The sequence below is a fragment of the Macrobrachium rosenbergii genome, chromosome 24 (assembly GCF_040412425.1).
Source record: "Macrobrachium rosenbergii isolate ZJJX-2024 chromosome 24, ASM4041242v1, whole genome shotgun sequence".
NCBI classification, from domain to species: domain Eukaryota; kingdom Metazoa; phylum Arthropoda; class Malacostraca; order Decapoda; family Palaemonidae; genus Macrobrachium; species Macrobrachium rosenbergii.
Genome location: NC_089764.1, coordinates 22,691,236 through 22,811,235, shown reverse-complemented (window position 1 = coordinate 22,811,235; position 120,000 = coordinate 22,691,236). Strand labels below are relative to the sequence as shown.

The window sequence follows — 120,000 nt, the reverse complement described above, 5'->3', positions numbered from 1 at the left end:
AGAGAGTAAATCCTTTGGGGTTAAGATACACACTGCATTATAAATACACACACACACACAGGGTGTATAGAGAGAGGTTGATTTTCCACCAGCTCTCTACATAATTCATGGCTTAAACTTTTGAAGCAAGGGTGAACATGTCGTGCAGAAAAGGAGAGGAGAAAACTTGCAGTCTTTTGAAGCAAGGGTGAACGTGTCGCGCGGAAAAGAACAGTAAAAACTTGCAGACATTTTCTGTTTAATAATAATTATATTTACACAGCAAGCTTCAGAAACGCGCTGGTCAACACGACGCATATTCAAATATCCGCCTCCATCTTCCAGGTACTCTCTCGTTACTTGAAATTTATGCCTTCTGTTCCACTCATTCTCTTCACCACTTTTTGATTTTACACTCGTTTAACGAATCTGCCCTACTGCATTCTGATCAATCTCGTCTTCTGATATCCTGAACCTTCCTCTTGCCGTTTTATGTTTGCGTTTCTCAGTCTTTTAATATTTCTCGCGGGACATGTACTACGCAAACAATAATATTCATCCATTTTCAAATTTCTCGTGTTTGGCATTGAAACTTCACTTACACACACATCCACACACTCACACACACACACACACACATATATATATATATATATATATGTATATGCGTGTGTGTATGTGTATATATATATAAAACTATGTGGAAGAGTTGATAAAGACCTATAACCTTATTGAAGGCAGAGCGGCATGGGTTAACCTCACTCTAACCTACCTTGCATTATATTCACCATATCTAAAAAGTGCGAGGATATCGAGACGTTAAGTGGTCAGTGTGGGCATCATAAATAAAGTTACCAATAGACTGTATAATATATAGATATATAAATATATACATATATATATGTATGTATGTATGTATGTATGTATGTATGTATGTATGTATGTATGTATGTATGTATGTGTGTGTGTGTGTGTGTGCAATTAAGAGAAGATACCAAAAAGTTCAAACTGGAAGAGTAGTTCGAGAAGAGTATGTGATTTACGAAAACTGAATGATTGAGAAACTTAAACATTGAGTTGTGAAAACGTTACCATAGGCAAGAAGAGGGATCAGGATATTTGAAGACAGACTGAACAGAGTGTAGGAAGACTGATGAAAAGAGTGTAAAATCTAAAAGCTACGAACAGAAGGAGTGGAAGAGAAATCACTTAATTTCCAAGTGACGGGAGTCTGAAAGTGAACAGATATGAACACCTGGTGAGTAATACAGCAAGGACAATATATATATATATATATATATATATATATATATATATATATATATATATATATATATATATATATATATATATATATACATATACATATACACATACACATATATGTATATGTATGTTTGTATGTATTTATGTTATATGTTTTGTCCTTGCAAAGTTCCTCGCCAGGTGTTCATTTTTGTTCACAGTGAAACTACAGTAAATGTTTTCCCTATACTAGTTCAGGATTATGATAGCTAGGTATATGTTGCTGTTGTGTCGACTAATAACTTTAATCCTCAAATGAAAGTCAACCATGAATGTTATTACAGAAGTCTGCAGAAGTGCTTAAATAATTATTAAACAGATGCCATTAACAAACTGTGGGGGTTATCCAACCATCGCATTTGCAACAATCTCCGCGAAGCGTGATTTTGGGGGAGCCCTTCTAATAAACCATTTAACTTGATTCAACATCGCCGTGAAATAAACTCGGAGAGAATCAATTAATTCCAGGACTGATATCCCACCAGCTCATCGGCCTTCCCGTAAATCATAGTTAAACAACTCCATAATTACGTCCACTTCACGATTAATTCCAATTTAGAACGCATTATGTCTACCTGCTCGCTCCCTCCAGCTCTGTTTCAGGAAACTGCATAAAGTGTAGTTCTGGGTTTCAGCGCTGACGTCATTTCCGTTTCATTGTTGGAATGTTAATGCGAGGGACTGACTGGCTGTACGGGAACGCCGATTTCACTTGATTGTTTGGTGGTATTTGTCAGTTTGCTATATATTTGTAATATTAATAATATCTCTCATATACTGAAAGAGTTGTCAGGCCTTCAAAGTTGGGAATATTTCTAAGAGTCGAACAGCTATGGAAACTGTTTTACAGTTGCGTTTGTTTTTCATTTTTTGTTTTGTCTTCTTGAGATTATTCTAATGTCTTATTTCTTATTCCTCATCTGTTGGCATCACATCTAATATTAATTTAGCAGGAAAATCAATAACTGATAGCTTTCCCCCCTTTTATATTTCTGATGAATCGATGTATTTCTTTAACTTTGGCAAAAAAAAATAAATATTTACAGATCTAGTGCCCTACAAAAAATATGTTCCTTTTCTTATAAATTTCTGTAAGCTTCCCTTTCTCTCTTTTCTTCCATTCTAGAGCAAGTCTTGCTTTCTTTTCTAGTGGGAAGGAATCTTTCCGCGATTAGAGTGCTTTTATTCTGCACCTGTTTAATTCTGTGATCTCTGAAATATTCGTCGCCTGTAAAGTAGACAGGTTTTCACCCCGGAAGACATTTTAGGCTTCTATCGTGGACTGTTCAAACTTTTATGACAGTTCTTTAACAGTTTTCTAGTTAAACTGCCTTCTGTGATTTTCCGTATTTTCCCCCAAGAAAGGTAAGATTTTCAACTTACGGGGAACCACTTTAATCCTTTCAATGGCTTCTTGTTAAAACAATTTATATAAGCCATCAGTATACTCAAAACGTTTTGAAATACTTTGAAAACCAAATTAAATCGTTTCGGATCTCAGTTAGGATTCCACGAGACGTTATTTACAGTCGGCCGTTTGTCTTACCTCAATGTCGTTTGGTTATTGTTCATGACACTTGTAACTGAAAATCCCTACTGATTTGTATACCATTCTATCTATAATAATATTTCATGTTTTTTTTACGTATTTAACTGCTTTGTACTTGTTCTTGTTAATGTCAAAACCTCAGCTTCGTTCCCCATTGTTTATGATATTCCTCGTCATTCTATTCACTCACCTATATCTATTTTCCTTTGATCTTCTCTTATCAGATCTTCATTAACGTTTCAGCTTTCTAATTTTTCACAGAATCTTAGTTTTTGTGTTGTTTAGGTCAGTCTTAAAATACACTTCATTCTTACGGGGAGTTTTACATAGGGACATTCAAAATTAATCGGGCTTAATACTTGTCTAAACAAAAACAAATAAAAGCCACTAATTCACCATCTTAACCAAACGAAGAACATAGGCCTTTCATCAAGAAAATGCCTCAAGGCTATTATGTTTGCCCAGTTTATGTTTTACAACGTTCCAAGAGCAGGGACTGACCATAAAGAAACGGTGCTGAATTTATTTGAATCATTGGGTTCTCTTTTTTTGGGGAGGACAAATGGCATACTTGTGGATTTTTTAGTTTTTTCTCCTGTTTATATGAATGCTCTGGTGGTCATCATCTGAGTTACAAAGGGAATGAATTCATATGTTTTTGCCGTTGTTGGTTTAGATGGTCAGCGTTACTGGCACAGGCTCTTTCTCTTAAAATATCCCGAAGGTGGAGTTTAAACTTCTGGAAGGGAAGAGAAAACAGATGGGTTTGAAGCCCCTTTGAACTCTACGGTACCAATCGGTAAAAAAAAAAAAAAAAAAAAAACAGCCTATGGAAGTTATTTATAATTCTGATAGAGTCCGGGGGCCCTTAAAAGAAAAGGGAAATAATTTTGAAAGGAAAAAGTCGATGTAGAGTAATGGGAAAACCAAGAACGAAAAGAAGAAGCATTTTCTGTATGAAAAAACTCAGGAACTCGTGGAAGTAATCATTACAGCTCGAGAGTTGAGATTTAGCGGAAGCCAGAGGCATTACAGTTTAGTTTTGGATATTGAATAGTTAGAAAACCGAAAAAGGAATGACAAAAACGAATGAAGAAAATTCCGAGGAAAGGAATGAAGTGTATAACAATCGCACTCTATTATCCGAAGGTGTCATAAAGAAAGGAAGCTACTAATTTCATAGTCAAAAATTAAAATCTTTTGAAACACACAGAACTCCCATTTTCAAACAAGAGGAGCATCATAACGCAAACAGAAGCAACATAAACGATAGGCCTACTTTTACAGTAAGGTTCAATTATTGAATTTTTTCTGATTTCTCATGACAAGGGTAGTTTGTTGTATACTCTTATTTGTATCATTATAAAATTACCTTATACTATGTATGTCCTATGAGAACAAATTTATCCACAATCATTCTTAACATTAAAGTAGAACATACATAGTTAAAATCATTATACTTTTTAGAAAACAGGTCTTTAAATTTTTCCTGGGATTGTCGAGAGCTATGTACCTCCGTGCGGTAATTATGCCTATTAATTTTCCTCCGCTTACCCTAAGTCAACAACATAAGCAGTTATAATTATAATCAAAGGATTCCTCGATCTTTCTCTGACAAGAAAAATCTTGGCGTAATACCTTTAACAGAGCAGACATCATTAAGAACTCTTCAGCTACAAACCAATCTCATCAAACTTTTTACATAATTCATAATTACTTAGTATGAACCGAAGCGTCCTTTTCATTACACGTGTCTTAGTTACTGATTGTTTTTATATAATTTTTTTAATTTAATTTCCTCTCGGTAGACAACCCTACCATATATGTAACGATGAACTCTGTCACTTTCTGTTAATTGGATTTCTACATTTTGCGTTAATATCCTACTAAAAAGAATCTTAGTATCTTACTAAAAAGAATCTTCATATCCTACTAAAAAGAATCTTCATATCTTACTAAAAAGAATCTTAATAACTTACTAAAAAGAATCTTCATATCCTACTAAAACGAATCTTAATAGCCTACTAAAAAGAATCTTAATATCTTACTGAAAAGAATCTTAATATCCTACTAAAAAGAATCTTCGTATCCTACTAAAAAGAATCTTAATATCCTACTAAAAAGAATCTTAATATCCTACTAAAAGAGTCTTTATCCTACTAAAAAGAATGTTAATAACTTACTAAAAAGAATCTTAAAAAGAATCTTATCTTACTAAAGAATCTTAATATCTTACTGAAAAGAATCTTAAGATCCTACTAAAAAGAATCTTAATAGCCTACTAAAAAGAATTTTAACGTCCTAGTAAAAAGAATCTTAATATCCTACTAAAAAGAATCTTAATATCATACTAAAATGAATCTTAATATCCTACTAAAAAGAATCTTAATATCCTACTAAAAAGAGTCTTAATATCCTACTAAAAAGAATCTTAATATCCTACTAACAAGAGTCTTAACATCCTACTAAAAAGAATCTTAATATCCTACTAAAAAGAATCTTGATATCCTACTAAAAGGAATATTAATATCCTACTAAAAAGACTCTTAATATCCTACTTAAAAGAATCCTGTTTAAAACCTTTTTTTTTTTCTGCAACACTGACGACATATTTTACTTAGAAAATTCAATGTTATTTTTGTACGGAAAATTCTTACAGTGACTTTTAAACTGTCTTATAATAAACCTTATATGACCTTAAACCGCATATGACTAAAAACATTTCAGAATCATGGGATCCATGACACAGCCATATTTAGGTTTAGATAATACCATTTACAGTTTTATGGATGTAAAAATAAACAAAATATATGAGAACCATCTAAAAATATATAACCTCAAAAAGGAAAGAATTACCTTCATGACTGCTATTTGAAAGATTGATTTTTTTTTATCTCAGTATGTCCTTTAACAACTCATTTCTGTGCAGTTCAGCTACACCATTAAAGTTTCTCTGTGGAACCGAGGCTTCGTCTGCAAGATTGAACACATCACCCAACAAAACCAAAGAATATAGCCTGAAATTATTAAATTCAAACTGTCTCTCTCTCTCTCTCTCTCTCTCTCTCTCTCTCTCTCTCTCTCTCTCTCTCTCTCTTTCTTAATTTATTTTTTTATAAGATGCTGTTGCTTTGGGAAAAAACAAAAATAAGCTATTACTTTTTAGACGTCAAACACTACAAAAAAATTAAAAAAAAAAAGCAAAAAATGCGCCGAAGTTTCTTCGGCCCAATCGAGTTTTTGTGCATCGTATATAGCAAAATCCACCGCTCTTTGCAGCTAAGCCCCGCCCACTGCTTCCGTCACGACCATCCCTTGAAGCTGATTGGTTGGCAGTGGTTTCGAAAAGTTGGTTAATCTGTGGTTCTTTTCATCTTCATTGATTTTGCAAAGGTTGTTTTACCGAACTAAAATACGTTCTGCTGATTATCAAAGGAAGTGTTATATTATCCCTGAAATAAAATCATAATACACATCTCCCTAAAAATGGTAAAAAAAATATGAAAATACGAATGAAGTCAGGAGTGCTCCGCGTTGCTGCAATGTTGTTTTTCGTAAATGAAGTTCACCTGAATACGGAGGTGACGCAGGGACTGTCCTGCGTTCGATTCGGTGGCCTTGAATCACAGGACAATGATAATTACCGTCTGATATTGTCAAGCGTGTTCGCCATTCTAAACTTAAACACAAAGACTTTCTCAGAGCTATGAAGACTGGTATTTCATACTGATTTTAGGAAATTTTACTACATTTTAACAGTCATAAAATCGATTTCATTGCAATCGTTAACACATTCGGTGGATGACAAGCAGTGACTGCACTCTACTAAAGCAGAATATGCCTATGTTTATTTAAGGTTACAGTATGATACGCTATACTAGTCATATTGGATATAATTTGCTGAGAATTTTCTTAAGGACATTTTCTCCTTTCGAAATAACAGGATCATAAAAAATTATTTAGACCTATAATGTCCTTTGTCTTTTGTCGGTTTACGCAGCTCACGACGTTTGGATTATAGGCCTAACTTATATTCTGCCGTTTTATTGTGGTTCTTGTTGTGTTTATTCTTGTTTTTGTTGCTGCTGTTATGGTGCTTGTAGTGACTTCGAAAATTTTTCGTATGGTAACCTAACATTTCAGAATAAACATAGACCTATTCATAAAACACTAGTGTAAAGAATTATCTGCCTACGATTGTTAATTGAAAATTAGTCATTTGTTTTAATTAAAAGTAATGGAAATTTTTATGAATATAGTCTACGCTAGGATATTCTCTTAGCAACAGAGAGAGAGAGAGAGAGAGAGAGAGAGAGAGAGAGAGAGAGAGAGAGAGAGAAAGAAATTTACTGACTCTTATGTATCGTTTTGTCCAGCAGGGTAATCTATAGTACAAGAATGCCCCTAAAAGCAAATGAATCATGGGCTACTCGCAGATTGGTTTGAATCATCTCATACGTAACTTTTTCAGTTATCATTGATATTTTTTCTTATTTCGTTAAGTATCTTATGATGCCTTCCTACCATAGCCTTCATTTCCATAGAAATGCTACAGCAGCCTTATATTTACTCATCACAGTAATATAATTTGTTATTCCTTTTGTAAATATATTTTCAATATAATTCATTGCGAGCAGCTCGATAGTCGTGTGTAAGGCTGAGACAGCCCTATGGTTGGTGATGTGTGCCATCGGCTACATGCCCACAAATTTTACTTTTATTCTCTGTTGTATAAGTGGTTTTACATTTACTATGGCCATCGACATGTATGTGTGTATGCACGTGCTTATAAGTGTACATTTCACCGTATGCATATACATTATATATCGTAGGGTTGGAGCTACTATGTTAATTGAAAGCTACGGGTGGAAAACTTTGTGATAAGAAATTGACGCGGAGGCCCATGCCCTGTCATTGTCTCAAAATATAAGAATTTGGTGTGTAGGCTTATGCCCTGTCATTGATAAACATATACGAAATTGATGTGTAGACCTATGCCCGCATTGCCTCAAAATATAAGAATTTTATATATAGGTCTAACTTCACAATGATACTAACATTTGACATGCAGGATTATGATGAAGTAATACCCTAATATCAGAAGTGGCTGCATAAGTCTATGCTTCATTTCAAATAATGTGGTCTACGTTGAATTGCTTATGTAGGCCAACACCAATTTAAAAAAAAAAAAAGCAAGATGCTTGTGTATTTAGGCTGCGCATGATCAAATAAAAATAAAGATGCACAGACAGAATGACCAAAGATCTTCGTAATGGAATTATATAACTTATGCATCTTTTATCGGAGATATCAATTGCACACTTCACAATTCCGGGAACTCAAATCTGTGGTGTCATCATTCATGCACGGAGCTCAACATGACCGAACGCAGTCAAATCCGTATTGGGCAGTGCTGTTCTTTTTCCGTTTCAAAAATTCCGCCGTTTTCTTCCTGAGGTAAACAAGGCTGGTATTGAAGACTAAATAGTACATTTGAAGTAATGATGAAGGCAAGGTTTTTAGTATTTTTTCTCTTCATTTTTTTAGACTAACTAATCTTAGTAGCTTAATGCGAATCAGAATCCTTAATTGTATTGGTTTCTTTGTTGTTCAGTAATTTGATCATATTCAGAGGAAATAATAAAAAAGTAATAGTACAATTATGGCTTCAGTTTCATCATCGTCAGAAGAATTTTACGTTCGCACATGTTCTTGGTGATCATTTCACAGCAGGATAAATTATCTTGTCATTTAACGCATGACTGACATTGGTTCTATTTTATAAATGTGGATGCATGACAATGTAAATAATTTTTCATACATACTCTAGTTTATATTGGTTTATTAACACACAATATGGTACGAGATTTTATTTAAAGAAATTTGTTCTACATGTAGAATGTAGGCCTACTAAAAGCCATTTGATGACCTGTGGTACTAGCACTTGTGGCTGGTCATATATATATATATATATATATATATATATATATATATATATATATATATATATATATATATATATATATATATATATATATATATGAGGGACACCACTATAAGAGCAAGGAGTTGAAAATTTGTCATTGAGAGGTTACTTAACTTCTACGTCCTCCAACCATCAAACATACCAAATTGCAGCCCTCTAGCCTCTGTAGTTTTTATTTTATTTAAGGTTAAATTTAGCTCTAATCGTGCTTTTGGCAACGATATAGGATAGACCACCACCGAGCCATGGTTAAAGTTTCATGGGCCATTGTTCATACAGTATTATACCGAGACAACCGAAAGATAGATCTATTTTTAGTGGCCTTGATTATACGCTTTACCGGCTGTACAGAAAACTCGATTGCGGCAAAGAAACTTCGCCGCATTGTTTCACTTCTGTTCAGACCAATCTGTAACATATATGTTCTCTATTAAATTTTCCCTAACTCCTCTGAATCTAAGTGCAAATCACCTTATTACTCATATGAAACAATTTATCGAGGGAAAAAATTCTATTTTGCCTTTGAAGGAAGGTTTCAGTTCAGAGGTAAAGGACGTACTTTAGAACAGGCTTCTGACTGATTGACGATTTTTACGAGAAATGGTTCCAACTTTTCCTTCTCCAGGATGATGTTTTGTTCGATAACTCAGAACGCAAGGTATTTTTCGCAGCAGCAGTTTTAATCATCGAGTAATTTCGTCAGAAGTTTCGCTAATGAAAGCTAAATACTTTTTATTACGAGTTTCATTCAAGTCTTGACTTGGCAACAGAAGTTTGCAGTGCTCTGCTCTGTGGATGCTTTGATTTGCTGTTGACTTTTACCTTAAACGTTGGGAATGTATTGCCTACTTTCGATCGTATTTATATTAATAAAGCCCTGTCCAGTTAAAACTACAAATTTGTTTAAAGAGTGAATAACTGATCTGGGAAAATATTTTCAAATTTTCTAAAGTCCGTCCGAGCAAAAACAGTAAGTTTTCAACTCTTTAGAAGATTTCAGTGCGCCATGAATGAAGTTTTTTTTTTTTTTTACCATCATATCCAAAATCTTTAATGCTAAGGAAACTACCCTGAAAATATCTTAGTTAAAGGACAGTGTTTGACGAATCGAAGCAGCAGTTGTCACTTCAAATGGCTTACATTTCTTAGAAATCTGCAAATATTTCCTTATGCAGGCTTTCAGTAAGCTATTTAACCATAAAACCTTACAATTTCTTACAATATGTGGTATGTTTTTATGGATATAATTCAAGAGTATTAAGGTTTATGTATAGCATATCTCACCCCCTATACACACCGGTCCTTAACAAATACTGACTTGAAAAAGTATAAAATACTTTTTTTTTATCCAGATTTTTATATAAAACTAGCTGACCAACCCAGTGCTGCCAGGGATAACTCTGAATGACAACAGATAAACTCTCTCTCTCTCTCTCTCTCTCTCTCTCTCTCTCTCTCTCTCTCTCTCTCTCTCTACACACACACACACACACTTTTTCCCTCTCTCTCCTCCCTAACACCTCCGCTCCTCTCTCTCTCTCTCTCTCTCTCTCTCTCTCTCTCTCTCTCTCTCTCTCTCACACACACACACACACACACACACACACACACACACACACACTTTTTCCCCCTCTCTCCTCCCTAACACCTCCACTCCTCTCTCTCTCTCTCTCTCTCTCTCTCTCTCTCTCTCTCTCTCTCTCTCTCTCTCACTCCTCTCCCTCTGTCTTTCTGTCACTCACTCTCTCTCCCCTCTCTCTCTTTCTCTCCAACCCCAACCCCTGTCTCTTTCCTCTTTCTTCTCCCCTAACACCCCTCTCTCTCTCCCTCTCTCTCTCTCTCTCTCTCTCTCTCTCTCTCTCTCTCTCTCTACTCCTAAACAACCCCTATACTCTCTCTCTCTCTCTCTCTCTCTCTCTCTCTCTCTCTCTCCTCAAACACCCACTCTACTCTCTCTCTCTCTCTCTCTCTCTCTCTCTCTCTCTCTCTCTCTCTCTCTCTCTCTTCTCCCTAACGCCCACTCTACTCTCCCTCTCACTTCCTCTCCCTCTCACCCTCTATAGCTGTCACCCCCTTCCCAATCCCCACCCCCTTTAGTCCCATTGATGTCTTACCCCCCCAGTATTCTTTTCCAGATAGTAAGTCGTATGTATACCCCTCACAGTGTTCTTTTCGAGATAGTAAGTCATATGTATACCAAGTTTGGTTGAAATTGTTCAATGCGTTTCAGAGTTATTCTGGCACATACACACACAAACATACATACTTCCATTCACAGATACTGAGTGTTCTTTTAGAATTAAGGATGAAAAGTTGATGAGTGATGAATGAATTTTCAAGGTTTTTATGCCACAAACTATTTGCAAAATTCAGGAATGTTATAATTGTTAGTCTGTTTCATCCTAAAATGTGAATTTGTGACAGAGATGAAAATACACGTTGAGTGGAACAATATGGATGAACGTGACCATGCGTTTGTGACCATTTGACGCGAGATAAATTAAAGGAATAGAAATTTCCTGTCTACAATGCTTATTGTTTAGTATATCAACTATTTCGTTTGTAGGTAGACATACGGAACTAAGGTAAATCCACAATGAATGGAAATGAGTATGTTGAAAATGAATGCAATTACGGGTTGGTTCCTAAATACAAAGTTTTTTTTTTTTTTTTTTTTTTAGAATTTTATTGTATCCTTCTCGCGGGTTATTTTGGCAACCTCACACCTCCATGCATCACAGCATTCTCGGGAAATACATCACTGAACAGGAATCCCAGAATAGATAAACTTTAGTCTCATTGATCAAATAAAATAGTTCGAAGGAAAGTCGCCGCCCTTCCTTATGTATGTTCCACCGTCACTAGGAAGTGTCAAGCGGTGGTATGGAGTTTCCTGCACCGACAGACTTAAAAAAAAACTTTCTTTGCTGCAAAGGAAATGAGGCAAGTATGTAAGTAGCTTTCTCTCGACAAACATAAATTGGGTTTGGCAAAATTTGATCACTATAATTCGGAGCTTCCTTCTCTCTCTCTCTCTCTCTCTCTCTCTCTCTCTCTCTCTCTCTCTCTCTCTCTCTCTCTCTCTCTCTCTCTCTCTCTCTCTCTCTCTCACAACAATAAAACTAAAAATATGAATAGGAGAGGAGTGAAGAAAGAAGAATGAATTTAGATTGAAAAAATTTTTTATCAATACTATGAACATCTCTCATTGCATTATATTTTTTTTTTTTTTTTGTCTTTAATATCACACACAGATGACTAGTTTAACATATATATATATATATATATAGGCATATATATACACAGTATACACATATACATATATATACTATATCTATATATATATGTGTGTGTATACAGTATATACACACTTATATGTATATATATACATATGTATACAGACATATGTGTGTACGTAGAGTTTGTGGTGTATAGTGATGATGTAATTTTTTATGGTGACAGTACCAGCTGAAGGTTAGATCAGCCAGTTTCTTAAGAGTGTTGTAACTACTATAGAAAAATTTAAATTGGTCATCACATTATTAATTAACAATACGTTAAGTTTAGCCTTTATATACCTACTTGCATATTTAAATATGTGTGTATATATACATATATATGTATATATATATATATATATATATATATATATATATATATATAAATATATATATAAATGGATGTATGTATGTGTGTGTGTGTGTGTTCCAGCATAACCTCTGAAACTCATTGAGCAATTTCGACCAAACTTGGTATACATATGGCTTACTATCTAGAAATCAGCACTGTGGGGGTAAGACATCACTGGCACCAAAGGACACCAAAGGGGGTGGGGATTGGGAAGGGGGTGGCAGAGAGAGAGAGAGACAGTGAGAGGGAGAGGAAGTGAGAGAGAGTAGAGGGGGTGTTAGGGAGGAGAAAGAGGAAAGAGTGAGGGAGGGTTGGAGAGAGAGAGAGAAAGAGAGAGGAAGAGAGAAGAGAGAGAGGGAAAGGAGAGGAACTGAGAGAGAGAGAGAGAGAGAGAGAGAGAGAGAGAGAGGAGTGAGAGAGAGAAGTGAGAGAGAGAGAGAGAGAGAGAGGGGTGTTAGAAAGAAGAAAGAGGGAAAAGGAGAGGGAGAAAGAGAGAGAGAGAGAGTTAGAAAGAAAAGAGGAAAGTGAGAGCAGGCGAGAGGGAGAGGAAGTGAGAGTAGAGGGGGGGTGTTAGGGAGGAGAATGAGGGAGAGTTGGATGGAGAGAATGAGAGATTTTATCTGTTGTCAATCAGAGTTCGCCCAGGCAGCACCGGCTTGGTCAGCTAGTATATAATATATATATATATATATATATATATATATATATATATATATATATATATATATATATATATATTTATATATATATATATATATAAATATATATATGTGTATATATATGTGTGTGTGTGTTTGTGTGTGGTGCGTTAGTGCGGTGTTTGTATATATTCTTTAATTCATTTTCATTTTGCTGTTTATATTGACTGGCATTAAATTCCTAAACCAGGGCGTTTTCCACGTCAGATTGTTTTCATAAATACCAATAACAATTTCAACAGAACTATATAGAATTTAATAAAGGAAAAATACCGAAACCCTTTCTTTTATTGACAGAAAAACTCATTTGTTACCGTAATTCTACGTAATGAATAACAGTTAACAAAGGGAGAGAATATTCAGATTAATACTCTGCTGGAATTAAAGCTATGATTTCGCAACTGTTGCATATTTCACGTTTTTAATTACGTTTTTTTTTTTATCCTTTGTCACCTATAGTCGGTTTCTGTGACATACTGGACTTAGTAGTTATTGCTCCTGACGACTACTGCAAGTAGCAAACGGAAATAATATATGAGGTTCTGTATTTTCTTATCAAGTATCATTAATCATTTTAAGGGCGAATCACTGTGTCCTTACTTAGTCTTTAAAATAAGGTCGCAAAATTTTCAGTAGAATGTAGTTATATTTTAGTTAAATGCCAAATATTATATAACTGTTATTGCGATGTTCGGATTCCTTCTGCTGTTGCAAATTGTGAGGCTTAAGTGATGAAAGCTGTTAGTTTATTCGGCTAATAGCAAACTCAATCAATACAGAATTCAACTTGCACAAACAGAAAAAAAATTCATCTTACAAGATAATACAGATAAAAGGAAATAAATAAACGCAGAATTTTTTTCAGATTGTTTGCTTAAGGATTAATGGTGAAGTATTTATCAAAATAATACAAGTAACAAATGCATCGAAAATTTCTTCGGCGCAATCGAGTTTCCTGTACAGCGTATAATCAAGGCCAGAGAAAACAGATATATCTTTCGGTGGTCTCGGTATAATGCTGTATGAGCCGCGGCGCACGAAACTTTAATTACGGCCCGGTGGTGGCCTGTCCTACGCCGTTGCCACGATTATGGCTAAGTTTAACTTTAAATAAAATGAAAATTAATGAGGCTACAGGGCTGCAATTTGCTATGTTTGATGATTAGAGGGTGGATGATCAACACACCGATTTGCAGCCCTCTATCCTCAGTAGTTTTTAAGCTCTGGGGGCGGACAGAAAAAGTGCGGACGGACAGACAAAGCTGGCACAATGAAATAAAAATAAAAATAGATAAATAAAAATAAATAAAAAATAAATAAATAAATAAAAAATAAATAAATAAAAGAAATAAAAACAAAAAAATAAAATAATAAAGAAAAATAAATGAAGTTTTCTTTTACAGAAAACTAAAAAGGTGCAAGAAAATTACTTTTAAAAGCAGAATTCTCTTTCCCTTCCAGTGCAAGACAGATACCGGTCGTTGCATGAAGGATGAAATGGGGCGGAAGACTTAATTAATGCCGGCAAAATACGAGATCGAGTGTCCCACGAATGAAAGGGAGATTTTAAGGTACAAATACCATTCTCAATGAAGATTTAGCAATCCAATTACGGACAGCCACATCTCCCTCTTCACCTCAAACAGATAGGAAACGGGGATGATCTAGTTTTAAGAACAGGAAAAAATGCATTTAATAAAATAACAAAAATATACAGAAAAATATTAGTAATGAGGAAACCGAAGCACGAATTTTGACTGTAATGTGGTTTCATAAAGTCAAAATTGGAAAATACTGATTTTCAAGTCTTTTCATTGCAAGCAGACAATTTTTTTTCCTCCATCTTTCATTTTTCATAATGTAGTTCAGTATTTTTTTTTTTTGCAGATTGCACCCACGAGCTGAAAACCTTTTCGCCCTAATACGAAACTGGTGGTATCAGGAACTAAAAGGATTGCATTACAGAGGCAAAAAGGTATGTTTTATAAGTTTTTCGTAACGCATACTTCTTAAAATGACTGCTATAGTTACCACACGAATTGAAATGTGGGCAGCAGTTTTTTGTAACGCTATATGTTTTTCCTCTTATCTTTTTTTCAACAGCGCTGTGGATTACTGGATAATACGATATGTGCTTAGGCAACAGTTGCGTAATCGGATACAGTTATTTATGGGACCGATTTTAACAATATCTTTCTGTTCTGTTTGTATATTGTCTTGTTATTTATCCCCGTTATAAGAATAGTAGTATATATATATATATATATATATATATATATATATATATATATATATATATATATATATATATATATATATATATATATATATATATATATATATATATATATATATATATTTGTATCTGTGTATATCTATATATATATATATACATATGCATATATAGATGGATATATATAAATATATGTGTGCATAAATTATTATTATAAATTCCACGTCAGAAGCTGAGTGAAAACCGGGACTTTGAACAAGTACATTCGTAGTTTATTCTACATTTTCAAGTTCACACTAAATGCAAAAGAAGTTGACAGAACCTTATATAAAAAAAAACAGAAGGTGGGGGCGCGGTTACAGTTTATTAATCTGAGCAGCATGTTCTTTAAACAAAACAGACAGGGAAAAAAGATCAAGGGATAATCCAGGGTGGAGATTAACATTTCTTTTCCGACGGTCGTTGACCTCCTAGATTATCGTTGACTTATCCCAGTTCATCTCATGATCCGCAATGTAATTGTTTGATAAGCCTCTTGAAATGGCATATTTGTGTTGGGAGCTTCTTACTTTTAGCCCTTGTGATGTTTGACCAATATAAATCTTATATTACATTCTTTGCAAGGAAAACTGTATACAGTATTGTTTGAACTGGGAGGGCTATTCTTAATAAGTTTATTTCTCAAAATATTATTATATTTAAATACTAAGTTAATATCAATAGTTTCTAAAATGGGCACCTTCTGGCGTGGATTTTATAATATTCCCAAGCACGTGTCCCTTCGTGCTGCATTCAATATGTATAAATATCTATCTATTAATCTCTCGCTCTCTCTCTCTCTCTCTCTCTCTCTCTCTCTCTCTCTCTCTCTCTCTCTCTATATATATATATATATATATATATATATATATATATATATATATATATATATATATATATATTATATATATACATATATGTATGTATATATAATATAATATAATATTTATATATGTATATATATTTATACATAGACAGATGTATCGTTTTTATTTTATATATATATAGATAGATAGACAGATAGATATATACATATATGTATATATATATATATATTTTATATATGTATATATATCTATACACGCATTTATAAATGCATATTACAGAGTCAGATATAGAGAGAGAGAATAATTAGAAACAATTACATTCATACCATGATCTTCACCAGAGGAAGGGAGAATACAAACTGGTAAAGCAGGGATGGCGTCAGGGTACATAATCATTACAGAAATAAAGTTTTTAGTACTTGAATTTTCCAATCAGCCACTTGGAAGTTGTCTAGAGAGTTCAGTCATGCAGGAAGCGTCTACAGTTCCGGAGTTTGAACATTTAACTTAATTTGTCAAGTTTAATCCAGTCTTTGGAATTACTCTCGAAAATGTGACTTGGGTGGAAGAGGACATTTTATTGCATTCGTTCTTTTCGTGATATTTTGTTCTAGATGTCATGATGTTTTCGTTCTTGTAATTTCTCTTTGACTTGAACGTGTATATGTATGTATGTATGTATATATATATATATATATATATATATATATATATATATATATATATATATATATATATATATATTACTAAAAGGACCTCATTCAAACTGGATGGTATCTAATGGAGTATTTATTCAGAAAAAGTTACAAGCTTTCTTGGACAAACAGTCCACATTATCGAGTATCAGTACAGTGACCAGACGCGTAGTCCAGCTGTATTTATATCTGTGTGTATATAAATATATATATATATATATATATATATATATATATATATATATATATATATATATATATATATATATATATTCTTCTTTCTCTGCATCTTTCCCCACTTCCCAGTCGGGGTCGATGTTTCTGACAGCTTTCCTCCTCCACCTGGCTCGGTCAAACATATCTTCCTTTGACAACTGTTTGTCTCTCAGGTCTTCTCTAACTACATCCATCCGCCTTCTTAGCTTCTTCGGTCTTCCTCTTGCTCTCCCACAATGCACCTCCATCTGCATCACTCCCCTCCCTACATGTCTCACCCCTTCTCATCACATGGCCATACCACTGCAGTCTTCTTTCCTGGGCCTTCTTTGATAGTTCTACGACTTTAGTGGTTCCTCTCATTGTTTCATTTTGATCCTGTCCGTTTTTGTTACTCCAGGCACATCCACCTGAGTATTTTCTATATATATATATATATTCCCTATATGTCTACCCCTTCTCATCACATATATATATATATATATATATATATATGATATATATATATATATATGTGTGTATATATATATAATATATATATATATATATATATATATATATATATATATATATATAATTTCTGACTCATATTGGGATCGAATCCAGATCTTTCAATTGAAAGCACTTTTCCCTTTCAATTGAAAGACCTAGGTTCGATCCGATATGAGTCAGAAATTTATTTCTGTTCGTCACGATTGATTGATTATGTTGATTATTTCTAATATATATATATATATATATATATATATATATATATATATACACACATATATATATATGTACATATATATAATATATATATTTATATGTATATATTTATGTGTGTGTGTGTGTGCCCCTTTAAGTCCAAGTTCAGTCCCGATAGGAAGGTGGGGTGAGAAGGGGTAAAATGTAAAATGTCAAAAATTCGGGGCAATGTAATTGAAGCAACTATCTTAACAGGAAAGGGAGAGAGAGAGAGAGAGAGAGAGAGTAGAGGGGGTGTTAAGGAGGAGAGAGAGAGAGAGAGTTTATCAGTTGTCATTCAGATTTTTCCCGGGCAGCACCGGGTTGGTCAACTAGTGTGTGTGTGTATGTATATATATATATATATATATATATATATATATATATATATATATATATATATATTATACATGTATATATTATGTATATATATAATACATTATACTGTCACTTCATTATTTCCTTTCGTCGCAGCACTACAAAGAATTTAAATTTAATTTTCACAGATACATAATGAAACATTTCATTGGCAATTATCATGAAGTCTTTGGCTATCATCTTCAACATTGATTTCTGTCAATACAGGCTTCAATTACATTACACAGAGTAATAAAATAATCTTTTACCTGATGAAATTTTAATACTTTCATTTTTCATTTTCCTCAATTGAAAGTTAATGGAATATGAAATAATGTTGATTTCGTTCTATTTCCACATCAGAACTGATCAGAATCGATTAAAAAAAATCAGGTACTTCCATGACAAAAGTTTTTGAATTCAATATTTTATGTAAAAAAAGAAACTTATTTTGATATTTTATAAAAGAACCTGTTTTTTTATTTATTAAGATTTTAACCCCACGAAAAATCAGGAAAAATGTATAGTTTATAGCAAGCACTTTTATTACCTTAAAGGAAAGAACAAAGAATATTTACATTTTAATTCATTGTTTTTCTTTTCTGATGTTTTTCAGTGTTCCCCCTTTCAGAGAGAGAGAGAGAGAGAGAGAGAGAGAGAGAGAGAGAGAGAGAGATATATAGATATATATATATATATATATATATATATATATATATATATATATATATATATATATATATATATATATATATATATATATGTGTATGTGTGTGTGTGTGTGTGTGTGTGTGTGTATTAACTTACCACTTACACAATTGTTCTGTTAATTAATACATTTACTAACTGGACCTCATTGAAACTGGATGGTACCTAGCAGAATTATTTATAAGAAAAAATTACAAGCTTTCCAGGACTAACAGTCCTCATTGTCAAGTATCCGGGTACTTGACAGTGAGGATTGTTGGTCCTGAAAGCTTGTAATTTTTTTTTGTAATTTTTTTGATAAATATCTATATAGATACCATTCAGTTTCAATATATATTATATATATATATATATATATATATATATATATATATATATATATATATATATATATATATATATATATATATATATATATATATACATATTGGGAGAGAGAAGGAGTTTAGTTAAAGAAAAGCTATTGAAGTAGATAGAAAGCTGCCTTTAGAACCATTTTAATGAACGAAAGGCGTCCGTCGCTCGAAAGCACGAAATATGATTAAGTGAGATGTCAAACCAATGAATTGCCATTTTCTAGAGTGAAGGCTTAAGCTCAATATTTGTTGGAAATTTTCTTTCTTATACAAATGGTGATGCTCAGAATAGAGACATTTTTATTCAATTTATTTTACAAATTCCTTCATAAAAGCTGTTTGGTCACCATGAACAAGTTTTAGCCTTTTCTATTCATTTCGACACGTGACGATCGCTCACAGGAACCATTGAGAAAGAGCCTGTGCTGACATACGCCATTACCGTAATTCATAAATATTTCAGTGTATTTTGGCCTCATCACTGATACTAATACCAAGATATTCAACAAAAAACCAAAGACAAGCACCAACGGAAGCGACATTCATAAATACGACAGGGATATAATTTTAACATCTGACACTGTCAGGAATATCCTGAGCGTAAAAGATTAAAGGTTATCGTTGTAACAAGGAGGCAAGAGTTAACGGATGTCTAGAGGCTTGAAGAGTATTAGATATTTAAATGTTGAGATACGAGGATGTAGCGTTACACATGTAATGTTAAGGTTAAATTCATATATATATATATATATATATATATATATATATATATATATATATATATATATATATATATATATATATATATATATATATATATAAATGTATTATATTATATTGGTGCTGTGCCTTTAGTTTTTTGTTGAATATCTTGGTATTAGTATCAGTGATGAGGCCAAAATACACTAAATAATGAATTACGGTAATGGCTTGTGTCAGCACAGGCTCTTTCTCAATGGTTCCTGTGAGCGATCGTCACGTGTCGAAATGAATACAAAATGCTAAACTTGTTCGTGGTAACCAAACGGCTTTTATGAAGGAATGTGTAAAATAAATTGAATGAAAATATCTCTTTGCAAATTAATCTATTCTGAGCACCACCATTTGTATAAGAAAGAAAATTTCCAACAAATATTGAACTTGAGTCTTTACTCTAGAAAATAACAATTCATTGTTTTGACATCTCACTTAATCATATTTCGTGCTTTCGAACGACGGACGCCTTTCATTCATTAAAATGGTTCTAAAGGCAGCTTTCTATCTACTTCAATAGTTTTTCTTTAACTAAAATCCTTCTATACTTATGAGTAGTGGAAAAAGTAAAAAAACTCTCTCTCTCTCTCTCTCTCTCTCTCTCTCTCTCTCTCTCTCTCTCTCTCTCTCTCTCTCTCTCACACACACACACACATACAATATATATATATATATATATATATATATATATATATATATATATATATATATATATATATCTAACAGGACCTTACTGAAACTGAATGGTATCTAGCGGAGATATTTATTAAAAAAATTACAAGGGAAAGCGTTCATATTCGTTTATGTGAGCGGTAGCAAAATAAAAACAATGACTTTATTATCGTAAACGCAGAGTCAAAGCCTCAGAAACTCCAACCCTCCTTTTCCCGTATTACCGAGCGAATCTCTTTCCGCGTCCAAATAATAAGAGAAAAATTCATCCGAATACCGGTGCCAACGGCCTCCCCAGCGGGCAAGAGGGACTATGATACGAGTCGTATATTCTGTACCGCGCGCACGTTTCTAATTCCGTTGTTTTAAATTGAATTCAGATTATATAATTTATTGCCGTGGATCTCCCCACCTCCCCGCCGGGGGACCGGTAGGAGGAAATTCCGCTCAGGAAATTGTGATGCCATAATTCGCCCCATTATGTCTCAATATTCCGAGGTTTACATTCGCTCTGAGGCGCCTCCCTCTCGCCGGTTCTCTTTCGAGATTATCTGGCGAAGATTGCTCCAATCCTCGGCAAACTATTCGGTATTTTTCCTTTCATTCCTTATCGAAGTAAATCGATTCCTTTGCTTCGATTTTAATAGAAAGCTGAGAGGATGTTTTATTTCGTCTTTCGCTCACCAAAATTTCAGACATAATTCACTTCTTAATGTCCTCCCTGTTTGTATGGATCCGAAAGTATAATTTTCCTGGTAGAGAAACAAATGGCATTTCGTAGCAACTTTCTAATTTGTGTTTTTCTAGATATCACAATTAACTACTGAAGTGAATGGAAGGTTATCAAGTTTTGGCACGCCAAATTATTTTAAAAGCTTGCTGTAATATATCTTTCTGTTCGCAAAAATCAGTTTCTTTTTGTGTGTGTGTATATATATATATATATATATATATATATATATATATATATATATATATATATATATATATATATATATATATATATATATATACATATATATATATATATTATATATATATATATATATATATATATATATATATATATATTTACATACATATATATATATGTATGTATTTATGCACAAAGAGAGAGAGAGAGAGAGAGAGAGAGAGAGAGTAAGGGAGAGAGAGAAGGCCAATAATAGTCAGAAAATAGATAGGTGTCTATAAGATTATCAATATACAAGAACGATTAAGAAGAATATATATATAAGAGAAAAAACTATCCGCTTATATGTAGGAAAATCTGGCAAAGATGATTCTTAGAGTAATGGTGAATGGAAGGATATTGACTGATAAAGTAATGAACATAACAGGGAAACTGGTAGAGATCCGCCATTAAATAATATTATGTTATTGTCAGTATTTTGAATTTTCTGTCAGCCTTTCACCTTTTGGTGTGAACGGTACAAGGTCAGTTTTAATCTCCGGGACAGGAAATTCCTTTTAATACTTTACAAACTCAGACAGCCGATGTCTCCGTGTGCGATCTAGCGTTTAAGCTATCGAAGTTCTTATAGGCTTAACCAGGTTTTTCTGTAAAGTTTGAAACTTTCCGAGTATCACTGACACGTTAAGAATTGCAAGCCTAAAAAAAAAAAAAAAAATAGAAAACGTCGACACTACGGCGAAATATTAAATTCTGAAAGAGCTGTAAATCGTAATAGCAATCTTTATGAAAAACACATTGCTTCTCAAGTGTAAATAAATTATTTTTTCCACTGATCCGATTTTTCCTGATAGGGGTGGGCGGATCCGGAGGTAGACGAAAAATTCAGTCATATTCAACCTTTAAGTGTTGATTCAGTGATGAATCCTGTGAAGAAAAATCTTCCACAATATCAGCCACATTGCGTATCTTCATCAAATAGATCACCTAAAGCTTGTTGACTCCCCTGTCCATCACGAGCACACACACACACACGCGCGCGCGCGCGCACACACACACACACTGCAACACTTCTCTCGTTAGGTGCATTCTTGGGATATCTTGATGCTAAGGCAACTCATTACAGAGTATCTTCTATGCCAATATTTTCTCGCCGTGAGTCTTCCTACCAAAATTTCTAAATTATACCCATATTTCACAACCATGAACCAAACCATACCCAAGCTCTCTGATCCATCTTTTCACCTAAGCTCACCAACTTATCCTATTTACTTCGTGTCTAGGGCTCCCTCGCCCTATAAAACCCTACCTATTTCACGTACACAATGCAACAGTTCATCTCTGTAGCTTCTGACATTGTTTCTTATCCCATACACATGCATCCTCAATGACAGCCCTCAATTTCTACTATGAGGACTTTGATCGTTAGTTCCTTGATGTATTCCAGACTTCCTGCGGGGATTCCGCCGCCTTTTTCGCTTTACTATTTCAGCATCTCAGGTTTTTCTCTAGTCCTGCTACCAACTGTTACATGTACAGGGTATTTCCCCAAAAACATGAATGAAAAACACATCCATTCTTTCACAGTCCTTAATAGCAATTTTTATATATTGTTCTTGCTTCCATTAACCTTTTTTTTTTTTTTTTTACTTACTCCTGCCAACAATAAAACCTTCATTCTTTCGAACCTTTCCCTATGTTAGCACTGTACTTCTCTATCAACTCATTGAAGAAGCCACGATTACTTGCGTACTTCAATTATCTTTTAATTCACCTCTTTTCTCACCCTGCCATCAACCAAAGCATTTGCTTCAATGAATCTGTAGGACTTAGCCACTTCCATTCTTTCATCATCCGTATTGATATTCATTTTTCTATCTTTCCTCTTAGGAATACTTTAAAAGTATTTTCCCAGATTTTGTAGTTGCAATCATTATCGTCAACAGATTTTGTATCGTTTACAGACATCAGCCACACTAGAATCCAACCGCTACACCTTTCCCAATCGTATAATTTTTTCATGAACTTTTCATGTACATTCTTTAATTTCTCTTATCACCTCATCCATGGAAATATTAAAAGGGACTGCATAGCTGACAGGGGTAAAATGTTATGAAATATAACCGTAGGTAAGGTACGGTAGTACTGATAAGGAAATAGTTATGGAACACCTTTAAGAATAAAAGAAAAAACTTCATTTTTGTAATTATAAACATAACGGAGGTTCATGATGGAACTGATAGAGACACGGTGGTGCTGAGAGATGTCTATGGCAGAGGGTAATGTTTAGAGCAATTAAAGTTTAATTACCTCAGAGTAATTTAAAAGTTTTAATGATGTCTGAGCTACTGAAATGGTAAATGAGTGAGCACAGAGAGTGGAAGGTTAAGCCTCCTTGACTGTTCAATGTTGTGACGAAGTAATGACTCAAGTTGGGACAGGAACTAGAGACGTAGGGGCAAAGTTATGGATCAGAAAATAGGTCGTTAACGGCGGATGTTTGCTGATGATACATTGTTAGTTGGTGATAGTGAAAAGATTCTGCAGAAACTAGCAAAAGAATTTTAAAGTATCTGTAATGGGATAGGTTGAAAATGAACGTTAGCGAAAGTAAATGAAAGACTGGAGATAGAGAAATGAATATCAATACGGATGATGAAAAAAAAGAAGTGGCTAAGTTCTACAGGTATATTGAAGCAAATGTACTGGATGATGGCAGGGTGAGAAAAGAGATAAATTAAAAAAATAACTGAAGTAAGCTTCTTCAATGGGTTGATAGAGAAGTACAATGCTAACATAGGGAAAAGTTCGAAAGAATGAATGTTTTATTGTTCCAATAATCCTTCATAAGGAAAAATGTAGGTACTGAATGCTACTGGGTGAATTAATGGCGCAGTGTAATTATATATATACTATATATATATATATATATATATATATATATATATATATATATATATATATATATATATATATATATATATATATATATATATATATATATATATATATATATATATATACAGTGTAATTATGTATATATTATATATATACACATATATAATAAACTTTACCGCTTACACAATCGTTCTGTGCATTAATACAATTAATAACAGGGCCTCATTTAAACTGGATGGTATCTAGTGGAGTTATTTGTTCAAGAAAAGCTCACAAAAGCTTTCCAGGACTGACTGTCCTCATTGTCTGGTAGCCAATGAGGACAACCTAGTCCTTGAAAGCTTTTATAACTTTTCCTAAAGAAATATCTCTGCTAGATATATATATAAATATACATATATATATATATATATATATATATATATATATAAATATATATATATATATATATATATATATGTGTGTGTGTGTGTGTGTGTGTGTGTGTGTGTGTGTATGTGCCTGCAAAATCACTACCTACAGTAGAAGGAATATTAAAGACCGACGGTACTGCGTTGCTAGGCTACAACGTGAGTGGAAACCTACTTCCTGAGAAGAGGGTAATAAATGCAATAGCGGTTGGTCCTTAGGGAAATAGAGTTTACGGACGTTTTATGAGGACATAAATATTCTTGGCTCTTGTTTGGAACACTTGAACCACCAGTCTGAGCAATTTTGCTTAAAAGACTAAGTTCCGGGAGACATCTGATTTCCTGACGTAGAAAAATATCTTAATATTGGTTCTACACGGGATTTGAAACATGTGGCCTTGATACTCACTTTGTAACAATTTTACTGTTATTGTTAATATTTTCTTATTTATTTTTATTTTTTATATTATATTCATTTGTGCTTTTTTTCTCTTAATTGGGGTATTATTTCTCTATAAACAGAAAGCCCTACCAACAATACGAAGTTATTTATGTGTTGACAGAACCCCAAAAATAGTCAGATATCCAAAAGAAGTAGCTAAATTAATAAGGTCATAGTTTTGCTATTCCGTTCCTAACTTGTAATAATTCTAACAGGATTTTCTTATATATACGAAAAATGCTGAATGGTGGTAGTTGTCAGTTGGAGATTATTCCGGGGAAAGAAGAGAGAGATGTCTGCGGATGGCTTCAGTCATTAAGTTGGAACATTGTTTATGCCTGATAGCTTACAGTAACGAAGATCCTTTTCTCTTTTCAACAGTATTAGGTATGAGTGTTTTATAGTCATATTCTAATGATTTTCTATCCGTTTTATAGACCTTCCTATTTTTTTTTCTTTTCCTGTGGTTTGGGCATCAGTATCAAAATTGAAATGATGTATTTGAGTTATTTCTAAAAAGAAAAAAAAATTCGGACCTACCACTTATGGATGGTGTACCTATTCACTGTCAGTGTATTTAAGATTTTTCCATTTAAAGATAATTGCCTTATGAAATTACAAATACCTTACAAATAGTAAAGAAGCTTAAAAATGGATAGGATCGAAATATATTTTGAGAATGGTTAAGGGAAAACCGAAAGATTCTTTAATCTAGTCTCTGTCAGTTCATATGTGTAGCAATAAATACTTTCTATGCAACTTAGAGCCAAGTAAATCATTTTGATGGCTGTGACGGTTGACGTCAATCTTACACGTCAAAGACTCGAAGTCCCGTGACGAAATTCCTTTGAATATTATGATCATAAAAAATGCAGGTGGTCATACGATAAGAGTGCTATAAGTCTATAAGCATCGGTCTTTGTGAGAGGGTAAATCGAGTAATAGAAGATTGATAGTCCCATCAGCTTGGCAACCAACCGGACAAGGAAGAGAAGTCAGATTTACGAATGCCATTCAGGATTGTCTTGGTGCCGGGCAAATATTTTTCAAGAAGTTATTGTCACTTATATGGGAAAAGTGCTTTCGTGATGTAATGAATTACATTAACTGCAACTTCAATTGCAAAAGTTATGAATGCCAGTACAATGACACTTGAAAGACTATTCCACTTGTTCCTTCAAGAGTAATGAAGAGGAACCAGTTTTAAATGGTTCTTCAAATTACCTTTTGTATTTCGCCGATTTGACTTGAACAGGAATAATTCTTGCTACAATGATCTCGGTAAGGTGCAAAATGAAATGGGAAATTTTCACGAACGTTTGCGGAGAATTTCGTGCAAATGACGGCTTTTAGTAATTAGTGCAAAAACTGGACTTATTGATTTGTGAATAACGTAAGATTTCTGTTCATTTCCACATAAGCTTGAATACAGTGTACAAAATATCAAGTAATGAAATCCTAAGAAAACATTTCTACAGATGCTCCGCTCAAGTCACACTCTTTTATCAGCAATAAAATCATCAAGTACATAATACTCCCTTTTGCTTACACTGATACAGCGTCATTTTGCTAAAGTGAAAATGCGTATTTTTTGGTCGATTTGAAAACCAAGATAGAAATTCTTTACGGAAGTAGAGTGCCTTAAAAATACAATTCATTTTTTATGAGGAAACTGGGAAACAATTCTTTGTTTTTTAAAGTAAACCCTGGAAAGGAAAGGTCGAAGAATGTTTCTTTTACGATTATATAACATTCTCCAGATCACCATAAATAAACCATATTTCTGTCAGCATAAGAGCATTCAGTTTGCATCAGACTCAGGTACAATTATTCAAAAACTCATATTAATTATTAGGAAAAAATTATTATTTTTCCACTGTGCTTATCTTACTTGCTCATGAATAATTTCAATGAGATTATTATTCATAGAGGATTTTATATCCATAGATTCATTTCCCTTGAGATGTGGACACAAATGGAATACGACATGAAATTCTGTGTTTGTTCTTAACGTTAGCTTTGCTCAGTTTTTGCTGGTACATTTTTTTTTACATATTTCCATATTCAAATTGAATGAAATAGTAATAAGGAAGGGCATTAGAGGGATAATAAATATGTAATTATCATTATTCTTGAAAATTTATTTGATTCTAGAGTACCGCTGGATAACTGACCTTCAAGTACTTTCTGATTGTAGATTCCTCAGGGTTGTGGTTGTTTGAATTAACTAACTGGTAATTAGTGTTATTTTTCAAGTTTTTCAAAATGAAATTTAAGAGTACTGTTAATTTTACATCTGTTGTTCTGAAGGCCTATTTTAGTGAAAGTATTAAAGCATAACAAGAGGAGAATTATGCAAACGTTAGGAAATACTGGAAATATTATTGTACTTCTTCAGTAAGTTATTCAATTATTAATTAAACGGATAATCCTTTTGATATCTAGCTAGGGGCTGATATAGATAAAGTCATCCTTATGCCTTTATGAACGATGGTGAATCATTGGAGTGAATAAAAGCCTCGACGTGGACCTCTGAATGCGGATCTTGCAGCCGGAACGTAGTGATTATCCAAGTGCAGCGAAATGCGTTATAAATGAGATATGTGAAAATGACCAATTTTGTCATGAAGGTTTCTAATATATCATCGTTAGTAACTAGAAAATATTTGAAAGCAAATTCTTGGTAAGTAATAAGACATTATACGAAGGATAATATTGACGATTTTATAGTGCACCAAACTAACAGCTTTAGATAGTTGTAGAGGTAATCGATCTAATTAGTCATAATCATCCCCACACCATTTTTGTCATATAGGCGCCATAAGGAAAGAGAATAAAAATCAGTTTAGGTAATACTTGTATGCTTACATCAAATAGATTTATACAGACAGTAATGATAACACTGTTATTTTTTTTTCACAATCATACAACCTTTTCTACAAACATTTGTGATAAAAATATGTTATATTGAACGTACATTTCTTCCATTCATAGTAACAAAACCTTGCTATTCACCTCAACAAAATGTTTAACTTTTCCGACCTGACTGCACCGTAAGAGTCACAATATGATCACCAACTCTTAGTCTAAGTGTTCAAAACCATCTCGTCGGTTTTACCGAAATGAGTCATAGCATTTTAAGTTTCTAAATAAATGTCGTTTTTCCTCACAGCTATCTCACACACAAGACCCTTACGTCTCGAGACTGAGGTAAACGAACTATGTCTCTGGGAAGAAGCTTGGTCCACCTCAGCCCTCACTTTCCATGTCGTTTTTCTTTTAATATTCTGTTTTCAAAGAATTTTTTTGGGGGGGTTTGTTATAACACATAACTCACATGAAGAACAGCGTCCACTGAATTACACCGAATTTGAACATACAGGCACAGTTAACATAACATGAAATATTTGTTCACGAGCCCTTTACTATTCTCCGTCATTGTGAAATAGTTCTCTCTCTCTCTCTCTCTCTCTCTCTCTCTCTCTCTCTCTCTCTCTCTCTCAAGAAAAAAAGAACACCAACTGCTCTCTTCAGGAAGAGAGCAAAATGAAGATCAATATGAAGAGGTTAAATAAAACTGATCTCAGTATTCCTGATGGGGACCCAAAAAGACCCGAGGAACCATTCGGATGCTGCATGGCTGCTATCTCTTCGTCTCCTGAAATAAAAAAAAAATTTTCAGAGATATGAAAAAATTTTTCAGATATATAAAAAAATTTTTTCAGATATAAAAAAAAATTTTCAGATATAAAAAAAAATTTCAGATATAAAAAAAAATTTTTCAGAGATATAAAATTTTTTTTTCAGATATATAAAAAAAAAGTTTCAGAGATACACCAACTCAGAGGAATCATTTTCATGCAAAGTTTCAGAGGTAATGCTGTTTTATTACAAACTATCGTCAGGGAATCAATATGATTACAATTATAATTATAGCGCGCACGCAAACATACATACACACACACATATGCACATATATTTGAATGCATATCAATATTAACTTAAATGCGCATGCCTATGTAACGTCATTTCATGTTGCGATCAATATGAGTTTGTTCGTTTTAACTTTTAAGAAAATAATGTAAGCAAATGAAACGAGAAGTCAGCAGTTAAATGAACCCTTTTCTGCAAAAGAACTTTTCTATGTATATTTTTGTCTTAAATACTAATTCAACAATTACCGAATAAACAGAAATACAGTCATTGTACTCGTTCTTTCAAAACTTGTTAAAAAAAAGAGGAAAAGTTATCGTGTACTTGAGGTAAAGATATTTGGGGTGAACGCGAACCCGCATTTTAACTTAATCAAGTTTTAAGTGTGAAGCGTTTTGACAATTCCTCGTCTCTGATGAGACGGAACTTACATTAGTTCTCATTAAGTGGACAATGAAACGACTTCACAATTCCGGCCACGTCTCCTTCGACGAATGCTACAATTTGTACGACTAGGCCCCCGCCGGACTACTCATTTGAAATGAAAATAAGCTTGGCCGAGGAAGGAAGAAATGTTCGTGCGGAACTACACTGAAGAATAAAATTCCTTTCATTCCGAAATTTTTGGGTTTTTTCCTTAAATGCTTTGAAAGAATTTTAACAAATGAAAAAAAAAAAAATATATATATATATATATATATATATATATATATATATATATATATATATATATATATATATATATATATATATATATATATATATATATACATAAATATATATATATATATGTGTGTGTGTGTGTGCGTATATGTGTGTGTTATAACATTTTTTTGCGCCCTGAAGATGCGTGAATAAACAAGTGAAAGCACGTGGTACTGAACTTCTGTTTGTTATTTTCCTGTGATATTCGCTTCTATACTGAAGTCATGTGCATCTACTCTGATTTTTAAGCATATATATATATATATATATATATATATATATATATATATATATATATATATATATATATATATATATATATATATATATATGTATAAATATATACGCATATATATAAATGTGACTGTAATAGCCACAATGCCCTCTTAACTTCTCGAATTCTTCGCGCGTTTTAGATAAACTTGTCACTACAAAGCCTTAGATCCACATGCAAGAAATGTGAAGCAATTATGATGTCCGGTAACGGGAATCGAACCCACATCCCAAGAAATCACAATGAGGTTATGTTGCCGACCTGACCACGAGAAGGATAAAAGTCTATTGCCGCTCATACATAAAAACGATTGCCCATTTGGCTACTATGGTGAAAATGGGTCTATTCCAGCTCTAATAAATATATCTGAATTCGACAGGTATGTATGAGCGGCAGTAGACTTTTATCCTTCTTGTGGTCAGGTAAAGAATGTGACCTCATTGTGATTTCTCAGGACGTGGGTTCGATTCCCGCTACCAACCGTCATAGTTGCTTCATATGTCTTGCATATGGATCTTGGAAGAAAAGGAATTGCTTTTTGCATTTAGTGACAAACTTATCCAAAAGTGCGAAGAATTCGAGAAAAGAGGAATTGTACATACTACAGTTGCATTTATATATATATATATATATATATATATATATATATATATATATATATATATATATATATATATATATATATATATTTATCTATATATATAATGAAAAAGAAAGACTTTGTAATCCCTTTATGCTTTCATGAAAAAGCAATTGCAGCCGGTAAAACATATAAGCAAGCAGCCTGTTACAAACACCAACACGATGTTTAAAAAGACTGGTCGCAATGATCTTCGGAGGGAATTCAAGTTCATATGTACCGAGGAGCACAAATATAATATTTAAAAACTCGAAAATTAAATCAAGAAAGCAAACTCCAGTAGAAATCAACCTCACGCCAAGCCAGATCCAAGGAAAACAAAATTCCTTGAAATTTGTTATGAAAAGGGAAGTTGAATGAAGTAAAAACCGAAAATCAATTCTTTGATATGTAACTTTAGAAGGTCAGAGAGTTCAGTGTACTGGAAAAAGTGAAGCCCAATGATCAGAAACTACAGGTAGCACAGAGCCATATGGATTATTGTTAAATTAGTATGAGAGCAACTAACTACAATAAATGGTTTCTGGAAGTCAGAAGAAAATAATCAAATGTTCAAAGATAAATAAAAAAAAATGGTTTCATCTTCCAATAAAGCCGGTCCAATTATTTATTTATGGTAATTTATAAGCCAGTCAATAACGAGAGTCTGGAGTCAACCGTAATATTCCTTACGAGCTATTATTCAAAATACAAAAATACTAAAAATCTGGGAATTAACATAACGTATTAAAACTCCAGTTGAATATATTTTATCACATACGAAAGATGTGTCAATGAACATGGTTCACTTCAAATGCATTTTGCTCCATGTTAACTCTTCGGGTCTTCATTTCCAAGGATTTCTAAGTTACTGAGAAACTATTAAAAATTTTCAAACCTCCGGCAGGTGTTGATCTTCTCCAGAACACGCACACACATGTGTGTATATATATACATATATATATGAATATATGTGTATATATATTATATATATATATATATATATATATATATGAATATATGAATTTATATGCATATATGTAGAGATATTATTGATATGTCAGAGGTGACATTAGCTTAATTCATCATCTTCATCGTATCGCAGAATAGTGAGAAATGGAACCTTGTGGGAAATTACTACAGAGTTCCATATGTAAATGAGATAATGATGGAGGAACGCTGGAGATGGGTAGGACAAGTCCTTTGGATCACCCTCGGGAGAATAATGCGCGAGACGCGAGTCGGGAAGCTGGAGACATTATTTTTGGAGAATAACATACAGGAAAGACTTGAGTGGCGCAATGCCACAGAGACCCTCTGTGTTGCAAGGCATTGCAGGCAATGACAATATTGTCTTACTGACTTACCGTAACTGATATTGCTGGTAAACGAACCTTCGTATTTCCTCAGATGTTTTTATTAGTTCGCTTCCTCGTCCCTCTGGTAAAACCAACGACTTTCTTGCACTGATATTAGATTACACTTATCCCGGACTGAAATATTATTCCCCCCACCCGACCCCGGCCGCTGCCCCTTACCTGTGATGACGTGCAGAGTCAAATTGATGGGGTGAGTGCAGGTGTTGGTGCAGGTGTAAACCCCTGAATGGGAGGACGCTGCCCTTTCGCGTATAAAGGTGGCCGTCGCTACAGGAAGCCCCACAGGCGTCGGGGACAGGGGTTGAGAGACCATTGTCGTCGGCAGTGGAGGCGGCGACGTCGAGGTCTCTTGAAGGAGCGAGATAAAGTGATTATTGAAGTAATTGGATTTCTCGGCGCCATAGGGAGGTAGGCCGTCGTATGGGCTCCGGGAGGTAGGGGGTGGTAAGGCCACTGTGGAGGTCACGGTAGGGTTCTCCGATGTCGTCTCAATGCGGCCTTCTTCTGTTTCAATGCCCTCTTGGAGCTGAAATGTATCAATGGAGTCATTAATATCTCCTGAAGTTAACAACTGACTTGTAGACACCCATACACATGGATATGTATGTATATGTATATGTATATGTATATATATATATATATATATATATATATATATATATATATATATATATATACATATATAAATATACTGTATATATTTAAGCATATATTTTTCGAACATGTATAGACTAATTCATTTTTACATAGCAAAAACAAAATTCGTGATATTTATACCAAATATATAATTAATCGTAGAATATCCATTTTACCGTTTTGTCTTCAATAGTGCGACCCTTTGTTTTTCTGCGTTTATTCATTTATTTATTAATCAATTTATTTATTTATTTTTGTCCATTACATACAATAAAAGTGCAAGTAAGTTGCGCAACATGAAATACAATTACGATAGCCACGCCTTTAGATAAACATTTTCATTTTCTCTCGTTTCATATTTAATTGTGTGCAATGATGGTCGTATGTTTAAAAAAAGGGCAAAAATTCATTTAATGAACCTAATCATTATAGATTTCTTCTGTTTTAAATGTCGCAGAGTACAAGACTCACAGCAAGTGCTGTTTCGCAACCAATAAATCCTTTTGATAAAGGGAGATTAAACTCACCTGAAATCCTTTATACCAGGAGGGCAGAGCAGGGTACGGGCATCCTAGAACTTCACAGACGAGGACCACTCTGCTTCCAGCTTTTAAATACACGTCGGTTCCTGGACGAACTGTGGCCACTGCCTCTGTTTGAAACAATACCAAAATATTGGGACAAACTTAGCACTGATTTATTTGTTAATTATTTTTCTTTTGTGTTGTGAGTTCAACGATTTTTCCTTGTGTGCGTGAAGTGTAAAATGTACTGCATACGTAACTATATATGAATATGCATATATATATGTATATATATATGTATATATATGTGTGTGTATGTATATATATGCATATGTAAATATGTGTGTGTGTGTGTGATTGCATTCATGTTTTAAAGTACTCTAAATCTTCAGTCACTGAAAATGTTTTTATTTGGCAAGATTCCATCTATTATTTTCGTGATTTTTATCATGATATGAAATATTTTCACTAGTGTAGCAATTTTTAGCTAATTCCCTCTGTACTTCATCAACATTTCATAAGTATCACTAATATTAATTTTAAAAATTTGATATGAAATTTTTCATTTTCATGCTTGATTACCATAAAAGGAATTTTGATTCCTCTTCACGGACTGGACGTTAGTTACGTATATTCAAAACTGATTCCTTATTACCAAGTCCTTGCTACATTTTAATTGCATTTGTTAATCATGGTAAAATAAATGAAATTTTGCCACAAAAATTATCTCATTTATTCTCACTTCCATTTTATACAATATGGTCATTTTGAAAGAACAGGCAGACACAAGTAAGGAAATAAATCAATTATAAAAAGGAAATCTATTTTTCATAGAAATTACGCTTTTCTATTTCAAAACTGTCCTCATGGATTGAGAGTCTTTGTAAGATAAGTCTCCAAAATTGTAATTTATCTTCCAACGTGAAAACAAAAGTTCACATCCACGTAACCCATTAAACGATATAAAATAATTCTAAGTAATAATCGATATTTTGGCAGCTTGTTCCTTTTACTGTGCGCAGAGGATTTCGGTGACTGCAATTTGATTTATTTTCGCGTGATCGCGGAAATAAAACCAAAATTTAATTAGTGTCAATAACAATACTGCTCTTTACTTTCGATGTTGCTTAATACTTTTTTGTGATGCGATAGTCAAGTAAAAAAATTGTCCTGCAACTCTGTCATCCATCTTCAGATTAGCGTATGACCAACACAGCAGTGAATTATGCCTTGAGTATTAACGAATATTACAAGCATAGCATCTAATCTTTAACATTTTCTCTGCCTTATTTACAATGAAGATGCTGCGGTCGATTGCTTCACCAAATATGCAAACACATATTACCCTTGGCTTTCATATTTTTGCAAAATAAAACTGAAACATGAAAAATAATGGTCAAATTTGGCACCTATCCACAGCGCATGCATTTGTGAATGAAACTGACACTACCAATCGTCCGAACGGGAAAGACTCGTTTACGAACCTGTTACGAGGAGAGTGATGGACGTGGAGACAGGGGGGCTGACAGACACCTGGCACAGGTATGTACCAGCATCCGACGGCTGAGCGTGATGTATTCGTAACATCCACTGATCTCCTCCCCCCGGGTTGACAGCCACGAATCTGGAAGATTAAGCGTTTTCGCATGATATGAGGGAAATATCTAATTAGACGGGATAAAACTCCCCTTTTGTTATTCAATATCGGTAGCAAGAGATAACTTTGCTTTGCATGATGTAAAGGATGAAATGTATATATGGATGGCTTTCGATTTACTGTTTTTAATGAGTGTAATCGACGAACTTATTTCGAGGTGTTAAAGTACTTTCATCAAGCTGATTATTTTTATGTGGTATTCTAGGTGTTTCATAAATGCTATGAATGTATCCTGCGCTATTTATAATAATAATAATAATAATAATAATAATAATAATAATAATAATAATAATAATAATAATAATAATAATAATAGAATATAGACTCTACTTATCAAACAGACATGAAAACACTCCAGGTGACTGAATAATCTGATAGGTCTATATCTGAAGAACTCACCACAAGGTTACAATATTTTCTTATGCGATACACTTCCTAGAAAATATTCTCACGGCAGGCGAGACAAATTTAACAAAATAAAACATTATTTTGGCACAGCCTCTCGTCGCAAGAGTTTAGATTAAAAATGATGCATGACTTCACTAATTGAGTCAGAATTATGTGTTTAAATTGGATGTCAGACGGATGAGCATTTTGATAATTTCAAAACAACGGCAATACAGGAAAACAATGGATCCTTTACTATCCGTTTTTTTTTTTTTTACAGTGTCATTGAAATAATATAAATCATCGCGCTGAAGTTTCATGGTTAAAATGGTACAAGAGAAGAAAAGGTGAGTGTATCGTTATACGGTTATTGTTATTTCAGCTAAATCTTTCATAAATGTGCTGTTACTTAATGTAATATTAAGTCATCGCTTTAAGAAGATTTTCAAGGCAATTCAGTGGCATAGATCATTCAAACCAGAATAGTTATTTCTATAGATTATTATTATTATTATTATTATTATTATTATTATTATTATTATTATTATTATTATTATTATTATTATTATTATTATTATTATTCACTGACAACATTCAACGCGAAGAATAAGGACACAAATTTAGTATAACGATAAATAGAAACAAAGCAGAAATATAGATACAAATATACTAGGAAACTTAAACACGGTCTTAATGATAGCCTTAGCACAGTCACTCCTCAGCAAGAATTCAAAGAAAACGGTTACTCGGTCGCCACTTCTGAGTAAAGGAGTAAAACCAACGACTTGTAGTTATGTTATTAAAAATATTGAATACAGAGCGATTCTAATTATCTCAAAGACTTCAAAATATATCATTAGTGTATCAGAGACGTATGTTGGTCTGCGACGTTTCTCCCGGAAACTCGTCCTAATAAACATCCTCCAATTATTTTTCAAAAACAAGGAACTGTATTTGATGTTTTATCGTAACCAATTTTCGTTGAAAGATGTGAACTTTTCACGAGCCAGAATAATCTCAGAATATTGTTTCACATACGAGTGGTTTCTTTTTTCATACGTTCATTTTGTCTTTGTAAAGCTACGGTCCCTTTCGAAATGAAAGAATCAATAAGGTATACAACAAGAATGATGAAACTAGACGCACACGCTGGAGACAAAGTAAGCTATTTACACAATGAGGGAAAGAGAGAATTATTGTATTTCTTCCCGGCTTCAGACCCTTGGCGCCGTCTAGACGAAAAAGCACTTAATAAAAGATTAAATTTTTTTAACTTACCTGTTGTCGGAGGTATACGTTGTCTCTCCCGCTGTCAGTAAATGTATGTCTCTCGCTCTGACCCAGGAAATCTGTAACAGAAAAGACATCACAGAATCACTTGAATGTCTAAGGCACTAGCATACTGTTCACGTTTGCTAGCTCTGTTAAGGCTGTACACACACACACATATATATATATATATATATATATATATATATATATATATATATATATATATATATATATATATATATATATACAGTATATATTATACATATATCTATATACACATGTGTGTGTATGTATATATATATATATATATATATATATATATATATATATATATATATATATTATATATATATATATATATATATATATATATATATATATATATATATATATATATATACCTCTCTTACCTTCACCATTTCCTAATGTTTCTGGAAACTGTTTTTCATAGAGCACTGAAAGAAAGTAAATTCTCGGTTTCAGGCGGGATTCGAAACCCACCTAGGAAGAATAGACTCGTTTCATTCGCACTGTTTGCCTTCGAACCTGTTTCGTTCTAAATCTTCACACTGCAATCAACCGCGTTATGGAAATTTTGATGACTGCAAAATTAGCTATATTCCAAGAGTCTCTTCTTTCCTTGGAAAACTAACATGCCCTTGATAAAGAATAAAAAGATAAATCCGTTATGAATGGTAAAGCCTATACCGAGATGCTGCTCTTTAAAAAAAAAAATTTACATAGCTCTCTCTCTCTCTCTCTCTCTCTCTCTCTCTCTCTCTCTCTCTCTCTCTCTCTCTCTCTCTTTATAACTATCTATCTATCTATCTGTCTATCTATCTATCTATCTATCTATCTATCTATCTATATATATATATATATATATATATATATATATATATATATATATATGCATATATATATACTGTATATATATTAGTGTATGTACGTGTGGTACCCAAACGTTTTAACTAGATGACGGGAGCACTGTTATTCTGTTTGAACAAGCCTAGGTCGTGTTTACCGTGAAGGTGGGCGTAGATATAATTACTTCCGGGAAGCAGACTTGTAGTTAGGAAAGAGCGTAATATATCTAAAGAGTCTAAAGCGTAATATATTTAACAAGACCAAAAACTTGCAAGGGATAGCTTTAGGCATAGGAACGGTGTACAGAAAAGGAATTAAGCGCGTGCGTGTAAAATGTATATTATAGATACATGATAAGGAATGTTTAAATGGAAACTCTAAGCGAAAGGATTACCGCTGACCTTTAGTTAATGCCAGAGGAACAGACGAATAGAAAGACACTAACAATAACGACACAGTATTGTATATTGTTTATGGAAAATACTAATGGGGAAAATTTTAATTTACTTTCTCACATATTTTATTAAGGACGAGTTTGTTGTCGTATTAAAAGTTAACGGAATGGAACTGCAATTGATGAAACGGTTCTCCTTATAGCATTTGATGTCATTCTAACGAAGATGATGTTCATTTCTGTTGGAAATGCTTAGTTAACCCACTACCACTCCAAAAGACGTTGCAGGTTGCAACAGATTATTATGCATTGATAAGAGGGTTTTCAAGACACATCAGTTGGTTACATATATATATATATATATATATATATATATATATATATATATATATATATATATATATATATATATATATAGATATAGATATAGATATAGATATATATATATATATATATATATATATATATATATAATATATATATACATATACAAACAACCATTAATCCACTCCTTACCGTATAATTATGAAGGTTCTTGACGATGCACGTGAGATAAGCCGTCTGGCCAATGAGCGCATGCGCGTGAGAGTGAATCGAGCTGTTGACAAAGGATGGTCCCACCAACGTCGAGTATTGAACAGACTGCCTCTTGTGTGCTGGCAAATCCTCGCTTCCTGTTGAAAAGAGCAAATGAATGAAGGCCAGGGAAAGTGATTGCATTAAAGCGACACGGGGCCAGTTTGAAAGGCGCTCAGACGGACGCATTGAAAATATGAACACTGGGATATTAGTTCCAGATACCTCGAAGCCACGGGGATGGATCGCCCGGATTGAATAATCCCCCGATGTCTGATTCGATGTTTCTGAGGGTTTTGACGGACTAACTGACTGATGTGGGACAAAGGGAATTAAAGCATATGTTATTGTATTCACCGTTCTTACCATAGTTGAAATGTGAATTTGATACAAGTTTTTATTACTGACATAATTCGCTGAAGAGCTTCAAGTTGTACATTACAGAGTTTTAGATCTGCCTTAGATCGCTTGTATGTAGTTTTTCCATTGTGCTCGGTATAGGAAAAAAAATATCATTTGAGATGTCATCGATCTAAGAATATTTCATGAGTATACTGAAATAATGTACAAAGAATATTTTTCTGTACTGCTGTTGTATAGAAAATTTTTCATTACAGCCGTGGGAAATTGGTTTCTGTTCATAAAAACTTAATTTTCTTCCCTAACTTGGTGTGTCAAAAACGAACAACCTAAGAGATTTGTCGGACCATTTGCAAGCTTCACTGCGGTTCTCGTATTAGAAAACAATTTGAATCCTCGTTTTCTTTTCAAGCGAGGTTGTCGATCTTTTAATCCTAATGTTTGTACGTCTTTAATATCACCTTCCAAACAATTCTGAGATGTTTATTGGCTGTACGTCCTTTTGTTATTTTTCTAAGTACATTTACGCGAGTGAAGCAGAAACTTGTTTGTCAGATTGTTCCTCTCATCATTTATCTTTCTATCTTTAATCTCAACGTTTCTCAGGTCTGAGGTATAATTTATTTTTCAGAATTGCAATTTTTTTATTCTTGTGCTTTGTGCACGTGGAATCGACATTATAAGAGAAACTGTACATAAAGAAACCTTTCACATTGGACCTTTTATATTTACCCTTTCTAAGACAATTGTAAATTAAACAGAGCTTGTATGTCGTTTCTCTCTCCGTTCTCCAGAAACGCACTGTTTTATTATTTCTTCCACAATTTCCACTATTTACTGCATATACCTTTGAGAGTCAATCTCTTTCCCTTTTGTGCTAAAATTAGTTACAAACTCACCATTAATCTTTTGCACTTGCTCGACATTCATTTTGTTTTCTCGCCTCTTGACCTCGTTTTGCCAGGTGAAATCAATAATCAGCACACGTCAGGCTTTTTACCACCTTCAAGTCTTCCCTTCACATACTTCTAAAATCAGAACAAATATCTCAAAATATAACCGTAACGAGGCAGAAAGTAATCAGAAAGCTCTAATAGTTCTCCTGAGTCCATCTTTTCTGCCAAGGGTCCAAGAGAGTGGATAATTAGAATTTTTTTGTTTTGGGTGGGGTTTGTCCATTTTTGTTCAGCCATCCTTTATAATCGCTAACTTTGTTCTTAGTATCACATGTCAGTTGTTTCCTCAGGTGTTTTTTGACTTATAGGCTGCTGTTATAACTTTACAGGCACCTGCGAGATGTATGGAGAAATGGAAATATGTAGAAATGGAAATAACACATTGGTTTTTACGAGAAGGTGATGCTCTCTCCACTGTTACAAGACGATCCATTGTTGGTTAAGTGCTGACTTTTTCAGCTGGTCTGTTTTTAGTCTTCAGTTTTTTTTTTATTTGTAAAAACTTATATGTAGTACCGTCGTTTTTTGTGCTGCTGATTACATAGTATTTGAAGAGTTGTCAAGTGATTTGTTGAGACTGGTTTAAGCATTTTGTCACTCCCAAATGAACACGTAAGATTATGTCAAATTCTGGTTGAGTCTGCCTACGTGAACAGAGAATTATTCACTCATTTCAGTTGTTGGTAATCTGTTGCCATAAAGGGAAGTTATTGTATATTTAATATTAGTAGAGTCAAAAGAGTTGAAAGAGTGAAAAGTGTTTAGATGCAAAGACGATATGGTAGAAAGTTTAGCCTATGAAATCTCTTTCAAAAAGAAAAATAAAATAAAATAAACTGGTACCTTCAAAATCATGGATATCTAAACAGTTTCTAGCTGGATTACATTAACTTACTCCAGCCTTAATTAATGTTATGTAGAAATTAGGAAAACGAATAAATCCAGAGAAAATGCTTCCCCAAAACTATTATTTTTGCATACACAAGATAAAAATGGTTGAGCTTCGTTGGACACCAGTCCTACTACTGCGATGTATATTATTCCTGTGAAAATACTTAAAATAATATGATTTCAGATATTAAATTCCTTTTTTTATTGTGGCATCGTAATGATTAGTTAAAACTAAATTCTTAAGAGCTCAAAGCACAAAGTTGCTACTTATAAACCTTTGAGCATTTTCTATATCCAGTTTTGAAACCCCTTTTTTTTTATCCGCAGAATCTGACAATTTCTGCAGCTCATTTTTTCGGATAGATCTAGACGACAATAAACCACTTTTTCTCCTAAATAAAGGGAACTAATAAGTGTTTTTTCCCGATACTCATTCCATTATTTTAACAAGGGACAATTAAGTGGCATTTTACGCGTGACACGTTTGATAAATTTCAAAACAGATACTCATTCAATTATCCCATTTGTCATGCCCAGATTAGATTCTTCTTTATACAGTGTTGAAAATACGTTTTTTTAATTAAATGAAGAGATGTTTGATGAGGTAAATAGAGAGATTCATATTTTTCAATGTGACAGCACGTAAGCGAATTAACGTTAGTAGAAGAGCTATTGACCATAAGAAAATAAAACGAAATAAGAGAAAAGTGATGATTTCAAACAAGAGTTTTTCGCTGCAAAATTCCCATCAACAGAGGGTGATCAGTTTACAGTTTTACATGTTTACATGAATATATATTTTAATGATTTTGCAAGGCAAAAGTCATTATGACGCTTTTGGGGTTTTGAAAAAAAGCTACTTATTTCTGCCCCATCTCCATTACTCAGTTACCAACATACTAATCATGGCCAGTTAATTACTTTCTGAAAGGAAAGAGGGGTTGTGATTTATCCAACATTAATAAGTGGTCTCCTGCATTTAATTGGGTTCTGTATTAAATACACGATCTCGCAACTAGGAAATTAAAGTATTAGAAATTAAAGTTATTCATTGTGATAGGGTTAATATATTGACCTTCGTGTAGATTTAACATTGTCTTTCGTATACAATCATTCTTTTATATATATATATATATATATATATATATATATATATATATATATATATATATATATATATATATATATATATATATATATAAAAGACAAAATCCACGAAGGAAAGAGAAACAAGGCCTTTCGACTTATCGTCCTTTACTTAGCTTCCTTCGTGGATTTTGTCTTTTTTATATATATTCGTCACGTTCCATATTTTCTTGATTCGGTTATACATACATACATCCATGCATACATATACATATATATATATATATATATATATATATATATATATATATATATATATATATGTATATATATATATATATATATATATGTTTAGCTGGCAAGCGCACCCAAAGATTCACTGAGTCCCAAAGAACGGATACATACATACACACATATATACATGCACATAACATACATATACACACACACACACATATATATATATATATATATATATATATATACATATACTTGTCACAGATAATGTATGAAAAGCCCAGGAACAATATACGAGCCCCTTTTGATTGAAAAATTAAATTTAAAAATCTAAAAGGATATCCATACTTACTCCTTACTCTCTATCGTTCTTCAAGGACATAAAACATGTCAAAATTAATATTTTTTTCTACTAACCTGACTCTTCGACCGCCCAAGCATGGGCCAGAATAAGCACCAACATCCTCCACCCCAACATTTCTCTTCACGTCCTCTTATCTTATCCTTCCAGAGTTCGGAGCTTGAAGAATCGACCACAGCCCCTGTTGGAAGAATTTAAGAATGAGACGTTAATTTGGCCCTGCCTTACTTTGTTCCTCTCGTTAAATGTTATTAGTTTTCTGTAAATGAAAACTATTGTGCCGGCTTTGTCTGTCCGTCCGCACTTTTTCTGTCCGCACTCATCTTAAAAATTACTGAGGCTAGAGGGCTGCAAATTAGTATGTTTGTCATCTACCCTCCAATCATCAAACATACCAAATTGCACCCCTCTATCCTCAGTAGTTTTTATTTTATTTAAGGTTAAAGTTAGCCATAATTGTGCGTCTGGCAACTATATAGGACAGGCCACCACCGGCCCGTGGTTAAAGTTTCATGGGACGCGGCTCATACAGCATTATACCAAGACCACCATAAGATAGATTTATTTTCGGTGGCCTTGATTATAAGCTGTACAGAAAACTCGATTGCGCCGAAGTTTCTTCGGGGCTTATTTTACTTGTTTTTATATTAAGATATTAAGATGGGTTGTTGCTTTATGTTAATGCTAAATGGATAAGTTATTTTTAAAGATTACCATATGTGTATGTGGTTTCGTTTGTAATGTTTATATCTTCCATACTCACAAATGAACCTGATAAAGTTTGACACATGCAGTATTTTAGTGTTTTTATTAACAGGTTTAAGTACATTTATTACAATAATCACGTTCTACAATTAAGATACCAAGATACCTTTAAGACTAGTGAACTGAGACACAATGGAAAACAGTAGATTGATAAAAAAAAATAATAAAATACATTAAAGCTACTCCCAACGACGTGCCGAGCTCTCAAATTAACTTTGCCCTTTTTTTGATGTGCCATTTCAGTTTCCCCATATTTTGAGATGAGTTTTTAAGCACATTTTCGGCTAACTGTAAAGTACCTAATTCACATTGGTCATCTCCGTTTATCAGAGATGGCTCCAGGGAAAACAAAACAGCAGTTCATGCAGTGTTCATTTTGAAACCAGTTGTCTTTGTGAATGTCCCAGTGGCAATAAACCTAATTGTACACAAGAAATGTTGATGACACTTAATTTTTCATTTTGAACTACCAGTCATTTTGATTATTATTATTATTATTATTATTATTATTATTATTATTATTATTATTATTATTATTAATTAATAGATTGATCAAACTGTAAGCATCACGATATAGAATCTACAAGGAAAATGGAAATACGGTGGCAACTTTTTCCCTTGCCACCAACGTCCACTCGAGCAGAAGAACTGAATGGCAGTTCTGCTGAAGTTTTGGTAAACAATTGCTAGTGTTCGTGTGGTCCTAAAAATAAGCTAATTTCGTTGGATCCAGAAACATTGCTGTAAAACAAATGAGGGAAGAGGTCTGTGAACATGCGGTGACAACAATGCGATATAAAAAAGAGCGACAGAATTTTGTGGTTTACACAATATTGCATAAAATAAGCGTTCACCAACGGTATTGTTTTGGGTGGTGTAGGTAAACCCTTAGCCTTGTTTATTGGAAACCATCTGTGTTCTTCAGCGATGACGCTGCCATCTATTGACAGACTTTAACATGTTACAAAAAATACAGCATTTCTCAACATCAGTTATGAGAAAGAACCCCTTCAGGTTACAGTTCAATAAAAGCGCCATTTGTATTTTTACTGAATTTATGTAGGACTGAGAACATGGAATTTGTCCAGAGAAATGTGAACAGGTTAAAATTGTTAAATCAAATTCTACAATTACACGTCTCCCTGAAAAAGCTCCTTTTGAAGCATGAGGTGAAATACAGAATTCAGCTCTTCTTTGGTATTTGAAAACAGAGGAATCATGCGTAATAAATAGGTCCATGGCCAACTCAAAGAATTCTTAACAAAAGTATCCACAGTTAATTAAGAGTGAAAAAAATGTTTCTATGGCCGTCTTAGGATATGCATTAACTATTCCGTATCAAGGACAACAACGTGTACGTTTTAGGTGTTGTTGAGTTGGACATAAGTAAAAATAAAAGTGTGAGATGTACTTTTAATAAAGGTGACCTCCCTGACGTGACCTTTAAATAGAGGAGAGATACTCCAACAACAAAAAGTTGTTAAAGGAGAATGGTCAAATTACAGTTAACAGCTACAGTTAATGGAAACACGCAAATAAAATGAACCAACCTCATATTTCTGTATAAACTTGATATTTTATCTATTAAAGAACGCAAAATGACAAGGAGAGGGGAAACTAGAGTCTACAGAAATTGTAGACTTCTCGTTATCATTCGCATTATCCTAAAGGGGAATTGCTATCATCATAAGTAAAGCGTCTAATGCGCATATTTCGAATGCAGAAAATGATTTGAAGGATTCGTACTATGAGCGTTCAATATATTATTTCGAGAGCTGAAATTCAGCTAATTAATGATTAATCCCCTGCGGGAAGTAGCAAAAGGAGAGAAGATAAAAACTCTGTAATGAAGATAATATACATTTCCTGAGAAGAAACGTAAATCGTTTTGGAATGGGGAAACTGGAACCTTAAATTCAGATAACACCGCAGTGCCTTCGGTGCGCCTCATGTGGTGCACTGTAGGCATTACTTAAGGTTGTTTGCAGCATGCCTTCGGCCCCTAACAAGAAACCCTTTCGTTCCTTTTACTGTACCTCCTTTTATATTCTCTTTCTTCCATCTAGTCCCCATCCTCTCCTAACAGTTGATTCATAGTGCAACTGCGAGGTTTTTACTGTCAGTTTCCATTTCAGCGCTGATTGACCTCATAGGTCTCAGTGCTTGGCCTCTGGCTTAAATTCTATATTCAGTCCTTAAATTCAGATAACGCTGTTCTATGTCAATCTGTTTCATGCCTGAAAAGTAATTTCAAATTGAAATTCTCTTGGTTTGTCCTAAACCACCATGTGGAGTAACCATATACCAAAGAAAACTATGGATCAAGGTTACATAGGTGTGATTTGAAAGATCTGCAAAATCATGTAACTGATATTCGGAACGCTCGTTGTGAATTGGCCTGATCCTGTCCAGTCAAGCTACCATTAAAACGGAAAAATGTCGTCTCATTAGGTAAAGGCATTTGGAAAATCGGTTATATTTTAGATACTGATGTTGTGGAAGAGAATTTCCTAATGACATGAAGCGATATTCGAAAAAGAAAGGTGAATGTGGCAATATTGAATACTGGAGATAATATGCTAAAATACAGTTTAAATTTGTTTTTCATGAGGTTTTCAAAGCAAAATTAATCACGAAAAAGGTGAGTTCCTGAATTTTTCGAGCTATGAGTTAAAAGAGGAAATGGGAAAATCGAGTTGAATGCAGACAAAAGCCTGAAAAAATTGATTGAAACCGAAAATTCTTAGAATTCAAGATGATATTAGTGAAGGAACGAAAATACGAGCAAATGTTGACGATAAATTAAAGAGGAACAAGCGTTTGCATATTTGCTGGAGAAAAGACTGTGAAACTTTTTAGTGAAAGTTAAAGAGAGTAATCTCATATTTCAAAAAAGGAAATTGCAGTAAACCTGCCCAAGGAATGTTTATCAAACTAACCAACAATTTTATGGACGGAAGAAAATGATATATTAACAGCAGAAGCGCAGGAGATCAGAGTGCAGATAGCCCCGCGTGGAAGGTAAAAATAAGATGGTCTCTCGGTCCCCGTAGAATTCTATAAAACCTTTTGGAACGATATCAAACAGGATTTTGTAATCGTAGTAAAATTTTATTTGAAAATACGATTTTTTAAAAAGGAATTAATGGGTAAATATTCTCATACTGACTAAGGGAGATTTCGAACATATATTACCAGTTGAAGGCCTATATCAAAGTTAAATGTGGATTTTAAAGTAACCGAAAAAATACTGAAGGATTGAAACATGAGTTACAACTGGTATCTTCTAAGCAGTTTAGTCGTCGTAAAAATAGACCACTAGACATTGTCAATGTCTTCATGAGTGATATTGTGGTTTACACTGATGAAATTACCCAGGAAGTAGCTTTAATAGACTTGGATTGATCAAAAGTATCTGGTCGTGTTGATCATGATTCTTTATCTGCAACTTTAGGGAATTTTGGTTTCGACAACTGTCTCATTTAATGGTACTTCAAGTATCCTAAAATATACATACATAGTAACATCTCGGATCCCATTAAAATATTTCTAAGACAGGGATATCCCTTATCCTTGATTTAATATAGTTTATCAAGAACCCATTTCAGAATGATAGAAAAAACAGCTTTTAGGGTTTGCTTTAAAGTTACTTAACAAATTTAGCCCTTTATTTTTAGTTGTACATTAACATGCCATGATTCTTATCTAATACCCATCAACCCATTTTTTTTCCAGCACATCGTCATAGCACGTTACCTGAGCCACTATTAGAAGGCTGTGAAAAGAAATTGACCCACTGAAAGGAATATTGCATAACGTAGCCTGCTTCTGTGTCCATGATAAAGGTAACAGAGAAAGAGAGAGTCTCTGCCATTGCTATCAATCCAGAGCCTCTAAATTCCATGACAAAACTGCCCAATCTTCCCTCTAATGCAAACAGTCAAAAACCTATTCACAGTTATGGAGACAAAACCTTTTATTTATGGGGGGCCGGTATGTTAACGGGCTAATTATATCAATTTATGAATATTGTTGGCGGTCCCTTGTCTCACAATCTCTGAATCGTTTAAAATTATTTATCAGTAGCGTGTTGCTACAAGGGATTTTCTCTCATGAGTTTTAGGGTAAAGCTAGCATACTTTGTCCTGTTTCTGTACACATTTGCGCTAGGTTACCCTCATCCACCATAGAGACAGGTATTTATGGCGGTTTATTTTCTCTGTGAACTACTTTTTTCTAGAATCAACATCACTAATTATTCGTCTTGTTATATTCACATAATCGTTCGGCATACCTTTGGCAATGCGCTGCTTTGGGGCATCTCAAGTGGTCAGCGAGCCTATTGGATTGTGTAATTGTAATAGCCACAATGCCCTCTTAACTTCTCGAATTCTTCGCGCTTTTTTGGATATGCTTGTCACTACAGAGCCGTAAGATCCAAGCTTAAGAAATTGAAGTGGCTGTGATGCCCGGGTCGCGGGCACTTCAATTTCTTACGCTTGGATCTTACGGCTTTGTAGTGACAAGCATATCCAAAAAAGCGCGATTAATTCGAGAAGTAAAGAGAGCATTGTGGCTATTACAATTGCATATGTATCTGGTAAAAGTGACCAGTAGATTCTACCTACTGGATTGCGTAAAAACTTGATTTTACCTTCATGCATATCTGTATCATTCAAGTTTAATTTGACTCCTCTTCACCCCCTTCAACCAGCTAAAATGAAAAATTCACTGTGTCTTTCCTTGATAGACGAGAGGTGGATGTCAATGAAATATGTCCCTGATATGAACGGCTATAACTTGAACTGTTAAACATTCATGGAAGTCACCCAGAAGAGTAAAGAATTCATAAAAGTCAACTAAAAGTGAATCATCTAAAGCGCACCGATGCCATAAAAAGGTCAGTAAAAGTAAGATTATTACCGTCCTTCGAGTCTAGATCCCTTTGGGGAATATATCAGATCCCTTTTTCAAAAGCAACCAGAAATTTTGTTGAAACGTCGCCATTGACTTCTAAAGATATGCATCTTGTTGCTAAAAGTCAGGTGACAGATGCATAACACGAATCTAATATACAACCGAGTAGAAAACTTTACTTTTTCTGATAGGGAAAATGTTTCTTGTCAGACCAAAGCATTTTGTCCACTCACAGTCAGTATGTGGCAAACTTTTGCCCCAACAAAAATGTTCGTGGGCAGTGAACTTAGATATCAAGGATTTGAGACTTTCAGTATTTGGTAAAAAAAAAAAAACTTGCATTGATGAGGCATTCTTAATTGGGGTTTTCGAAGCTTTGTTTTTGCTATTATAATGGTATCTGAAAATGAAAGTTGCTTACTCTATGAGGTTTCAAAAGCAAGAACAACTTACATAGTTTTGGGAAAAGAATTTCCTTTCATATCAAGATTCGTAAATACTAGCTACTTTGCGAGGTGCTATTACAAAATTGCTACACCTCATAACAGTACGCAAAATATTTATGCAGGAATATAAAAAAAAAATATTCGTTTAAAAATCATGAAACTTCTGTAGAAACGAGAATCCGTATCGATAATGGCAGAAATGGACGCTTTGGTTGAAAATGCGCAGAAAAATATTCTTTTACAGCATTCAAAATCCCAGGGAATTTTTAGCACAGAACAAATTTTGTACCAAGGGGTACCATTCAAGCCACTGTTTTATTGAATATTTGCTTTCGAAATAATAGGTGAACACGCCTGTGACGTAAGCGTGATGAAAACAGATATCACTCAAACGAACTTTTATGGCTGAATATGAAAGGCGGCAGATAACAACTGTTTTGCATTTTTTTATCATTTTAGCATCAACAACAGAAATGTACCTGGTGCCATAAAATTATGTATTTCTAAAGTATTTAATATCGTATTCAGTTTGTATCTGAGACAAACGTCATTCGCCTATGCAAAAAAAAAAGATACATGATACATTGTCGAAATCTGATTGACAGGACTATTTGTTATAACTAGGTATAGATTTTTCATGATATGGTCGAGAGGACTGCATGATGATTTGTTAATTGAAATTGCTGTTTAGGATTATCTTTTGGCACGTGTTTGTTATATTACATCATCGAATTATAAACTTTGCTGTTTGATGAACAACAAATCTCTCTGTGAGGAAATTAGAAGAAAATCAAGTACTAAATTTGTTAATTTATTTTTCAGAAAAGAGCCTATGCCAACTACTTTCCATCTCTCTCTCTCTCTCTCTCTCTCTCTCTCTCTCTCTCTCTCTCTCTCTCTCTCTCTCTCTCTCTCTCTCTCTTCACGCGACCAACTCTACTAACCTGGCATCTATTTGAATTGAAGTCTGAAAGTGGAGGCTAGTATTTATTTCATTTATTGTTCATAAAGATTTCGTTGGAGGACTAGCGTGGATTGCAATTGAAAAAAAAGTCAGGTTCTTTCAGTCATTAAGTCCCAGGCTCTCCCATGAGTCTAGCATCTATTATTCACAAACTAATTTTTAAAAATCTCCAGAATTTTCACATTCTCGCGGGAATATCGAATTCCGAATAAATAGGAAATTCAGTATACATACATACATACATATATTTGTATATATATATGTTTATTTACATGTATATCTACATACCTATTCATCTATATATGTATATATATATATATATATGTATATGTGTTTGTGTGTTTTAAGATACTAAAATAAATAATAGGAATGGTATGGGGTTCGGTAGCATCCGAAGTCTAATTCATATACTTACATTCCGCAACATAGCAAAAGTATTAAGGTAAAGTTTAAATATCATCGTTAGAAAAGTAGTAAAATCACCTTTCTTTGTTATTATGGGCCACTTAGCAACGTAAAATGAGAAAATAAAATAAGTAATGAGAAAAACCCAAAAATTCCAGCTTGTCAACAAAGACTCCACGGATACTCTCTAGAAAAAGGTAGACCTCAGATTCTGTTACAATAAAACCTAATGGTACCCCTTTCGAACCATTACTCCCTAAATGTCCTGTTCTGGCTATACTGCAATAACAGACCCATAGAAATAATAATACGTTACGTCCCCGCATTTTTCTGCCTAAATTCTTCAGCTGAGTTTGTGAATCTAGTGGAGTACCAGAATTATATTGGGCCGCTTCGCAACGATGGATGAGGAAAGTGTAATTCCAGGAATATATCATCCCGATGCAGTCCTCCTTCCCATCCCTGAGTTTGTCCTTGGACGTCTAGACGCTCGTAGCACGTACGAGTGAAAGGACCTTTTGGTTTTATCGAGTTACTTTATATTGCCAGGTAGGCGGTATAAAGGCAGGATACTTTTAGAATCGAGGAAAGAGTCCTCTTGGAGACAAGAAATTCCCAAAGTACGCTAGTCTTATTGAGACGCTATCGTCAACGCAAGTGACGCCAGTGAACTGAATAGCCTTGTTGAAAGGTTCTTCGAAAAATCAGTCCCGGGTTCCATAAAGGGATAGAAAGTGGTAAGGTGCTTTCCCTACCTTGAAGTAACGATAGACGTCTGGACCCTCATCTCTTGGAAGGGCATTCTATACGAAGCCCATGAATATAAAAGAAGTCTAACGTCTGCCTTCGCTACCCATTGGCAAAGTACATGCAGTAAGCTGGGCCATGCTCGTCAAGTTATAATAAACAACAGTTTAGACGACAGTAGGCAGTGATAATGAAATCGACCAAAAAAAAGGAGAAATTCGTAATGAACCCACAGATAGAATAGACACGAAGGAGAAGCTTTTTATAAATTATATATAGGCATTTTTTCCCGCAAACAAAGTCACTAAGAAAGATTCAGTAATGAAATATTGGCCGTTAAAAGTAGCATCCCTTGTAAAAAAAAAAAGCAGTAAAAAAAACAAAAGCGAAAAAACAGAGTATGGATAAGTGCTGACCCTTTTGCAAATACCCTACAGGGTGCCTCATTAGACACCTCCTGTATTTATAATTTTTAAATTTAATGCGCTTTACGCTTCCTACTTCAATTGCCCTTTTGCCTTGTTGTTCCCATCCCTTCTTTCCACCTTCGCCGTGCTCCAATTTCCCCACAACATTAATGCATTACCGACGAAGAGGGGGGAAAGTGGGAGGAAATCTACTTAAGTTATAATGTACTTCTGAATGCCTAATACCCGGCATTTTCTCAACCTCCAACGTGAAAGGAACACGCAATAAGCAGCTTAATTTTACCATAAAAATATTAATAACAGTTACGAAAGGCATTCCAGCTATGAATTTAAAGTGCCTAATCTTCTTTTATACCAGAAGTAATGCCTCGTCTGAGGAAATTCCTGTGGAGGAACGTTTTTTTCTTTTTATCTCACACTCTCTCGCTTGACGACTCTTAAGGAGCATTTTTGCTTGACAATCCTCCAGGTATTTCTCTCAATAGTCCCTACGTGCTGTAATCCCGTGACTTTTCTTTTCGATTTTAGCTGTAGGATTAATATGACAAAGAAATGTTTTATAAAGGAATATGGAAATAGTCAAGATAAATTTAAGCCATAAAGTTCTCCACTCAACGTCAAAAAAAAAAAAAGACTTCGTGACGTAAGAGAATTGAGAGAAACCTCAGAGAACTCTGATGTTCATAAACAATGGATATTCCTCGACTCACAAGGCGGTTATTGCTTATCAAATTACTTTGAATTCCTTTATGAAATGCTTAATTCAACGAGGTCGACCACTAGACATCCCTAATAAATCCTGAGCGAACGCTGATGAGGGTCAAATCCTGCGGTGTACTGCAGGCATTAAACGGTGTTTGCAGCGTCGATTCTGCACCTAGCTGCAACCACATTTTAGCTTTTTGCTTTACCTCCAAACCCTTTTCCTATATTCCATCTTGCTGTCCAACCACTCCCATTCCCTCTTTTCACTGTCCTAAGGGCTGAAAGTGTCCCAGCCCAGTGCTTGGCTTTATAGCCTAACAGTCACAAACCATACTTTATTACAGACACCACATTGCTTTAACATACATGCAGTAGTGTTGTCCTCTACGTTAGGCAGCGCTTTGTATTCACCTCTGTAAATATTTGTTCTCGGTGATGGAAGTGCAAATGTCCAAAAAATAAAAAAAAAAAAAAACTGTTTTTACAAAATTGTCACACAGTGTCATGGAGAATTTCCTTTTCACTCCTCTAAACACAGCTGCCATCCTGTCAGAGAAAGTGTTGAGCTTAAAATGCGCACGTACCGACGAAATATGAGAATACGTGTCCCTGGGAAGGAAGAGAGGATGAAAATGTCAAGACATTTCGTGTGAAGAATGAATAATTTTGTTTGGAAAAATTCTATTATTTTGTTGTTGTTTATTTTCGTTCAAGGACTTTTACGCCTCTTTGTTGAATAATGACTCGCCCGCAGACTGCATTTAGCCGCTTATAACGTCAGTATTTGGCAATCAAGGGGAATGGCGACGGAAAGTTTTGACACTTTCTAAAAAGTTTGGAACCAAGTTAAGATTGAAAGCTAATAAGGAAAATTCGTCCATTAGTCTATAAAGAACGGGAGGAATATGAATTTATAAAAACCAGAATTCCAAAACGTCTGTCAATCAAAATATGGAGTGGTTTTTAAACAAGGCATGTTTATTTATTTTCGTTGATAATTAGGCGTCGATATTTTCGTGAGAATTTGGACGCATTAAGGTCCAAGAACAACTTCATCGGAATGCTGGTTGTAACGCATAGACTGAGAGAGAGAGAGAGAGAGAAATTATTTACCAAACCTTTTAGATTTACATTCTTAATTTATTTTTAATGTTTACAGAATAGTAATCACCGATTAACAGGCTGTTTGAGATATTATGATTATCTAACTTACATGGCGCTGAAGCCCTTGTTCCTTTTTCTCGTTCTTCTCTCCCCTTTAAGAATGAAACTTAACTTATTCAACACTCACGTTAGAATTTAAATTTGCCTGGCACAAACGATTTTCGATGCAGCCTGAACGTCCTCCCTCTCGTTTTGAAGAAAACATTCTGTTGCTCGCTCCTCCGTACCAAGTTCCTCCTTGTATCCAGTAATCAAAACGACTTCCCAGTGAGAGTCTGCAACATCCCTGCATTCCCTTGTTTAATTATGGACTGTCGACAATAGAGTAAGAAGTATGTCATGACACTCCGCATCTTAATCACGTGTGTTTGGTCCTTTCGCATTTCTTTTTTTTAACTTGTGGGTGGTGCAAGTTTAGTCAACAGCAGAGACTTTACAAATGTCCATCTCCAACCCCTTCCAAACCATCCGCGCCCAACATATGTGGCTGTCAGATTTTCTCGGCGTAAGACATGAGAGATTGAGGCTAGCGTTCCAGCCTTTGTGATGCTGGGTTGATGTCCTGGTACCTCCCAGTCACCCCCCAGTTTCCAGGCTACCGGTACCCTTACTGGTACACAGTTACTGGGTTTCCTAGGCAGGTGCTAGTACTCCAAGTGAGTCAAGCTGATTGCTCTGAGTGATTTTGAAGGAGCGAAATGTCTGATGTAACGGCGAGGACCCACAAGCTGTGGCTGATCCTTGGTAAGGTAACTAGTTCTCGCCTTAAAATAGATATTGCAATAGAGTGTTACTAAACGTCTATTCAGTAAAACAACTGCTCACTACAATTGTTACAAAGATATTACGGAAATAAGTTTATACACCTGAAAAATTAATGTCCACAATCGAGTGACGCCAAGAGGCTTTATCAATCCGTTTTCAGCAACCTGTAAAGTATATTTTTATTATAAGCTATTGGCGAATTTATCTGCAATATCCTTGGTGAAAAATATGATGTAAAAGTAGTAATTCCTGTTAAAAAATATATTACCTTTTATCGCATGAGGCGCTGAGGTAACACATAAAAAAGGAAAAGAATTGTTCTGTGCAGTCACACATTCTATTTCCTTTATTCTTTCATGAAAGATTGTTTGAGATATATGTTCTGTTTACTAACACAAAACCATATCTATACAGTCATCATTTTGAACGTAGTGCTCTAAAAAAAAACTGAAGTAGAGAAACTGCACCTTTTTTATTTTCAAATTTATGTCCCAAGCGTCAAAAGCGCCCCAGGATTGTCGCCGATCTGAAAGGCTGCCCGTTCTTTGTATTTTTAATGGAGGTGTCCATCTCTGCCGTGAAAATATGAATCCTCTCTCTCTCTCTCTCTCTCTCTCTCTCTCTCTCTCTCTCTCTCTCTCTCTCTCTCTCTCTCTCTCTCTATCTCTATATATATATATATATATATATATATATATATATATATATATATATATATATATATATATATATATATATATATATATATTTTTTTTTTTTTTTTTTTTTTTAAATGAAGATACTGGATGTGCACGAAGGTACCGTTGAAGCAGGACTGTATCTTATTTCCTGAACAAAAAAAAAAAATCTATATACATACCTATCTATTTGTTTACAATAAAAAAAATTCTTTGGCACTGCGGAATCGTTTCTTGTGCGTTTTCATTCAATATGAAAGGATGATTTTTCATTTTACGATATAATAGCTTCAAAAAATGAGAGCCAAAACCCTTTGATAATTTAGTAAACAACGGCCACAACGATTCTGTATCAAGTGAATCTATTTGTCACTCATACAAAGCTCGCTTTTATTTAGATGTGGGTTCAGTCGCTGAAAGAATTTGTGTTGATTTTTCTGTCCTCTTCAAAAGGTATGAATTATTTTTACATCGCAATTGATTGTGTATATGTGTGTGGGTGTGTGTAAGAGAGAGAGAGAGAGAGAGAGAGAAATCTAGAATAATGAAAAGTTACTTTAAGTAGAAAGAACACTAGAGAACATTGAAAATTCTGTTACGTTAAGGTATCAGTCATCGCTATAGATGTCTCCCAGGGCAAAGGGAGGTAACAATTTAGTCGTCAACCGCAAATATGACTTGTTTTATTTATATATATTTGTGTGTGTGTGTGTGTATGTGTGTGTGCATTACAGGATAAGAGGTAGGAAAGAGGCACAAAAAGATAATCTTAACTGAAAGTAGTCCTAGATCGATGGAGTAAGTATTGTGAAGAAGGGAAAACAGAATTTCATGAGATGTCAAGTGGTTTGACCTGGGTTGAATAGTGTTCCCCAGGCGGAGGAAATGTCCCAAAGCAGTGGGTGAGAGGGATAAATAAACATTCATATGAAGGTAAATGTAATCCAGTGCTTGGTAGGATTTTAACTGAAAAAGTAAGCCATGTCAAGAGGATTACTACGGCAAGAACAATGTCGGTTTAAGGATATGTTTGTATAGATCAGGCATTTATTATGAAACAGTTTTGTTAGAAGTTTGGGCGCACATCTTCCTGAAAAAGAAAGATGAAGATGTATTTGACAGAGAGGTAGTGTGAATGCTGTTGAAAATATGTGGTATAGAGCACACTTTCCCAACCCTGGGGTCGCCAAGCATTTTTTCTTGGGTCGCCAAGCACTCACAAGTCTCACAACATCGAAAAATATGAATTCCCTACTATGAGGTGTTTTCAGCATATGCAGTATTTCTGTGTTGCCATAATTATAAAGTATATTACTGCTGATTATGCATCAAAAATTTTTCTTTTAATGCAAATGTGCTCACCACCAATACTGTCTCAAGACATTTATAAGCAACTTTGCTGGCTTCATAAATCTACTCATGTATATATTTATGTACAGAAAATTTTAACGTATGTTTAATACTGGTGTACGCAGTGGGGTCGCGGTTATAGCTGGAGGAGCACGATTGGGGTCACCTGCGAAAAAGGTTGGGAACCACTGGTATAGAGGATAGCGTTAGGAATGGTCACAAAATTTGTGATGGAAGCAAAGCTCGAGATCGAATATGTAGATGATAAACTGACCTTCCGGTGTAGAAGTGGAAGTGAGGAAAGAATGCCTGATGGCTTCTTGTCTAATACGTTTATGGGAGGAATGATTCAAGAAGTCAGTGAACTGACAATGGACGTACGTCAAACTTAGGCTATGCGACGAGAAAAATGAGTCATAAATGGAAAGTATAATGTGTGATGTTTGCATATGAAACAATATTGATTAAGGCTAGCGAAGATTAACGGCAGGTAAACGGGTAGAACAGTTGGAACTGTATCAAAGCACGTGCAAGAACAGGACGTTGAAAGCAAATGAGACAGTAAATTTATGAGGATGAATTTAAACAAAGAAGATGAAGCAATGAATTTTAAAAGAGATAACGAGATAGAAGTCTTTTTCTCGGATAGGGCCACCGCAGGACTTTTGTAGGTATGGAAAGATATGAAAAGAGAACAAACTTGATACGTGGGGGACTATTGGACTTCAAGGCCTTGGGAAGAAAAATCCCAGACTGCATTTGTAATAGAATGAATATATTATATACAAAATGACAACTATTTTATTAATGACAATTTGAGAGAAAAAGGGAGTGTAAATAAAGTAAATTATGGGTAAATTTGAGCAAGTACTTTAAGGAAATTGTAAATTGTCAGAAGACTATTAATTTTCATAAATTGTGATTGAATGTAAAGCAGAGGGAATTTGGATCAGTTGTTTCTTATGGAACTATTATGTCAGTGGCATTACAGTAAGTGGGAAAACCTACTATAAAACTGATAAAAATTGCAATTGTAGTTTTCTGTAAAAGAAAACTATTGCGCCGGCTTTGTCTGCCCGTCCGCACTTTTTCTGTCCACCCTCAGATCTTGAAAACTACTGAGGCTAGAGGGCTGCAAATTGTTAAGTTGATCATCCACCCTCCAATCATCAAACATACCAAATTGCAGCCCTCTAGCCTCAGTAGTTTTTATTTTACTTAAGGTTAAAGTTAGCCATGGATCGTGCGTCTGGCAGCTCTTTCTGGAGGCGTGCTAGTAACTGAAGCGCTACCGGTAGTAGCTGATAGTTTTATGCAGCATTATACGTTGTACAGAAAACTCGATTGTGCAGAAGAAACTTCGGCGCATTTTTTACTTGTTTAGAGTAGTGACGACGAACACATAATGTAAAAGGGAATTTGCTGTTATATGCAGATGGGAGAGTGATGTAAATGTTATTATGGGAGAGCGTCAAATCAGTTTCATTGGCTGTTGAATATTTTCATTTGCATATTGATGCGAGGGATTAGGTAAGAGACAGGGGATGTAGGTTGCTATGTTGAAGGATAAGCAGAGGGACTTTCTGGACAGAGGTAAGAGGGCCATTGTGTGTATGGAGAATCAGCGAGTTTCCGAGTCTCTCCAGCACCTATAAAGCAGCTGATGACAGGGAAGCTTTATGCATGGAAGAGGCACTGTTGATGTAGCAGCTAAAAGGAGAATGTGGCAGTGAGCCCGCTTCAGATGAATCCTCTTACTGGACACACACACACACACACAGTATACAAACACGCACACACAGACATATATATATATATATATATATATATATATATATATGTATATATGTGTGTGTGTGTGTGTGTGTGTGTGTGTGAATTTTTGCCTACTGTACATGCGTGATTTTTTCTTATATTCTGAAATATTTAGCCACAAAGACCGTTCAGTAACAAATCCACTGTACCTTTAAAATAACTTGCACCATTACCAGGTGTTTCTGATTATTGTTGTTTAGTAGACAAACGCTTGGGTACGAATCCTGGCCAGGAAAGAACTTAGCAGGTACAGTTCCCTTTGGGTGTTAATTATTCGAAAGATGTACCCTGAAATCTACATTTATAATTAATTTCTAGACATTCATTTACGTTTAGGTATCGCAATAATGCGAGTTGTTACGGATTATAGTCATTTTTGTATTAGCTCCTGTAATCTTAATTCATTTCGGTTTGATGCAGATAAGATTTGTTATATTTGAAACTACCGATACTTTCGTTTCTGTATTCGTTTATGTGACTGCTTCTTTGTTAATTTATTGAATTATCTCGAACATATATGAAACGGCCGTTTTCTCATGTCCGAGAACCCCTTTCACGGTGTATAACAGCAGACAGTCAGATTTGTGCAAAAATCCCAAACAAACTTCGGTTTCAGACTTCTGAAAAGTGCCATTTCTTCTCTTTTCGTTCACTTGCTAATTAGGCTCTCTCTCTCTCTCTCTCTCTCTCTCTCTCTCTCTCTCTCTCTCTCTCTCTCTCTCTCTCTCTCTCTCTCTCCATTTTCATTTAATGTAAATTTTGCCCAAAAGTACATAAACTGTATCCATGTCAGTGAATACGTAAGCACAATCTTCTCTTCCACTATGGAATTGCAGCTTAAAAACTCTCCTTTTTCCATCACAATACGTTGCCATTTCTACACGGAGATTTTTACCGCATTTATCTCCTTTCCTAAGCGCATGCATTCACCAAAACCCTGGCGCTCAGTGACCACATCCAATACACATTTTTCAAACATTTTGGCCTTATATTCCATTTTCAGTGTCTTCACATTTTCGTCTCTTTTGAGTGTTTTAAATGTGATAAAAAACATTAAGAAGTAGAGTAGCTTCATAATAAGGTATGATCTATTCAGGTATTAAAGTGATGTATTTATGTCTGTGTTCTCTCTCTCTCTCTCTATATATATATATATATATATATATATATATATATATATATATATATATATATATATATATATATATGGAGAGAGAGAGAGAGACAACACACGCATACCTACATCATTTTAATCTTTGAATAGATTATACCTTATCATCAAGCTACTTTACTTCATGAATATTTTTGTATTATAATTAAAATGAGTAAAAAGAGATCAAATATACAGTATATATATATATGTGTATATATATATATATATATATATATATATATATATATATATATATATATATATATATATATATATATATATATAGGTATATCAATATATAAATTTCTGACTCACATCAGGATCGAACCCAGGTCTTTCAATTCGATCCTGATGAGTCAGAAATATATTTCTATTCCACACGTGATTATGTGTGTTGATTATTATATATATATATATATATATATATATATATATATATATATACATATATATATACATATATATATATACATGAGTGTGTGTATGGGTGCACGTATGTGTACGTATCAGTCTGTCTGCTTACGCCTGCAAGTATGAACACGCTCTGTAAAATGACGTTCAGATCTCGCTATAAGAACGATAGATTGCACTAGGTTTTCGGTTACTGCTCCACTCAAGAGCAACATCAGAGCAATGAAGGTGGAAAGACTCCCTTAGCGATGGTCATCTATCCTTAGATCCCAGGTTCAGTTTTTGAAGAGGACTAGATAGTTAATAGAATCTTTCTAACGGTGAACAGCTCCACTAAATTTTACCGTGAAAGTAGAATTCCTTTTTGTTAGTATTTCTCACCAGTGTTTACCAGGGACCTAAAAGATAGATGATACATTTTCTTTATTGACTTTCTCCTTATTCGTATTCTGATTCGGTAGAGAGATGATAGAATTTCACTGCGCAGCTGAATAATGGGGTACAATAATAGCATTTTCGTCACTCGATGGTTTTGTTTTTTTTTTCCTTCAGACCCATTCACGGATAAGATTAAAAAAATGAACCGAAGACATAAATATGTAAATATGGCACACAGCCACATGAGTTTTGGTTAGTCTTTCCTGAAAATTTAAACTATAATTTAATTTGATTTAATTTAATTTAATTTTATTTTATTTTATTTTATTTTAACATCCCGATTCGTTTTATTTGCTCATTGTTAATAAGCTAGTTAAATCCTTATTAATGTTTTGAAATATTTATTACCACATTTTTTGTTAATAAGCAAGTTAAATCCTTATTAATGTTTTGAAATATTTATTACCACATTTTTTTTACTTTAACTCATTCAACACCCGGATTCGCTTGATTTGCTCATTGATAATGGATTAGATCAATTTTTAAGTAATATGAATTATTTTTGATCACTTAATCTTTTCCCTTTTCAACTTTTTAATGCTTATAAATGAATCTTAAATAAAGAATGGCAATTTTTTTACTTTTCATAAACTCATTCAACACCCGGATTCGTTTGATTTGCTGACTGATAATGGATTAGATAAATTTTTAAGTAATATGAATTATTTTTGATCACTTAATCTTTTCCCTTTTCAACTTTTTAATGCTTATAAAAGAATCTTAAATAAAGAGTGTCAAATACTGAAGAATAAAATAGAGACTGCTCTGGTTTCCAACTCTGTACATTGCATCGGAGCTGCCTTGCTTTATATTTCAGTATACCTCAACACTAATTAGACATCACTGGCAAAGCGTCAACCATTTATTATTTTCAGCATCGATCCCTAGTCAGCCAGCGTTTGGGTATTGTGCGCTGGCCCAAATACCGCCACTGAAGTTTTTCTAAACCATAAACCTCGAGACAATACTCATTTTCCTTCAGGTGCTAGTTTGGAGAACTTTTGGTTTGATCAGCTAAAGGAATTCGATGGAAATATCGACGTTAATGACATGCGTAGCTCGGATGCCTGAGAAAGCATTGCATAATTGATTGTTGGTTTATGAAAATTAATCATGTTTTATTTCCAGTTGGAAAGCTCAATTTATGCCATTCATATCAAAGTATTCAATGAGATGTTTAATGTATGTAAAGTTGGTATTTTCATGCCTGTAACCCCTGCCCAATCTAGCGTGAAATTCCCACATGCCCAGGTACTGTAATTTATGGAAACTCAAACAGTACACGATAGTAATGACAGTGCTACAAGGCTTTGTATAATTCGGGAATCGTCCATGTCCTTTGATTCCCACAAGTCACACACACACACACACACACACACACACACACACACACACACACACACACACACACTTTCCAACACGTCTTCAGAGGAGACGGAGTTAGAATTGTGGAACCTTCCAGGTTTTCAGTCCGTCTTAACTGACGAGGCTACTGGTTCTATGTCTTTGTTAACCAGACTGATGTTATACCCGTCCACGGTTATGTTGGCAGGTAGGTGGTAAGTTAGGACCCTGCTAATGCAGTCCTAGTGCTCTACTGTTGACACACACACACAAACACGCATATATATATATATATATATATATATATATATATATATATATATATATATATATATATATATATATATATATATATGTGTGTGTGTGTGTGTGTGTGTGTGTTACAGTATGTGTGTGTGTGTGTGTATGTGTCCACGTGTGCTTGAGTTTAAGAGGAATGGAAGCAGACCAGAGTTGATGCCCGAACTTCTCCCTTTTGTACGTGTAATTGGCACAGGTGCAATAACTTAGTACCGTTCTGGTCTCCATTGATCTTGTGCTTCATTCTCTGCTGAAAGTTTATTTTTCTTATGTCATTTAAAATTTGATACAATTAAACTAAACAAGTTTCTTTTTGTCGATAAAGATAATAGGTTGTTTACGTTTTACGTCCAATTATGTCTGATTGGGGTTAAGGCATACTGAAATATAAACAAGTCAGCTCCAGTGCAATGGATCGAGATGAAAATTAGAACATTTTCTATTATTTTCAGTATCTGACAAATCTTATTCAAGATTCTTATTTATTACTATATCATTGTCGGGCTGTCCATAAGATGAAAGTGCTTGTTCCAATCTATTCTTCATTATTTCTTTTCGTGACAAGAGATATATTTTATACTTGTGACATTCAACTTACGCAATTGTTACGCACGCTCACGCACACAAACACAGACATGTGCATGTACAATATATATATATATATATATATATATATATATATATATATATATATATATATATATATATATATATATATATATACAATATATACATATATACATATATATACAATAATATATGTATATGTATATATATATATATATATATATATATATATATATATATATATATATATATAATCCTTTCATACCTTCATACAATAAAGGGAAAGTGGATGGTATTGTTCATTTTACCGTCGGTGCCAAAGACCAATAATGCGTCAGCTGCTAGTTCGTGACTGAAGTGCTACCAGAAAATTTTTGAGAAAATTTGAAGCCATAAAATATAAAACCTGATTTCTCCGCTGCAACAACACAGGCCGTTGGCACTTCTTAAAGCAGTGATGCCAGGTTGCGTTTGTTTCTGGTGTTTGTTATACCTGTCAGTGATTATAGACTGACCTGATGTAATGTGGTTGCGTATTTTATATTGCTACTACTATGAGTAGTAGTAGTAGTGGTGGTAGCTGCATTAATAGCAATATTTGGTGAGGTAGTATTGCTGGGAAATTTGTTAGCAGTTTATTTATACATGCGTAAAGAACTGTAGTTATGATGCAAGAAAGTGATCATTAAAAATACTGACAACTGGAAATATATAAAAAAAAAACTGGAACCAGATAAGCAACTAACATTCCAAAAGGACACAGTAAGGTTTATAAAATGCCAACAAACAAAGCAAGTCGCCATAAGCAATCTCTAAGTCAGCCAGAAAAACGGCCTTTGTTTGAAGAGGGCAGAGGCACACAGGCAGGATGGGCAGTTAAAGTTAGTGACGGAGTTAATGACCGAACCGTCGGTTCCCGGGGCATTTTCTCAGACGCGATCTTTGGGGCAGTGATTTAGAAGGGCAATCAGGGAAATTTGGAAGGATGTCGTAAAGCGTGAGGAGTTAGCAGGGCCTTTACGTGAGAATGTCGTCTTTAACAGGCGTCCTTTAGCCGAGAGCATCCAATGGCAAAATCCCTCCAAGACAGCGAGGGAAGATCATAAAGGATCTCGCTTCTTCTCGGAGAGACAAGGCCATCACCTGTGATTTTTCGTACAAATATTTGGTGATATATAGATTCCTTCTCTCGTGCATGTGTGTGTGTGTGTGAGAGAGAGAGAGAGAACTACATTTGCAGGCTTCTTATTTTTCATTTGTGCTCAAGAAAACTTTTGTTTTATATTAGCACTTACGAATTTGTTTTCCTCTTCCCATATTTAAAGGTGACCTGGCTAAGTTGCAGTGTCATTGTTCTTGCTCCGGTGTGGTTGTTTATGATATTTCTTTTGTAAGTTAGGATTTTCCCCTCTGCCTGACCAAATTGCAACTTCAGTTTCATTACCGCCACACACACACACACACACACACACACACACACACACACACACACACACACACACACAAAGCCTTGGCCGTTCGATCAGTGAAGGCAAGCAACGTTGGACCTATTCAGTGCTTTGATGAGGAACCAGTATCCAGACACTGTCAACACAAAAGTGGAACAGGTGTAGGACTCAAAATTATTTCAGATACCACCTTGCTGAGCCATCTCCTAAAATTTCTAGCATCATTACAAATGAAAGAAGTTTACCGTCTGTCATATCGTTAGGCAATTTCACATTAATCACATCATTAATTAAGTGATGTAAAATTTGCCCAAATTGTGCCACTGCTAATCATTATTAGATAGCTGAATTACCCAAAACAAGTTCATATGTTAGACTTGATGCCTAGCTTTAAAATAATAATCTTATGCTAGGTGACTGGTAAAATCCACCTTTACATGATAGAACGGGAAAAACTCCTCCCCTGGCAGTGTTCATTTCTGTCCTGGCCCTAAAAAAATAATGCCGGGAAAATATATTTATTTTCTCCAATTAAGAAGGAACTGGAATGCATTTCGATACACTAGTTTTTAAAGTAACTGAGCAGTTAAATGCAAAATAGTTCAGATAGTAAAACAATGATGGAACTTTGCATGTAGTACACCTGTACCTTGGGTATGAAGATTTTGCCGTTAGCCAAAAGAAAGCTGGTTCAACCGTTAAGCTTCCATAGATTCCTTTCATTATCTAAGTAAGTTAAGTATATCTTAGTTTAACCAGACCACTGAGCTGATTAACAGCTCTCCTAGGGCTGGCCCGAAGGATTAGATTTACTTTAAGTCTTTAAGAACCATTTGGTTACCTAGCAACGGGATCTACAGCTCATTGTGGAATCCGAACCACATTATGACGCGAAATGAATTTCTATCACCAGAAATAAATTCCTCTAATTCTTCATTGGCCGGTCGGAGAGTCGAACGCTGGGGCCAACAGCGTGCTAGCCGAGAGCTCTACCTACCCTCCAATGAAGAACTGTTTTTAAGCACAGTGCTTTGTTAGACGTGCTCATTCCCCTTGAAGAGCATTGCCTTCATATTGTGGGAGCTTCTTCATTTCTCCCCTTCCTCGATTCGACTGAACCCGAAGTGATTTGTCCTGACCACCACTCCCTCTCTCGCCTCATCTCTTGATCCGCTCTCCCTCCACTGCAGAGTGGTTCCTCCATCTCTTTATGGCGTGCTCCAGGTCCTTTAATGTCTCTGCTCTCGGGCGATCCCGCAACACCCTTCAGGCGATCTCTTCTCAGATACGGGTTGAAACGCGGGAATCCTCGGGTCACGCGGTTCAGTAATTGTTTCTTTTCGTCAGTTGCCAAGCTTTGGAAATCTCTTCCAGCTTTTCTTTTTCCTGAATCTTGTAATTGTCCCAGCTTTAAGAAACAAATCTGACTAATCTGTTTCGTTTGTGTGTGATTTGTTTTGTGTGCAAATGGACTTTATTTACTTATCGGATAAGCTGCTAATGTTGTTAATTAAAATTCTGAATATAAGCATTTGAGATATATATATATATATATATATATATATATATATATATATATATATATATATATATGTATGTATATATATATATATCAATATATATATATATATATATATATATATATATATATATATATATATATATATATATATCTCAAATTCTTATATTCAAATTTTAGTTAACAATATTAGCAACTTAAATAAGTAAATATCCATTTTACAAAACAAATATATATATATATAGTATATATATATATATATATATAAATATATGCACACATTGTATATACATACATAATGTAGGTATACATATGTATACAAACATGCATACAGTATATAAATATAAATATATATAAAATAAAATCAGTTTCTACTGTTCTGACTTCATTTGTACGGGTATCCTTGAAATTCAAAAGATATCCATTTGCAGGCGTTATTCTCTATGAATAATAACGCGAAATAGCTTTTCTTTATATATAGCACATAGTTTTCGATCGAAGTATGGAGAGACATTTTCTAAAGAATCTGCGTATGAAAAAGACCTCTTTTCAGCTCACAACCGTCGCTATAAAAGCAAAGTCTTTCCAAGGAACAGGGTTCCAGGGGTGACGCTTCCGCTCGCTTCTTTTTCCAGCCTCAGGGGGGGACTCTGGTTAATTAACTCTTGCTTCCAAATTCAGCTCAGCCGAGAGAGAGGCGCCCAGAAACATTTGCAAGATACCAGTGAGAGGACGTTAACGTTTTCCAGCTCCGCAAATGTATGTTATTTATACAAATTCATGAAAGTTATAAACTGCTACGGTGGTTGCTGCCTTTTTTTATTAAGTACATTTTACATACATTAAAAAGATGGATATTACCTAAGAAGTGGGTCTGTGTATAACTTTTCTCTTTTTAACAGTTGAAGAACTGAAAATTTGTAAAAGGCAAACTGTGGAAATTAATTACTGAAGAAGTGTTTTATTTCCCAGTAACGATCTTCTTTGAAATATGTATATATGTATGTATGTATATATATATATATATATATATATATATATATATATATATATATATATATATATATATATATATATATGTATACAGTATATATATTTATATATATACACATATATATATATATATATATATATATATATATATATATATATATATATATGTTATATCATATATTATATACACACACACACATATATATACACGATAGTTCGTTGATTTTACACATAGTGTTTTTGTGCATTGATATGTTAAGCCACATATAATCCAGTAATATAAACCAGTAACTACTCTCAAAAGGAATTAAATATTTAAAGGCCTCCTAGCTCAACCGGAGTGCAAACGTAAGCCCTTTGGAGTTAGAAATAGAAGACAATGACTTCTTCCCAGCCACCTTCGAAGATACAGGTAGAATTCTCTCTGGTGTCCTTCTTTCCTGTCGAATTAAGGTTCTGTAATCGATTCGAAATGAACCCATCCCTTTCACAAGAACAAACTGCAACGTTTGTAACGTAGTATTTATCATTACCATTATTATATGATTCCATTTGGCGGCGTGATATTCCCATGGTAAGGCAGATTCGTTATTAGTGTGAAATTTTCGGTTTTATATACCTTCATATATGCATACATACATATATGTATGTATGTATGTAATCAGAGGAATTTATTTCTGGTGATAGAAATCCATTTCTCGGTATAATGTGGTTCGGATTCCACAATAAGCTGTAGGTTCCGTTGCTAGGTAACCAATTGGTTCTTAGCCACGTGAAATAAGTCTAATCCTTCGGGCCAGCCCTAGGAGAGCTGTTAATCAGCTCAGTGGTCTGGTTAAACAAAGGTATGGTTTAACTGTACGTACATACATACATATATGTATGTATGTATGTATGTGCTGTGTCTGTGTGTATGTATGTGTGTGTGTGCATGATTGCATCATGCAAGAACCAAAAGCTGAACTACAGCTATCTCCTGAGGAGGTAGTGCTTGCGTAAAAACCGTTACAACGATCGTCTAAACATTATAGAACAGAACACATATATAATATTAGTTTTCATATCTTGGCTTATTTGCCACGGAAAGTCTGCGAGCGGTCGGTAAAAGAAAGTTCTTCGGAAATTATGATCCCATCATTTCGAAGCTGCGACCTCATAATTTCCTCCATTATGTTTCAATATGCCCGCCTTTACTGACTCTCCTGAAGAGTTGGGACTGCTTCTGAGATCGTCCAGTAGATTTCGCGTTGCCTTCGTTGCAAATGCCATGTGTTTCTCATAGCCATTGGCTTACCCAACATTTCAAAAGTCGAATGTTTATGTCATTCACTCTATGTATGCACGGACATAACTGTATGTATTAAATGTGTATGCATATATATATATATGCATACATACATAATACATATTTATATGTATGTATATATATATATATATATATATACGTATATGTGTGTGTGTTTATACAATACCCTAATACCAATACTCCTCCTTTAATATCCGTCTTTGTCAGTGTCATCCGCTTGTTGTTTCCAGATGCTCTTATTGTGTCTCATCTCTTAATGGAACATCCACGATAGAAAAGAAAGAAAAAGCGGAAAATACCTGTCGGATGTAAGGAAGGATAGACCAACATTAACACCAGACGAAGAAAAGAGATAACGCAGGGAAGAACTTGTATCTAATGTCAAAAATAAGAGATACGAAGAGAAGATATTTTTTGACATACTAGAAGCTAAAGAAGACTTGAACGTATTATTGAATGACTTGTGGTTTTAGGAGTGGAATTAGTGACGAAGAAATTTAGGAGATAGAAAGCACAGGCAGTGATGGAATCATTGCAGTAAGTATACCATGGAAAATATACCCTGGTTAATACTGCTTTCTGCGAATGTGACCTGATAAGTATATCTTAGTTTAACCAGACCACTGAGCTGATTAACAGCTCTCCTAGGGCTGGTCCGATGGATTAGATTTATTTGACGTGGCTAAGAACCTATTGGTTACCTAGCAACGGGACCTACAGCTTATTGTGGAATCCGAACCACATTATAGCGAGGGAATGAATTTCTATCACCAGAAATAAATTCCTCTTATTCTTCACTGGCCGGTCGGAGATTCGAACTCGCGGCCAACAGAGTGGTAGCTGAGAACGGAACCCGCTTGCCCAATGAAGAACTATGTGACCTGATTATCACTGGTAATTACAGGGGTATTACAGTATCGTCGGTTGCGATAAAAGTATTTAAAAAGCTAAAGAAAGAAAATTATAAAATTTTTAGAGATGAACAAGCTTGTTTTGGAAAATTTAGGAATTGCACAGTTCAAATATCTGCTTGAACACGTATTGTGCAACAGTGTATGGACTCCAAAAATCGCTTTTTCTTCAGTTATGAATAAGTAAAGCTTTTTTCTTCAGTGAGAAATAAGTAAATCGTTTTTTTCTTCAGTTAGAAATAATGATTTTATGACAAGTGAAAAGCAGAGGTTGATCTCTCTCTCTCTCTCTCTCTCTCTCTCTCTCTCTCTCTCTCTCTCTCTCTCTCTCTCTCTCTCTCTCTCTAGTCTAAAAAGAACGATTAGAAAATCCCCTGAATTTTCAGAGAAAGTTTCTGGCTCGTCACCTCACGAGTTATGTGGGCTCATTAGCCCTCCTTCCTCACTTGGAGATATTAATGAATTAATGAGCATTACATTGTGAACAATGGAGTACCTCTCCTTAAATAATTATGGGCCAGGATTACTCTTTTCCTAATTCACTTCCCTGTATTTTAGTTAATCAATTAAAGAAAAATAAGAATTCCGTTATATGAGGTAATCGTTTCCTTATTTAAAAAAACAAGAGTTTAGTAATGCTCGCATCATTGTTTTAAATTTCAGACCAGAAAGAACCTGCACACACACACACAGGCACACACATATATACTCGTATATGTATGTAGAAATAATCAGCACACAATCGTGTGGAACAGAAGTAAATTTCTGACTCACATCAGGATCGAACCCAGGTCTTTTAATTGAAAGGCAAGGGCGCTGCCCACTAGGCCATACAAGTCTAGAAGATGCTCTCAGGTTCCAACTTCTTTTAGGCTTGTATGACCTAGTGGGCAGCGCCCTGCCTTTCAATTAAAAGACCTGTTCTGATCCTGATGTGAATCAGAAATTTATTTATGTATATATATATATATATATATATATATATATATATATATATATATATATATATGTGTGTGTGTGTGTGTGTGTGTATTTATTTATGTATGTAGTATAACTGAATCACGGAAATATGGAACGTGATGAATATATAAATAAAGGCAATGCCACGAAGTAAAGTGAAGCGACGGAGTGGTGGTAGGCCTTACTCCTTTATAATCCCCATCTGTCATTTACACGAGCTTTCTCCGTAAGCTTATTTTTATATTTCTACATAAGTCTGCTAAGTAATGGACAGTCAGTCGAAAAGTCTAGCACCACTTCGCTGTTTCACTTTCCTTCGTGGTATTGCCTTTACGTATGTATGTATGTATGTATGTATATACACATATATATATCTATATATACACGTATATGTATATATATATATATATATCTATATCAGTATCTATATACAGTATATATATTGTATATAGACACGTCCCCACAGTTTTGTTTTTATTTCCCAAAATTATCTACACTTCACTAGCTGATATGTATATATATATATATATATATATATATATATATATATATATATATATGTGTGTGTGTGTGTGTGTGTGTGTGTATGTGTGTGTGTATAATGTCCATAATTTTATTGTTATGGACCCGTAAATTCATCAGTTGCCTATTGGAATGCCGAGAGAAGATTCACACACACACACACACACACACACACACACATATATTATATATATATATATATATATATATATATATATATATATATATATATATATATATATATATGTGTGTGTGTGTGTGTGTGTGTGTGTGTGTGTGTGTATCAGCTAGTGAAGTATGGATATTATCCGGTCATAAAAATAAAATTGTGGGCCTGTGTATATAATATATATATATATATATATATATATATATATATATATATATATATATATATATATATATATACATTTATAGAATATGAGTACACCGATACCAGTATCTAAGAGGAGACAATAACCTATTACCGTTATTCTTTCAAACTCATTATCATCACCACTCAGCAAATTGGCTACTAGACTAGACAACATGAAAATAAGATAGTCGAATTATTAGTTCTTCTAGTAAAAGTAAAATAATGGAAATGATATCCCTCAGTTGCGATCGTAATTCCACAAACTTGACATTTTCAAGAGATAGAACTCCGAGGGGTAAGAAAAACCAAGCTGTCCTTTGGTAACAATCAAAACTTGTTGAGAACTGTGCGTCGGAAACAGGACTTCAGACCCTGTCAGCCATTCTGGTTTGCAATTTTGGTAACTTCGGTTCAACAGAATAGTTTATATGTTTTAGTAGGCCTACTCGTATTGCTTGATAGTTATTAGCATTGTGGATAGTCAACGAATTCCCTATCAGACTTATTAGCTGTCGTGAACAAGCCTTTTGTTATAATCTACAGTGTTACTGATGATTACCACTGTATTTACAGTGTTACTGGTGAAATAATGATGATCATAATAGTGAAGGTTTTTATGTTACGGCCTATAATTTCATTTGGTTACGCAGACTTAAAACTGAGTACACTGAATGGATCTAATACTTGATGTCCTTATTTTTTTCATCATTAAATTAATTCGCTACCTTTTGTAAAATGAAATTAATTAAATCTCTCTCTCTCTCCTTGCTGAATTTTTTTCAAAAATTAATCCTGAAGGTGAGATATATATGTATATATATATATATATATATATATATATATATATATATATATATATATATATATATATATATATATATATATTACACACATATATATACGTATATATGTATATATATAACTGACAGGTATATATGTATAAATAATATATATTATATATATATTATGTATACAAACATACATACATAAACACATATATATGTATATAAGTATGCATGTATGTATGTATGTATATGTATGTATATCTGAATATTTTACACATGTCTCTGTCAGTTCTAACTGAACCAAAAATAATAGTTTTAAGACGATGCGGCTTAAATATCCAAAGGTAGTTCCTGGTTGTTCATGTAATTTTATCTGTAATGTATATTTTCATTACTTCAGTGAAGTACAGAATTGAAAACTATTAGCTACCATAAATAAGATGGAAATCCAAGTATCTTAATGATAATAAAGACAGCATCGAAATATATTTTCTGATCGAGATAAACAGCAAAAGTTTTCCCAGAAAATATTGTGTTTTTTTCATAAGCTGGCGAAAGAAAAGCTGGTGATGACAAGGTGTGTCTTCTGATGAGTAAGGTTTCGAAATCGTTTCTCTGTGTCTCTTCAACCATTATGGTTTTAGTTGAGGAGTAAAAGCGATTCAAAGTATATTTTGAGCTGGAAACTTGTCATACAGACATATCTTCCGCCTCTTCTTCTCGGCTAAATAATTAGTCAGGGTCGCTGATTTTAATGAGCCTTTTCCAGGTGGTAGACAGAGATAGCCTTCTTGTCAATGTTATTTTTCATTTCAGAAATATTTCATATATCAGCCTTTGACAAATATTAGAAGAATGATTAGAAAATCATTAATATACATTAACCACTGTAGGTGTAAAATGAATTACAGGGATATTAAATGTATTAAAATTAGTCTGATTGGTGTCTATGTCTGGCTAACGCCGAACTTCAGTGAGACTAAGAACTCGCTGTCAGTCAGTATTGCTCAGTTCTTCTACACGATTCGCTCTGCCTAAGTAACACAAAACTTAATGATTCTGCTATTTGAAAATTCACGTGAACTTCGACCCCTGGCTTTATTTTAGAATAGAAAAAACTTAAGTAATATATCATTTAAAGCTGCCGAACGGAAGGCATTGATCGCAAGGCTTCCTACTTCCCCAGAGATGGCGTTCTCAGTGCCACATGCGTCTCATCCTTTGTCCTATTATTACTGAAACTGCTCTTCTCTTCGGATGCCATAAGTTTCCAAAGATACTGATTGCTGTAATCTTTTGGTCAAAATTGCTGTGAGTTGTGATTTCTTTTGGCCAGTTAATGGTGGACATGATATATAGATTATGGTCGGGAAACAAACGCTTTGGTGTTTTGTCCACAGTTGTGTAACATCATGGGACTTAAATTAGAGCCATTAGCGCCCACTCATTTTGCAAAACAAGAACGCCAAATGGTTTTCATTCATTTAACTGCAAAAGAGTAGGAAAGTCGTCGTATGTCAATATTAACAGGTTGGAAAAGGGGTGTAACGTTACCTTAATAGAGTAGGCATCGTTGCTTAGTTCAACTTTCTTGCATTGGTGTTTATCTGTGTAAAGATCTTTCTGCAGTTAGGCACAGAATTGAAAACCATTAGGTACTTTTGTTTGAGCTGCCATAAATAAGGTGAAAATCCAATTATCTTAATGTTAATAAAGACAGTATCGAAATGTATATACAGATCGAGATAAATAACAAATATTTTACAAAAAAAAATATTATATTCGTCTCATCAGCAAGCGAAAGAAAAGCTACTTTGGCAAGTTGTAACTTCTGATGAAAATGTTTTCATCGCCATTATTAAGATACTAGTCGAGGATTAAAAGCAACTCAAATGTTTTATTTTTTGCTTAATCTTTAGTCTGGGTTGTGGTGTTTAACTGGTCTTTTCCAGGTTTTTGACAGAAATATCCTCCTCATAATGTTATTTTTCATTTTGAAAATATATATATATATATATATATATATATATATATATATATATATATATATATATATATATATATATATATATCAACCTGTCAATATTATTAAAAGCATGAGTAGACAATCGTTAGTATCCATTAAGCATTGTCGATGTGAAATGAATTACGGAGATATTAAATGTATTAGAACTGGTTTCACTGGTCTAAATAGCTGACTAGTCTGAACTTGAGTAAACCTAAAACCTCACTGATTAGCCAATATTGCTTATTCCTCCTAGTGACTCGCTTTGCATAAGTAACACTAAACTTAGTGATTCTACCATTTGAAAATTCTTGTTGTGAACTTCGACCCCTGGATTTCTCGTAGAGAAAAACCTTAAATAATATACCATTTGAAGCTGCCGAACAGATAACATTGATCGCAAGGCTTCATGTTTCCCCCACAGATGGCAGTTCTGAATGTCACATACTTCGTATCGTTTGTTCTACTACTGAAACTACTCTTCTCTTTGGATGTCAAAAGTTTCTAAAGACCCTGATATATTTTATTCTTTTGGTCAAAACTTCTGTAAGCTGTGATTTCTTTTGACCATAGAGGATATAACGTAGATTATTGTCTTTTTTTCCACAAATCTGTAACATCAGGGAGCTTACAGTAGAGGTATTAGTGCCCACTCATTTAGCAAAACCTCTTGTTACCAAACATCAGCGTCAAATGGGTTTCATTTCTTTTACTGTAAAAGTGTAGAAAAGTCTTCTTGTGTAGATGCTCATTTGGTGAAGGAAGGCTACAATATTACTTAATGCGTAGGCATCTTTACTTAGTTCTGTCTTCTTGCATTGTATTTTTTTTTAAATATTGTTTTTTACTTCTCAGTTCATCTTAAATCATTTAATATCTTCGTCTGTCTACATAAGTTTTCTCATATGTATATTCTGAGGAACTTTGCCATACAAGTTAATACCATTTTGGGCTTCTTTCATATAAGAATTCGGAAAAATCGTAAGAGAAGGTTAAAATGAAATACGACCAAGAATAAAGTAATAATGGTAAACACGAGCCAGTAAGGTGGAGAAAGGACTGCAAGCACGAATAATGATAAATGGAAGCTGTGTTCATGATTTCTCTAGGTATTTGGAAATAAATGTAATAGATAGAAGAGGTGAATTACTGAAGAATTATATTAATGAGATAAGGGAGGCATCAGGGTGTCTAAAATAATTATGGAAGAGAAAAGAAAGTTCAGGCTGGAAAGGTTAAGACGGACGTTGAGCCACCTTTGCCTTTTAGAAGAAGTATACCTTAGTTGAACCAGACCACTGAGCTGATTAGCAGCTCTCCTAGAGAGGGCTGGCCCGAAGCATCAGACTTATTTTACGTGGCTAAGAACCAGTTGGTTACCTAGCAACGGGACCTACAGCTTATTGTGGAATTCGAACCACATTATACCGAGAAATGAATTTCTATCACCAGAAATAAAATCCTCTAATCCTTCACTGGCCGGCCGGAGAATCGAACGTGGGCCTAGGAGAGTGCTAGGCGAGTACGATATCGACCCATCCAGTGAAGGACTTTTGCCTTTTAGAGGCATGGATGATGATTACAGACTGGAAAGTTAATTGCTCAAGGAGGCTGAAAGGACTAGAAAAACGCCGATACAAACATGTGGTAAAAGGGGTTAGCAATGGTGAGCACATTCACATGAATGTTTTGGGCAGTTGGAGAGAATGATGTCGAGTTGGTGAGAACTGTGTAATTCGAGAGAGTGGAGAAGAAGGAATATATGAGGAATGAAAAAAATTGGTGCGAAGCTAAAAAAAAAAAAAAAAAAAAAAAAAAGCTCTAATACCCTAGCAGCTAGGGTAGAGATGGGCATGGGTCTCGGAACCTCAGACAAAAATGCCCGCTGATAACTGGTAGACGAATCCCAGCACCGCTGGTCCCATTGAGATGTCTATATATATATATATATATATATATATATATATATATATATATATATATATATATATATATATATATATATATATATATATATATATATATATATATATGTGTGTGTGTGTGTGTGTGTGTGTGTATGTTTGTAACATTAAGCCTTTCTATCTAATAGAGGTGGCTCCCAAATGTTCATATTCATATTCAAACCGCCGAATTGTTGATGAACCCTTGTGCAGATATCTCGGATCACAGACATTTGAATAATGCAGATACATATATATTATATATATGTATGTGTGTGTGTGTATGTTTGTAACATTAAGCCTTTCTATCCAATAGAGGTGGCTCCCAAATATTCATATTCATATTCAAACCGCCGAATTGTTGATGAACCCTTGTGCAGATATCTCGGATTACAGACATTTGAATACTGCGCATGGATTGTAAGCCCCCGCATGTCTTTATTTATTTTTTGTTTCTGTTTTGTAATTTACCATAAAAAGAGTCGATTGGAACCGATCCATTTCGAAATATATAGAGCTCATAAATTAACCAGACTAGCTCTCCATTAAATGAAGTGCTCTTTCCAACAGAAATCAGATAGAGTCTGTGTGTGTGTGTGTGTATTCAACTGACAGTTTGTTCTGAAAAATAAACGCTTATTTTTGTATTAAGTCGCAGTGAATCCTTAAATTAGTAAAATTATATCTCTCTGCAACAGTAAGAATCTTTTGTATGTATACTTATGCATATTTTATGTATAAATATTATGGGATATCATGTATAGTTAGGTATCCCCAGCAGTATTATTGGGATGTGAGGCTTTGTACCTGGGTTCCTTAAACTATAGAGTGAAATATCTAGCGTTCTGTGATTTTTATAGTATCCCATAATCCTGTGTGAGTTTAGCAAGGGTAATGCGTAACATTTAGATACGTTTTGTCCATTCAAAGAATGGTTTTAGAATAAAGGTACTGAAAGCCTTGACAAGTTCCTGTTTTTTTTTTTATTTACACTTTCATCAGCTACATTTACAAAATAATGGGAAGTGATAGGGAATAAAAAGTATGAAATATGCTATATTCTCTCTTTCTCTCTCTCATGAACAGGATAAGAACAAATACAAAACGAGAAAAGTCAACAGTGGGATGATGAAAGACAAAAACGCCGAGCGATGCTCTTCCCTTTTCTGCGCCACAATTCACTTCTATCGCCAGACGCATTCGAGGGTGAAGTCAACAGACGAATCCTTAACTCACGCAGCCATCTGGTCATTCGCTCGAACCGATTTCCAGTGAGTTCACGGCCGAACACCCGCTGCAGTGCTTTTCACGCAGAATTCATCACGCCAGCAGCGCCGCATTTACAATTTATCTCAATCAATTGACGCGATTGGTCTGGTGTTTACGGTGCTTTTGTTCCAGAGCGCTCCCCTGGATGGAAAAATTGTTTTGCGCTCGTTATCCCTGACAATCAAATCAAAATAGCCAACGTTGCTAGCTTTCTGGTGGAATGTATTCGAGAGCTTTTTCGGTTTTAATATAAAAATCACACCCTGGTGGTTTTGGATCTGTCAGATTTAAATGGAAATTTGAATTTATTAGGTATACTCTCACAAAAGATTTTATATTGATATTTTGCATGGATGTAAGATTCGTTTTTAAACATTTCCCTAATCGCAAAAAGAATAAAATTGTCACTAATACTACTGAACAACAAATCTTTATACACAAGTACGTCAAAAATATGATTGTCAGAAAAAATTTACGGCCTTGGAATATAATTGAAAATTATCTTATTAACAACTGCATCTATTTACTGTAAGACTAAATTTTTACAGTCTCCCTATAGTAATATCTGATTTAAGCTTTCTGGGTTGATATGGCCTTCATTTGATCTTACTCTAGGATGTAGAATTACTGCCATCTTTCATAAACTAGTTTTCATTTAACAAACCCTTTTCTAGGAATGTTTTCCATCAATGCTTTAAATTTGCCGTGACAGTGCTACTGTAAATTTGGCAAGTCGTCTGTGGTACTTTTCTGAGCCCAGCTCGATGACTTGCTTTTGTCTTGATGATGCCTGAAAGGGTAGGCTCGTTGTTTCCGTTCCAGAGATTCTGGCCTTGAGATAATCCGTTTCACACATACCTCTGTCTTTGGCTACTATCAGGACCCACAGAAGCATTGTAGAACTCACCTCTGTAGGCGTCAAGAAGTCCTTCTCAAGGAGAGTGAGCTATGGCCTGACAAACTCCTTCCTACTGTTTCCTTCTTTCTTTATCTTGAAACGTATTTTAAAATTTGTGCAATGCTGACGTCCCAGTACTCCCTCAATCCCTGGCAATGTAACTGTTTCTTCTAAAAAAAACTTCTGCCCTGTATCCACTGATTCATCCCTAGACGACAGTTTTGTAACTGAGCCTTCTAATCCACATAGTTCATTTAATTTTAAAACTTTTGAAAAGCAAAAAAAAACATCTCTGATCAAAAAAAAAAAAAAAAACAGCTCTGATAATTTTCCTTTATATAGCTCAAGGAGCTTGTGGATGAACTAGCCTCAGCATTTTGATGCATTCTCTACCTTATCCTTGACTGTAGCAATCCCATTTCCAAGATGTGTATCAACGTTAACCTTTCCATTTACCATAGTATTGCTCTTTTAACTACCAAAGCTAGATTTATCCTATGAAGTCCCCCGACTCTAGTAGCTTTCTCTGTAGTTATCTGTACTGTTTTAGCAAGTGGCACTCTCCTACCCTACGTTATCGAACCTATAAACTCTCATAATCTCTGGGGAATGTTATATTGTTGCTCTTAGTATTTGCAGTCTTTGACAGGGTTAGCCAGAAGGCCCTGTTACCCAAACTTTTTACCTATGGTTTCACTCCTCCGTATTAGTCAGTTTCAAGTCCCGTTTCAGACCAGTCTCAGTTTCAAGTCCCATTTCAGGCCAGTCTCAGTTTCAAGTCCCATTTCAGACCAGTCTCAGTTTCAAGTCCCATTTCAGACCAGTCTCAGTTTCAAGTGCCATTTCAGAACAGTCTCAGTTTCAAGTCCCATTTCAGGCCAGTCTCAGTTTCAAGTTCTATTTCAGACCAGTCTCAGTTTCAAGTCCCATTTCAGACCAGTCTCAGTTTCAAGTCCCATTTCAGACCAGTCTCGGTTTCAATTCCCATTTCAGACCAGTCTCAGTTTCAAGTCCCATTTCAGACCAGTCCCAGTTTCAAGACTCATTTCAGACCAGTCTCAGTTTCAAGACCCATTTCAGACCAGTCTCAGTTTCAAGACTCATTTCAGACCAGTCTCAGTTTCAAGACCCATTTCAGACCAGTCTCAGTTTCAAGTCCCATTTCAGACCAGTCTCAGTTTCAAGTCCCATTTCAGACCAGTCTCAGTTTCAAGTCCCATTTCAGACCAGTCTCAGTTTCAAGTGCCATTTCAGACCAGTCTTTCAGTTGCAAGTCCTTTTCAGGCCAGTCTGCAATTTTCAAGTGCAGTGGAAAGGACTATGAAGTATCCCTTCTTTAAAATAAACCTTATTCGTAGAAAAAATAAATGCTAACGATGACCATTCCTAGTAAAGTAGAACTCGTTTGGCAATCGTCAAGGTACATTGATATAGGACCAAATCAGTGTCATAAACAAACTCTTAGCTTTTGGCCCCCGTAACCAACTCTGTTCTCCCCTTCCCCCTTTCTGGTGTGGGGAGCAAACACTGATTCTTGGGGCACAATTTTACGAGGAAGACAAAGTTAACCTTACTTCTATACAATGTGAACTCGATTGCGATTTCATATAGGCAACTACAAATGTATGTTTGAGTTAAATAATAAATATATTATATATATTTATATATATATATACCAATATCTATATATCTATATATATATCTTTATATATATATAGGAGCAAACAATGATACAGTATGTATATGTGTGTGTCTGGGTACATAATATATGTATATATATATATATATATATATATATATATATATATACTTCTATACAATATGAACTCGATTGTGTGTTTGTGTGTTGTGTGTGTGTGTGTGTGTGTGTGTGTTGTGTGTGTGTAATGTATTTATGTATATATATATGCGTGCATGTCTGTGTTAGTGCATGTAAGGAGATGTAGACGATCCCAAATGTCCATTATTACTTTTCAGTTGCACTGTATACTTTTCAGTTCAAACACACGCACACGCGTGAATTTAGGTACGTGTGTGTGTGACAGAGAACGTAAACTGCAAAGCTGTAAAATATGAAAAATAATATAATAATAAAACATAATAATAATATATGTATATATAATATAATACGTGTTATATATATATATATATATATATATATATATATATATATATATATATATATATATAGAATGTTTAACTAATTAGATTTTTTGAACTTGGATAACTGGTATTTGAGACTAGTATTTATAGTATAAAAAACTTTCTTTTATCTTACCTGGCTGGCTGAAATAAACAGTTTTGTTTATTTGCAACAAATCACTTTTGTTTTTCTAACTTTATTCTTATTTTATCAGTAATAAGTTTATTGATAAGCAAATACTCAAAAGTATTATTTCGAAAAGTTTTTCCAAAGTTTACAATGCAATGTTCTAAAACTCATCATCTGAAAATCTCAACCTCGACTGATTGAGGGTCTCTTTGAGTGCAAGAGAAACTATGAACTCAGTTTCCAAACTTCGAGGAAATAAGGACGAAAAAAATCGCTGCGAAGCGCAGGTGAAAACCGACGCGTGCTACCACTTTGCCTGTCTTCCGCCAACTGACTTTCTCCCGAAGACCCGAGACCTGAAGTTGCAGCCTCACACGCGAGCGCTCTCCCAATTACCTCCCAAACCACCCCACCGTGCTCTCTTTCCCCGTCGTGATGTCAGGACAATTAAACCTTTCTATCCTCTCCCACGTAACCTTCCTAAAGAGTAATTACTCGAAGGGTTTTATATATATATATATATATATATATATATATATATATATATATATATATATATATATATATATATATATATATATATATATATATATATATATATATATATATATATATTCATACAACATGGACCACTACATAATTACAACTTTTACGGTACATTATGGGATTAAATGCTTTTGTATTGGCATTTTTACGTAAATAAAATATTGCTTTCGATAATAATACAGTCCCTTATATATATATATATATATATATATATATATATATATATATATATATATATATATATATATATATATATATATATACATATATAATGTGTGATTGTAACCGGAGAAATTGCTTCTTCCTTGCAGCCAGGAAGGAAGAATCGGGTAATTTCTGAATTATTTTCATGTTGAAGAGTTTTGGTCTTACAAATAACAGAAAACCACGGGTAGCTTTTTAAGCATTTCTGTTTCTCCTCTGAATACCTGTTTTACCACACTTTATGGTGATCACAATCCTCAAGGACAATTTAATTCAGAATTTTCAATGGATAACTATAGCCGGGGTGGGATTTATCGATAACTGGAGGACTTGCAAGTTTGTTTTTGAAGTATTGAAAGGAAACATTTTTTTTATATGTCACACATTTAAAACGATTAAGGAATAATGCTTTACTTATCTGCTCTTGGCTCTTATTAAAGTTAGAAAGGTCTTTATTTAGCATAATGAGACTGAATAATTACAACTCCATTTATATCCCAAAAGATTTATCTATGTTGCTGCAGTATTTCTCCAAGTTCTGCCTCCTAGAATTAAATTTTATTTAGTCAGTTAATTTTGGTTCCTTTTAACTTTATTTCCTGTTATCAGGAGTACAAAACCATTACTGCTCGTATATTTATTTTTACCTTATTTGGAAAGTACGACATGTGCATTTGCCTGTTAGGGACTAGTAAATTAGTTTCGGTGGAGGAATATCTGGGAATATTCATGGGGAGGTGGTTTTCAGATTGGTGGGCAATGAGTATGAACCCTACTGGAGTGGGAAGTTTGGGAACTTTTGGTGTGGGCCGCTAACGTAGGTGGGACTTTGTTGGGAGGTTTGCCATTTTGGACTCAACTTGGAATGGGATTTATCGTGAAAGTATTAGGCAAGTTTTGTTGACGGTCAACAAGGATTCATTTGGGTGTATAATTATAGCAAAGAACTCTGCTTGGGAGCCTTGGACGTGGAACGCGGAACGGAACGTACAGTAGTGTCGTGCAGTAAGCTAACAATGGCGAGGTTATTGTGTACTTTGTATAGGAATTGGTGAGACGCAGCCAACAACTTTGTTATATATAAAAAGGAAGTGATTATTAATTTATATTCCTGTGATAATAATGTTATATCCAAAGATTTACGATAGTGTTTTCCTTATTAGGTTGTGTGAGAACAGTAGGCTGTTGTGGGATCCATGCTTCAGGTTTTGAGTGCAGAAGGTTACGCTGTGAAGATTTATGACTTATTATACTGGTGTTTCAGTGGGGAAGCTACATCGTGGTAAGTTTAATACATTAATGTCAACGTTTATGTAGTGCAGACCTTACAAAAGTGTTATTTGGCTTATTCTACGAGGAAAATATGGATTTTTAACTGAGATGCATATAGCCTAGGGTTTGAATTTGGCAGTTGTTAGGTTAGTTAAGGATGTTCTTTAATGTTTTGTGATTACAGTGTAAAAGGTTTATGTAAATAAATTTTGTGCCAGCTATCGATACTGATTATTTGTAATTTTTCAGCAACTGCACGTGTTTGTAGCAAAAAAGTGAAGCTCATAGTGGGTATCCATCAACTCCCCATTATCTGAGACGTGCATTCACAGTTACACCACATTTTGTTGGAGTAACAAGATAACATTTTGAATTTGAGGTCTTCAGGACTACGGCACTGAGTTTTGAATTTGAGGTGTTTACTGAAGGCACTGATTTTGTATCGTTTTAAATTTATATTTTGGTTACTCAGGACACGGCACTGAGAACAAGATTTTTCGAATATTTAAAAAAATGAGAAATAATGACTTATAATTTTCTTTTGTACTATACAATGAACTGATTTTGTATTGTTAATTTAAATGATGGAACTGTTTTATTTTGCAGTTATTGTAATGAGGACATTGGATTATGAAAACATCATTTTTTTTCGAAAATTTAAAAAACAGAGAAATCACATGTTTGATAACTTTGTCATAAATGACGTCAGTTAATGAGTACAGTTGATTTCTGATGATGAAGAAGGTTACGGTCAAGCAGCTCAAGGAGATTTGAAAGGCTTGGAACTTTAGGATATCTGGAAACAAGTCGAATTGTTTCAGCAATTTAGTGATTCTCCAAGAGCCGGTGGAAAGTGCATTGAGGAACATTTAAATGAGATTGTTACAAGTCAAGACATTATAGTTGACACTGAGTTAGGCGATATGGTTATTGAATCAGAACCAAACAGGCTTCCAGGATTGTCAGGCCTAGGAGTCCAAGAGGACGAGCTGTGCTTGGGTGACTGCATCAGTAGTTGGTGGTAAATCTGATGGGTCAAAGTGTTCTTGTAGGTTTACTGGTGGTTCAGTTTGTAGTAGAAAAGCATTGACAGCTGCCAAAAAGGATAAATTAATGGTTAAACTGAAGAAGTTTGCAGAAATGCATGCATTGGAGCAGGAGGAAGGTAGACTAAGACAAAGGAAAGAGGTTAAAGGTAGAGACAGATAGATGAGGCTGCAGCAGAGGAAAATGTATTGCAACCTTAACAGGTGATCCAGGCTTAAATTTCAAAGATGGTAATGAAAATCCACAAGCTAATAGGTTAAAGGACCATGCAGCACAGACAGGATTTGGTATAAGCCAAGGTGAAGACCAAATGGATATTGGTAATAAAGACAATACTATGCCTGGGAAACACAATTTGGACAGAAATAGTTGCAATATTAACAGTAGTGATATCCTTCAGGCTTTGATATCTTGCAATCTGAAAGGGTTGATGCCATAACAAGATATAATTAAATTTGATGGGGGTTATACAAAATATTTTAGGGTTTTCAATCCTTTGATGATGTATTTAGCACCAATCTGACTTCTGCTAAGGAAAAATTAAGGTATTTGAATTTGCACAAGGTAGGTAGGCCAAATGAAATAGTCCCAGCCAGTCTTCATTTAGAGGCTTCAGAGGGTTATAAGCAGGTTAGAGGATTATTGAGAACAGGTATGGCAATCCAGAGCAGATAGCTACAATTATCAAATGGAAGAATATTGATGTAAATGATACTGAGGGATTTTAGGAATATGCTGTTATGCTGAAAAGTTTTGCCACATGGAATAGCAAAGCTTCAGAATCCTAACAATGAAGTTAATTTTGAATAAGTTTCATCCTAGTGTGCGAGATCATTAGTGTAGGATTGCTGATGAGATGGTGAAAGAATGGAAGTGGTAAAATTTGATGACTTAGTAAAATTTATAGAAAAGGAGGCTAGGGTCTTGAAGAATCTGTTGTTTGGGTGCCACATGTCTGAGAGTAGGGATGAAGGTGGAATGATTAGGTAAGAGTTCATGGATAAGCAGAACTGATAATTCATCAGATCAAGGTTCTATGTGTAATAAGGTTATTAGTGCACAGGTTTCATGCTGGCATTGTGGAGGGCAATGTGCAATTGAGGAGTGTGACTAAGTAAAACTGAGACATGAAAACAATGTTACATAAGGAACTGGTATATTTATTAATATTGGCACAGAAGATAGTTCAAATGGAGTACAGGTGGCTCCTCTTGCTCAGGATAGACCTCTGGGTAATATTGCTATGTTTAGGGCTGTCAATAGAGGTGACAGTATTATGGGTATGTCAGTGGTCCCAGTTAGGGTAAGGTCTCAGGATGGGAAGGAAGTGTTAACAAAAGCATTTTTTTATAGCAGAAGTTCATCATGCTCCTATTCTGCCGAGTTGCTTAGGCAGCTGGGTTGCACATATGTCAGGATGGTTAATGTTACCATTGAAACTATGAGTGGAAGTAGGGAAAGAGTGTAATTTACGAGGGTAAAAATTGTTTTGCTTCCGCCAGTGTTGAGTATCACTCGGATTCCTGTCAATTAATGTGATTACGTTAGTACTGGAGACTTGGAACGCTGGCCACATTTACAAGGAATAAACATTCCAGAAGTGGATGTTGAGGTTGAATTGTTGATGGGAAACAGTGTTCCCCATATTTTTGAGCCTCAAGAAATTATTATTAACTCTACTAGTTTTTATGAGCTTCATGCAGTACGAACATTACTGGGTTGGGTAGTATGTGGAGCTAGGGGCCAACTGGATGAGGACCATATTAATAGGACTGCAGTGGTAAGAAGGTGCTTGGGGTTGGATACCATCCTCCTTGAAAACTATAATCATGACTTTCGGGACTTAGTATCTCCAAGGCATGACGTGTCAGTTGAAGATAGGAAATGGGTTAAAATGGTTCAGAAAGAAATTAAGATTGTAAATGGCCAGTGTGAGATAACATTACCTTTACATGGCAGCATTAGAAATTTACCTGAAACAAGAAGGGTTGCATTGTGCTGCTTGTATGGGCTGTGTCAGAAGTTGTTGGAGGATCGCTTGTATGCTAAGCAGTATTGTAAATTCATGAATGAGATATTAGAAATTGGATATGCAAAGAGTCGCTTCACATGGCCAGGTAGAAAATGTCTGGTTTATGCCTCATTTTGGTGTAAAGCAGGCAGATAAGCCAGGAAAGGTAAGAGTTGTATTTGATAGTGCTTTTAAGGTGGATGGAGTTTTTCATTAAATGATCTATTAGTGCAGGGTCTGGACATGATGAACTCTTCACTAGGTGTGCTTACTCGATTCAGGGGAGGGTTGTTTGCTTACGCCAGTGATATAACTACCATGTTTTATCAAGTCCGTGTGCCAGAGTGGCAAAGGGATTATTTAAGGCTCTTTTGGTGGGAAAATAGTTATATGGAACTTACTGAAAACAAGATGGCTGTGCATCCCTTTGGAACCTGCTCATTGCCAAGCATAGCAAACTTTGCACGGAAGCAAACAGCTAAGGATTTCCGTGATAAGGTTTCTTAAGTATGTGAAACAGTCCTTTAAAATTTCTACATGGACGACTGTTTTCCACCCTCTCCTAACAATTGATTCATAGTGCAACTGTTAGGTTTTCCTCCTGTTACACCTTTCAAATCTTTTATTGCCAGTTTCCATGTAAGTGCTGAATGACCTCAGGTCCCAGTGCTTGGTCTTTGGCATAAATTCTATACAGTATTCAATTCAGTTGAGGCACTTTTCAATGGTGCAACCCTTGCCTTACCCCATTATGAACCTGCAAGTGACATTACCCTCTTTATCCATAACTTTGAAGTATGCCACAGCTCCACTTGCATCTGACAATATATGCAACTGCACTAAATGCACCTTCTCCCACCTTACTGCCTTCAAACTAATTTTTATTCTTATAATTCTTGATTGATCAATTCTGTTTACCCAGTCCTTAATTCAGTTTGAGGTCTGAGGATTCTCACATCCTTGGTAGGTGATCTAGTCGAGATGGGTAATTTTTGTAGTCCTAAGAGGATTTACGATGACCAAGTTTGAGTCCCCATGTAGAGATTTTGTCTGTTGTTCCTGGAGAATGTCTGGGCAGGGGGGTCCCTGATTTAATAATGGGTTGGGAAATTTTCATACTAAGGCATTGGGAGTCTTGTGGGATTTGGGCACTGATAGTTTGAGAGTTGAGACATCAGAGTCTGATGTCCCTAAAACCAAACGGGAGCTACCAGCAGTTGCATCCATTTGTGATCCACTTGGTGTACTGGCACCAGTGCTGGTTGGAGGAAATTATGCAAAATTTGTGTCGTTTGTAGATTAAATGGGACAGAGCTGGATTCTGTTACTATAAACTGAATTAAGGACTGGGTAAACAGAATTGATCTATCAAGAATTATAAGAATAGAAAGGAGTCTGAAGGCAGTAAAGTCTTGCGTTATTTTTGTAATGACCAAGCTAGATATACATTTGTTGCAAATCAAGCTTCTGTGATACGAGAAGGTAATGATCAGAGCCAGTGGCACTATGTTGATTCAGAGTTAAATCCAGCAGGTGATGCTTCCTGTTCTAGGCAGTTAGAGAGGTGGAGTACTGGTCCTGAATTTTTAGTAAGGGAAAAGAGTTGCTGGTCATAAGAACCTCTTGGAATGCCATGTGGAGTAGAGGATTTAGAGGTTAGACATGAAGTAAGGTATAGGACTGAAGTAAAAGTTGGTAGGTTAGGTGACTGAAAATTACTGAAGAGCAACCTCTGAGGTCTCAGACTACTTAGGGCTGTAGGTTGGGTTATATTAATTGTTGGCTGGCTGTCTGGTAAGCATAGTAAGGAGTTTCGTGATTTTGGTCTGCATCTGTCCACCCATTTTTTTAGGGTTGGCAGAAAGAGTGGCAGTAAGATTTACTCAACATTTGATCTGTGGAACAGAAATATCTTGTCCAGAGAAGGATGGTACCATAAACACTTCTGGCCCCTTAATAAGATTGGATCCCATTTTGCAAAGTGGAGTATTAAATGTAGGAGGTATAATGTCTCAAGCAAATATCAGTCCTGGTGAAATGCATCCAATTATTCTACCAGACATTGTAATTCAGTACTACCATGAATGAGCAAACCTTATTGGTGTGATGTATGTTCTTGGACTGAAGAGAAAAATTTTGGGTAGTAAAGGGCAATGCAGCTGTGAGACACATATGAGGGAAAAGTATTAAATGTCGCAAACTGAGAGGTAGTCGTTTAATAACAAATGGCAGACTTGCCTCCTGATCAGTTGGAAGAGGGGAGACCACCCTTTTATTACACTGGATTGGATATATTTGGATAATTTTTCATTAAAAGAGGGAGATCACAAGTCAAGCATTCGGTTGCTATATTTACTTGTTTAAGTATGATAGCTGTGCACTTGCAGGAGGCTTCAAATCTTTCATCAGATTCCTTTATTAACACTTTACATAGGATTCTGGCTAGACATGGTCAGGTTAGGACAATTCGTTGTGATCAGGGTACTGTACTAATTTTGCGGGATCTCGTAAAGTTCTTGACTTAATTTTTAATTCTGGAAGAATCATAAAAAAAGGGATGAATTGCTTCATTCTGGATTGGAATTTATTTTTAACCTTCCAGGAGCTTCTCATTTTGGTGGAGTTTGGGAGAGAATAATAGGCATGGTTAGCAAGGTGTTAGATGTGGTTTTGGCGTGTCAACAAGTTGATTATGATGGTCTTTGTACACTTTTTTGAAGCTGAAGCTACAGTAAATATTAGTAAATAGTTGTCTCTTTTGAAAGTAATGAGCAATTGCCCCTGACACCAAACATGCTTTTTAACATGGGTGATTCTCCATTTGAATGTAATAATGTTTCAGGTAATTATTCTCTCCATAGGTGGAAACATACGACATTTGGCAGATCAGTTTTGGAAGCATTGGAAACATGAGTACTTGCTAGGATAATATACTTCAGTGCCATTGGTCTTTAGCTCGAGTTATGCAAGCTAATGTAAGTAAGGATGGGTTGGTGAGGTCAGTTAAAGTTAAAAGAGGAGGGAAGGTTTATGAGAGACCATCGTCAAAATTGATTTTGATTCTTGAAGATGGGCAGGATTTGGTCTCTGTTACATAGCTTGCTTTTGCATTGAGACCCTTTATATGCAAGAGGTTACAAGGGGGTGGGTGCTGATGCAGGAGTAGTTATCCAAATTTTGTCTCTCAGAATTATATTATTTTCTTTAGTCATTTAATTTTGGTTCTTTTTAACTTGATTTCCTGTTATCAGGAATATAAAACTAATACTGCATATTTTTACCATATTTAGAAAGTATGAGATGCACGTTTGTTCGTTAGGGACTAGTTTTGGTGGAGGAATATGTGGGAAGAGTCATAGGGAGGTTTTCAAATTGGGTATGAAGGTTACTTGGAGCTGTGTGCTAAGTTCTCCTTCATGCTGTAGTGATACTTGTTTGTTGGGAGGTTTGCCATTGGACTCTTAACTTGGATTGGGATTTATCATGAAGGTATTAGGTAAGTTTCATTGACGGTCAACAGGGATTCATTTGGGTGTATCATTATATAACCTAGAATTCTGTTTGGACATGGAGCACAGGACTTTGTGTCGAGCAGTAGGCTAATAATGGCGAGATGCTTGCTTGCTTAGTATAGGAATTGGTGAGACGCAGCCAACTACTTTATACGTAAAAAGGAAGCGATTATTCATTTATTTTCCTGTGATTACTGTATAATGTTATATTTTCCTTATTAGACTGTGTGAGAACAGTAGGCTGTTGTGGGATCCATGCTTCAGGTTTTGAGTGAAGGCTACTCTGTGAAGGTTTATGACTTATGCTGGTGTTTCAGTGGGGAAGCTGCATCATGGTAAGTTTAATACGTTAATGTCAGTGTTTATGTAGTGTAGAACTTAGTGCTATTTGGCTTATTTTAATGATGAAAATATGCATTTTAAGCGGAGGCGTGAGGTGTGATCATGAAGTATCATATTGATCCTGACCCCTGTTGTGCATACACACTAAGTTTTTAACGTCCTAGCTCACCTCTGCTCTTTACAGCAGTGCTTGGAAGGAATGCGTGTAGTCTGTGGTCATCACATTGACTATGATGGAGAAAGACGTGTATGAAGAAGAGTGTATGAGCCGCGCACAAGTGGTTCAGACGTTTTCAAGATGGCCGACAAAATGTCGATAGTGAGGAACGTTCTGGGAGACCCACAAGCAGCAGAACTGAGAAAAACATCGTTTTCTTCGACTACAAGGAAATTGTTCATCATGATTATGCTCCACCTGGTCAGACACTAAACAAAGAGTAGCCTACTACTGTGACGCGTTGCGACATTTGCGGGATGCTATTCATCTGAAACGGCCTGAATTGCATGCGTCTGGTGAGTGTCAATTGCACCTGCCCATTCAGCGCAGGTTGTGCAGCAGTTTTTGGCCAAGCACAACATCCCCCAGGTTCGACAGCCACCATGTTCCCCAGGTCTCGCCCTTTGCGACTTCTTCCTCTTTCCAAAAATCAAATCCCACTTGAAAGATGATTTCAGAACGTCAAGGAGCTCCAAGTGAATGCGACGAGGCAGCTGCTGATTATCCCAGAAAATGAGTTCCAGGAATGCTTCCATCAATGGAAACAGCACCGGTCAAGGTGTGTAGCTTCCGAAGGGGATTGCTTCGAAGGAAATTAAATGCTGAAATGGTACGTGTTGAAGTTTTCTTTTTACAATAAGCTGTAGGCCCCGTTGCTAGGTAACCAGTTGGTTCTTAGCCACCTAAAATAAGTCTAATCCTTCAGGACAGCCCTAGGAGAGCTGTCAGTCAGCTCAGTGGTCTGGTTAAACTAAGGTATACTTAACTTTTATAGCACCAGTCATGATACTTTATGGTCACACCTCGTATATAGCCTAGGAATTGAATTTGGTAGTTGTTAAGTTGTTAGTTAAAGATGTTCTTTAATGTTTTCTGATCACAGTTGAACAGGTTAATGTAAATAAATTTTGTGCCTAATATCGATACTGGTTACTTGCAACGTTCTAGTAACCGCACGTGTTTGTAGCAAATAATGGAGCTCATCCTGTGTGTGTGTGTGTGTGCGTATCCTTCAACTTCCCATTAGCCGAGATATGCATGCACACTCTAGGTTATACCTTAGCCAAATTTAAGATAAAAAAGAACAAATTTTCTCGCATGTATATTCAGCATATATTTGCTTCTTACAGAATCGCCGGAGACAAGAAATTGTGGAAATTCGGTTCAAACACAAGTGAGAGATAGAGAAAAAGAGAGAGAAGGAGATGAAAACTCCCAGAATGGGAGAGAGATAATATACAAGAAGTAAAAATGTGAGTATTATTGAATAAGTTTATTTTTGGACGGTAGTTCTTTTTGTATTTGTCTCCGTGAAGTTCAAAGGAGGGCTAAACTTTGATTTTTTATTTATTCAATTTATTCAAAGCTGAGTTTTGAAGTTATACTAGGATTGAAAATAATCATAAAATACATCATATCATACAGAAGTAATGTGATTAATACGAAGATATGATGTTGAGAAACTTTGTATTGTTTTCGTAAATACAAACCATTGCATGTAACAACTTTATATGGTAGAAAATTTATAAAGCTTACTCTAACCGGCTGGGAAATGATACATATTATCTTGCTTTCCCCAGTGGTTCTCAGCCATTTGTTGGGAGATGATGTATATTACCTTGCTTTCCCCAGTGGTTCTCAGCCATTTGTTGGGAGATGATGCATATTACCTTGCTTTCCCCAGTGGTTCTCAGCCATTTGTCGGGAGATGATACATATTACCTTGCTTTCCCCAGTGGTATGATACATATTACCTTGTTTTCCCAAGTGGTTCTCGGCCATTTGTTGGGAGATGATACATATTACCTTGCTTTCCCCAGTGGTTCTCAGCCATTTGTCGGGAAATGATACATATTACCTTGCTTTCCCCAGTGGTATGATACATATTACCTTGTTTTCATCCATTTGTTGGGAGGTTCCCCAGTGGTTCTCAGCCATTTGTTGGGAGATGATACATATTACCTTGCTTTCCCCAGTGGTTCTCAGCCATTTGTTGGGAAATGATACATGGTTCTCAGCCATTTTTGGGAGATGATACGTATTACCTTTCCCCAGTGGTTCTCAGCCCGGGAGATGATACGTATTACCTTGCTTTCCCCAGTGGTTCTCAGCCAGTGGTTATCCCAAGTGGTTCTCAGCCATTTGTTGGGAGGTGATACATATTACCTTGCTTTCCCCAGTGGTTCTCAGCCATTTGTCGGGGAAATGAGCATTGCTTTCCCCAGTGGTTCTCAGCCATTTGTCGGAGCTGATACATTACCTTGCTTTCCCCAGTGGTTTCTCATCCATTTGTCCCCAGTGGGGCCATTTGTTGGGAGATGATACGTATTACCTTGCTTTCCCCAGTGGTTCTCAGCCATTTGTTGGGAGAGATGATACCTTGCTTTCCCCAGTGGTTCTCAGCCTTGCTTTCCCCAGTGGTTCTCAGCCATTTGTTGGGGAGATGATACGTATTACCTTGCTTTCCCCAGTGGTTCTCAGCCAGCCATCCCAAGTGGTTCTCGGCCATTTGTTGGGAGATGATGATACCTTGCTTTAGTGGTTCTCACCTTGCTTTCCCCAGTGGTTCTCAGCCATTTGTCGGGAGATGATACAGTATTACCTTGCATATTACCTTACTTTCCCCACCTGGTTTTGCCCAGTGGTTCTCATCCATTTGTTGGGAGATGATGCATATTACCTTGCTTTCCCCAGTGGTTCTCAGCCATTTGTCGGGAGATGATACGTATTACCTTGCTTTCCCCAGTGGTTCTCAGCCATTTGTTGGGAGATGATACGTATTACCTTGCTTTCCCCAGTGGTTCTCAGCCATTTGTTGGGAGATGATACGTATTACCTTGCTTTCCCCAGTGGTTCTCAGCCATTTGTCGGGAGATGCTGATATACCTTGTTTTATTACCATTTGTTTTCCCCAGTGGTTCTCAGCCATTTGTTGGGAGCCATTTGTCCCCAGTGGTTCTCAGCCATTTGTTGGGACCTTATACATATTACCTTGCTTTCCCCAGTGGTTCTCAGCCATTTGTTGGGAGATGATACGTATTACCTTGCTTTCCCCAGTGGTTCTCAGCCATTTGTTGGGACCTTATACATATTACCTTAGAACCACCCATTTGTTGGGAGATGATATATATTACTTTGCTTTCCCCCAGTGGCTCTCAGCCATTTGTTGGGAGATGATATTACCTTGCTTTCCCCAGTGGTTCTCAGCCATTCGTTGGGAGATGATACATATTACCTTGCTTTCCCCAGTGGCTCTCAGCCATTTGTTGGGAGCTGATACATGTTACCTTGCTTTCCCCAGTGGTTCTCAGCTATTTGTTGGGAGCTGATACATATTACCTTGCTTTCCCCAGTGGTTCTCAGCCATTTGTTATCGTCCTTAAAAGTTTTAGTGTATTTCCATTCATAAAACTGATGAGACACCTCCGTTTACATACACACACGCAACCAGGCTTTCATTTTCTATTTCTGCACCCGGCAGTGGCAAAAGATTAAACAGTTTATCATCCAATTATGCACGTTTCAATTGCACCGGGAGAAACCTTGCTTTGTGTTGCAAACACAGTATTACTCCCTTGAAGCTCATTGCGAGTTATTTTCATGTGGAGAAGTGGAGGTATCAAGTTTAAGACGATGCGACTGTTCGCTATTTTCTTGGCGTTTCTAGTAATCCTCTTATTACCGGTATTTAAACACATTGAATGACAGACGCTTTCGTTCATTCACATTTCGAATGCCACGGTAAAGGAGATTGGGTGAAATTTACTCGTTTAGTGTGAAATGAGAATAAAAGATCCTAGTCGTTAGATCTGGGTAAAATAAGTGATGTCAATATATTACGGTTGCAGTGTTTTCTTTGAAAGCAAAGGCTGTTATTTTTCATTTCAAATGAAAAAACTGAGAATTTCTATATAATTTCATAGTTCTTTTATTTAACGAAAAAATTCATGTAAAGAAAGATCGAAAGCATGCAATTAATTGAAAGCAATCTGTGTTAAACTGCGTTTCAGGGATTTCATTCGCCTTGCTTACAAAAGTAAATATTTACCCAATTCCCTTTTCAAGAGGACACGGAGAGAATCATAGTCGATCTCTCTCTCTCTCTCTCGTTTCTTTAAACCTTTCCATAAACCATTATTGAGCGAATGAAGTAAAAATGACTGGCATCATAGATAACTCAGAGCCTTTTCCGTAAAAAACTGACCTTTACAGTTTCATTTGCGTTAATGAATTGCTAGAAAATAATCGTCTGTGAAAACCCCCAGGGCAGTCGGTGGGGAGTTTTGTTGTATAGTATAGGTGCTAAGGAGGTTTCTGTATGATCTGCTGAGGTTTCGATTGAGAGAAATTTGCCCCAGGCATCACTCTGAATTCTGTTTAGGAATGACTGAGTTACCTTTTTGTTTTAGTGGTATTTATCATTTTATCTGGTAGAAGTCTTTTGGTCCACTAGGTTCACAGACCCATCGGTGTTGTGTACAGGAATCTCCTAGTCTTAATATGTTGATTTGTGAAAAAGTGAGGCAAACATGCATACCCTTAAATCAGCTGGAACGCCTGGGATGGATGTTGGCAATAAGCTAACAGCCCAAAACTTAGATTTTGAAAACTCAATGGACCTTGATCAAGTCCACTTGTCATTTCAGCAGGGCGAGCTGTGAAGGTCAGTCTTTTCCCACAGCCATTCTGTTCAAGTGCTTAACTCTGTATTTTCATTTAGAATAAATAGAAAACTCATTGATGCTGAATGATTTTTCTCAAAAACTAAGGTAACTATCATGATGTCGACAAGTCGTCAGTATCCAGACAAAATTTCCCTTTCATACACATAGGTGGTTTCCGCTTGTATAAACGTAGACATTTGCTGCTGCGTAGAAAAGTCGTTGATGTCCACTTGAAATGTTCTTTGCATGAATATAAGAAATTGTAACCTTGTGGAAAACATTCTGAAAGCAGCAATTTGAATTAAGGCGGAAGAATGTTAGTACGAAAATGTCTATCTGATTTACATTTCAGTTAAGCTGTCAAATTCTGAACAAATTTCCTCATGCCATTATTAGTACGAGATATTTTAGGCGGTAATCGAATAGGCACGGACTTAATATACCGTATCTGAATAACACAATAAATAAAAAATACAGAGATAGAGGTAATATATCTTTCTCGTTCAATTCTCTGCATTGTCTAAACATCCAAGCTCACCGTTACGAACTCGAGTTTTATCGGAGGCGAAAGTTGTTAAAATCCACTCTCTCTTGCAGATCTATTTGTACTAATGTACAGCTTTCCCCTTGGGGCCCCGAAAATATCTTTTGAAACGCCGGGACCTCCTTCAGATGATAGTTCCTACGGCGTTTGACGCTCGGAATGCATCGCATAATACGCGTACCGAATGCAAACGCCTTCCCGAGGGTCTGTGTGTCAGCTCTTCTTCTCTGCATTATTCCTCATAAAAGTGACGAAGGACGATTCAATTTCCGAAATTCGCTCTTAGGAAAATTTGCGTAAAATTCTTCCTTCCGCTTTTCAAGAATTCTTGCCGTTACTCTTTTGTTTTAAGCTTATTTGGTCCGTCGTTACAAAGTTCCTAAATTATTGTTTTAAACATTTTATCTATACGTGGACCTTGCATATGTTCTGAATTCAAACATGTATAAGACGGACCTTGCATATGTTCTGAATTCTAACATGTATAAGACGGAGCGTAGTCAATCTCATATAATATTATTACCCATTGTTTACTTTCACTATTAAAGACAAAAATTGGCCCGCACACCCTGACATATTCCGAAACAAGTGTGTCATGTCAATCAATATTGCCTATTTCTTTGCCTCTCAGCATAGGTTCGTATTTTTACGTAAATATCCTGGTAGATATTTGCAGCTCAGCCAGTGTTTCCCCTAAGATTGAATAGGAAACAGCTGAGGAACTCCTGAACAAAACGGAAATCGGGAAAATAACCCTGAACGGGAACGCCAGGTTTTCTTTTTTATCTGGTAACAAGAAGGAAGTTAAGCTGCTAAACTTTTCCGCATCGTGCTCGGAAATCCTTTTGATATCACAGAGGGTAATTTGGGACAATAAGCTAACAGGATTTCCCTTCCACCTTGCGCGAGTGCCAATAGAAAAATAGAAGCGACGTTCTGTGTCCCTCTGACGGCCAGCGTTTCTTGACAGCTGTCACCGCAGTGCCTGACAGTGACAGTTGGCTTCAAAGCTTAAGCATTTCATCTTTCCAAAAGGGTGAAAGTTTCATGATTTTGCAAAATGGGACAAAAATTGATTTCTCTGTGACCTCATTCTGATTTTAGAGAACAGAATCAGCCATGGTCCAAATCAGCATTAAATTTGTGGAGAAGGCCCTTGGTCAATAATGAATAGCAAAAATTTGAAGTGTTGATGTTTTTCTGCATCAATTCATTCAGGTCGAATTGAAACCACGAGTAAATATTTCCCGTAACTTAATTTATTAGCTAATGAGAACGTATCTGTTTTCGTTTTTGTGGGTATAGGCTGGGTATGTTTCTCTCCGTTTACGATAACTAAATGTTTAATTCCATTTCATTGCGATCATTCATTTGAGGTTGATCGACTAAGTTGTAAGATCCTTGGGACTTGTTGTTCATTGAAAGGTCCCACTTCAGTGGTCTCCCATGTCAGTGTGTACCCAATATTATTTGCAGTTTTTGTCAATTTGCAATAGTCTAAAGCAAACCGTTATTAACATATGTATTACTGACACCATTGTTAATCATAGCCAATAAGATCCTCACCTTTTCTCATAGAGCTATACCGTCTTTGCAAAACTAAAAGAAAAAAAATATAAACGAAAAATGACTTCCGCCATAATTCTTTTCTTGAGTTGGTATATTATTATCCAAATATAATAGTGATGAAATCCTGATAAAGCGAGCGAGAGCTGTATTTTGAGTTAAAAGTATATTTTTGGCCTTAGTTACTACATTTTTGCAGGAAATATCTACACTTGCCAAGCCTTCACAAAACTCAGTATATCGAGAGATAGGAAAGATACACTCACTTTATATCACTTTGTTGGCGTCTATATTAGCCTCCTCATAAATGTACACAGATGGTTCATCAGCAGTGCGTCTAACCCCACTGCACGCGCAGTGCCACTGAAACCTACCGTACACATATTCTCTCGCTCCCTGTATATTTAGACCATTCATATCGAGTATCTCTATCCAACAATTTCTAGGTCGTCCCTTCTTTCCACATGATCGGGCCATCTCAAAATATTCTAATCTTTCAACCATCATGAATCCTTTTATCATTTCTTCTAAATTCCTCCACATTTCACACACTATCAATTCATGCCAACAGCTTTGACTGTTTTCTCTCATTTGCATTCAACACCCACACTTCACTTCCATAAAGCAAGAGATGGCTTAACGTCCCCATTGGCTTTCAGAGATAATTCAAGTCTCTTCCAAATCTTCTGCTGACACCTCGCATTCTTGCTCGCTGTATTTAATCTATACCTCCATCTTCTCCCATCCTACTATCACCCGTTATTTTTAAAACAAGATACTTGAATGAATCGACCAAATCCATTCCTGTACTATCCGTATCAGTATTGAGTGCGAACTGCCAAGTAGTTTTTTTTTTTTTTTTTTTTTTTTTAGTGACAGGCATAGTCAGGGTTCCCCACGAGGGACAGCTCCTTTCTATAGCTGTTGTAAGCGGGGTTAGAGTTGTTAATCCATGGTAGTATATATACACACACATACATATGTACATACATATGTATGTATGTATATATATATTGTATATATATGTATTGTATGTATGTATATATATATATATATATATATATATATATATATATATATATATATATATGTGTGTGTGTGTGTAGAATCTACTGGTCACTTTTACCAGACACATATGTAATTCTGATAGCCACAATGCCCTCTTAACTTTTCGAATTCTTTCGCTTTTTGGATATGCTTGTAACTACGAAGCCGTAACATCCAAACACAAGAAATTGAAGAGACCGGCAATCACAAGTCTCTTCAATTTCTTGTGTTTGGATGTTACGGCTTCGTAGTTACAAGCATATCCATAAAAAGCGAAGAATTTGAGAAGTTAAGAGGGCATGGTGGTTATTAGAATTACATATATATATATATATATATATGTATATATGTGTATGTATATATATATATATATATATATATATATATATATATATATATATATATATATATATATATAAATATATAATAATCATATATATAATTTTATGAAAACTAAAAAAAGGGTCCAGCACAAATCTCATATAAATAACAAAAAAGTATTTTATATAGAGTATAGTAACTTCTACCGTTTTCAAATAATAATGTATTCAGCAAAATTGTTCAAATGGGACACACCAGGGCCATAATGCAAACACTAAGCACCCGAGGCTTATGTTATTAGTCTACTTAATTACGGCAATTTGAAGCATCCGGCTTTGAAATGACGTGCCTTCCACAAGTAGCGACACATTAGCTGGGGAATTAAATGCATTTTAAAGTGAAAGACTTTTGAAGTCGCTTTCATTTTGACAGACTAATGACATGACTCTGGCACAAGGGCCATAGAAGCCTGATTGGATTAGTGTTTTTTTTTATAGGGAGCAATTGGAGAAAAGATTAAGATTAAGAATCTTAAACTCTGGGCATAGTCGTCCCCTTTAGTCGTACCCATAATAGACTTCGCATCCCCTAATTGCCTGCCTAATAGAAATTCGTTCCTGCAGAAGTAAAGCACCAGGGAACTGCTAAATCCATTATTGGCTTCTAAAGGGATAGAAACTCAAAATAAAACTGCCGTTGGTTTTTCCTTTTTTGTGTTTATGAAGAATGGTTTTTTCATACACATTCACAAACGCATATATATATATATATATATATATATATATATATATATATATATATATATATATATATATATATATATATATATATATATATATATATATATATATATATATATATATATATACATACACACATACACACACACGTTTGTGAATGTGTATATGAAGAAGACAATTCTTCATAAACACGAAGAAGGAAAACCAATGCACGTTTTATTTTGAATTTCTGTGTATGTATATATACAGACCCACCCACATATGTTTTATATATATATGTATATATATGTGTGTGTGTATCAAATAACATTAAAATTTTCCTTATTACATAACTCGGTAAATAGCTCGGCACAATACCCATAACACAGGTAATGGTTTGAATGCTTTGGTCACAGGTCTCTGGCGAATCATGAAATTACCTGTGCAATTAGATAACACTGGTTCGTACCAGGTGCACCAGTCGGTTAGGAAGATATTAAAAAAGATTGGTAAACCCTCCCTGCTAATCCCCCCCAACATGGACAGACATAAACATGTACTTCACAGCTGTTACAAGAAAAACATTGGTCTCAGAATATGCTTGCTAACAAATTTGGTATATTTTGCATGGTTCAGATGTGTGCTGCCAATAAAGAACTTTGCAGCCCTATTTGTGTGGAATGAAACTTAACACTCGTTCTTCTTTAAAAGTGAAAGGCACCATTACTTTTTTTCTGTAACTGAGTGGAAACTAAATCAGGAGAATTTGTGATAAAGTCAATAAGTAAGGGAACGCAAGATCACGAAAGGAGACAGTAACCTTTTAATCCAAATCCAGCTGAAATTCTTAGCGATCGGATATTCAGGGTTTTTTCCTCGTATTTTTGAGTGCAAGAAATTAGTTCCTCTGGCTACAAACGGGCACAGCGAAACTTTTGTTTCTAATTATATTTAAGTCCTACGATTTTACAATATAAGAATGAAAAATGCACAGCAGTGAATAAATTTTAAATAATTATTCTGCTATGCACATTTTTCATTTTTATGTTTGGAAGCCATATTTTCTATAACATGAAAAAGATTGTAATACTGGAATATAATCACATTTCTGTGATACTGCGTTGAAATGCCCCCTTCCTCAAAAAAGAACAAAAATTAGTAGCTTTTAAGAAAATAGGATTCTGAAACAATTATATATCACTGGATGAAAAGACACATTCAAAATTAAATTAAATAAAATTAAGGTCTTTTGACATATTTTTGTAATGGTTCTTAGAATGAGATGCAAGTGGTAGTGTTTTTAAAATATATTCTAAAATGTCTCGTAGGAATCTAGACATGAAGAAAATAGATTCATAGTGAAATCAAATTTTTCATTTCTTATTTTGCTGCTTTTTTTTTCCTTAACATTGTTCATTGCACAACTCCCTTTATGAAATGAGAAAGGAAATGTCTGTCTCATGCAAGGTTTAAAGTTTAATTAACTTTTATAATTCTAATAATGCTCTTTTCCACTAGATTTTCCTCTCCATAGTGACCAATGTAAAGAGTCGTCACATTGATATAATTCTAATCATGCTTTTTTACACTAGAATTTCCTCTCCATAGTAACCAATGTAAAGAGTCGTCATATTGATATTTATTACATGGTTTTACTTAACTTGACTTTTGCATCTTTCTGTCTGTTTGGGTCAAAACTTGTAACTTAATTTTCGACCTGTTCCCTTCGTTCGATGGACTTGAAATTTTGCATGGTTTCTCAATCCTAGTGACAATACAACCTTAATGATCAGCAGGTCAGAAGTGACCTCTAGTGACCCTACAGTGACCTCTCCCAGTACCTCAGGATTTGTATGAAAAACACTGGCGTTTTCATACCTTCTTTGACTCTGTAAAATAAGTTAACTCGACGGATTTTTCAAACCTCCTTTGGTTCGACAGGATATCACGTTCAACTTTCGTTAGCTACAATCATAAATTAGTTACAATTTCTGTCAAAACTAATACGTATATAAAAAAATATAAAAATGTTATTAAAACACGCTTTTATTAAAATGAACTAAAAAGTAAAAAATAATTTTTTGAGACACCATGATTTTCTTTAATTGTATCGTGTCTACAAAAATAAAAGTGTGGGCGCCAAACATGGAAGGAAATGCCACCAGAAATTAAAAAAAAAAAAATTCTTGTAGCATTTCTTTCCATGTTTGGAGCCCACGCTTTTATTTTTGTAGACATGATTAAATGCAAGGAAATCCTGGTGTTCTCAAAAAATTATTTTTTACTTTTTAGTGCATTTTAATAAAGCGTATTTTACATTTTTTTTAATTTTTAGCACTTTTAGTCGGGTAATGATCTCAATTGAATCTGGACATCATTTAATTAGTTATGAAAGTACACAAACGACGTACGTGTGGTAGTTCAGAAGAGGTGAACTATATACAGTACAGCCTGAATAACCAGTAAAACGGTACAAATAAAAAATTAGAAGAAAGAATAAACACGGATGATAAAATATTTGGAACCATCACTTCACAGCACTATGGCTGACGTCATACACCATAGTCCATTGATAAGCCCTGGTGCTGTGTCAGAGTGGCTGGCTGTTAAATCCCCCTCATTTATGCAAATCCTGGTTTGTTAATGACGTGCCTCTTCACCTGTGATATTTACAAATTCCATGGCGGTACTTTTAACTGCGATTACGTGATGAATTCTGAAACGCTGGACATCACAAACAGTGATGTATGTTAACGGCATAGGGAATATCGGTTCGTATAATCAGTGTTTTATTTTGTGCTTTTTCAGCTTTTCCTTAACAAAATTGTAGATTTGTGCTTCGGTTTAAACGAAAATATCCCCGATGAAATGTATTAAATCCTCTTTCCCAGATCAGTAACGTCGAGTAAATGTTGAATTGTTAAAGGCTACACGCTTCGGATTTCCATCTAAATTGAAAGGGTCATTGCTTAGTACTGATTTCCCCCAAATGTTACCATTTCTCTGGATCAACGACATGGCCAGATCTCTCTCTATTCATCGCGCTGTCCCATTTCCATGATTAATAAAAGCAGGAAGGAAACGTGGAGAGATAAATTCCCTCGAATCTCCGAGGTGCATCTCAGTGCTACTGAACCTTTGATTTCCTTTCATTTAGACTGACCCCTGCTGGTGTCGTCTTCGTGTACCGTACCTGCATTTCCCTCAATTCAGATGGAACCCTGATTTATTGTTTCATCTTGCTGCTACCCATCTGAATCTCTTGTCTGCTCCGTTGTGATAATTTGATTGGAAACCCTCTCGAGTGCCTCGTCCGTTTCATTCCATTGTCTCGAAACCATTCCACATCATCATCATCATAACTCAATCGAACTATAATGAAGTGTTTCTTTCTTTATTCATTCTTATCTCTCAGCCTTCATTATTTCCAAGTACTCATTACGTGGCCTGAGGCTCTCCGCTGCCTTGTATTGTCAAAATAAAAAACTATATTTTGGGGGTAAATATTTATTCATAGATTCCCTAGGGATACATTTTTGTAAGGGTATTGTGGTAGAGATAGTGAAGAAACTAGGCAAGAGTAATTCACTTTTGGTTATAATTTCTATTTTAAAGTAAAAAGTTTACATATATTTATATATATATTTATTTATTTATTTATTTATTTATACATATATATGCTTCTACGTCACTTAATAGCATATGACAGCATATTCAACCAAGGCCGCAGGAACAATAAAAGGAACAAGTACCAAGCACTTTTGCGATTTCCAAATGTGTGGGAAGCAATACGAAGGCGCTAGGTAATTCTTTCTTTCATATTTCCTGTGGCTTTATCTGAATATATATATATATGTTTGTTAATTAAATTATCCTCCAGAGTGGAATTATTCTTAGATATATTTTGATGGCAGCTGTGATGAAATAAGAATTTCGCTACTGAAAATGTATGTTAACCTTAAACCTCATTTTTTATAATTATACTCCTTTCGTGATCAAGAGTTAGTTATAATTATAAGTAATGGGCTTTTATGAAAAACTGTTTTCCCTTAAAAATAACGACACTAAAATAATTTGTAGCATGTTTTACACACTGTAATTTAACTGAAATGTAGTTTTCACGTAAGTTTCAAACTAACAACTCAATGTTATTAATGTGAGTATTTTAATCAACAATTATTCTTATAAGTTTTTGAGAAAATAAAAACGTTTAGAGTTCTCATTAAGGTTCAGTAAAACATAAAATTGTCGTTTCCAGAAACTGCCTCGGGAGTTTAGAAAGATACCAAGAGGAAATTAAAACTGACGACGTTTGAGGTCATTTCAGCTCTGCTTCGAAGACCTCATTGAAATAAGTAAGGCATGTCTTGGAAGAAAACCTTATAACAGTGCACGATAAGAAAAAATATAGGAAAATTATGAAAGAATGAACAGACCCGATATGGCTTTAAGCTCAAGAAAATCCTGCAACGGCAAATTAAGAACTCTGGAATGGAAAAACGAAGACTTTCGTATCAGGCAGAGTACCAGCTTATAAATTAAAGCTCCATGAGGCCTTTCCAGCAGTAATCCCTTTGGTATGAACTAAGACTATATGGAAATAGAGTAAAACAATTTGTTAAAATGTTACATAACGTAAGCCTTTAAGGGATAATTTGGTACGAATTGTTAGTTACTGTTACTGACGAGATTGATGCAAAAAACTACACGACGCAGATAGCCACTAAAGAGAACAAAAATAAGTATCTTAAAAAATGTTTCGTATTATCATCCCATTTTAAGTAAATATCATCTGATCTTCGCCAGCTATTTAGGGCAAGATCTTTTAAATATGGATAGTTATAATCTTCATTCCCTTTTTTTAAAGAGGAGTTCAAGCACGTATTGCATTGCATTTATTACTTAAGAATAATGAATTAATTAAATACTAATGTCGCGTAACGTTTAGAATTAAATCATCTCCATTCAGTGCCAGGTAACTTATAATCAGCCAATCATCCAGTCAGTACCCATTTAATGTTATAAAACCTGCCTGCTGGTTTTATTGTACATGCCAGAATAGGATGGTGGCTTCCATCAGGTGAAGCTGCCAAAGCCAAAATGTATAATATGACACTAATGTGCACAAAATAACAAAAAATTTTCCCCGGATGGAGAGAGATACAGGCAGACTGTCAGGTTTTCATTTTCATTATAAACTACAAGGAGTTAATTTATCAGAGTAGGTTTCCAGTGATTCTCTCTCTCTCTCTCTCTCTCTCTCTCTCTCTCTCTCTCTCTCTCTCTCTCTCTCTCTCTCTCTCTCTCTCTCATTTTTGTATGATCAGGTATAGCATGCTTCCTAACCACGATTACTTTATATGATAAGAGACTTTTTTTTTTTTTTTTTTTTTTTGAAAATCAACTTTAACAGCTTGAAAATCAATACTTTAAGCATCTTTCTTTTCTCATTCTTTACAGATATGTTTGGATTGCCGTATACTGAACTCTTTATGTTTGGATGGCCGTATACTGAACTCTTTTATGTTTGGATGGCCACATATTGAACTGTTCAGTAATTCCAAGATAGCAAGAAAAATCACGGAGGTTCTAGAGCGACGAAATTTATTTTAGAGTATAAAAAAGGTGGGTATCTTTACCTTGTTTCTTTCAATCCACCAGAATAGTATGAATTTAGTGAAGTTGTTAAATGAGTCTTTTGCTTTTTTGTTTAAGATAATAGCTAGAATTATTTGTTTAATAAGATAATAGCTAGAATTATATCTCTGATCATTCATACCTATTGAGGTTTAGTTATCTGATAAAATCATCAGATTATCCGACTTTATCATTACGAAATGTAACAAGTGATATTTTTAGTGGTATGCGTTTTACCGTGGTATGTTTGATGTACAAGTTATGTTCACTGCATTTATTCCCTTGTACCCTTATATTGATTTTATTCCCTTGTACCCTTATGTTGAATATTTCATCCTAATGTTAATATACTATCGAAACTCAACGTGTGTTGGAGCTTACTTTGCAAATTTCCCCTTCCACAGATATGTCTATGGATGAAGTTCTGGAGGGCCTACAAAACGAAGTGATTCGCCGAAGGGAATTACACAGCCGCAAGCGCATGGAAAGAGAGCCTTTTGCTGTTTCTACGTGAGACTTTGACGCCTCTCCTTTTGCTGTTTCTACGTGAGACTTTGACGCATCACAGAAGTTGACTTGTGCCCAGGGAAAGCAGCCGCATGCCAAGAGAACCAATTGAAAATGATTATTCTGATGGGTGTCAAGATGCAGAATTGGTACAGAAGTTAATTTCCTTAGACACTAAGTCGCCGTTACAAGACTTCTTCATAATTTGTCAGCCACATGAAGCTGCCAAAAATGGAACCTCCGCCATACGTGCTCCAACCAACAGTAATGCGTTGTTTCTGCCTACAAGAAGGAAACAATAAGAAAAGTGAAAAGCCACAACCTTCAGAACAGACATCAACACCAGTTCATTTATGCCAGTGTTGTGCCTGTCAGCATGGCCAGATGTGCCCAGCAGCTAAAAGTACTTGGTCATTTGCCCAGGACAATTAAATGCCCTGCTAGCAAAGTCCAGTGCCGCTTCTACCATTGCACTGGACACTGATAAGTGCTGTAGGGAAATGAAGGGATGAGATGGGTCTTCAAGCAAGTAATACCTTCTCCAACACCAGCAAGAGTGGTACCTCCTCCAACTCCAGCAAGATTCTAGATTCAACAAAGAAAAGCTGTAGTCGCTGAGGATCACCTTCCTACATCAATTCCAAAACACCCAAATGCATCTGTCCTCCTGTTATTTGGCAATGTTAAGTCTCACATACAGATGTTGCCAGACACAGATGTGGACGTCACTGTGATTGGCAACAACATTTTGAAAGCTTGGATATCCCCAGGAGCAGCTTGCAGCCTCCTCTGCCAACTGTCATGTTCACTACGAATGGGTCTTAAATGGCACCTGCTCTTTGTACATTCCAGGCTACCCTTACCCTTGGCAAGTGGTCTTGTTCTACAAGGATTCAAGTCCATGAAAATGCCCAGAATTCCCTAAACCCATTTTGGAAGTAAAACATGTCAACATACACAAGGAGCTATCCATCTCAGCCACCACACCACCTTCAAAAAGTAAAGAATGTTTCCTACGAGTATTCAAGGGTGTGTTGGTCTCCAAAGAAGACAAAGTCAAATCATCTCAAGCCTATGGTAGGTCTTCCCATAATGATCCACCTGAAGGATGATGCAGTGCCCTTCGCCATACACACTCCAAGACAGATTCCATTCACCTTCAAGGATCAGGTCAAGGAAGAGCTGGATTCCATGGTGGCCTAGGCAATAATCAAACCTGTTGGTGATGATCCTTCAATCATGTGCCACGCCCTTGTTGCCATTACCAAGAATGAACCAGGAGTATGCATTACCATTGACCTCGCCAAGTTTCCATCCCAGCACACCCTTTGCAGCTATTCATAGTGTGGACCCAAAGGCTCAGTATTTCACAACAGCTGGTGCCCTCTTTGGGTACTGGCAAGTATCTGATATGACCGGTTCAAATACTATAGAGGACTGATAAGCTTCACAGCTACTGGAGATGCCTTCTGCCTGTGAAGTGGTATGACCCTTCAAGGAGTCAAAAATTGTGTTAAAAGTCATAGATGATATTCTTTTCCATGATGAAGACTACCATACACAACTTCAGTGTATCTATGAAGTGCTCACCAGCTGCCGCAACCTTCAACAAAGTTGTGGTCACCGCACCTGCCGTGAACTTCTGTTGATATACTTAAGAAACAGTTGGTGCTATCAGGGATTTCCGAACCCCAGCCATCTTGATTAACCTCCAATCATTCATGGGACAGGTGAACAGTAGCAGAGTTCACCCAATATCTCTGCTGCAGCTCAGCCTCCTGATAAGCCCAAAGAGAACATTTGTTTGGATACGTAATCATGAGGCTTTTCAATGCGCAAAGTTAGCTCTCACTAGTCCACTCGTTCTTGCCCTTTTCAACTCAGACATACCTGTCGTCCTTCAGATGGATGCCTCACGACTCAGCACAGTTGGATATGCCCTCCTGCAGGACCAAGGTGGTGGAACCCTACACCTAGTTCAGTGTGGCTCTTGGTTTCTTACTTGAGCTTGAGATGCTAGCTGACATCTGGGTAGTGTTGAAATGTAAGCTATTTAACCGGCCTACAAAATGTCGCTGTAGTGATGGATCACTGCCCTATCATACCTATTTTGAATTACTACACATTGGATGCTACTGAGAATCCCTGCCTCCAATGCCTGAAGGAAAAGATTTCACCCTACCTCTTCACAGCTGTTTGGTGTACTGGCAAGTAACTTTGTATTCCTGATGCTTTGTTTCGAGCCCAGTCAGCCTCCCCACACCAGAGGATGAGATCTCAGGTGCTGCTTTTGCCACCCATCTCCAAGCTGTCATGACTGTGAAAGCCATCACAACTTCAGAAGAGTCTTCAGCTCAAGTTGCTGATAGGATTCTCCAGGATCTTCAGGCTGCAGCAAGAAGATTCCTTCATCTGCTTAACTGTCACCTCAGTATTTCCTTCCAGCAGATATATTCTTCACAACCCCTTACTCCCATACTGGAAGACCTCTACACCAACAGTGAACTAGTCTTGTACAGAGCAAGAATTGTAGTTTCTGCTGCCCTCTGCCACTGCACCTTATTCCTCTTACATAACAACCACAGAGGTGTGGAAGCCACCAAGCGCCAGAAGCAGACAGGCCAAAACCAGTATCAACTCGTGAGTCATGCCAGACATTGCAGCCATTCAAACAACAATAACCCCCTACAGAATGATGACACCCCTACAAGGCCTTTTGATTCCATCTCAGCAGATTTCTTCATTGTTGCAGGGAAATCTTTCTTCATCATAGTCAACTGACTTTCAGGTTGGCCTGTTGTTGTCCCTTGCAAAGAAGATACTACCACCTCTAGCATCATCAGGATCTTTTGCTGTTACTTCCAGGAAATTGGTGTTCCTCTTCGCCTCAGGACTGATGGAGGACCACAGCTCACCGGCGCTGAGTTCTAGGAATTTATGAAGCATTGCAGAGTTCAACATACAATAACCTCACCACATTACCTGCAATCAAATGGTCATGCTGAGTATGCTGTGAAGTCAATCAAGCACCTTATTGTAACAACAGCACCATCCAGCAAAATCGATTGTGAAGCATTTGACCAAGGATTGTCAAGCTCCAAAATATTAGTTTCACAGGGTGTTCCCCCGCCCAGATGCTGTATGGCCGACCTTTCACGTCATGCATTCCTGTCCACCCTCAGTCATTTTCACAAGAACTGCAGGTGAAGACTGAGGACTGCCTGTCGTGCTGCTGCCCATGCTGAGCAGGTCAAGACCCAGTGCAACAAGCAAGCTCGTCCAAAACCTAGGCTGAGTGGTGGACAACAAGTTAAGATCCAAGGCTTGACATCGCACCGCAGGGACAAAGGTCCAGGGATTATGAGTTTTGTCTCCAGAGTGGTCGTGTGCGGTGGCGAAACCGTCCTTTCCTTTGCCCAGTGACATCTTCTAATGTTGACCCCTTCCCCACTTCCTCCAAGACCCCTTGCTCCAACCTGGAAAAGCAGTCTTCAGATAATGTCCCCACAGTGATCCCATGTCGTTTTCAAAGGCTCAGAGGAAAGGGGTCTGCTCTTGAGTGTGCTACGAGCGTGAGGGGGAAGGGAGGTGTTGGTATGTGAAAGATACTGTGGTATGTTTGATATACAAGAAAGACTTTGTATATGTTCACTGCATATATACCCTTATATTGGATATTTCATTCATATGTTAATATACCATTAAATATCTCCCTTATCAATAATTGTCCCGATGGTCACATCTAAATTGTTCCCCTTGTATACATCTAATTTGTGTCCCTTGTATATTTTATGACATTTCAAAAGATTATACTGCAAGAACCTACTTTATATTGTGGTTTGCCTTTCACACACCATTAGTAATAAGCAAGATCTCCATAAACATACAGTAGCCTTCCTAAAGGTCTAGTGTTTGATTTCGTTGAGTAAAGAAATCTACAGAAAGTTTACATTACATTAAGTTTTGTCATGTAGTCTATAAAGAATAAATAATTCCACTTCTACGTAACGTTTTTAAGAAAGGGAGACCAATTGAGAGTGCCCTCTTCTTTTGGTAATTATCACCTTGATATAAATATGAACCGTTTCGAAAAGATGACATGGCTTCAGATTTTAAATTTAAGCGAATCAGATGTACCGTATTACGTAAACTAATCATAAAACTGATGTAACAAAGTGAGAGACAATTTTGATTCCTTATGTATAGCAAATAAGCCCTCCATAAATAATGTCTACTTGTAGCTGCATTCTGTAGAAGTTCCATGTCTCCTTGCTGGCCGAAAATTGTCCTCAGTAAGTACATCAACCTTTCCACTGTTTCTTCTAGGTATCCATACCTGTTGACACACCATAATTAGTCAGACATCAAGATTTCAGAAAATACTGATTTACTTCTTCAGCTGATTAATTATCAATAATTCACTGATAATGAAATTAAATTCGTTTACCATTTCATTTATACAAACGTCGCTCTATGAGCTATTCGTCATATCATTGGGTCGGCTAATTGCATTATATATCGGCGTTTAATTTGATGACAGCTATATCTAGAGTAGCTTTGTTTTCTGTAAAGTATTATTATTTCAATTAGCGAATAAAGAAAGTGAATGTGATGTCATTAATTTGTGTAAAAACAAGCCACAAGGAATTATAAAGGTCATGTGCAAGTAAGTCTGATTTCAATATCAGGAGACAGCCAATTTAACATTTAGAAACGCTTAAATCACTTGATTATCAATTACACAAGTGACAGGCTAACCCGGATTCCACTACAAACTTAAGTATGAAAATGAATCAATAAATGCTTTTTCTAACATTCCCCACTCAATAATAGCAATAAATATTATACATGTATACCATATATAAAAGTGAATTTTTGTATGTTATACTAAGTAAATTTGTATGTAAGTTTGTATATTTGTGGGCTAGAAATCCGAACCGCTTGACTGATCTAGACAAAATTAGGCATGTGGCCATCATTTGACCCAACTCAGAAAATAGGGTAGGTTTCAAACCCATGCCTCTGCCCCCTTCCCCTTCCTCCATCCCCCCTTCAACCTACCCTTTGAAACTTGTGGTAAATAAACTATACGGGTTTATCATACCTCATTACTGAAAATGCTTTTCAGTCAACACAGTATTACCTGGATAAGAGGGACAGAAAACACTTTTATCAATAAAGGGACAGTCACCACATCCCGGGATTGTAAGGTTTGGCAAATGGATGTTACAGACTAAATACACACAAAGCAAAGTCACCACAGTAATATCTGGATGAAAGGGTCACCACAGTAATATCTGGATGAAAGGGTCACCACAGTAATATCTGGATGAAAGGGCCACCACAGTAATATCTGGATGAAAGGGTCACCACAGTAATATCTGGATGAAAGGGTCACCACAGTAATATCTGGATGAAAGGGTCACCACAGTAATATCTGAATAAAACGGACAGTCACCACAGTAATAACTGGATATAAGGGACAGTCACCACAGTAATATCTGGGTAAAAGCGACAGTCACCACAGTAATACCTGGTTAATTGGGACAGACAGCACAGCAATACCTGGTTAAAGGGGACAGACAGCATAATAATACCTGGATAAAAGGGACAGTCACCATAGTAATACCTGGGTAAAAGGGACAGTCACCACAATAATGCATGGATAAAGGGTACAGACAGCACAGTAATGACTGAATAAAAGGAGCAGTCACCACAGTAATATCTGGGTAGAAGCAACAGTCACCACAGTATTGTCTGGATAAATGGGACAGACAGCACAGTAATACCTGGTTAATTGGGACATACATGACAACAATACCTGGATAAAAGGGACAGACAGCACAGTAATTTTTGGATAAAATGGACAGTCACAACAGTAAAATTTGGATAAAAGGGACAGTCACCACAGTAATAACTGGATAAAAGGGAAAGACAGCACAGTAATACCTGGCTAAAGGTGACAGACATAACACTAATACATGGGTAAAGGGGGACAGACAGCACAGTAATAACTGGATAAAAGTGGACAGGCAGCACAGTAATAACTGGATAAAAGGGACAGTCACCACAGTAATACCTACATAAAAGGGACAGACAGAACAGTATACCTGGTTGAAGGGGACAGGCAGCACAGTAATACCTGGTTAAAGGGGACAGACAACATAGTAATGCATGGATAAAAGGGACATTCACCACTGTAACACCTAGATAAAAGGGACAGACAGAACAGTAATACCTGGTGAAAGGTGTCAGACAGAATAGTAATATACCTAGATAGAAGGGACAGTCACCACAGTAATACCTGTATAGAAGGGACAGTCACCACAGTAATACCTGGATAGAAGGGACAGTCACCACAGTAATACCTGCATAGAAGGGACAGCCACCACAGTAATACCTGGATAGAAGGGACAGTCACCACAGTAATACCTGGTTAAGGGGACAGGCAGCACAGAAATACCTAGTTAAAGGGGACAGACAGTATAATAAAACCTGGATAAAAGGGGCAGTCACCACAGTAATACCTGAATAAAAGCGACAGACAGCACAGTAATACCTGGTTAAAGGTGTCAGACAGAACATTAATGTAACTGGATAAAAGGGACAGTCACCACAATAATCCCTGGATAAAAGGGACAGTCATCAAAGGAATACCAGATAAAAGGGTCAGACAGTACAGTAATACCTGGGTAAAAGGGACAGTCACCACAGTAATACCTGTCAGTTCACCCACGACTGTTCGAAGGGTGAACATTCACAATGGAAAAAGTAGGTTTGCAGTCGGACCATGAACACAAACCCGTCCCCCATCCCCCTTCCCTTTCCTTTTTCCCTCGCCCTACATGTACACTGTCATACAGAGTTTTCTCGGTCAGTGCCGGGTTGGTCAGCTAGTATTTTATATATATACAGTATAATTATATATATATATATATATATATATATATATATATATATATTGTGTGTGTGTATGTATACCCATTTACCCACACGCCTCAAAAAAGTCTGGCTGTAGAAAGTAACAAAATTATCTGGTATGTGAAGGTTTGGACTGAGTTGCTATCATGAAGTTGCGCCAGGGTACTTTTTCCATGGTTATGAAGTTCATTGTTGTATATGAGCCAATATTTAACATTATTAATACACTGGAGGGAGTTTCAGTTTTCCCAGAAAAGTTTCACATCAGAATAAGTCGCTTGTCGCAGCATCCTATAAGAACCGGCAGGACTACAGTACAAAATAATTTTATCATTTATGTCGAACTTACCAAATCGTATTGAAGAGATTTCATACTCGAGCTAATAGTCAAAGACGGAATACAGAGAGAGAGAGATAGATACTTCTGGATACACGGTCGTCTCGCCTTGCTTATCAACTATTCAGTATTGAGGATTTACGTTCGATACTGTTTTTTCCACTCATATCGATACTGTTTTTTCCACTCATATTGCTTTCACATAACTCCCATTCTGTTCATTTTTTTAAATTGTAAAATGCTAGGACTGTATTTGGGATACTCAAATCTAAGGGTGTACTTTTAGGAAACAGATTGAGACAACCATTTACATAATGTAAATCTTTCAAGTCGGGTGTCAGGTCACTGGAGCCTGAAAATAAGATATTTCGTGATAGTATAACCCTCAGCAATAATACCACTTAACGAAGAACGAATGAATATGGGATTTATATATGTAAGGGAAGTGGGTATACCTCTTAGTGACAGGATGATTTTTAGTCTTTTATTTTTTAACAACGATATCTCAAAATTAATCAAAGGTTGATGTTTCAGATATTATGGCGTCAACAAAAACGAAGTTCCTGAAAGGTCCTCATGCCAGACTTCAATAAAGGAACGGCCAAATGAAAACTATACTCTCAACTACTGATGCTGCAACAGCTGTTATGTACAGATGCAGCTGCTGTTATTATGAAAAGTGAACGAAATGGACTGATCAGTTTACTAAAATGACAGTTGAACTTGTAGTCAGGAAAGTGATACATGCAATCAACCCTGGCTGCGTACTGTCAATTTGTTTAGGATCTCTTTGTGAAACTAATGGTAAAATGCAGAATGTGTTACAATATTACCATCATGTTGACAGATAGGTTTCGTTCATATTTTATTTGTGAAGGACTTTTCTCCAGTGTTTGGCTCTGGTATTAAGCAACTACAATAATTTTAACAGTACTTGGTACTGATAAAAGTCGCGAAGGAACTGACCTCACATCATCCCTTCTTTAGATAGTTTTTTGAGTGAAACTCCAGGCGATACAACTAAATCTAACATAAAAATTAAAATCATGGCGACACTCAATGCTTTGATTACTGAGGTTGATGAAAACTTATCAAGAAACGAAAGCCAAATATCATACTTATGCAGTGGCGATTACTTTAATTTCATAGTGTTACATCAGTTAATTGGTAGAATAAACAATGTTCAGTGCTGGAGGTAGATCATGATGAAAGGCTTAAAATGTACTTTGATCCACTTGAGGATCTAAAGTAATTCGCAACCTTTATACCTGCAAGGAACTCCTGAAACAATTTATCAATGATGAACTTACACACACACACACACACACACACACACACACACACACACATATATATATATATATATATATATATATATATATATATATATATATATATATATATATATATATATACATATATGTGATAGCAACACTGTCCAATCCTTCACTTGCCAAATAATTTTGTTACTCTCTACAGCCAAACCTTTTTGAGGCTGGTGGGTAAATGGGTATACATAGTACATACATACACACACACACACACACACACACATACATACACACACATATATATACATATATATATGTATATACTGTATGTATATATATATACACACACAGTTACAGCCACGAATAAATCGGACGCAAAGTAATGTAATATTACAAAGTATTGGGACTATTTCCGGGAACTCGTTGGAGTCCGTTATGATTCAGTTGAGCCGGCAGAAGAACCTAAATGCTGTATAAGCCCAGGATTATTTTCTTTTGACCCTGTAATAAAACATATGTTCCAGAAGGATTTGAAAGACAAAATAAAGAGGATTACCAATAGGTAGATTTCGATGTTAATCCGCTGACAGTTGTGTGACCTCCCGACTCTTTTGTATTCCCTTAGGACTTACACCCACCATGATATATATGTATGTATGTAGGATATATATATATATATATATATATATATATATATATATATATATATATATATATATATATATATATATGCCCATGTCTCTGTATAACTTTATATTATAGTCGCTGTGACCATGTCTTGGTAATAAGACTTAGCATCTCATTGTTTCACTTTTTCCTTCGTGGCTGTAACTTTGTTCGTATATTCATGACGTTTTTACATTTTTCGTGGGGGTTGGGGGAGGGGGAGTGTGGCCTGACATTTGTGTAATTGGAGAATAAAGTGATTTGTGTGTTCCCAGATGTTTAACCGATTGTCCCCTGGTATTAAACTCCTACTTACTTGCAGATGATCTTCATAATTCCTTGTGGATATTTTTACAAATTGATGACATCGCACTCAATTTATTCAATTCACTAATTGAAATAATAATACTTTACAGACGAGGGTGAAAACAAAGCTACTCTAGATTTAGTTGTCATCAAATCAAACGCTGATAATTAATGCAATCCACTGACCAATGATATGACGAATAGCTCATAGAGCGACGACTGTATAAATGAAATGACAAACGGATTTCATTTCATTATCAGTGAATTATTGATAATTAATCAGCGAAAGAAGTAATTCAGTATTTCCTGAAATCCTGATGTCTGGCTAATTATGGTGCGTCCGCAGGTATGGTTAATGTATTTACTGAGGAGAATTTTCGGCCAGCATGGAGATATGGAACTTTTACAAAATGAATCTACACACAGACATTATCGATATTTATGGAGGGCTTATTTGCTATACATAAGTAATAATAATTGTCTCTCACTTCGTCGTTACATCAGTTATATAATTAGTTTTGCGTAATACAGTACATATGATTCGCTTAGACTGAAAATCTGAGGCTGTATCATCTTTTGGAAATGGTTCATATTTATATCAAGGTGATAATAACAAAAAAAGGGGAACACTCTGTTGTCTCGCTTTCTTAAAAAGTTACCCAGAAGTAGAATATTTTATTCTTTACAGACTTCATTACACAAACTATGTAATGTAAACTATCTATAGACTTCATTACATAAACTTTATGTAATGTAAACTTTTTACAGATTTCAATCAAAGTCCTTCAAAAGAAGGCACCGTGCTTACCACATACAAAAAATGGAAAAAGGAAGTTAGAAGAAGACGATTACATTAACTTTACGTAACGTAAACTTTTTTATAGACTTCATTACATAAACTTTATGTAATGTAAACTTTTTATAAACTCCATTGCATAAGCTTCATTAATGAAATCAAGAGCCAACTAGAAAGCACACTTCCTCACAATATCTAACACTATACATTTTATACATCACGAAAATTAAATGGACAGAACATGTCGGTAGCATCCTCGGTTGCTGGAGGAAGGATACTTCCACTTTAGTAGCATTATTATTTAAAAGTAGCACACTAAGGAAGATATTTCATTACACCTTCAGGAAGGTGATGGTTACCTTTAACTGCAAAATGCCCACTAATAAAAATTATCTGTTACATTTCGTAATGATAAAGTTGTATAATTTGATTTTATCAGATTGTAACTAAACTTCAATAGGGGTGGATGATCAAAGTGAGACAATTCAAACTATTACCTTACAACACACAAAAAACGCAAAAGACTCATTTAACAACACTAAGTTTATACAAGTCTGGTTGATGAAGGAAACAAGGTAAACATAATTACCTTTTTCATATTTCAAAATATATTTCGTCACTCTGGAACCGCCATGATTTTTCTTGTTATCGTGAAATTACCGAAGAGTTCAATTCGTCAGGTATAAGGTCATCCAAACATACCTGTAAAGAATTAAAAAAGCTAAATAATGTTGCTTGCTGATCAAAGCACTGATTTTTAAGATGTTAAATGCATTAAAAAACGTCTCTTATCATATAAGGTAATCGCGGTTAGGAAACATGCTATAACGGAACTGTGTCCACATGCAGGCAAAATAGAGAGAGAAAGAGAGAAATATTACTAAAAACATACTCTGAAAATTTAAGTAAATCGCATCTCCACTGCAACATAAGATATCTAACCTTGAATGACCCATTCATCCCCATCATGAGCAAAGATAGTTTCCTGTTCAACATAATTATATTGTAGGGACCCACGTGGACCCCACACACCCTCATCTCACCTGGATCGCTAATCTCACATCACCTCAGAGCGCAAAATGTGCGGACACAACAAACACAGCATACGTCACGCCATCTTTTATGCACATATCCTCTTTCATATTATTGTCAGACCAAATGTATTATTATCACCGTATGCATTACAATGCCAGCATTCCAGCCATATGTACCATAGCTTCAGCCATACCTTGTATATCGCTTTATATATATATATATATATATATATATATATATATATATATATATATATATATATATATATATATATAATCTATCTGCCTATATATCCATCCGGGGATGTTTTGTGTTATTTTGTAATCATCTGCCTGGCTTTCATATTATACATCAGTGTCATATTATACATTCTGGCGCTGGCAGCTGTACTTGATGGAAGGCACTATTCTATTCTAGCATGCATAATAAAACCAGCAGATTTTATAGCATTAAATTGGTAATATCAGGATGACTAGCTGGTTATGTTATCTGGCACTGAATGGCGATGATTTAATTCTACGTGACACGTGACATTTACTTTGGTTTGATGCAACACATTTAAGTAATAAGATGTAATGAAATACATGCCTTAATACCGCTTAAGAAATTCGGGAATATAGAATATCGTGACACTTCATATTTGGAAGATCTTGCCATAAATAGGTTACGAGCATCAGATCATAACATGAAAAATTTAGCATACTTTTGCATACTTGTGAGGTTTTCTGCTTGTTTCGCATCAATTAATCTCGCCAGTAAAAGTAACTAACAATTCTTGCCAAATTATCCCTTAAAGGCTTCGTTAAATAAGATTTTTTTATTATTTGTTTTCCATTCCATTGCCATTGTCTTAGTTCCCACGGGATTATCGCTGGAAAGGCCTCACGGGGCTCTAATTTATAAGCTGGTACTCTGCCTAATACGAAAGTCTTCGATTTTTCATTCCAGAGTTCTTGTTTTGCTTTAATTTCTCCTGCCACTGCAGGATTTTCTTGAGCCCTTTCATTCGTTCATAACTGTCTTATATTTTCCCTTATCGAGCACTGTTATAAGAAAAACAGTTTCTTTCAAGACACGCCTGCCTTAACCACTTCAATGAGGTCTTCGAGGCAGAGCTGAAATGACCTCATTTCCAAGCGGAATGAAAGATTAATACTAAGAGAAACAGAAAATAAGCATAAAAGAAAAGCTAGGCATATTTTTTATTTTCTCTTAGTATTATTCTTTCATTTCGCTTGGTGAGTCTGTGTCTTGGTTCCCTTGACCTATAACTTTTGCGGTCCTTATTTCCTCTTGTTTTATGTTCACTTTTATACCTATTTTTAATGCTGCATTGCCATTTTTTGTAATTTTAAATATTTAATTTTTTTTTTATTTTTTTAATACCGTGAGTCTATCTGTAGTGGAAATTATTTTCCTTTTTAGCCTTGGAAATGTGACACGTGTCACGAATATATATATATATATATATATATATATATATATATATATATATATATATATATATATTTTTATATGATTTATATACAATCATAGCTACAAATGTCGTTTAATATCAAATATATCGAGAGTATCTCCGATGGAGAATTATCACCGAAGGGGAATTTATATATATAAATATATATATATATATATACCACCGCGCCATCGGAGATATATATATATATATTTAGCTTCATGATTATATATATATATATATATATATATATATATATATATATATATATATATATATATATATATATATACATATATAATATATATAATTTATATATATATATATATATATATATATATATATATATATATATATATATATATATATATATATATATACCAAGCGCCTTTGTATTACAAAAGCGTTTGGTACTGGTTCCTTTCATTTTTCCTGCGGCCTTGGTTGAATATGTTGTCATACGCTATTAAGTGACATAAAAGCATATATATACATGTACATGTATAAATTCTTAAACAGGTCCTTCACTATCTATACCAATGCCCTAACAGAAATAAACCCCTAGGGAAGCTATGAATAAATTTTTACCCCAAACATATTATTTTTCATTTTGACAATACAAGGCAGCGGAGAGCCTCAGGCCACGTAATGAATGTACTTGGAAATAATGAAGGCTGAGAGACAAGAATGAATAAAGAAAGAAACACTTCATTATAGTTCGATTTGAGTTATGATGATGATGCTGATGATGTGGAATGGTTTCGAGATAATGGAATGAAACGGACGAGGCACTCGAGAAGGTTTCCATTCAAATTATCACAACGGAGCAAAAGAGATTTCAGATGGGTAGCAGCAAGATGAAACAATAAATCAGGGTTCCATCTAAAACGAGGGAAATACAGGTACAGTACACGAAGAGGACACCAGGGGTCAGTCTAAATGGAAGGAAATCAAACGTTCAGTAGCACTGAGATGCACCTCGGAGATTCGAGGGAATTTATCTCTCCACGTTTCCTTCCTGCTTTGTATCCCGTGTGATTAATCATGGAAATGGGACAGCGCGATGAATAGAGAGAGATCTGGCCATGTCGTTGATCCACAGAAAGGGTAACATTTGGGGGAAATCAGTACTAAGCAATGACCCTTTCAATTTAGATGGAAATCCGACGCGTGTAGCCCTTAACAATTCAACATTTACTCGACGTTACTGATCCGTGAAAAAGGATTTAATATATTTCATCGGGGATATTTTCGTTTAAACCGAGGCACAAATCTAGAATTCTGTTAAGGAAAAGCTGAAAAAGCACAAAATAAAACAATGATTATACGAAACGATAATCCCTACGCCGTTAACATACATCACTGTTTGTGATGTCCAGCGTTTCAGAATTCATCACGTAATCGCAGTTAAAAGTACCGCCATGGAATTTGTAAATGTCACAGGTGAAGAGGCACGTCATTAACAATCCAGGATTTGCATAAATGAGGGGGATTTAACAGCCAGCCACTCTGACACAGTACCAGGGCTTATCAATGGACTATGGTGTATGACGTCAGCCATAGTGCTGTGAAGTGATGGTTCCAAATATTTTATCATCCGTGTTTATTCTTTCTTCGAATTTTTTATTTCTACCGTTTTACTGGTTATTCAGGTTGTACTGTATATAGTTTACCTCTCTTGAACCACCAGACGTACGTCGTTTGTTTACTTTCATAACTCTAATTAAATGATGTCCAGATTCAATTGAGATCATTACCCGACTAAACATACTAAAAAAAAAAATATTTAAAACATTTTAAAACACTTTTATTACAATGCACTAAAAAGTAAAAAAAAAAAAATTTATTTTGAGACACACCAGGATTTTCTAACAATTAATCACGTCTACAGAAATAAAAGCGTGGGCGCCAAATACGGAAGGCAACGCTACAAAGAAGAAAAATATATATATATATATATATATATATATATATATATATATATATATATATATATATATATATATATATATATATATTTATTTATTTATTTCTAGTAGCATTTCCTTCCATGTTTAGAGCCCACGCTTTTATTTTTGTAGACATGATTAATTGTAAGAAAATACTGGTGTCTCAAAAAATGATTTTTTACTTTTTAGTGCATTTTGATGAAAGCGTGTTTTTAAAAAAATCTATATTTTTTTTATCTTATACTTATTAGTTTTGACAGAGATTGTAACCAATTTATGATTGTAGCTAACAAACATTGAACGTAATGGCCTGTCGAACCAAAGGTTTGAAAAATCCTTAGATTTATTAACTTATTCTACCGAGTCTAAGAAGGTATGAAAAATCCGAAGAGTTTCATACAAATACTGAGATACTGTTCGAGGTCACTGTAGGGTCACTAGAGGTCACTGCTGACCCACTGATCATGTATGGTTGTATTGTCACTGGAAATAAGTAACCTTACAAAATTTCAAGTCCACCGGACGAAGGGAACAGGTAGAAAATTGAGCTAAAAGTTTTGACCCAAACAGACACACAGACAGATGCATAAGTCAAATAAAAGAATGTAATAAATAGCAACATGACATTTGTCACTATGGAGAGGAAATTCTAGTGGAAATCAGCATTATTAAAAATATGTAAATTAATTAAACTTTAAACCTTGCATGAGAAAGACATTTCCTTTCTCGTTTCATAAAGGGAGTTTTGCAATGAAATATTATTAAGGAAAAAAAAAAGAAGCAAAATAAGAAGTGAAAAATTGGATTTCACTTTGAATACTTTTTCTGCATGTTTAGATTCCTACGAGATATTTTAGAATATGAATTTTAAAAACGCTACCACTTGTATCTCATTCTAAGAACAATTATGCATATATGTTATAGGATCTTAAGTCAATTTAATTTTGAATGTTTCTTTTCATCCAGTGATATATAATTGTTGCGAAATCCTATTTTCTTAAAAGCTACTGATAATTTTTTTGTATTTGAAAAAGGGAAGGGGGCATTTCAACACAGTACCAGGGAAATGTGATTATATTTTCAGTATAATAATCTTTTTCATGTTATAGAAAATATGGTTTCCAAACAAAAAAAAATGAAAAATGCGCAATGCAGAATAAATTTTAAAATTTGTTCACTACTGTGTATTATTCATTCTTATACTTTAAAATCACAGGATTTAAAAATAATTAGAAACGAAATTGTTTCGCTGTGCCTATTTGTAGCCAGAGGAACTAATTTCTTGCACTCAAAAATACGAGGAAAAAACCCTGAATATCGATCGCTAAGAATTCCAGCTGGATTTGGATTAAAAGGGTACTGTCTCCTTTCGTGATCTTGCGTCCCCTTACTTATTTACTCTATCACAAATTCTCCTGATTTAGTTTCCACTCAGTTACAGCATAAAGTAATGCTGCCTCTCATCTTTAAGGAAGAACGAGTGCTAAGTTTCATTCCACAGAAATAGAGCTGCAAGACTCCTTAATGGCAGCACACATCTGAACGACACAAAATACGACAAATTTGTTAGCGATCAAGTTTTAAGGGCAGTCTTTTTCTCTTAACAGCCGTGAAGAACATGTTTATGTCTGCCCATTTAATAATCTTAGCATCTCCGTGGTAGTCGGGGTGGGGTAGGGGCATGGAGGGTTTAACATCCTCTTATTTTAATATTTTCTTAACTGACTGGTGCACCTGTTGCGATCGAGTCATATCTAACTGCACAGTTAGCTTCCTGATTCATCAGAGAACCATATGATCTTAGCATTCAAACCATTAGTTGTATCATGGGTTTTGTGCCAAGCTGTTTGCTTAAATTCGTTTTACTGAGTTATGTAATAACACGGATTTTAATATTATTATATATATATATATATATATATATATATATATATATATATATATATATAAATATATATATATATATATATATATATATATATGGTTATATATATAAAATATATATATATAATATATATATATATATATACATATATATATATATATATATATAT

The 120,000-nt window shown here is 35.2% G+C and overlaps 1 protein-coding gene and 2 long non-coding RNA genes across 4 annotated transcripts in view; 1 reads left to right on the top strand and 2 right to left on the bottom strand.

Annotated features, from left to right (window-relative positions):
* Positions 1 to 28,247: 28,247 nt before the first annotated feature.
* LOC136851747 (hemicentin-2-like) lies at positions 28,248 to 79,370 on the bottom strand. Its single transcript, XM_067126072.1, has 8 exons — positions 79,060 to 79,370; positions 42,563 to 42,687; positions 38,556 to 38,713; positions 36,785 to 36,855; positions 34,947 to 35,086; positions 33,466 to 33,590; positions 32,462 to 32,828; positions 28,248 to 29,050 (listed from the first exon to the last, which is right to left on the bottom strand). Exons 2-8 carry the CDS (start codon positions 42,621 to 42,623, stop codon positions 28,923 to 28,925), a joined length of 1,050 nt encoding a protein of 349 aa, XP_066982173.1. The 5' UTR covers positions 42,624 to 42,687; positions 79,060 to 79,370; the 3' UTR covers positions 28,248 to 28,922.
* A 1,454-nt stretch (positions 79,371 to 80,824) lies between these two features.
* Positions 80,825 to 106,965, top strand: LOC136851930 (uncharacterized). Of its 2 annotated transcripts, XR_010857005.1 has the most exons (7): positions 80,825 to 81,085; positions 87,868 to 87,980; positions 88,172 to 88,814; positions 89,335 to 89,457; positions 101,324 to 101,420; positions 102,526 to 102,690; positions 103,107 to 106,965. It is a non-coding gene; the product is annotated as an uncharacterized lncRNA (long non-coding RNA). The 2 variants fall into 2 exon arrangements; XR_010857006.1 differs by lacking the exon at positions 88,172 to 88,814 and having other exon boundaries at positions 80,908 to 81,085.
* Positions 106,966 to 113,676: 6,711 nt separating this feature from the next.
* Positions 113,677 to 120,000, bottom strand: part of LOC136851746 (uncharacterized) — a 51,649-nt gene continuing 45,325 nt past the window's right edge. Inside the window, exon 4 of the long non-coding RNA XR_010856960.1 lies at positions 113,677 to 114,208. This is a non-coding gene — a long non-coding RNA (uncharacterized lncRNA). The remainder of the gene's footprint in view (positions 114,209 to 120,000) is intronic.

Excerpts from the sequence above, each read along its gene's own strand:
- LOC136851747 (XM_067126072.1), bottom strand. The coding sequence starts at position 42,623 with ATGTTGGGGTGGAGGATGTTGGTGCTTATTCTGGCCCATGCTTGGGCG. Across the intron at positions 33,591-34,946 it reads CATCACTCTCCTCGTAACAG|AGGCAGTGGCCACAGTTCGT; the intron begins GTTCGTAAACGA and ends TGTTTCAAACAG. Across the intron at positions 32,829-33,465 it reads CCTGGTATAAAGGATTTCAG|CTCCAAGAGGGCATTGAAAC; the intron begins GTGAGTTTAATC and ends GATACATTTCAG.